The 144179-nt window shown below is 43.0% G+C and overlaps 1 protein-coding gene, 1 non-coding gene and 2 pseudogenes across 2 annotated transcripts; 2 read left to right on the top strand and 2 right to left on the bottom strand.

The window, feature by feature from the left end:
* The first annotated feature begins 25972 nt into the window (after nt 1–25972).
* Nucleotides 25973–26080, top strand: LOC139181768 (U6 spliceosomal RNA). Its single transcript, XR_011565511.1, has one exon. It is a non-coding gene; the product is annotated as a U6 spliceosomal RNA (small nuclear RNA).
* A 46334-nt stretch (nt 26081–72414) lies between these two features.
* On the top strand, nt 72415–81861 carry LOC139181614 (aldo-keto reductase family 1 member B10-like; annotated as a pseudogene).
* An 8709-nt stretch (nt 81862–90570) lies between these two features.
* Nucleotides 90571–91716, bottom strand: LOC109555201 (transcription elongation factor A N-terminal and central domain-containing protein-like; annotated as a pseudogene).
* Nucleotides 91717–112947: 21231 nt separating this feature from the next.
* On the bottom strand, nt 112948–142308 carry LOC109555200 (epidermal growth factor-like protein 6). The gene is given in 11 exon segments (XM_019955848.2): nt 112948–113803; nt 117955–118220; nt 120268–120369; nt 122044–122124; nt 124100–124411; nt 131301–131423; nt 133700–133804; nt 133807–133833; nt 135430–135549; nt 138373–138492; nt 142218–142308. Coding segments are annotated over 11 exon segments (1443 nt in total). The 3' UTR covers nt 112948–113707.
* Between the last annotated feature and the right edge of the window lie 1871 nt (nt 142309–144179).

The raw sequence follows: 144179 nt of genomic DNA, 5'->3' as shown, positions 1-144179 counted from the left end.
TATATATATATATGTATTGCTGATTCATGTTGATGTTTGGCAGAAATCAATACAATTCTGTAAAGTAATTATCCTTCAATTAAAAAATAAATAAATTGAAAAAAATAAGTGCTCAAAGATGTTTTAGTCTAGCGTGAGGTGAGAGTCTTTGGGGTGGGTGTTTCCCCTCCAATAACTTAATTTAAGTTTGCCCCAAGCATTAAATGGCAAAGGCCAAGCCCCTGGATTGACTGAGAGCAGGCCAGCTGCTGAAACTTACTGGAACATGAGGCGTTCGGCAGGAGCATGTGGCTGCTGAGGCAAAAGCACTTGTAGCTACCACGTGTATTCACACATCTGTGTTGGCACGGCCGGGGTTTGAATCCACACTCATTCACATCTGCAGGGGGCAGTCAGGAAATGGAGAAAGGTGAACTGAAGGAGGAAACACCCAGATGTGGAATGGAGTTAGCCTCCATGGACGCCAGCTGTGGAGGTAGATACAAATGGTGGTGACGTGCCTCTTCTCGACCATCATTAAAGCGTTAGTGAGAATGTGGACCAAACTGAATCATCTTACACTGCTGAAGGGAATGAAAATATAGGCACAACCACTCTGGAAAACTGTGTGGCAGCTAGATACAGACACTCGTGAGCCAGCCATTCCGCTCCTGGGCAAATGTCCAACAGAAACATGGGTACATGCCCACCAGACTTCCCTGGTGGCTCAGTCAGTAAAGAATCTGCCTGCAATGCAGGAGACCCGGGTTCGATCCCTGGGTCAGGAAGATCTCCTGGAAAATGAATGGCAGCCCACTCCAGTATTCTTGCCTGGAGAATCCCATGGACAGAGGAGCGTGGCCGGCTATCACAAAGAGTTGGACACGACTGAGCAACTAAACCACCAAAAAATCTCATGCTAAAATGATCACAGTAGCACTATTCTGAATTGCCTCAAACCAGGAAGAATCCAAATCTCTCCTCCAAAAAGGATGGATAAATGACTTGTACACTCACGCAATAGAAAACTGTACAGCAGTGAGGCTGAGCAAACCACAAGTACAAACAATTGTGGATGAAACTCACAAACATGATCCTGACTGGGAGAAGCTGGACACAAATGTGCACACTGAAAACCAGGCATGAGTGAAAGAAACAAAACAATCCAGGCACAGTGACTCTGGTGTGAGAGACAAGGTACAGTTCCTTGTTGGGGGCTGGGGGCAAGTGATGGAGGGGAGCATGAGAGGTTTTCAGGGAGGCTAAGTTTCCATTTCTTGATCTGAATGCCAGCTACATGGGTGTTCTTGAGCATTCATGCAGTTGTACATTGTTGACAGGTGTACAATTTTGTGTTTCCTACTTGAATAAAAAGTTGAAACATAATCTAGATACTGCTCTCTTTAAAGCTCTTCCAGGTAGTCTGTGACAGATGCCAACAGCACAGTCTCCTTTCAATTATTATTTTGAGCGGCCTCATGATGGCCAAATGGCCTTGTCTCACACCTTTCCTGACGGAGCCCTGCTAGGCAGCTATTACTGGTGGTCAGGTCACAGGACAGTATTTAATCCCATATCAAGGTGCTCAGAGGACGCTGATACACAAAAAGGTTACAAAAATATGTATATAGATAACACATTTTTTAAATAAGCAAAGGAAAAATTGCCTAGGGAAATTCCCTGGCATTCCAGTGGTTAAAACTCAGCATTTTCACAGCTGGGGTCTGCATTCTATCCCTGGTTGGGCAACTAATATCCTGCAAGCAATGTGGCACAGGCAGGGGAAAAAAACCTTGGGAGACCAGGCTCTACACTTTTATAATGGTTACCTCCTGGGAAGATTGAGAGGGGCTTTCTTTTCTGAGCTTTTCAGGGTTTAAAACATGAAACATTAAGAATGAAGGAGCTTTTATTAAAATAAAAAATGATACATAAGGAAAAAACTTGTAAAGCCATCATGGGTTTCGTCTTTGGGCACGTGATGATTTGGGTGCCACATGTCATAACTCTCCCAAGGCAAATATAGAAAGGAGAAAAGAACCAAATTCCATGTAAGACCAAAATTCAGCACAGTAACAGGCAAAGGCCATTCAGGAAAATAAGTAAGTGGCTGCTTTCACCTCTGAGAAGAACCTTACATGGAGATTTTTCCAGCACATTTTCTGGACTCTTGAACCTCCTTCTCCACTGCCAGTCCCCTGTACACTACCATCTCCTGTATGGATCCTAACTGCTTCAAATGCATGAATTAAATAATGCTGGTTGGACATAACAGGAAAGCCAGGGATATTCCACCACTTGGCGCTAAGTCAGAGGCGTCTCTTGCAAGAGCATTTTGGGGAAAGACATCAGTTGGGTTGAGGCCTGTGGCCATCAGTGGATATATATGGACTTTGATCAGGTGGCCCTGGGGCAGGGAGGCTGTGGGAAAAAGCCAGACAGCCCCACATCTGAGCCACTGGACACTCCCTCAAAGTGAATACTTTGCCAGGACTTGAAAAGCAGCATGAAAAAACACCTTTTCCATTCCAACCCTCTTGAGAAGGTATCTTGGTACAGAATCCAAGACATATGGAAAACCAGGTCTTCTGGTGGGAAAAGCTCTGGTAAAGGACATGTTTGAATTATTACTTCTGAGAGCATGGCTCCTGCTGCACTTCCCTCAAGCCTTCTGGACACGGTTCTAAGGAGCCCCTTGGCGGTGCTGGCCCCCGTCCTGGGGTCGGGACAGGAGAGCTAGAGTCTCCTCCCTGAGCCTGCAGGTCTGCCAGCACAGAGAAAGGCTATGTGAACATGTGGCCTTGGCAGTGAGCTGGGGGCGGTGGGGACAGATTTGGGCAGACCTCTGGCTTTCTCTGGAATTCCATTCTCCCTTCTAGAACCCTGGAAGGGCTCTTTCCTAAGGGCAGCTGAACTGGATTTTCTGCTCTTTGCTTAACTGTGTTATAGAACTGGGGACCCTTTCTTAATTAGCGCAGGTTTCAGGTGTCCACACTGTGGACATCTGGGGCCAGATCACCCTTAGCCGGGGGCTGCCCTGTGCACTATAGATGTTCAGCTGGGCTCTACCCACCAGATGCCAGTAGTAACCCCTCCAAATGTCTCCAGGCACCGCCAGATAACATGGGGGGTAAGACTTCCAGATTTATCAAATAAAAATACAAGATGCTCGGGTAAATGTGAATTTTGGAAAAATGACTAATATTTGTTCAGTGTACATATGTCCCATACAATATTTGCAACATACATACACTAAAAATTATTTGTCTTTTATGTGAAATTGCATTTGAAAATAAAATTTAAATCTAACTAGGGATATGTATTGTATCTGGCAAGTCTTCCTAAGGGACAAAACTGGCCACCTTAAGAACCACTGTTCTTAATATTATAACCGGTTTAATATCTTCAGATAAACAGCCTATGACAAAAGTCATAAATTGCCTTTTAAAATATATAAATTACAATAAAAATATGCATGTCATTCAACCCAACAATTCCATTTCTAGATATTTACCCTATAAAAATACCCAAAGGTACAAGGATATGCATAGGATAATGACTGATATAGCGCTATTTGTAGTGGCAAAACATTGGGGACAACTTCTATAATAGTGGTTAAAGTATTTTTACGTAAATGACACAAGCATTTGATCTAGAGACTAGGATACAGCCTTAAAAATTATGAGACAGCTCTCTGTGTGCTGACATGCAAAAATGCCCTTGAGAAATATCCGTATTTGTAAGTATAACAGAAAAGAAACTGCAGAGATGGAGGTCAAACTCTTAGCTATGGGTGGAGGATGGACTGTGGGTTTTCACATTCACTTTTTAATTTCTATCCTTTTGTTTTGTTGGATTTTCTTAAATAAAATATATGCATTGCTTCCTCAGCTTAAAAAGACAATAAACATTATTGTTCAGAGGGAAAATAATGTTTTTCATCTGGCATCCTAACAAAAGCATCAGAATCACTTTGACGTTTTTCTAGAAGAGATTGATTGAAAAATCTCATTCTGAAACCACTTTCATTTGAAGATCAGAGTTACAAACTACAGAATCCTGAGTGCTATACTGTGTCCCAACCACCACTGCACTGCCTGAGTTGATTCTGAAAGCCCTGGGGTAGGTCTGTATCACCACCGTGGTCTATAGTACTGACCTTGGCTGCAGGTTTCCCCGGTGAATCTTGGAAAGCATCTACATTTGTTTTGGTCCCACACACTCACCAAACTTGCATCCAGGTTCACACATAGCTGTCGAAAGAAAAGGTATTTTGACAATTAAAGAATAGGAGCCAATAGGTATATGAGAAGATGTTCAACATGGCTAATGATCAGAGAAAGGCAAATCAAAACTACAATGAGTTATCATCTCACACCAGGTGGAATGGCCATCATCAAAAAGTCTACAAATAATAAATGCTGGAAAGAATATATAGGAAAGGGAACCCTCCTACACTGTGGGTGGGAATGTAAATTGGTGCAGCCACTAGAGAGAACAGTATGGAAGTTCCTCAAAAAAGCTAAAATAGAGTTGCAATCCCACTATTGGGCATTTATCTGAACAAAAGTTTAATTTGGAAGGATACATACAGGCACTATCAACAATGGCCAAGACATGGAAATAACCAAAATATCCACTGAAAGGTAAAAGGATGAAAAAGACATGATACATATATATAATGGACTATTATTCAGCCATGAAAAAGAATAAAATAATACCATTTGTAGCAACATGGATGGACCTAGAGAGATTATCATACTAATTAAAGTAAGTCAGGAAGAGAAAGACAAACACCTTATGATACCACTTACATGTGGAATCTGAAATATGAGATGTATAAACGTATCTGCAAAACAGAGATGAACTCACAGACATAGACAACAGACTTGTGGTTGCCAGTGGTAAGGGAGGATGAGAGAGGGCAGGACTGGGCATTTGGGAGTAGCAGATGCAAGCTAATATATATATAGGATGAATAAACAACAAGGTCCTACTGTAGAGCACAGGGAACTATATTCAATATCCTGTGATAAACCATAATAGAAAAGAATATTAAAAAGGAATACAAATATATATGTATAACTGAATCACTTTGTTGTAGAGCAGAAATCAACACAACATTGTAACCAACTATATTTCAATAAACAAATTAAAAAGGAGTAGTCCACCCAGTGAAATGCACACGTGTTGAACTTAGCCGCCTTCTGTGTGGCAGAGAAATCCATGGTGATATACAATACAGAGGGTGATCTGCTTCCTCTCCAGTTTATTTTCACCTTGAAAATCCTGAGTAGTACTTCGCTTCTGAACTACATCTACATCACCAGCCCCCATCTCCTCACCCCCTTCACACAACAAGTACAAGTTGACCATAACTTTGCCTAGCACTGCCACACCTCCAGTGGCATTCAAAGACAACAAAAGCCTCCTACATAGCAATTATCCAGTTTTGTATGTAAACACAAAAGATTTAACAAAAGGAATATCATTTGTGAGCTGGAAGAAACTCCATAGTTATACTGGGCCAAGGTCCTTTTCCCCCTTTCTACTGTTTTTTTTTTTTCTCTTCTGTATTATTTCCCCATTTCTCTTTTGAATGATCAATATTTTTAAATTCTGTGTGTTATCAGCCAAAATAAACAAAGCACAGGTGGAGGCAGGAAGATGCTGCCTCCGGTCCCAAGGATGGGAACCACAAGCATGATGGTGATGGCGATAGAGGTGGTCATGGAGGCATGCCAAAGGCAGGATTTGGTTTTCTGTTTTATCCATTTCTGTATCCAGACACCTGACACAAACTAGGAACTCAATAAATATTTGTTGGATGACTGAAGCGGCAGGAGAAACAAAGATGGGATGGGAAACAGATTGGATTAGGCAAGAAAGCGTAGTCAAAGATGGTAGAAAGTTTGAGTCTGGCTCATAAGGAGGAGACAGGGAGAAAACGCTGTGGATAGGAAGAAAGGAAAATGGGAGAGCCCAAAGACATGAAGGGGAATGAGAGAAAAAGCAATGAATGAGAGAGAAACTAGGCAGGTAGGGAATCATGGACTCTCACATTTTCTGGATCTACTAGGAGTTCCAGAAACAGCCAGCATATGAAAGGATGACTCAGCAATTGCCGGAAATGCTTGCTTACTTCTCTGCACATTGATTCTCTGGCTCATAGAAGGCCCACCCCTAGGCAATCCTGTTCCTAAAGACTCCGGCATGTTCCCATTTGACACACCCCTACCTTTGCTAACATCACCATTCATCTCCCAGCTACCTGGACTCAAAATCTCAGCTCTCTATTTATTCTTATTCCCCAAACAATCACCCAGAGTATCCTACCCCTCTATCTCTGTTTCTACCACCAATTTCCTCGATTTTGGTTTGGCCAAAAAAGTGTGTGTCTCTACAGTCACTTATAGAAAAACCCAAACGAACTTTTTTGCCAAGCCAATATTTATCCAGCTCCTGGGAACCACTTTGCCCATAGACGTCTGGGAGACAGGTCCTATGCCTCTGTCTCATCGCTTTCCTCACCTCAGTCTGTGACCAGGGTTTGGGTGATGCATGGGTCTAACAGCCTAGCCCCTGGCTTCTGGGCAGGACAAATGCTGCAGTGCAATTAACACTCCAGAGTTCACTGTGGGATCAGGATGAAGCCAAACTTCTCTTGAAGCCACATCTTTGCCTTGCTTCTCCCCCAGCTCCCTCACTCCCTTACAGATTTCTCCCAAGTGCCTCTCAACAGGATATTTGTGCAAGAATCACCCTCACAGGTACTGCTCCTAGGATATCGATGTCCGATGTGACATTAGAGGGATATTCCAGAAGTATAGCTCTGATCATGCCATGCATTGCCTCAGTTCAGTTCAGTTCAGTGGCTCAGTCATGGCCTACTCTGCGACCCCATAGCCTGCAGCACACCAGGCTTCCCTGTCCATAACCAAGTCCTGGAGCTTACTCAAACTCATTTCCATTGAGTCCGTGATGCCATCCAACCACCTCGTCCTCTATCGTACCCTTCTCCTCCTGCCCTCAATCATTCCCAGCATCAGGGTCTTTTCCAATGATCAGTTCTTTGCATCAGGTGGCCAAAGTATTGGAGTTTCAGCTTCAGCGTCAGTCCTTCCAATGAATATTCAGGACCGATTTCACTGTCTGGTGCTGCTAAGTCACTTTAGTCATGTCCAACTCTGTGTGAACCCATAGATGGCAGCCCACCAGGCTCCCCCGTCCCCAGGATTCTCCAGGCAAGAACCCTGGAGTGGGTTGCCATTTCCTTCTCCAATGCAGATTTCATTGCCTAGAAGTCATCAAATAATCTCTGTTGGGTCCTGAATCCAGGACACGGGTCATAACCATGATCTGGCCTTGGCCTTTTTTAGTCTTACTCTGTTCCCTGAACCCAGGCAACGATGAGGTCAAACCAGACTGCCTGCTCTTCTCTGAGCTACTCTGCACTTTTTACCCCTTTTCTACTGTTATCCCACCCTGTGGCACCCCTCCCCACCACTCCAATGGTTAATATACTAACAATCCTTCAAGGACTACCTTGTAGGGCCCCTCCTTCCAGAAGCTTGTACAGATTTCTCCAGCCACACATGAACTTCTGCTCATCTCTGAGAACTCCACAGAACTCTGGCAGGTTTCTCCCACGAAACTGATATCTTCATCTGATTCAAGAACTAGCCAGATATTTCGCTTCTATGTTTGACTTCTATCTACTATCTGATGCTAAGTGCTTTCAGAACAGGGATATAAATAGTCATCTTTGTTTCTCCACCTGCATGTAATAGTGTGAACATGTTAGACCCTGAAATAGTTTTGAATGACAAAGCAGTAAGTGTAGAACTTTGAACAGGGAAACATTTCAAGGGTTGAAGTAGACTGTAAGTGAGAGAAGGTAGGGGAAAACACGCCTCCCACCAAAGTTCTTCTACTTTTGGAGGCAAACGAGATAGAATTGGATTTCCAGGGTCTATTTTGTTATGGGTATGTTCTTGGAGATACAGCTTTAACTCTAAATGTTAGAAAAGTAAACCTTTTTTTTTAAGCCCCCAAGACCTCTGATTGCTCCCTGGAAAGCTATTTTCATGTAGTCCAGACAGGAAAGCCCAGGATAAATGCCAAAGAAAAAAGAGAAGTGGTGAATGTTAACACCCTTGCTGTTTGGAGGTCAGCACTCCAGAAAGACGTTTTTGATTTACGGTAACTTTGGATCTGTGATGGGAACAGCCAATCTATGGCATAGGGAAATTCTGTTTATGTCTAAAATGGCCTGAGATTTAAGTGTGCTTTAGATAAAGGAAGCTCTCTTGTTTAATTTCCCTGCAAACTCCTCCATCTTTCTGGAGTGTTTATCCACTCTTTATCCACTCTTTCTGGCTCTTTCTTCCATATCTCACTAAATGACCCATATCTGAAGGCTAACCGTAATGAGTGAAGCAGACCCTGCCCTGGGAACAGATTTAAGCAGGGCAGAGGCTGAGATCTAGAAAGCTCTGACATAGAGACAGGGCCTCTGAAGGACTGAGGGCTGATCAGTCAATGGAGGTGAAGGCTGGGGCAGACTGCACCCTCACAGGCTGGAGCCTGGCTCTGCCTGTGCAGGCAAGTTGGCATGCATTCCTGTCTCATCACCATGCACCCCACGGCTTAAAAATCAGAGGCCTGGTGATCAGGGATTAACCAGCCTGTTACCTGGTGCTTCGAGGAGCATATGACTTTACCATCAAGAAGGACCATGCCGATTGGATGTAATATGATACAGATCATAGATACAAAAATCATTGCCATTTACTGTGTCAATATTTGACAGGGGCAGAGGGTGGGCTGACCATCTCTTCGGCTTGCCAAACACGCAGTGGGAGCGGTGTGTTGAAATGCCCTTTAGCATCTGGCTTTCAATTCTTTACAGGCCTCTGGTATGAATATTGGCCACAAAAGTGGTGAGAATGTGATTGGCTGTGTGCACCATGGTCAGACTGCTCTGATCTAGTTTATAGAATAGCCCTTCCAGAAAAGCAAAGCTCACCCTCATTTATTCACCAGAGACACGCAAGTTTTATGGCCAAGGTCCTGAGGTTCCTGTGACTGTAAGAGAGATTCCAAATCAGATATCCCGTGTGGTTTTTGACCCTTTCCACCTGATTGACTTCAAAGAAAATTGTATCATGTTGTGTTTAGAAGGAGAAAAAAGCAACATTGAACCCCCTCATCACCCGCTGCTTTGATAGACAGAAGTCTGCAAGGGAGGAAATGGAGCCTGAGCAAGCTTTTCTACCTTGCCCTAGCTCACCCACGTCAGTCTGGTTCTCAAGACAATGCCCTTGATCATGACCCACCCGACCTGTGTGAGTACCACCCTTTTCAACCGACAAAGTCCCAGGGGAATGTTCTAACTTTCTTTTGCTAGGCAGGCAGTGATGACCTTCAAACATTTCTTCTACTATCTTCACACTCTTATCATCTCCTCATAAGGAAACTGCGACAGTGCAGGGTTTTACATAATATCAAACATGTGGGGGGATTCCCTGGTAGCTCAGATGGTAAAGCGTTTGCCCGCAATGCGGGAGACCTGGGTTCGATCCCTGGGTTGTGAAGATCCCCTGGAGAAGGAAATGACAACCCACTCCAGTACTCTTGCCTAGAAAATTCCATGGATGGAGGAACCTGGTGGGCTACAGTCCATGGGGTCGCAGAGTCAGAAACGACTGAGCAACTTCACTAAACATGTGGGAGTGAGATCAACGTCCTCCAATGTTTCATGGATTTTGGACATGATCAAGTTCTGCCCGCAGCTACAGTATGCCCAGATTATTTTTTGAACCAGCTAAATCAAAGAGGAGGAGGTTGGGGCAGGGAAAAAGCAGAAAAAGAATGTAGACTTATTATTCTTCAAAATTGCTAACACTCTTGGGCTTTACAGTTTATAATCCAATATGATCCGTACCAGTGCCCAAAGTACTGCATGCACATGTCTGTTCATCCCACTTAACAGATTAAGGATTCAGGTTCTATACCACCTACTAGATACACAAGGCCCTGAGACCAGATTCCTGCCCTGAAAGTATGTACCCCTGGTTAGTCAGCTATGAAGAATACAGAGTTGATTCTTTTACACTGCGACTGTCGATTATTATAGAAATTTACATGAAAAACAATGCAACACAAAACTCTGTGCTCATCCCTAGCCTCCCCAACTCTTTTCAAACTGTCAGAGGCCTCTCTCGGAGTTCCTAACACTGGTCAGAGAAATGATGTCAAAAGCAATTTATGGAAACTTAGTTTGAAATGTACACAGCAGAACCATGCATATCTTGCATATATATGCATGTATCCCTTGAAATCATCTAGAAATAGTCACGATGAACTTGGAAATTGTGAATAACCAAACTACAAAGTAAATGGCTAACCTTCTTTTTTGTGACCAAAGCCTACTGGTTGGGTGATTCATAATTAAAAAGTGGAATTCATTAGAAGTCAGTTGGAAAAATTGTCATTAGAATGAGGTATTTCTTGACCTGTTTTTGCCTAACTCAGTTTCTCTAGGTTAAAACAAAAACAGCCATACTGACTAAGAGAACAGCAGAGAGAATTGATGAAACAGGGCTCCTAAAACAAACACATCATATCAAGGGTGATGGTGTCAGCCATATTTTGAATGGGAAGAGATCTCACAAGCACTTAGACCTTGGGTATCAGTTAGGACAGTGTCCCTACTCTGGGAAAGCCACTGGCAACCTGGTGACAGGTTATGGTGTCACAGAGAAAAACTGCAGGACCCAGGCCAACCACCTGAGCACTGGGTGGTCTGAGTTTTTACAAAAGTACCTTCACAGACTGCCTTGCTGCTCCTTCTCCAGCCATAGCAGCAGGCCAGTATGGTTCCTTAGCAACAGACACCAGGCTGGAGCGACGATGCCAACAACTCGTGATCCCTTGGACTGTGGATAAAGAGCCACATGTTAGAACTGAGAAAACAGGAAGCACCACAGAGACTCTATGGACATGAGAGTTACCTGGTCAATTGCCACAAACCTGCTGGAAGTGCTAGATCAGACTTTGAAAACCTGAATTTCAGATTGCCAGCCTTCACCAATAATTGTGCTAAGTCACTTCAGGCATGTTCCACTCTTTGCGACCCCATGGACTGTAGCCCCCCAGGCTCCTCTGTCCATGGGATTCTCCAGGGAAGAATACTGGAGTGGGTTGCCACGCCCTTCTCCAGGTCCCCAATATTTAGCATCAGCCATTTCCTTCTTCCCCAGGGTTAAAAGAATTGGATTACATGGGACTTCCCTGGAGGTTCAGTAGATAAGAATCCACCTGCCAGTGCAGGCGACAGAGGTTTAATCCCTGGTCTGAGAGGTTTCTACATGCCATAGGGCAATTCAGCCCACGCGCCACAGCTAGTGAGCCCCTGCTCTGCAACAAGAGAAGCCAGAGCAATGAGAAGCCCGTGCACCACCACTGGAGAGTAGCCCCCACTCTCTGCAACTAGGGAAAAGCCCACACAGCAACGAAGACCCAGTGCAACCATTAAATACAGAAATAAACAGTACTGGGTTACATATAATCTACGAAACTAGGACACATGAAAGTGGCCCAAATCGTCTGCTTCTGAACCCTGGAGGGGGCCAGTTTTCAGTTCTGCTCTGTCCAAACACACTGGCTCCCCAGGTCTATGTCCAGCTTGGTGCCCTGTGTGCTCACGTGACTCCCTGGCCCCCGTGGCTTTGTTCCAGACAAGAGTGCTGCCCCTCTGCCCCACTGGCCACCTCGGGGCCACTGAACACACTGGAATCTTGATACACTAGAGACAGTCAAAGCTGGAAAGACGCTATAGAGAGCCTTAATGCAAGCCATCTCCTGTTACAGATGAGGCAGCTCCAGCCCGAAGGAGCAGTCACAACTCAGCAGAGTCCTGTCAGCGGTTCCAGCCCAGGGCGCCCTCCTCACTCCTGGAAACACAATTCACTCAACTCTTCATCTGTAGAGCAGAGGTTGGCAGATGTTTTCCATAAAGGGGCAGATGGTAAATAGTTTAGGCTCTGTGGGCCACGGGATCTTTGTCCCAGTGCAAAAGCAGCTGCAAGCAACAATAGATAGATGGCCATGACTGTGTTCAGTACATATTTATGGACACTGAAACATTTGAATTTCATAAGTTTTCCACATGTCATGCAATAATATTCTTTTTTTTTGGTTTAGTTTTAACCGTTTTTAAAGTAAAAGCCATTCTTAGCTCAAGAGCCACATAGAAACAGAGGGCCGCCTAGCCTTGGCCTGAGGGCTGCAGTTTGCTGACCTTGACCTAGAGGCCAGAAAGAGTGGGCCCCGACCCCAAGTACCAAGGTGGTAGCTCGCCCATGCATTCCACGATTGGACAGGGTTACCAGCAGATTCTGGAAGAAAAGGCTTCAGTTGTATATTTGGTGGATTGGCTGGGGTTGTTTCCTATTGCATAGCAAATACATGATAAAATGCATGCATATTAAACCCCTGGGCACGTCAACAGACAAGGAATGTACATTTGACCATGCGCTTGCTGCAGCTGTCACCACCAATTCCAGGACGCACCTAACAGCACTTAGTCCCAGTTCTCCCCTCCCTCCATTCCCTGCCAACCACAAATTTACATTCTCTCTCTAGATTTGCCTATTCTGGACATTTCACAGTAGTGTAATCATATCTCATATGGTCTGTTTGTGTCTGATCTTTTACAATTAGCAGGTTTTCAAGGTTCATTCATCTTGTGGCACATAAGAGTAGTTCTTATTTATTGATGCATAATATTCTATTGTATGAATAGACCACATTTATCCGTTTGTCAGTTGATGGACATTTGGGGTGTCTCTACCTTTTGGCTATTAAGAATAATGCTGCTGTGAACACTGTGTGTTAGCTTTTGTATGAACATATGCTTTCGTTTTTCTTGGGTATATACCTAGGAGTGAAAGTGCTGGATCATAGGCACTCTATGTTTAACTTTTTGAAGAACTGACGCACTATTTTCCTTCCTTTTCTCCTTTGCCTTTTGCTTCTCTTCTTTTCTCAGCTATGTGTAAGTCCTCCTCAGTCAGTCATTTTACCTTTTTGCATTTCAGGAAATGAATGGAAGCCTGGCTGCAGTCCATACAGTAACAAAGAGTCATATATGACTGAGTGACTGAACAACAACAAAACACTGTTTTCCAAGATGGCTGTATCATTTCACACCTCCACCAACAGTGTATGAGGACTGCAATTCGTCCTCGTTCTCACCAGCACTTGTTAGTGTCCATTTTTTAATTACAGCTGTTCTAGTGGTTGACAAGTAGTACTGTGCTTTGATTTGTATTTCCCAGATGGCTAATGATGTCGAGCAATTTTTATGTGTTTATTGGCTCTTTGTGTATCTTCTTTGGAGAAAGGTCTATTCAGGGCCTTTCCCCATTTTCCAATTGGGTTATTTGTCTTGATATCCTTAGGAATGAAACACAAAGAGCAAAACTAATTGGTAAAAACAGCTGTCCCCATGCCCCAGTGAATAAGGTAATGTAATTTTACCTCACCCTGAGAAAAAATCTTCTATTTAGATCCTCAAAGAGTCAGTTTTTTTACCATGTTTGTACTGAACTTTGACAAAGTGCCCACATCTGTTTTCTCCTTTAACAACATGGAGCTGAGTCTGGGGAGCAGAGTGGAGGGAGAAACTGACTCTGCCCAGAAAAGAAGATGTCCCATTTCAGGTGGATTTACGAAGAACACATGACAAAGAAGAAACCTATAGAGGGGGATATTATGCCTGTGGGAATTTAATTCCGTAGTTTTATAAGGAACGTGTAATTCATTTAGTGAGATTTCAATCTATCAACAAATCATGGAGCTGACCTGTAAATTTCTTTTTCTTAATATTTTTATTTTGTATTGGAGTATAGCTGATTTACAATGTTGTATAGTTTCAGGTGTACAGCAAAGTGATTCATACATATACATATATCGATTCTTTTAAAATTCTTTTCCCATTTAGGTTATTACAGACCATTGAGTAGAATTCCCTGTGCTATAGAGTACGTCCTTGCTTATTATCTACTTTAAATATAGCATTGTGCACAGGTCAATCCCAAACTCATAAAATATCCCTCTCTCTTACCTTTCCTCTTTTCCCACTTTTCCCCTTCTTGACCTCAGATTTGCAAGCAATAAGTGCCCCAGCTCCAATAGGAAGGGCCTTACCTATTCCCTGATGCCCAAAAACCCAGCTTCATCCTCAAAAGGAGCCATAAAGAACATGAGGAGTCAGTGGCCTGTAAGTTGGAGCAGAGAAAGTGTGTGGCTCAGGGGAGTGAGAAGGGAAGCAGACAGAACAGTGGGAGGGAGAAGGAGCAGGAGATAAACGTGGGCCAGAAAGGAAGGGCCTGTGTCCACATGAAACGTTTGACCCATCCTAAAGGCGCCAGAGAGTTATACAGAAGTTTCCTGCAGTTGGAAATAGCAAGGATTTTGCAAGACACAAAGCAGCTTCCATAGAAGTGAGGTGAACTCAACAGGCGCCAGTAAGATTATTGAAACATTACACCAAAAGCAAAGGCAAGAAAAGCAAAAGCAAACAAGTAGGAACTACTTCAAACTAAAAAGCTCTGCACAGCAAAGGAAACCAACAGAATGAAAAGGCAACCTACCAAATGGAAGACAATATTTGCAAGTCATGTATCTGAAAGGGACTAATACCCAAATATAACATATAATATAAATATTTATAATATAAAAGGAACTCAAACAACTCTTTTCCAAAAAAAAAAAAAAAAGCTACTCTGATTTTAAAATGGGTAGAAAATGTGAAGTGACATTTTTTCAAAGGAAGACATTCAGATGGCTAACACACATACGAAAAGATGCTCAACATCAACTAGTCATCAGGAAAATGCAAATCAAAACCACAATGAGGCATCACCTTATACCTGCCAAATGGCTATCATCAAAAGACAATAAATAACTAGTGTCAGTGAGGATATGAAGAACAGGAACCATCCTACACTGTTTTTGGGAATAAATATTGGCACAGCCACTCTGGAAAACAGCGTGGAGGGTCCTCAAAACTTTAAAACAAAACAAAACAACCATACAACCTAGCAGTTACATTTCTGGGTATTTATCCAAAGAAAATCTATATGCTCCACTATGTTCACTGCAGCATTATTTACAATAGCCAATATATGGAAACAACCTAAGTGTCTATCAGTGAGTGAATGGATGGAAAAAAAAGTGGTATGTATATACAATGGAATATTATTCAGCCATGATAAAGAATGAAATCTTGCCATTTCAGCAACATTGATGGACCTTGAGGGCATTATGCTACCTGAAAGACAGATTCTGTATGACCTCACTTATATATACCTAAATGTGGAATCTAAAAAACAGACCAAAAAGCCACCCCAAGCTCAAAGATACAGAGAAGAGACCTGCGATTGCTGGCAGGGGCCACAAAACAGGTAAAGGGGATCAAAAGGCACAAACTTCCAGTTATGCAACAAATGAGTAACATATAGCATGGCCACTATAGTTAATTGTGTGCGCTTATGCTCACTTGCTAAGTCGTGTCTGACCCTTTGTGACCCCACGGACTGTAGCCTGCCAGGCTCCTCTGTCCATGGGATTCCCAGGCAAGAATACTGGAGTGGGTTGCCATGCCCTCCTCCAGGAGATCTTCCCCACCCAGGGATCGAACTCGAGTCTCCTGCAGTGGCAGGCAGATCTTTACTACTGAGCCACCAGGAAAGCCCCATCGTTAATAATACTGTAATGCATATTTTAAAGTTTCAAAGATAGTAAATCTTAAAAGTTGCCATCACAAGGAAAAAAATGCTGTAACTATGTATGGTTTAGAGATGGTAACTAGACTTATTGTCGTGATCATTTTGCAGTATATACAAGTATTGAATCACTGTGTTGTACATCTGAAATTAACATGTTTTATGATAATTATACAAAAAAAAGATTACTGAAACTGTGAGATGTGAAATTACAAAGAACCAAATTGAAATGTTGAAATATGATTTAAAAAAAAAAAAAAAAAAGCTTACTTAGAAACTTTGGTGAAAAAGCCCAGGCTTCCTGGTACAGGTGGTCAAACCCATTTCATATGTATTTGTCAAAGTCAATTAGTTTTGATTGTGGAGAATACTGCCTGGTGTTAACTAAGAGAAGAAAGTTACCAGAAGGTGAAAATCGTATACTGTTTGTACATTAACAGAACTCTACAGAGAAATCTGCTTTCTCGAGTTTTATTGCTTTCACATGTTTGCCTTTAGGTGAGAAGGTGAAACTGAGAAATCTGAGGTGTATTAATTCCTTCCAAGACATCATTTTTGATACTGTACAAAGTATCACTTGTAAAACTCTCCAAAATGTTAATGATGAATATTTAAGCCATCAAAAACTTGTTAATGAAGTCAGATTTCTTATCCACTATCAGGGATTCCTTCCCTGGTTACAAATGCATTTTAGTATTACAGCTCTGTTGGAAGACATCAGAAATTCGACATTACATCTAGCCTTCTCCTCACTTGTTGAAAATATGGATGGAACAACTAAGACTCGACTCATGACTGAGAAATATACAATGGATTCTGGATGTTCAGGCAACTACACAAATCATAAAACATCGCTTTGGTCTCCAGCTGCTCTATGGATGCAGAGACATGTTCTGTGCATATTTCCCACAGGAGCGCAAGCACCTTGAAAGAACTCTGTAGAAAAAGCCATCAGAGAACCATGGGAGTCCATAAATGAGGGACGTGCCTTGTAATTAATGAGTGTGCAGTCCATGTAGTCACCCAGTTTTGAGAAACAGCTTCAAAGGGATAGCCGCAAATGGGATTTTACTGGCTTAATCATCAAATTCTACATCTGGTCAGGAAAGCGGGAAAACAGTTTAAAAGAGGGAAATCACGAGTGGATAGAATGGCTAATAATTACTTGCTGATTTGTAGATGCTGAGGAAATTTATTTATTACACCAAGAATCCAGTTCTGCATTTTATGCTTGCTACTTTTTTTAATTCACATATGGCAGCTATTTAAAATTATGGATAAAAAGAAAATTATTTAAAGTGTTTCTGATTAAGCTGAAACAATATTATTGAGGGGAAGAGAGAATCTACCACAGGCAAGCACAGTATTAATGATAACAGTGGGAGACACTATCTTATAAAATCTTTCTAAAAACTGCTTAAAAAAAAAAAAAGCCTTAACTTTTTGTTTCTTTAACTTCATAGTTCTCAAAGGACACCGCAAGTAAATGTTAGTAAGTAATTTAGATTACTTTCCCAGCATCGTCTCCTACCTGCCTTTTGCACTAATTCCAGGCCGAATCACTAACTTTCCCACCACTAATTTGACCACTCTATTAATATCTAGTTGTGAGTACTCTGGATAAGAAATACAAACTATTAGGTGAAACCATATGAAACTATTATTTTAGAAGTTAAAAATGTCCAAATATCTGTATATCATATGTTACAGTTTAAGGATCATGGAAGAGAAGGCTAGTTCAGTTCAGTTCAGTCCCTCAGTCGTGTCCAACTCTTCGCGACCCCATGAATCCCAGCACGCCAGGCCTCCCTGTCCATCACCAACTCCTGGAGTTCACTCAGACTCATGTCCATCGAATCAGTAATACCATCCAGCCATCTCATCCTCTGTCATCCCCTTCTCCTCCTGCCCCCAATCCCTCCCAGCATCAGAGACTTTTCCAATGAGTCAACTCTTTGCATGAGGTGGCCAAAGTACTGGAGTTTCAGCTTCAGCATCATTCCCTCCAAAGAAATCCCAGGGCTGATCTCCTTCAGAATGGACTGGCTGGATCTCCTTGCAGTCCAAGGGATTCTCAAGAGTCTTCTCCAACACCACAGTTCAAAAGCATCAATTCTTCGGTGCTCAGCCTTCTTCACAGTCCAACTCTCACATCCATACATGACCACAGGAAAAACCATAGCCTTGACTAGACGGACCTTTATTGGCAAAGTAATGTCTCTGCTTTTGAATATGCTATGTAGGTTAGACATAACTTTTCTTCCAAGGAGTAAGCGTCTTTTAATTTCATGGCTGCAGTCACCATCTGCAGTGATTTTGGAGCCCCTCAAAAATAAAATCTGACACTGTTACCACTGTTTCCCCATCTATTTCCCATGAAGTGATGGTACCGGATGCCATGATCTTTGTTTTCTGAATGTTGAGCTTTAAGCCAACTTTTTCACTCTCCACTTTCACTTTCATCAAGAGGCTTTTGAGTTCCTCTTCACTTTCTGCCATAAGGGTGGTGTCATCTGCATATCTGAGGTTATTGATATTTCTCCCAGCAATCTTGATTCCAGCTTGTGTTTCTTCCAGTCCAGCATTTCTCATGATGTACTCTGCATATAAGTTAAATAAGCAGGGTGATAATATACATCCTTGACATACTCCTTTTCCTATTTGGAAACAGTCTGTTGTTCCATGTCGAGTTCTAACTGTTGCTTCCTAACCTACATACAGATTTCTCAAGAGGCAGGTCAGGTGCTCTGGTATTCCCATCTCTTTCAGAATTTTCCACAGTTTATTGTGATCCACACAGTCAAAGGCTTTGGCATAGTCAATAAAGCAGAAATAGATGTTTTTTCTGGAATTCTCTTGTTTTTCCCATGATCTAGCGGATGTTGGCGATTGGATCTCTGGTTCCTCTGCCTTTTCTAAAACCAGCTTGAACATCAGGAAGTTCACGGTTCACGTATTGCTGAAGCCTGGCTTGGAAAATTTTGAGCATTACTTTACTAGAATGTGAGATGAGTGCAATTGTGCAGAAGTTTGAGCATTCCTTGGCATTGCCTTTCTTTGAGATTGGAATGAAAACTGACATTTTCCAGTCCTGTGGCCACTGCTGAGTTTTCCAAATTTGCTGGCATATTGAGTGCAGCACTTTCACAGCATCATCTTTCAGGATTTGAAATAGCTCCACTGGAATTTCATCACCTCCACTAGCTTTGTTCGTACTGATGCTTTCTAAGGTCCACTTGACTTCACATTCCAGGATGTCTGGCTCTAGGTGAGTGATCACACCATTGTGATTATCTGGGTCGTGAAGATCTTTTTTGTACAGTTCTTCTGCGTATTCTTGCCACTTCTTCTTAATATCTTCTACTTCTATTAGGTCCATACCATTTTTGTCCTTTATCGAGCCCATCTTGCATGAAATGTCCCCTTGGTATCTCTAATTTTCTTGAAGAGATCTCTAGTCTTTCCCATTCTGTTGCTTTCCTCTATTTCTTTGCATTGATCCCTGAGGAAGGCTTTCTTATCTCTTCTTGCTGTTCTTTGGAACTCTGCATTCAGATGCTTAGAGAAGGCTAAGTGCTCAGTAAATCCATTTCTGTGTCTTCTGGGCACAAAGCTACACTATACTTCCCAGCCAGCCTGCTGGTTAGGTGGGGCCACATGACTGGTTTTGGCCAACAGAATGGGGGTAGATCGTCTCCAAGCCTGTGCACAAAGCCTCCTGTGGGATCCTCGATTCCGTTTCTGTCAGCCCATATAGAGGACACTGGGGCCCTGGCCAAAGATGGCACCTCAAGATGGATGGAACCTGGTCCCATGTGAAAGCATGTAGCAGACTCTCTCAAATGTGTGTTGGAAATGAAGGTAGGCAAAGAAATGAACTTCTACTGTGTTCAGCCACTATGATTTGGGGATCGTTTGACACATAAAGTTAGCCCACCTTGATGAAGAGAGTAATATTCCAAGACCATTTCTTTTCCTAAAGTCTAGTACACATGATATTTTCCTCATGTGTGAATCCACTGAAATAACAAACAAAAAGTTAGAAAGCTATCAGTGTGATTTGCATTTCATTTCATATTTAGCAAAGCATTTTTTTTAATGTAGAAAATTGGAACAGTGCATGCTGGGAGATCAAGAATGCATGGTTAAGGCATAGTCCTGAATTTAAGAGACATCTGAGTATCATGAGCTCATATGCATTTGGCTGGATTAACCCAACTCTATGGAACCTGGTAAACCTGGGGTGATCAATAAAAAAGGAGTTCCTGAAAGAGAAAGACAAAGCTAGAAAGAGAATTCTTGGTCTTGGACTGAAAGGATCCCACCAACATTCGCTGCCACCCTGGGAGGTCTGACCAGGCTAGACAGCTGCTTGCGCATGTGTGCTTGTGTGCTCTGCCTTTGATCTCTCTTCCTAAACAACACTGGACATATAGACGGCTCAAGGCACCCAGTCCTGAGGGCAGGAAAGTGGCTCTGTAGGTGGACAGTCTCTGTGGGGAGGAGGTCCTGAGCTGTGGCTGTCTGAGCTACATGCTGAATTGCCCAGAGCTCCTTTCACGCATTATACAGCTTGCTGTCTACATTGATCAGATTAATCACAAATCGCCATCTCCACAGCTGAAGTTAATGTTTTTTAAAACATTCCAGGGACTGTGTAAGTCATATAGTATTTCTTCATGGGATTCCTCATTTTCTGTGCAAATACACTTTGCCAGAATTGTTAGTATGCTTGTTTATGGTCAGGTTCCAGGAAACTTTATGATATTCTCCAAGACAAATTGAGAAGTTAAAACTTTTTTGCTCATGTTTTTACATTTAAATATTGCCAAACGAAAGAAATGAAGTGTTTTCTAAATACGGACAACAGGGTCCAGCCAGAAGAGATTTGTTTTTGCTTTCTCTTGTTTTTATCATACCTTCCAGCACGAGAAGTCCATAGTACCCAACTAGTTAAAATAAATCCTGGGCTCCCATCCATTTTTGACATACAGAGTCCAAGTCCAGCAGGCCCAGGGATGCCCCCAAAACATCTCACTTTCCTGGACGTGTAGGCATCTGAGAACCCAATCCAAAATGCTCAAGCTATCAAGTGTATCCCAGTGTGTGTTGATGCATCTTCAAATTTCCCATGCCAGAAGTATACAAAACTTGGAACTCTTCACTGCTTTTTCTATTTCTCTCACTTATTCTTAATCCAATGGAGAGTTGCTGGGAGGTTTTAAGGAGAGAGCTGACCTGATCTAATTTATTCTCAAGGAGAAAACTCTAAGACATGCACTAGAGGGGACAAAAGAAAAAGCTAACGGAAGCTCTTGGCGGGGGGGTGGTGGGTGGTTCTGGTGAGAGAGGATGCTATAGGGCTGGATGGTGGAAGGCAGGAGGGAGAGCAGGAGACGGACTTGACACATGGTCTGGAGTAGGACTTAGTGCCTGACTGCGCATAAGTGGGGAGGAAGAGCGAGTGGTCAGGAACATGTCCAGGTTTTCAACGCTACTCAGTCTGGACACTCCTGGAACAGGGGGAATGGATGAGAAACAGGAAATGAGTTTTGCAGAGCTGACCAAGAGTTCAGTTTTGGATGTCCTAAGCTCAGTGAGACATCCTGATGGATAGGGCAGGAATTGACAAGGGATTAATCTCCAAAATATATAAACAGCTCATGCAGCTCAATATCAAGAATACAAACACCCCAATCAAAAAGTGGGTGGAAGATCTAAGTAGACACTTCTTCAAAGAAGACACTCAGATGGCTAAAAAGCACATGAAAAGATGGTCAGTATCACTAATTATGAGAGAAATGCAAATCAAAACTACAGTGAGGTATCACCTCACACCAGTCAGAATGGCCATCATCAAAAAGTCTACAAACAATAAGAGAGGGTATGGAGAAAAGCGAACCCTACTACACTGTCAGTGGGAACATAAACTGGTACAGCCACTATGGAGAACAGTATCAGTTCAGTTCAGTTGCTCAGTCGTGTCCGAGTCTTTGTGACCCCATGAATCGCAGCATGCCAGGCCTCCCTGTCCATCACCAACTCCCGGAGTTTACTCAGACTCAGGTCCATCGAGTCAGTGATGCCATCCAGCCATCTCATCCTCTGTTGTCCCCTTCTCCTCCTGCCCCCAATCCCTCCCAGCATCAGAGTCTTTTCCAATGAGTCAACTCTTCACATGAGGTATGGAGGTTCCTTAAAAAACTAAAAATAGAGCTACTATATGATCCAGTAATCCCACTCCTGGGCATGTATCTGGAGAAAATTATAATTCAGAAAGATACATGCACCCCTGTGTTCATTGCAGCACTATTTACAATAGCCAAGACATGGAAACAACCTAAATGGCCACCAATAGAGAAATGGATAAAGCAGATGTGGTACATATACACAATGGAATATTATTCAGCTATAAATAAGAATGAAATAATGGATCTGCTGCAACATGGATAGATCTGCAGATAGTTATACTGAGTGAAATAAGTCAGAGAAAGACAAACACCATACGGCATCACTTATATGTGGAGTCTAAAAAAGGGGGGGTAAAAATAAACTTATATACAAAATAGCAATAGAGTCACAGATGTAGAAAATAAACTTGTGGCTACCAGGGGGTAAAGAGGGGATAAGGGGTAAGGTCTCTGCCCTTCCCCCGAGGCAGGTCATAAGACCCTCAGGTTAGAGGTGCCCCTCACCCCCATACCCGAGGAGAGGAGCATTCCTTTCTCTGCAGATGGAGTGATGCTGGAGGGAATCTGAAGGAACTGTCCTTGCTGGGTTACCCCCAGTTGAAGCTTCCCACGACTTTTCACCCTTCATCAGACCTAATATAGAAACACTCAGGGGTAACGGTTTCTTTGAGTCTTCATTTCCTTATGAAGCCTCCCTCCCAGATTGGATAAAATTTATATTACAGAAATGTGTGTACTTTCTTCTTTTTCCTTTAATTTTTATTGGAGTATAGTCAATTTACAATGTTGTGTTAGTTCCAGGTGTACAGCAAAGTGGATCGATTATACATACACTTATATCTACTCTTTTTTTAGATTCTTTTCCCATATAGGTCGTTACAGACAATTGAGTAGACTTCACTGTGTTACACAGTAGGTCCTTGTTGGTTATCTATTTCATATACTATGGTGTGCGTATGTCCATTCCAAAGTCCCAATTTATCCTCCCCCACATCCCCTAACCACTTGGTAACCATAAGTTTGTTTTCTCCATCTGTAACTCAGTTTCTGTTTTGTAGATAAGTTAATTTGTACATTTAAAAATATATATTCCACATAAAAGCAATATCATATATTTGTCTTTCCCTGTCTGACTAACTTCACTTAGTCTGACAGTCTCCAGGTCCATCCATGTTGCTGCAAATGGCATTATTGCATTCTTTTTATTACTAATACTCCTTTGTATGTGTGTAGCACATCTTCTTTATCCTTTCCTCTGCTTATGGCTATTTAGGTTGTTTCTATGTCTCAGCTATTGTAAGTAGTGCTATGAGTATAGCGGTTCATGTGTCTTTTCAAATTATGGTTTTCTCTGGGTATATGCCCAGGATTGCTGGATCATATGCTAGCTCTGTTTTTTAGTTTTTTAAGGAACCTCCACACTGTTTTCCATAGTGGCTGTCTGTACCAGTTAATATTCCCAGTAACAGTGTAGGAGGGTTCCCTTTTCTCCACGTTCTCTCCAGCATTTATTGTTTGTACATTTTTTTGTGACAACCATTGATACTTCTGGAGAAGGCAATGACACCCAACTCCAGTACTCTTGCCTGGAAAATCCCATGGATGGAGGAGCCTGGTAGGCTGCAGTCCATGGAGTCGCTACAAGTCGGACACAACTGAGTGACTTCACTTTCACTCATTGGAGAAGGAAATGGCAACCCACTCCAGTGTTCTTGACTGGAGAATCCCAGGGACAGGGGAGCCTGGTGGGCTGCCATCTATGGGGTTACACAGAGTTGGACACAACTGAAGTGACTTAGCAGTAGCAGCAGCAGCATTGATACCTCATTGTAGCTCTGATTTTCATTTTCGTAATAAGTAGTGATATTGAGCATCTTTTCATGTGTCTCTTGGCCATCTGTATGTCTTCTTTGGAGAAATGTCTATGTAGATCTTCTGCCCATTTTTTGATTGAGTCGTTTTCTTAGTTTTGATATTGAGCTGCATGAACTGTTTGTATATTTTGGAGATTAAGCCCTTGTTGGTCGCTTCATTTGCAAATATTTTATCCCATTCTGAGAGTTCTTTTTGTTTTATTCATGGTTTCCTTTGCTGTGCAAAAGCTTTTAAGTTTAATTACATCCCATGTGTTTTTGTTTTTATTTTCATTACTCTCGAAGATGGATCAAAAACAATCTTCCTGCTATTTATGGCAAAGTGTGTTCTGCCGATGTTTTCCTCTAATAAGAGTTTTATAGTATCCAGCCTTACGTTTAAGTCTTTACTCCATTTTGAGTTTACTTTTGTGTATGGTGTTAGGGGGTGTTCTTATTTCATCGTTTACATGTATCTGTCCAGTTTCCCCAACCATGTGTACTTTCTTTTTATTAATCTGTCTTTCGTTTCTTAAGTTATTTTTATTAGAAAAATGAACATTGTCTGTTTTCAGGTACACAATACTGATCTAGTACATCCCCAAGCCCCCGAGGAAGCCAGCTGTGCTTAACAACTCCCCCAGAGGAAACCCAGAAGACATGGCTGAGGAAGGCTTCTTATAGCACAAATTGTTTCCATGTCTTAGCTATTGTAAGTAGTGTTGCTATGAACTAGCATGCATCTTTTAGAATTATATTTTTGTCGAGATACATGCCCAGGAGTGGGACTGCTGGATCATATGGCAACTCTATTTTTAGTTTTTTTGAGAAATCATTTGAAATTTCTTGTGTGCATTCCCAAGGCCTTTTGTGCCCCGTCTCAGAGGTCTGATGGCTTAGGAGAACTTGTGCACATGCTTGTTGGGGCCTGGAGCTTTCTCTGAAGATAAGCCCTAGACTCTGCCCATTTCCCTTCTGTGTCCTTGCCACCAACAGGCGGAAATCGGATTTCTGCTTTAAACCATGACCTTGGATCCCAGTCTTGGCAGGACCTTTAAGAATATAAGGTGACTGAGGAATCTAAGCACTTTGGGGGCTCCCCATTATTAATCAGAATGTGTGGGGTAATTCTTTGGAGAAAAGTTAATAAGTACATACATGGGCTTCTCCAGTGGCTTAGTGGTAAAGAATTTGTTTGTAACACAGGAGAGGCAGGAGACCCAGATTTGATCCCTGGGTTGGGAAGATCCCCTGGAGGAGGGCATGGAAACCCACTCCAGGATTCTTGCCTGGAGAATCCCATGGGCAGAGGAGCCTGGTGGGTTACAGTCCATGGAGTCATAGAGTGAGACACAACTGAGCGAGCATGCAGGAGTTGATGGTGCTACACAAATGCACTGATGTGCTCAGGGCAACAGAACTTTCTGGTGCTTTTTACTCTTCCTGTAGCATCCTCAGCTGACACTGACTTTCTAGTTCCAAGTGCCTCCAGTTGTCACCCGTTGCCCACTCCCCTTTCCAGAGGCCCAAATTAAGAGGATCCAAGTTCCCAGGGGGACAATGAATAATCCTGCTGAATCAGATATTTCTCACAGCACATTTCAGAGTGTGCACTCTTCCAAGCACAGAGGCGAGGCTTTGTGAGAACCACGTTACATGTTCACGAGCTTTCTCTGAGGCTCTCAGGCAGCATCTAAGGGCTGATGTGCCCACCCTAAAGGCTATGAAGGCTGGGTGGATGATGATGTGTTTATGCACATAAACCTAAATAACAAAAATCATTTAAAAGGTAAATAGAGCATCAAACCATACTAAGTCTTTAAAGCTTATTTTAGGTGCATGGAGTCAATATCACACAAGAATGAACAATATCCATCTATTTTGTGATTACAGCAGTTGATGGCAAGTAAGTCTAATCCTCAGCTGACCTTGCCAATCTCAGGAGGTTGTGTGCTGCTACCATGCACTGGTCACAGTGGCAGAATCTCCTATACGCAGAAGTGCTAACTTACACAAAGTGACAAGTCTCAATGTGTCATATCTGAAAATTAAAAAAGCTTATCTTTTAGGAGATAAAGTAGGTATTTGTACTCATTGTGCTTTCAGATGCCCCATTATAACCAAGATGGTTTGGCACAATCAAAATAATGTTACAGTGCTAGATGCTTCAATAGCACGTACACTAAAACCTGAATGATACAGAGATTAGCATGGCCCCTGCACAAGGATGGCACACAAATTCGGAGAAGTGTTCCATATTTCTTATAATTTTGAGCATTAAAAAATAATATTATTATGAATAGGATTCACAGAATATTTTAAAGTTTACTGAAAAAAAACTTAAGATTACATCCAACTTGCAATTTTTTATTTGCCTTCTTGACTGCTTTAGGTATTAAAAAAACAGGACTCTGCATGTGTTTCTATAGTGTGAGTTATTTGGTAGGTTGCTCTTTCTGGTAGATATTTCCACCATTTTAAAGTAAAGATACACATCTTTCAACCCTGAAATTAGGTGCATTCAATTTTAACAAATTTTAAGTTTTAAAAAGTATGTGGTAGAAATTTTGATATAGTTTATACAATCAATTAGTTTCATTAGGAGAAGACAGACTATTTTTTCATGAATTATTAGTTCATGAAAATATCCAAATATGTTGCTAAGAAGAAAATAAAATGACAAAATGCATGTTACAGTGCCCCCAAAGTTGCTTGGAAAACTAGTAAGACATGGCAGATGATGCATATATTCATGAAGCTTTATTTCCATGCAGTTATGCATTTCTCACAAATCACTTGGGTTGTGTGATCTTCACATTGAGGGATTTGTTTAGATAAAGCCATTCATGATTTCAGTTGTTAAACTACAATATTTTATAGCATTTATTCAGTGCATCCTGATTTCTTTAAGGTTTAAATGTTACCGTTTTTCCTGAAAACTAAAAAGTCTCTCCTGGTGTAGAGGACCTGTCAGCTCCTATTGTTAGAACTGAAACTTCCCTGAGATAGTCTTGAGTTTTAAGAACACATTTTACTTTCACAGTCAGTTCAGTTCAGTTGCTCAGTCGCGTCCGACTCTTTGCGACCCATGAATTGCAGCACGCCATGCCTCCCTGTCCATCACCAACTCCCGGAGTTCACTCAAACTCATGTCCATTAAGTCGGTGATGCCATCCAGCCATCTCATCCTCTGTCGTCCCCTTCTCCTCCTGCCCCCAATCCCTCCCAGCATCAGGGTCTTTTCCAATGAGTCAACTCTTCGCATGAGGTGGCCAAAGTATTGGAGTTTCAGCTTCAGCATCAGTCCTTCCAATGAACACCCAGGACTGATCTCCTTTAGGATGGACTGGTTGGATCTCCTTGCAGTCCAAGGGACTCTCAAGAGTCTTCTCCAACACCACAGTTCAAAAGCATCAATTCTTTGGCACTCAGCTTTCTTCACAGTCCAACTCTCACATCCATACATGACCACTTGAAAAACCATAGCCTTGACTAGACGGACCACTATGCTGCTGCTAAGTCGCTTCAGTCGTGTCTGACTCTGTGCGACCCCAGAGACGGCAGCCCACCAGGCTCCCCTGTCCCTGGGATTCTCCAGGCAAGAACACTGGAGTGGGTTGCCATTTCCTTCTCCAATGCATGCAAATGAAAAGTGAAAGTGAAATCACTCACTCGTCTCGGACACTCAGCGACCCCATGGACTGCAGCCTACCAGGCTCCTCTGTCCATGGGATTCTCCAGGCAAGAGTACTGGAGTGGGATGCCATTGCCTTCTCCAGATGCTACTCTAATTATTTTCAAAGTTTTTTTTTTTTTTTTTAATTTTCTAAAAGCAACGGGAATTCCCTGACGGTCCAGTGGTTAGGACTCCACTGCAGGGGCAGAGGCTCAATCCCTGAATGGGGAACTTAAGGTCTCCCAAACCCTACAGCACAACCAAATAATAATAATTATAATGATAATAAAATCTACAGTATCTTTGGATTTCAGGTTGAATATGGCAGACTAAATATATCCATTTATCTCTACTCTGTCCACAAAACCCCACTAAATGACTAAAGGAATAAAAAGAAAAGATATGTTCTTATTGACAAAATGGGAGAGCAGGTAACAGCAGCCAAGTGTGGACAAGGACACTGTAATGCTTCAGAACCCTGGAAAGCTCAGGAATTCTAAGCTATCTCTGAAGGTTGAGGAAAAATTGGTATTCAGAGTGGGCATCTAGCCTGTCTGCTACAGTTTAAAACAAAGTGAACAAAGAGCTGTATAAACATAGTATGAGTTTATAGAAGCAAACAGATGAAACTGCTAAGGATTGAAAATGGTTTTCTGGGAAGTGGGAACTGGGATGTGAAAAAGCATTTACAGGTTTTGCTCTTCTGAGAGCCCTGTGTCATTTGGCCTTTAAAATTAAATTCTGAAAGCAATTATCCTTAAATTAAAAAATACATTTTAAAAAAGCAAAAAAAAAATATTAAGCATATACAAAACTTAGTTTTTTGTTTTCTTTTTTTTAAAGCTGCTTTTGAAATGCGTTTGGGAGTAAAGGTATGCAAATACTGTAGATATGAATGTAAAATCGTAAAATCTTTCCAGGTGACAGGTGGGTAATATAGGTCAAAAATTTCAATGTGTGGAACATTTAGTCCAGCAATTTCACTCTTCAAATTTGTCCTGAAGAAGTAATTGGACAACCACTGCTTCAAGTATAAAATAAAAAATTGGAAACTATCTATAATCCCTACACCAGAATTTTGATTTGAATAAGTGATGGCTCCTTCATACATTGAAATTATATGTAAATACTTTAAATGATGGATTGCACACCTCCCAGACTGTCAAAACTTCTAAAAGCCTGAAAACAAAATTTGCTGGGCATGTGAAACCGTGAAATGTTGATATGGTGCTGTTGAGTGTGCAGTGGTACACTGTCTTTGGAGGACAAGCAAAAATTGACATTACACAAATGAAAAGTTAGATACACACTTTGATCAGCAATTCTCATAGGGAGTCTAAACTGACTCCCATGAACTATACAGTGCATGGAATTCTCCCGCCCAGAATACTGGAATGGGTAGTTGTTCTCTTCTCCAGGGGATCTTCCCAACCCAGGAATCGAACCTAGGTCTCCTGCATGGAAGAGGGATTCTTTACCAGCTGAGCTATCAGGGAAGCCTGAGATCTTCTATGGATTTTTACAAATACTACATCCTGGAGTGGGAGGGGGGAGAAGAGAACAAACACACCTACAACATAAGTTTATGACCTACCTACATAAGTTTATGAACAAAGAAAACAAACCTATATGAATAATGCAGCTAGGAAAGTTGGCTACCACTAAATCCAGTAGCAATAACTATGGATTAGGAAAAAAAAAAAAAAGGTGACTCACATGGCAAACAATTCACCTGCAATGCAGGAGACCCGGGTTCAATCTCTGGGTCGGGAAGAGTCTCTGGAGAAGGGAATGGAAACTCACTCCAGTATTCTGACCTGGAGAATTCCATGGACAGACGAGCCTGGCAGGTTACAGTCCATAGGGTGGCTAACAGTCCCACAGGACTGAGTGACTGACACTACAGAAAACAAAGCACAGCCCAAAGACAATTACACCTGTGACAGAAACGTGGGATCACCCAAAAAGAGTTCTCCTTTTCCCAGGTGGCTCTGTCTCTGAAAGTTGCTCAGTCGTGTCTGACCAGAGCCTGTCTGGCTCCTCTGTCCATGGGATTCCCCAGGCCAGAATACTGCAGTGGGTAGCCATTCTCTTTTCAGGAGAATCTTCCCCAGGAACTGAGCCTGGGTCTACCGCATTGAAAGCAGGCTCTCTAAACCATCAGGGAAACTCTAATCAGCAAAAGGGGGCGTGGGGGTGGGGGGGAAGCCATCTGCCAATATACAAGGCCTGGGTTCCGGTCGTGGGTAGCGAAAAATCTGCCTGGTTTCTTTGCTCAGTTGTGTCTGATTGGCCATCCGGTCTTCGCTTGAAAAAGCCCATTGTGGTTTTATGGATATTGGGGTTTTCCCTTGTATCTCAGCTGGAAAAGAATTCGCCTACAGTGTGGGAAACCTGGGTTCGATCCCTGGGTTAGGAACATCCCTGCAAGACGGGGAGACTACCCACTCCAGTATCGTGGCCTGGAGCATTCCATGGACTGCATCGTGCATGCGGTCACAAAATGTCGGACACAATTAAGCATCTTTCACTTTAAACTCACTGAAAATCAAACACGCAAACTGAAGTAATAAAGCTTCAAGAACCTAAAAATACTGCCCAAAATCATTAACTTTTCAACTTCTAATTTTCTACACAAGAATATTGGTCTTGTTTAGTCTCATAAGACCTCCAAAAATTGTCTGGTAATGCAAATATTATTTCTTTCTTGGCCCCTATTTGATCTAGTCTCCACCGCAACACAAGAGACTACGATCAAGCAGGAGCAAGAAATAGAGTATGGGTACCGCATTGTGCCTGGGCCATACTGATAAGACAGAGCTCACTCCTAAAGCAGTGAGGATGAGAAGCAAAAAAAAGGATACATCCCTGTAAAGAAGTTGTAGCAGATCTTTCAACATAAGGGTACAAAGGCTCATTCTTCAAAATACATTTAAAAGAAATCTACGATAACCTGAAATAATAAATTGAAGGTATTGCATGCAGTGCATTCTGGTTATGCAAATGAATGCTGAGTCCCCGCCCGCAAGACTAGCCCCTTTCCCGCCCCAGCTTCCGCAAAGCCTCCCAAAATTTTTGGAAGCTCACCTTACCCCTACTTGGGCCTACCTCACCAAATCCTCAGTGAGACAAAAGACTCAGTTTGAGTAGAAGCAAGGACAAGAGTAAACATACCATAAACAGCCTGTGAACATACTGATGAGGTGACACTCACTCCTAACACAGTGAGGCTGAGGAGCATCAAGGGTAAGTCCAGGTCAAGAGTTTGCAGCAGATCTTTGCGCCTAAGAGGATGAAGGCTCATTCCTCAAAATACTACATTTAAAAAAATTATGATAAATTGAAATAATAAATAGAAACTATATTGCGTGCATTGCATTCTGGTTATGCAAATGAACGCTGATCCCTGCTTCTGAGATTTGTGCCTTTCCCCCAGCTCCTGCGAAGCCCGCTTCCAGCCCCTTGTTCCCAGGCCCCTGACTCCATGTCTTCTCCTCGACATTCTGAGTCTGTTTTGTGTCGAATAACGGATGTTGTTGACAGCTTAAGAAAATGATGTAGGAGCGCTGCATTTGACAGATAAGGTTCACTATAATGTCAAATGAAATAGAGTACCCTGTGTGCTCAGTCCTGCCCAGACAATTTGCGATCCCATGGACTGTAGCCCTCCAGGCTCCTCTGTCCATGGAATTCTCCGGGCAAGGATACTGCAGTGGGTAGCCATTCCCTTCTCCAGAAGAAGCTTCCCCAGGATTGAATCTGGGTCTCCCGCTTTGTAAGCAGACTCTTTACTGTCTCAGCCATCAGGGTGACTCTAGTCACTATTAAAAAAAGAAAAAAAAAAAGTGCCAAAATAGGAGAGCCTGGTTCCATCCCTGGGTCGAGAAAATTGTCCAGTTCATTTGCTCAGTTCTGTCCGACCTGCTTTCCTATCCTTCACTAACTCCCGGGGCATGCTCAAATAAATGACCACCGACTTGGTGATGCTATCTAATGGTTTTCCCCAATGTTGTCCCTTTCTCCTCCCATCTCCAATCATTCCCGGCAGCAGAAAAATCTCCTGGAAAGCACAGTTACGATTATGAGAACCATACTGGCCAAAGACCAAGCAATTTTATGGACTGAAAAATCTTACATGCCCCTGAGAAACCTGTATGCAGGTCAAGAAGTAACAGAACCAGACACTGAAACCCAGACTGGTTCCAAATCGGGAAAGGAGTAGTCAAGGCTGCATATTGTCACCCTGCTTATTTAACTTATATGCAGAGTACATCAAGTGAAAAGCCAGGCTGGATGAAGTACAAACTGAAATCAACACTGCAGGGAGAAGCATCAATAACCTCTGATATGCAGATGACACCACCCTTATGGCAGAAAGCTAAGAAGAACTAAAGAGCCTCTTGATGAAACTGAAAGAGAAGAGTGAAAAAGTTGGCTTAAAACTCAAAATTCAGAAAAGGAAGATCATGGCATCTGGTCCCATCACTTCATGGCAAATAGACGGGGAAACGATGGAAACAGTGACTGACTACTTTCTTGGGCTCTAAAATGACTGAGGACAGTGACTTCAGCCATGAAATTAAAAGACACATGCTCCTTGGAAGAAAAACTATGACCAAACAAAACAGCATATTAAAAAGCACAGACATTACTTGGCTGAAAATAGTCCGTCCAATCAAAGCTATGGTTTTTCCAGTACTCATGTAAGGATGTGAGAGTTACACGTATGTAAAGAAAGCTGAAGGCCAACTAACTGAGGCTCTTGGACTGTGGTCTTGGAGAAAACGCTTGAGAACCCCTTGGACTTCAAGGAGACCCAACCAGTCCATCCTAAAAGAAATCAGTCCTGAATATTCATCGGAAGAACTGATGCTGACACTAAAATTCCAATACTTTGGACACTTGATGAAAAGACCTGACTTACTGGAAAAAACCCTGATGGTAGTAGGAAGGACTAACGGTCAGAGAAAAAGCAAAACAACAGAAAATGAGATAATTACATAGCACCATGGATTCAAAGGGCATGAATATGAGTAAGTTCTCAGAATGGGTGACAGGGAAACCCACAGTATTGCAAAATAATCACACATGACTCAGAGGATCAACTGAGCAGACGAAAGTCTAACATAACACACACACACACACACACACACACAACTGTTAATGATAACAACCCCAGGAAAAAGACCCGTCTCCAAAATGTCATTTCATAAACTCTGTTTTTGTATATAACCATATTGGCTTTGTCTAGCTCACAAAACCTCCAAACATTGTGGGAAACGCAGTTCATAAGCCCGCCAAAGCCTAAGTGGCACACAACACAAAAGACCCACCTTGAGAACAGGCACTCCTAACACAGTTAAGGTGAACAGCATCAAGGGTAAGTCTGGGTGAAGAGTTTGCAGCAGATCTTTTCACTTAAGTGCCTGAATGTTCATTCATCCAACTATAACGTTTAAAAGAAATCTACGATGAATTAAAATAGTAAATTCAATCTATATTGCGTGCAGTGCACGCTGGTTATGCAAATGAACGCTGAGTCTCTGCCCCCGAGATTCACGCCTTTCCCCGCCCCAGCTCCCGGGAAGCCAACTTCCTGTCCCTTATTCCCAAGCCCCTGACTCCAAGTTTTCTCTTCCTTGACACTCTGAGTCTAATTTCTTCTCAATAAAGGTTTTCTTGATGGCTTAAGATAATGATATATGGGTGCTGGATTTGACACAGAGAAGGTTCACTATAATGTTGAATGAAATAAAGTGCGAACCTCCTCAGTCGTGCCCAGACTATTTGCGACCCCATGGACTGTAGCCCTCCAGGCTCCTCTGTCCATGGAATTCTCTAGGCAAGAATAGTGCAGTGGGTAGGCATTCCCTTCTCCAGGAGAAGCTTCCCGAGGATTGAACCTGGGTCTCCCGCTTCATAAGCAGACTCTTTACTGTATAAGCCATCAGTTCAGTTCAGTCAGTTCAGTCGCTCAGTCGTGTCCGACTCTTTGCGACCCCATGAACTGCGGCACGCCAGGCCTCCCTGTCCATCACCATCTCCCGGAGTTCACTCAAACTCATGGCCATTGAGTCGGTGATGCCATCCAGCCATGTCATCCTCTGTCGACACCTTTTCTTCCTGCCCCCAATCCCTCCCAGCATCAGTCTTTTCCAATGAGTCAACTCTTCACATGAGGTGGCCAAAGTACTGGAGTTTCAGTTTAGCATCATTCCTTCCAAAGAACACCCAGGACTGGTCTCCCTTAGAATGGGCTGGTTGGATCTCCTTGCAGTCCAGGGGACTCTCAAGAGTCTTCTCCAACACCACAGTTCAAAAGCATCCATTCTTCAGTGGTCAGCTTTCTTCACAGTCCAACTCTCATGTCCATACATGGCCACTGGAAAAACCATAGCCTTGACTAGACGGACCTTTGTTGGCAAAGTAATGTCTCTGCTTTTCAATATGCTATCTAGATTGATATAAGCCATCAGGGTGACTCTAATCACTATTTAAAGAAAAAATATGTGACTCCCAAAATAGGAGAATTGATTCATCAGAAAAGACCCTGATGCTGGGAAAGATGGAAGGCATGAGGAGAAGGGGACAACAGAGAATGAGATGGTTGGATGGCATCACCGCCTTGATGTACATGAGTTTGAGCAAGTTCCAGAAGTTTGTGATGAACAGAGATGCTGGCATGCTGCAGTCCATGGGGTCGCAAAGAGTCTGACATGACTCAGGAACTGAACTGAATTTAACAGGGCATGACACACAGTTTCATTGAGTTAAACAAGACTGTGGAGACAAGGCAGAGGAGAAACAAGATAACCGAAAGTGAGATAGATAGCAACCATGGGTTAAAACAGCATGAGTATGTTCCCAGACTGGGTAATCGGAAACCCGAAAGGCTGCCATCTACGGGGTTACAAAATAATGAGACACGACTGAGAGAATGAAGAGAGCTAACCAAAGCCTAACAAACAGGAAGCTAGTAATTATAATAGCCCAAGAAAAAATACCTGTCTCCAAAACTTCGTTTGGTAAAGTCTGTTTTTGTACACAACCATATTGGCTTTGTTTACCTCACAAAGCCTCCAAAAATTGTGGGAGACGTAGCCTATACGTCTGTCAAAGCCTAACCGCTACGCACCGCAAAAGACGTACCTTAAGAACTAGCACCCCTAACACAGTTAGGATGAGCAGCATTAAGGGTAAGTTTGGGTCAAGAGTTTGTGGCAGATCTTTTCACTTAAGTGTGTGAAGGTTCATTCATTGCAATATTATGTTTAAAATAAATCTATGATGAATTAAAATAGTAAAGTCAATCTGTGTCCCATGCGGTGCATGCTGGTTATGCAAATGAACGCTGAGTCTCCGCCCCTGAGATTCACGCCTTTCCCCGCCCCAGCTCCCGGGAAGCCAACTTCCTGTCCCTTATTCTCAGGCTCCTGACTCCATGTTTTCTCCTCCTTGACACTCTGAGTCCGATTTCTTCTCAATAAAGATTTTATTGACGACTTAAGATAATGATATATGGGTGCTGGATTTGACACAGAGAAGGTTCACTATAATGTCGAGTGAAAGAAAGTGCCGAACCTCCTCAGTCGTGCCCAGACTATGTGTGACCCCATGGACTATATAGCCCTCCAGGCTCCTCTGTCCATGGAATTCTCCACCCAAGAATACTGCAGTGGGTAGCCATTCCCTTCTCCAGGGGAAGCTTCCCAGGATCGAATCTTGGTCTCCCACTTTGTAAGCAGACTCTTTACTGTATAAGCAATCAGGGTGACTCTAATCACTATTTTTTTAAAAAGTGACTGCCAAATAGCAGAACTGAATCATGGGAAAAGACCCTGATGCTGGGAAAGATGTAAGGCTTGAGGAGAAGGGGACAATAGAGAATGAGATGGTTGGATGGCATCACCGCCTTTATGTCCATGAGTTTGAGCAAGTTCCAGGAGTTGGTGATGAACAGGGACCCTGGCGTGCTCCAGTACATGGGGTTGCAAAGAGTCTGACACAACTCAGGGACTGAACTGAACTGAACAGGGCATGGCTCATAGTTTCATTGAGTTAGACAAGGCTGTGGTCCATGTGATCAGTTTGAGAAGTTTTCTTTGACACTGGTTTTCATTCTGTCTGCCCTCTGACAGATAAGGATAAGAGGCTTATGGAAGCTTCCTGCTGGGAGAGACTGACTGGGGAAACTGAGTCTTGTTCTGATGGGCGGGGCCATGCTCAGTAAATGTTTAATTCAATTTTCTGTTGATGGGTGGGGCTGTCTTCCCTCCCTATTGTTTGACCTGAGACCAAACTAAGGTGGAGGTAATGAAGATAATGGCCACCTCCTTCCAAAGGTCCCAGGCAGGCACTGCTGCACTCAGTGCCCCCAACCCTGCAGCAGTTCACTGCCGACCCACGCCTCTGCCAGGGACTCCTGGACACCCACGGGCAAGTCTGGGTCAGTCCCTTGTGGGGTCCCTGCTCCTTTCTCCCAGGTCCTGGTGCGCCCAAGGTTTTGTTTGTGCCCTCCAAGAGTCTGTTTCCCCAGTCCTGTGTAAGTTCTGTAATCAAATCCCACTGGCCTCTGCAGTCAAATTCCTTGGGGGTTCTCAGTTCCCTTGCCAGATCCCCAGGTTGGTAAATCTGTTGTGGGTCCTAGAACTTCCTTAACAGTGCGAAAATTTCTTTGGTATGATTGTTCTGCAGTTTGTGGGTCATCTGTTTGGCGGCTCTATGGTTGTGGTTAATGGTGACCTCTTCCAAGACGGCTTATGCCGCAGGGTGCGTGACCAGCGCTCCTGCACCCAGAGCCCCTGCCCCTGTGGCAGGCCACTGCTGACCCCCAGTTCCTCCACAGGAGACACTCAAACATATTTCTGGCTCAGTCTCTGTGGGGTTTCTAAGTTCTGCTGCGCACAAGTTTTCTTTGAGTCCTCCAAGTGTCACTGGTGGGTATGGGATTTGACTCTAAACAAAATTTCAGCCCTCCTACTATCTTGTTTGGGCTTATCCTTTGTGCTTGGACGTGGGGTATCTTTTTTTTGTGGGATCCAACATTCTCCTGCTGATAGTTGTTCAGCACCAAGTTGTAATTTTGGACTTCTCCCAGGAGAAGATGAGGGCATGTCTTTTTCCTCTTCCATCTTGTATGGGAATCTTTGGTCAGATTCTCGTAACACTGAATGGGGATATCCAAGAGATTTTTTGGTGCCAGGAAAGATTGAAAGCAGGTGGAGAAAGGGACCACATTGCAAAAAGCAATTAGATGGCATCACTAACTGAATTGACATAAGTTTGAGCAAGCATGAGTGTTGGTGACAGACAGGAAGGCTGGTCAGATAAGACTCAGCAAATGAACTGCACAATTTTCACAACCCAGGGATGGAACTGGGCCCTACTATATTGGCAGTCACCTTTTTTTTTTTTCTTTTTTAATAGTTATTAGAGTCACCCTGATGGCTTAGAAGTAAAGAGTCCATTCACAAAGAGGGAGACCCAGGTTTGATCCTCGGGAAGCTTCTCCTGGAGAAGGGAATGGTTACCCATTGCAGAATTCTTGCCTGGAGAATTCCATGGACAGAGGAGCCTGGAGGGCTGTAGTCCGTGGGGTTTGCAAATAATCTGGGCATGACTGAGGAGGTTCGGCACTCTCTTTCATTCAACAGTATAGTGAGCCTTCTCTGTGTCAAATGCAGCACCCATATTACATTATTGTACGCCGTCAACAAAATCTTTATTCAAAAGAAATCAGACTCAGAGTGTTGAGGAGGAGAAAAATGGAGTCAGGGGCCTGGGAACAAGGGACTGGAAGCTGGCTTCCCGGGTGCTGGGGTGGGCATAGGGGTGAATCTCGGGGGTGGGGACTCAACGAGTATTTGCATAACCAGGATGCACTGCACGCAATATAGTTTCAATTTATCATAATTTTTTTTAAACATAGTGTTTTGAAGAATGAGCCTTTAGTGTCTTAAGAGAGAAGATCTGTTACAAACTCTTAACCCGGATTTACCCTTGACGCTCCTCACCCTGTCTGTGTTATGTGTGCTTGTTGTCAAGTTGGGTCTTTTGCATTGTCCTTAGTAGTTGGTTGGTTAGGTCTGGGAAGAAACATTACTGCGTTACCCTCAATTTTTGGAGGCCTTGTGAGAGAAGCAAGGCCAACATCGTTGTATGCAAAAACAGACCTTGCAAAGTGAAAACTTTGAAGCAGGCTTTTTTCCTGGACTCCTTATATTTAAGAGCTTCCCGTGTGGTTATCGCGTGAAATTCCGAGGTTAGGTTTTGGTCGGCTCAGTTGATTCTGTCAGTCGTGTCCGACCCTTTTGTAATCTCACGGACAGTGGCACCTCAGGATGCTCTATCACCCATTCTCGAAGCTTACTTATATTCATGCTGTTTGAATCAATGGTGCTATCTAACCATTTCATTTTCTGTCGTTCCTTTTCTCTTCCCACATTTAGTTTTTCCCAGCAGCAGGGTCGTTTCCAGTAAGTCAGTTCTTTGCACCACGTGGGCAAAGTATTGGAGTTGCAGTGTCTGCATCAGTTCTTCCAAGGAATATTCAGGACTGATTTTGGTCAGTAAGGTTCTCATAATCATGAATGGGCTTTATAGGAGATTTTTTTGGTGCCGGGAAAGATCAAAGACGGGAGTAGGAAGGGACGACATTGGGGAAAACCATTAGATAGCATCGCCGACTCGGTGGACATGAGTTTGCCCATGCCCCGGGTATTAGTGACGGATAGGAAAGCCAGTCAGACAGAACTGAGGAAATCAACTGCACAATTTTCACGACCCACGGATGAAACTGGGCCCTCCTGTTTTGGCAGTAAATTTTTTTAAGATAGTGATTAGAGTCCGCCTGATAGCTGAGACAGTAGAGAGTCCGTTCACAAAGCGGGAGACCCAGGTTCAATCCTGAGGAGCTTCTTCTGAAGAAGGGAATGGCTACCCACTGCAGTATTCTTGCTCAGCAGTCCATGGACAGAGGAGCCTTGAGGGCTATATTCCATGGGGTCGCAAACAGTCTGGGCACGACTGAGGAGATTCGGCACTCTATTTCATTTGACATTATAGTGAACCTTCTCTGTGTCAAATGCAGCGCCCATATATCATTATCTTAAGCTGTCAAAAAAATCCTTATGGAAAAGAAATCAGACTCAGAGTGTTGAGGAGGAGAAAACATGGAGTCAGGAGCCTGAGAACAAGGGACTGGAAGGTGGCTTCCCAGGACCTGGGGCAGGGAAAGGCATGAATCTCAGGGGCAGGGACTCAGCAATATTTGCATAACCAGAACTCATTGCTTGTGATATAGTTTCAATTTACTATTTCGATTTATCATAGATTTTTTTTAAACATAGTATTTCAATGAATGAGCCTTAACCCACTTAAGAGAAAAGATCTGCTGCAAACTCTTGACCCAGACATACACTTGATGCCCCTCAGCCTCACTGTGTTATATTTCTTTGTACTGTACAATATATTCTTGTTGCTTTTTTATTTCATATGTAGCACTTTGTATTTCTCAATTCCATACTCTTATCATCTGCTGCTGCTGCTAAGTCACTTCAGTCCTCTCCGACTCTGTGCAACCCCATAGATGGCAGCCCACCAGGCTCCCCCATCCCTGGGATTCTCCAGGCAAGAACACTGGAGTGGGCTGCCATTTCTTTCTCCAATGCATGCAAGTGAAAAGTGAAAGTGAAGTCACTCAGTCGTGTCCGACTCTTAGCGACCCCATGGACTGCAGCCTACCAGGCTCCTCCATCCATGGGGTTTTCCAGGCAAGAATACTGGAGTGGGGTGCCATTGCCTTCTCCGACTCTCATCTAGTGGTGTTTTTCTTAATTCAAGTATAGTTGATGTACAATGTTGTGTTAGTTTCAGGTGTACAACACAGTGACTCAGTTACACATACATTAGGCCACTCAGTTTTGACAATTAATTTGGTCTCAAAGACACTGAAGTAGGCCCTTGGCTATTAGAAGCCCCTACCAAACCATTCCTGTGGTCATGTATGGATGTGAGAGTTGGACTGTGAAGAAGGCTGAGCACTGAAGAATTGATGCTTTTGAACTGTGGTGTTGGAGAAGACTCTTGAGAGTCCCTTGGACTGCAAGGAGATCCAACCAGTCCATTCTGAAGGAGATCAGCCCTGGGATTTCTTTGGAAGGAATGATGCTGAAACTCCAGTACTTTGGCCACCTCATGTGAAGAGTTGACTCATTGGAAAATACTTTGATGCTGGTAGAGATTGGGGGCAGGAAGAGAAGGGGATGACAGAGGATGAGATGGCTGGATGTCATCACTGACTCTATGGACGTGAGTCTGAGTGAACTCCAGAAGTTTGTGATGGACAGGGAGGCCTGGCGTGCTGTGATTCATGGGGTCGCAAAGAGTCGGACACGACTGAGCGACTGAACTGAACTGAACTGAACCAAACCATTATTTCAGCACATGCTCAAGATTGCCATCTTGGTGAGATTAAAACCAAGAGTGCTTTGAAATAGAAACAACTGATTTAAAAAAAAAAAATTCTTCCAGCTATGACTAAACACTTCAAAGCACTGAGGGAAGGCAAGCATTAAGCATCATCTAAATAGTTGGTAAAGAGTTCGCCTGCAGTGCAGGAGACCCCGGTTCTATCCCTGAGTCGAAAAGATCCCCTGGGGAAGGAAATGGCAACCCACTCCAATATACTTGTCTGGAGAATCCCATGGACAGAGGAGCCTGCCAGGCTACAGTCCATGGGGTCACGAAAGAGTCGGACATAACTGAGCAACTAACACTTTCAAACATCTGCTGGATTAAACTAAGGATGTGCCATGGGGTCCCATAGAAGGCTTAAAGCTACTTATCTTATCAAATGCTGTTCTTAGCTATGAAATGAGTTCTGGCACATATTCTTTGCTATTAGCAAGCCATGCTCTTTTTAAAGACATGTCTTATTTCTTATGCACTGTAGAATTATGCACAAGAATAGAAAAAAGGTTTGGCAGCCAAGTCCCTTGACAAATCACATCAAGGTGAAGAAGAACAAAACAGCTTCTACAGACACATTTGTAGTCTCCAAGCAACAGTTACTGTTTTTAACAACAGAGGGACAATATAATGAGATTTGACCATCAGAATTTTCCCCAGGTCTTTCCAAATTCATAACAGGTTCAGCTGTATCTACTTGGCACACCTCCGAAGGGGAATAGGATTAAGATAGCCTTGTGTATCAGACACATTACAACTCTCTATGGACACAGTACTATCTTTCCAGGAAAGCCCAGCATTTTCCAGTAGTTTTAAACTCAAAATCCAGCTCCAATAATGAGGAACAGGTATTGTTATACAGTTGTGCAAACCCATAGAATATGTCACACCAAGAGTGAATGCTAATGTAATCTATGGACTTTGGGTGATTATGATGTGTCAATATGGGTTCATCAATTGTATCAGATGTCCCACTCTGGTGGGGGTGTTGATAATGGGGAGGACATGCATGTGTGAAGCCAGTGAGTGTATGGAGCCCTCTATACCTTCCTCTGTGAACCTACAACTGCTGTTTAAAAAACTGTCTCAAAAAAAATCCAGCCCTACATGGAAGAGGGGCTAGACCAAATGAGCAATGATTTGGCCAACTCTGAATTAAAGACTCAAAGAGAAGGCAAATCAGCTTGCAGTTTATTTTCCAGTCCTCATCTTATTGGTCCAGTAAGCTCATAACAATGATTATGGTAGCACCAGGGTGCTGGAAATTCACACTATACCACATTAACTGGCATCAGAGACACGTCTCCAGTGCCTACCCCTCCCCTGCACACCCCAAATCACCCTGCATTCACTGTGCACATTTTACAAATTAAGGGTGATGATCAAGAGGCAAAAAGGCAGGCAGCTAGAAGGGCTGGAGTGAGCCACAGCAATGTCACTGAGCCCCAGAGGAAGCCTTTGTGATGTTCCTGATGGAGTGAGGCAGTGTGAATGTTTAACAGTTCGATTGAGGTATAATTTCAGAAATACCATCAGCTTCTCCCATTTGGAATGTACATGTAATGACCTTTGGGAGCCATCCTGAGTTGGGCTACCATCCCCACAGTCCTGTTTAGGGACACTTGCATCACCCTGCAGAGACCCCTGATACCCATTTACAGTCACCCCACCCCCAGCCCTGTCTCTGTAGATTTGCCTTTCTGGATATTTCACACAAATGGAATCATATAACATGTGCTCTTTGTATCTGGCTTCTTTCTGTGAGCATAATGATTTTAAGGTTCATCCATGGCAAAGTAACATTTTGCTACAAGCAATTTTATGTCCAATCCTTAGGGTTCTTAACAAAATTCATAAACCACAGACCATGCAGCTCATGAGAAGTAGAGTTTGGATTATTCTCCTTTCCTTTTGTTTTCTATTCCATAACATTCCTTAATAGCTCAGAAACCGTGGGGACATCATCACAGCCTAAAGTTCTAGGATCTTATTACAGATTTGGTGCCATCACATATGAAGGCCAAAGAGGGTGTGTCAGAGCGAGTGATGTAGTGATCGATGTCCTCCTGATACAGAAGTGCCTTCATCCCAGAAGATACCTTGGTGAGAATAGGTTTTGAGTGATCATCTCCTAGACACCACTATCCTCTGATTCCATTTTAGTTAAGTGATTGAATTCTTTCTTCAGGATAAATAGTAGTATAAATCCTACTGGATTTCACAATCATTTACATGGACAAAATAATGCTTTCCCCTTACACTCACATACAGCCTTTTCCACTATGGATTGTTTCACTTTTTTGTAGTTGTAGCCATGCCATTCCCCTTCCCTAACCCCGACCTGCCCACGCTCCCACATTGCATTCCTCTCTTGTCATCTTGGTTAAGCTGGGAGTTAAGAGTCTCAGTGACTTACTTATGGTAGGCTAACAGATTACATGCATGTACATTGTATCTTATTTTTAAAGAACTTTTCTTCTAAAACTGAAATCTGTCTTATGCATCTATACATTTTATACACCAACCAAGTGGCAGATCTGGATAATTCTTACTGTATCTGGATCCAGCTTTTTGTATCCTCTTCCTACTTCGATACATAGAACACCAAGGAAGACAGCATCACCCTGCCTTCATGAGGACCCTTGATTGTCAGAGAGGGTAGCTATCAAAGAACCGTTAATACTCAGCTGAGGTCTAAGGAATCCCAAGAAAAACAATTTGTTACCCTTGTGTTGTCCTGTAGGTAGGGCCAACAGCCAGCCAGTCTATATAAATAACAACCAGGAAGACAATAAATCAATCTGTTCTGGATTGATTTATTGTCTAGAATTTAGTGTCTGGAATGTTTCTCTGTCTGTCACATTGGCCTGAGTTAGCCTTAGAAGATGGTAGATGTGTCCATCTTGGAACGATGACATGAGGTGTGATTTAGATACCAGTGTGGGTAATTGTCTATGCAAGCAAATTCAGGAGCTGGCAAGAGGCACAGAGAGGTGGCATAACTTGCCCAAGTTAACACAACTGGTTGGGAGTCAAACCCATGACAGGGAAGAGCCACAGGCCATTCATTCAAAGACAGTCCTGTCTCTCTGCATCGCTAAAGGGGTGACACAGAGGCCAGAAGGGCAGAAGCCACCAAGATGGACCAGCAGAAGATCAAGGCTCAGAGTAGCAATTCCAAGGAGAACTCAGGATGTTGGGAGGGTCAAGAAGAGCGTGAAGAAGGGCTCCTAGCTAAAGCAAGAAGAAAATGCTACAATGGACCCTCCAGAAATTGACTGATTTCTCTTGAGGGAAATTTCAAAAGCTAGGGCAAGTGAAGGAGAGGAGAAAGGGCTGGCCAAGCTGTGGTCCAGGCCAGCACTTGGGTGACTCCTAGGAACAGGGATGTTGACTGGGCCAGAGCTTCTCAATCTGTAACAGGCACCAGAATCACTGGGGGATCTCTAGTGCAGATTCCAGTCCAGTGGGGCCCAAGACTCTGCACTTTTAACACGCTCCAAGGTGGTGCTGGTCCATGTACTGCACTGAGTAGCAAAGGACTAGGCTGATAGAAATTTGTTGTTCAGTCGCTCAGTCATGTCCAACTCTGTGACCCCATGGACTGTAGCACACCAGGTTTCCCTGTCCTCCCCTATCTCCCAGAATTTGCTCAAACTCATGTCCAGCGCGTCAGTGATGCCATCCAACCATCTCATCCTCTGCCGTCCCCTTTGCCTCCTGCCCTCAATCTTTTCCAGCATCAGGGGCTTTTCCAATGAGTCAGCTCTTCGCATGAGGTGGCTAAAGTATTGGAGTTTCAGCTTCAACATCAGTCCTTCCAATGAACACCCAGGACTGATCTCATTTACGATGGACTGGTTGGACCTCCTTGCAGTCCAAGGGACTCTCAAGAGTCTTCTCCAACACCACAGTTCAAAAGCATCAATTCTTCAGCGCTCAGCTTTCTTCACAGTCCAACTGTCACATCCATACATGACCATTGGAAAAACCATAGCTTTAACTGTACAGACCTTTGTTGGCCAAGTGACTGCATAGGTTTAAAATGGTAGCCTAGGGCTTCCAAAGCAGCCCTCCTAGGGGCAGTCCCTCCAGGATTCAAAAGGGTCTAGGCTTCAACAGGATGAGATTCTTGAGTGGGAGTTTCTAAAATCAACCTGCCAGCAAAAACACCCAGGGGCCTCAAAGCTCTATGTCTGAGACGGTTTCACAATCAAGACCACAAACTGGCTGAAAAGGCTCCCTCTGGAGCTTTCCAGGTTTCAGAGAGGAAGATGTTCAGAAGCATTTGGGGAGATATATGTTTGTGGGAGAAAGAGGGAGCCTGTGTCTGGACTTTGTGGCCGTTCCATACATTTGTGTCCATGCGGGGACAGCATTTATTGAATTAACCTTGTTTATCATCTGTTGAACTCTGTACTGAGCGCTGTTTGTCACCACTATAAATACAGTCTGTAAGGATACATCACATATTTACCAGTGACCATCTACAGAGCATGGAGTGTGGATCAAAATATTTCATGTGACTTTCTACTTTAGGCAGTTCTTTTTATTTTATTTTATTTTTAAACTTTACATAATTGTATTAGTTTTGCCAAATATCAAAATGAATCCACCACAGGTATACATGTGTTCCCCATCCTGAACCCTCCTCCCTCCTCCCTCCCCATACCATCCCTCTGGGTTGTCCCAGTGCACTAGCCCCAAGCATCCAGTATCGTGCATCGAACCTGGACTGGCATCTCGTTTCATACATGATATTTTACATGTTTCAATGCCATTCTCCCAAATCTTCCCACCCTCTCCCTCTCCCACAGAGTCCATAAGACTGTTCTATACATCAGTGTCTCTTTTGCTGTCTCGTACATAGGGTTATTGTTACCCTCTTTCTAAATTCCATGTATATGCGTTAGTATACTGTATTGGTATTTTTCTTTCTGGCTTACTTCACTCTGTATAATAGGCTCCAGTTTCATCCACCTCATTAGAACTGATTCAAATGTATTCTTTTTAATGGCTGAGTAATACTCCATTGTGTATATGTACCATAGCTTTCTTATCCATTCATCTGCTGATGGACATCTAGGTTGCTTCCATGTCCTGGCTATTATAAACAGTGCTGCGATGAACATTGGGGTACACGTGTCTCTTTCCCTTCTGGTTTCCTCAGTATGTATGCCCAGCAGTGGGATTGCTGGATCATAAGGCAGTTCTATTTCCAGTTTTTTAAGGAATCTCCACATTGTTCTCCATAGTGGCTGTACAAGTTTGCATTCCCACCAACAGTGTAAGAGGGTTCCCTTTTCTCCACACCCTCTCCAGCATTTATTATTTGTAGACTTTTGGGTCTCAGCCATTCTGACTGGTGTGAAATGGTACCTCATAGTGGTTTTGATTTGTATTTCTCTGATAATGAGTGATGTTGAGCATCTTTTCATGTGTTTGTTAGCCATCTGTATGTCTTCTTTGGAGAAATGTCTATTTAGTTCTTTGGCCCATTTTTTGATTGGGTCATTTATTTTTCTGGAGTTGAGCTGTAGGAGTTGCTTGTATATTTTTGAGATTAGTTGTTTGTCAGTCGCTTCATTTGCTATTATTTTCTCCCATTCTGAAGGCTGTCTTTTCACCTTGCTAATAGTTTCCTTTGATGTGCAGAAGCTTTTAAGGTTAATTAGGTCCCATTTGTTTATTTTTGCTTTTATTTCCAATATTCTGGGAGGTGGGTCATAGAGGATCCCGCTGTGATGTATGTCAGAGAGTGTTTTGCCTATGTTCTCCTCTAGGAGTTTTATAGTTTCTGGTCTTACGTTGAGATCTTTAATCCATTTTGAGTTTATTTTTGTGTATGGTGTTAGAAAGTGTTCTAGTTTCATTCTTTTACAAGTGGTTGACCAGATTTCCCAGCACCACTTGTTAAAGAGATTGTCTTTAATCCATTGTATACTCTTGCCTCCTTTGTCAAAGATAAGGTGTCCATATGCGTGTAGATTTATCTCTGGGCTTTCTATTTTATTCCATTGATCTATATTTCTGTCTTTGTGCCAGTACCATACTGTCTTGATAACTGTGGCTTTGTAGTAGAGCCTGAAGTCAGGTAGGTTGATTCCTCCAGTTCCATTCTTCTTTCTCAGGATCGCTTTGGCTATTCGAGGTTTTGTGTATTTCCGTATTTTACCTGCTCTTTCTTGAGAGTCCTTACCACAGTCTATTACAATATTGGGGTTTTTTTTTTCTGCTATTTCTTTTACTAGACAGTGAACAACTTGAAGGCACAGGCTTGGTTTCCTTTCTATCTGTATTACCAGCTCTCAGCTTGGGGCCTGGCATACAGTAACCACTATCCCTGTTCTTCAATCGTTGTGTTTCTAGATACGCTCACTTGTTTTTCACGCATTTTGGGTCGAGTTTTCATTTGCTACCATCAGATGTGGGGCTTTGCTGGCCCTGCTGTGATCCAGATTAGCACTGTAAAATGTGGTCAGGTGCATTCACCACAGCTTGTGTTTTGGGTCAAGTTCCTTAATTGGGCTTAAGACCACCAGAGTTCCCGCTTGCGAGGCATTAAAGTGACTTAGTGAGAAAGCCCATTTGAGGGTCCTGTCTTGATTTTCAGCCATCACACAGCCTGGCTAAGTGCAATTAGAAGTAACAGTTGTCAAGCTCGCAATTTGTTCAGGCTTTTGCCCTTGTCACTGGCCTACATTCCTCATCTGGAAGTGATTTAATTTCACCTGACATTTGTTCGGAGGAGGTAGCCGAGTGGCGTCAAGGCAGATGGCTCCAGCCCTGTGCTGGAGAACTCTAAACAGATCCGACCTGAGGGAGTTGTTCTCGGCCTTTTGAATTAAGCCTTGGGGTGGAGTGCTAGCAGACAGCCCTGCCCTCTGGCATTGTGTGCAAGAAGCAGGCTGGGGAGGAAGAAACCAAGTTTATTTGCAAAGGAGGAAGCAATAGCAAGAATGACAGAGACAGACAAGCCGGAGCGCAGACACGGTCATTGTGAGTGATATAAATCCTGAGGGACCACAGCCTTAGAGACGGAGAGTAGCTAAGAATTACAGACTGAACAGGCCGAGCGTTTTGCACGTCGGTGAGCCAAATCATACTCCATTATCCTCATGAAACTGTCTAATCGAGTAGCCACTACCCACATGTGGCAATTTAAATTTCAGTGAATTAAAGTGAAATAAAGTTATCTGGTTCTCATGTCGCACTAGCAACGTTTCAAGGGTTTCATAGCCACAGGTGGCTGGTGGCGTCCATGTTGGACGGCACGGACATAGAATGTCTGCCTCATTGCACAGACTTCTGTTATCCAGCAGACGTCTAAGTATGCAGCAAAGTGGTGTCTGTGCTCTCTTCTTTAAATATGCCCCTGGAGCCTTCTTTCTGGTCATTTTCCAAACACTCTGGGGGCACCTTGCCAATTGAGCTCAGCTCTCTGAACGGAATGGAAGGGAGCCAGAAACAGCTAAGCCGACAATGACCGTCAAGTGCAAGCTCATTATTTTCCATGTCTTTTATTTTCAGCCACCCCTGCTGCCCTTGCCACCTGCTCACAGGGTGTCAGTAGCCCCGAGCAGCTCACATGCTGTTTCCACCAGGACACTTCACATACTTGAAAGCAGGACTTCCAGACTGAAGGAGAACCGAACACTTCTGTGATGAGGTTTTAACAGCTTCTCCATATGTGAGGCTCAGGCCATTCCTCTGGGGACTGGCCTCAGATGTTATAGTTTCCAGCGTTTTGAAGCAGCTTATGGTGTATTATAAAGGATCTCACCAGAGCAAAGAAGAAAATGTGCCCAGATTCAAAGCAGTTATTTATAGAATGGCCATTCTCTTATTTTTAAAGAAAATACATGTGCCATATGAAATACATACCACCATGGTCAGGAAATAGGAATAAGAAGAAGGAATAGAAGAATTGATAAAGAAGAATTGTTCCTTTTTAAATGTTATTTTTCTTAAAATATACTTTATATAACATATAACATGCATATGTGTATATATATGTATGTATGTGTGTTTGGTGTATGCAAAAAATTGTTTGTGTCTGGGTTCCCTGTTAATATCAAGAAGACCCTAGAGACAATCACGAATCAGACATCCAGAGGAACCCTGGAAATCTAGAAAGGATCATCAGTTTGGATGTAGCTGAGAAAACAGCCCTGTTATTCCAGTTTCCCCAAGTGATTCCATTTTGGAAGGCCCTAGATGAAAACCATGTGGAAGAGACACTGACAAGTAAACTGTAGTCTGGCCATGGACTCCACGTCCCCCACTAACAGTCAGCCGTATTCCTATTAAATTACCAAATATTTCAGCAGTATATCCAGGAAGCAGTAGTGTCTGTCTGTTGTTTTGTTTGTTTATAGCAGGCTATCCTTCAAGAATGGATCTAAGACAAATACAAAACATGACATACTCTTGAAACTCATCAACTGCTATAAATGTATCAATCATTATAAATATACTGTTCACTAGTATGCTTGTTCAGAGAAGGCAATGGCACCCCACTCCAGTACTCTTGCCTGCAAAATTCCATGGACGGAGGAGCCTGGTGGGCTACAGTCCATGGGGTCGCACAGAGTCGGACATGATCAAGCGACTTCACTTTCACTTTTCCTTTCATGCATTGGAGAAGGAAATGGCAACCCACTCCAGTGTTCTTGCCTGGAGAATCCCAGGGACGGGGGAGCCTGGTGGGCTGCCGTCTATGGGGTCGCACAGAGTTGGTCACAACTGAAGCGATTTAGCAGCAGCAGCAGCAGTATATTTGTTATACATTGTGTTAAATGTATTGATTGTTATATCTCAGAAGTATCCATTGAGCAGTGTTTAAACATAAGAGACAAAGTTAACTTTAAAAATAAGTGGAGAGACTTCTTGGTGGTCTGGTAGTTGAGACTTCACCTTCCAATGAGGGTGGTGTCAACAACAACAACAACAAATGCACAATGTGAGTGTTGCGAGTTAAGTTTTATTTGCAGCAAAATGAGAACTGTAGCCCAGGAGACAGCATCTCAGATAGCTCTGAGAAACTGCTCCAAAGGAGCAGGGTGAAAGGTCAGTGTATATGTGATTTTGGTGAAGGTGGAATACATGCAATCGAGCACATATTTTTCCAGAAGCTTTCTGCCAGTCATGAGAAACAGTCGTCACCATGAAGGATTTCATATCTTTCTAGATATGAGGATGTCGACCTAAAAGAAAAAAATGCACTATGTGAGAGTTGGAAGTTAAGTTTTATTTGGGGCAAAATGGAGACTGCAGCCCTGGAGCCAGTACCTCAGATAGCTCTGAGAAACTGCTCCAAAGAGGCAGGGGAGAAGGTCAGTATATAAGTGATTTTTGGTGAAGGGGAAATCCATGCCATGAAGCACTTTTTCCAGAAGGCTTCTACTAGTCTTGTGAAATCTTCAATAGTCACGAGGAACAGTGTCCATGAAAGATTTTAGTGGTTTTCTAGATATGAGGAGATGCAAGAATTGGGCTCATAAAATCAGCTCCTGAGAATATCTAACTATCTGAAGACCTGTCCAGCCACTTTTCCCAGAGCACAGAGGGCCTCATGTCTGCTCTCCACCCTGAACTCTTTCGGGGGTGTTAGAGGTCAGCAGCTGCAGCAGCACGATCTAATCCTTGTAGAGATAGATGGCAAGCACCCATGGCAAGTGCAGATTTGTAGTTGACAGGGATGTGGGTTTGATCTCTGGTCAGGGCTGGGATCCCCTGTGCCTTGCAGCCAAAAAAACTAGAACAGAAACAACAGAAGCAATCTTGTAACAAATTCAATAAAGACTTTGGAAACGGTCCACATCAAAAAAAAAAATCTTAAAAAAGAAGTAAGTGAAGAAATTGGGCAAAAGCAAATAGAGTGAACTGCTCAACATAATTAGTTCTAAACTTCCAAACAGGCAAGACAAGAAGAGAAACACAGGCAGTTACATGATCCAGCATTCATAAAGCATAAACTCTTAAGGTGTTCTCTTCTCCCCAGTCCTAGCAAAGAGAACAGTATAAAAGTGAAGAAGGACCTTATCAATGACCCCATGAAAAAATTATTTGGTATGTTTGTTCTTCTAGTAGGCCAATCAAAATAAAAAAGCAATTCTGAAGCAAAGAGCTTAGGTATCAAAACACTTTTGTCTGGATGAGAATCTTTCTAATGGATCCTTTCATCCAAGGATAAATGGTAGAGGTGCGGTTCTTAGAATAATTGGGAAAATGATCCAGCTGTTGGAATCAGCTGGGGATCTTTTCAAACTCCATAAGCACCTCCTCATTGCCATCCTCTCTGACATTTACTAGGACTCTTGGATTGTTTTTAATTGAAATAATATCAATTTACAATGGTGTATTAGTTTCAGGTGTACAGAAGAGTGATTCAGATATATACTCTCTTTTTACATACTCTTCCAGTATAGAACTCTAGGATGTTTGTCCTGAAAATTACTAACGATGAGCCTGAAGTGCATCACTCCTGTGTGTTGGGGCAGGAACCTCATGGAGAATGGAGGTTGTCATGAGAGGGTCATCCGGAGCAGACACAAAACCACCTAGGGAGCGTTCTCCATGAACTGCCTTGATGTCACCCTAGACCTGGGAATCTGTGTCCCAGATGGAGCCATGCCCATGTGTTCTTAACTCCCTTACCACGTGGTTCTCATGCAAAACTCCCTTGAGAAGTGCCAACTAGAGCAATGGATGGAACATGTAGTGTTTGAACAAGCTCCCCTAAATGTTTTTTTTCCAAGAAAAATTTTCAGAAAGACTGAATTCCAAGCTATAGTCCCTAGTAAACATACCCAGAGTGCCACTCCTCTGTCATTTCAGTTGATCAGTCCTGTGATGGATTTACCAGTTAGCTCATCCCAACATGGAGGAGGCATCCGCTGATTAAAGCAGAGGATACCAACAGAGGGGCATTCCTAACAGGCAGTCTTCCTCCTCTGCCTACTCATGTGTCTCTGAACACAGGTAAGATAGTCTGTGGGTCAGAATCCAGATTCCATCTGTTTCCTTAGATCCTTGACCTTTAGAGGTGCCCCGTGGTGTGCAAATCGACTTCTGTACCTCCAGACCTTGCTCAAAATGCCACTGATGGAAAGACATTATATTGATATTGTATATTTGATGCCTGAAAAGAAAAAAAAAATCTGATATCTAAAATATTTTCAGCATTCACCGAATTGATTTGAATTAAATTTATATATAACAGTGGTGTGAATGACATTCACTGTTCTCAGACAACACAGATAGAGGAACTACCCACCTGGCCCAGATAATTTGACATGCCTTGAGATTCCTGATCCAACATGTTTGAGAAGAGTCAGTGTCATTCACATCACCATTACTATATATAAACATTATTACAAATATTATTATATATTATATGTTTTATATTACATATATTATTATAAAAAGTATATGTAATTATATAAATATGTATTAAACTTTATTAAAATTTAATTTCTAAAGTATAAAAAGAAGAGGATGAGGAGAAAAATGGTGCAGGGGCAGCCCAGAGGAGGTACCCCACATCCAAGGTAAGGAGCAGTGGCTGCACTTTGCCGGAGAAGCCATGAAGAGATATCCCAAGTCTGAGATAAGAGAAACCTAAGTAAGTTATGACAAACCTAGACAGCATATTAAAAAGCAGAGACATTACTTTGTCAACAAAGGACCATCAAGTCAAGGCTATGGTTTTTCCAGTGGTCATATATGGATGTGAGAGTTGGACTATAAAGAAAGCTGAGTGCTGAAGAATTGACGCTTTTGAACTGTGGTGTTGAAGAAGATTCTTGAGAGTCCCTTGGACTGCAAGGAGATCCAACCAGTCCATCCTAAAGGAGATCAGTCCAGGGTGTTCATTGGAAGGACTGGACTGATGTTGAAGCTGAAACTCCAATACTTTGGCCACCTGATGCGAAAAGCTGACTCATTTGGAAAGACCCTGATGCTGGGAAAGATTGAGGGCAGGAGGCGAAGGGGACGACAGAGGATGAGATGGTTGGATGGTGTCACCGACTCAGTGTACATGGGTTTGGTGGACTCCGGGAGTTGGTGATGGACAGGGAGGCCTGGCGTGCTGCAGTCCATGGGGTCGCAAAGAGTCGGACACGACTGAGTGACTGAACTGAACTGAACTGAGGAGAAAAAGAGTAAAAGCAAACAGGACAGAAAAACCCTCAGTTTGCTGTGGAGGCAATGCAGGCTTGGCCCATTCCTGACAGACACATGAAAAAGCTCCAGAAATTTCTTCTACTCTGGCCCAGTCCATGAGCATCCCAGAGAGACTTTCATTAGGGCTCTTCTTCCCTTTTTGGTACCCAGTTTATAAAAACATTCCTGAAAATGAGAGTAGGGCATACATAACAGGGAGGTAAGCACAACAGAAATTCAGCTCACTGTAACTGGGTGAAGGGACTTTGATCAGAAACTGGTTTCTTGCCACCAATAATGAGCGGCCCTGAACTTGTAACAAACAGCCTTTAGAAAACTAAAAAATACCCAGTGGAAACAGTTCACTCAGCCACTGACCAGTAAAATTTACCTGGTTTTCACTGCAAAATCATTTTCACTTAAGAAAAAAGATGGATCTGATTGGATTTGCCTTTCTATTTTAGTTCCAATAGCTAGTAATATCTTGAGATTAGAGTAGTATGTTTTCTTTTTTCTTTTTCTCGGGCTTTATAAGGAACTATGAGAACCTACATCTTTAGCTGGGAGGTTATTTCTTTTAATATTTTCATTGCAGGCAGATTCTTTACTGTCTGAGCCACCAGGGAAGCCCCCGATATTTTTGATGCATGCTAAGTTGCTCAGTTGTGTCCAGCTCTTTGCAATCCCATGGGTTGTAGCCCGCCAGGCTCCTCTGTCCATGAGATTCTCCAGGCAAGAATACTGGAGTGGGTAGCCATGCCCTCCTTAAGGGGATCTTCCTGACCCAGAGATCAAACCCATGTCTCTTGCATCTCTTGCATTGGGAGGTGGGTTCTTTACCACTAGGGCTACCTGGTAAGCCCAGCTTATTGACAGAGGAGGTAGGGGGAGATGGATTTCATTCTTTTATTCAAAAGGCAGGCCTGGAATACTGGTGCTACTTGCATTGAATATTCCTGTCCTGAAAGGTGGGTGGAAGGACATTCCATCACGTTCAATTTCCTATTTCCATTTCAAATACAATGATCTGGTTTTGAGGGAAGACAGAATAATTGTACTTATACTGTTCACTAGGAGTTATCTGATATTTCTTATTTTTACTACCTTGAAAATTGGAAGGAAAAAAAAAACTGTAGGAATGTTGTAAATATGTTGGCATGCTTGCACTTCCTTTTGTACTTTTGAAAATTTTCATTAAAAAAAAAAAAAAAAAGACTTGTGGGGAGTTCCATGGTGGTCCAGTGACTAAAGACTCCACACTCCTGATGCAGGGGGCCGGTGTTCGATTCCCGGTCAGGGAGCTAGATGTCGCATGCCACAACTAAGAGTTTGCATGCTGCAAGTAAAGACTTCATGTGCCTCAACTAAGATTTAGTGCAGCTAAATAGGTAAATGGGTGGATAGATAGTCAGACTTCTGTTCTGGCCTCCTACTTTCTAATATTGCAAGGAACTGTGACTTTTGCACAAAGTTCAATAAATATCTTTAAGAAGATTTAACAGGATAGGATTTCTATTTTTAAAAATTTTTATTGTAAGATAAAGCATAAACACAAGAAATCACATAGAGCAAACATATGTCTTAGTGAAGTAGTCTAAGTCAAGCACCCTTGTGCTTGTAACCATTACCACATCCAGAAAAATTTTTGCGAGCCAACCCAAAAGCCCCTCTTTGTACCCAGTCCTCATCTCTTCCCACCCATTCCCCATAAGAAACCATTTTGGCTTTTCTAGTAATCACTTCCTTGCAATTTTTAATAGTTTTGTTATCCAGATAGATGTACCTAGATATTACATAGTTTTGCTGGCATTTTAAAATTTGATGGCTTTTATATCTCCTTCAATCTATAAGTTCCCTGCTCATTCTTTCTTTTGCTTATAATTTATCTGATGAAGTTCATAGACTATTTGAACAGTCGTGTTTTGACAGCATGGCATTTGCTGATGGCATACTCGTGGTTTCCAGCTTTCCAGCGGGGTGCCAATGACCCACACTTCCTGTCATTCATACACTTGTATAGTCCCATCCTACATGGCATCAGGGTTGGTCTGTGTGACCAACAGAATACAGCCAAAGTGATAGTGTGTGGCTTCTAAGGTTTTGCCATCAATGACATTGTGCTGTGTCTGTTTTTCTCCCTTAGATGACTCAGCAGGAAATCAGCTACCACGTCATGAGGACCTTTAAGCAGCCTGGGAGTGGCCCATGTGAGGAGGAGCTGAGGCATCCCACCTACAGCCAGAATTAATTTAGCTGCCATGTGAATGATCCACCTTGGAAGCAGGTATTCCAGCCCTGGTCAGGCCTTCAGATGACATCTGCCTCAGCTAACATCTTGACTGTGACCTCATGTGTGACTCTGAGCCAGAACCACCCTGCAAAAACACTCTGGAATTCCTGACCCAAGGAAACTGTGAGTATAAATGTGAATTGTTGTCTTAAGCCACTATGCTTTGGGGTCATTTGTTATGCAGCAGTAAATAACTAACACAGCACTCTTGACTCACGTAGGTCAGTGTATTCCTCTGTCTTCCATATTTCTGCAATTCAGCATCTGATCCTGAGATTTGTCAGACTCAAGTCACTTCTCTTTGGCCCAAACCATAGGATGTCGAGGTGTTTTCCTGTCAGGAGGCTCACAATGTCTGTCTGTCCCTGTTTTGATGACGTCACCAGCCATTGATATCTAACATCTATACATTATCTGTGTATTCATCAGGGGTTGCAAAATGGTTATGTTTTAACTTTATCCATTCTTTTTCATGTATTAGTTGGAATACTTTTATAGAGAAAGACTCTCCTCATTTACTCTCTGTTACCTACTGGTATAGTCCATAGATTCTTACTCCTTGGAAGAAAAGTTATGACCAACCTAGATAGCATATTAAAAATCAGAGACATTACTTTCCCAACAACTGTCTGTCTAGTCAAGGCTATGGTTTTTCCAGTAGTCATGTATGGATGTGAGAGTTGGACTATAAAGACAGATGAGCACTGAAGAATTGATGCTTTTGATTGGTGGTGTTGGAGAAGACTCTTGAGATCCCTTGGACTGTAAGGATATCCAGCCAGTCCATCCTAAAGGAAATCAGTCCTCAATATACATTGGAAGGACTAATGTTGAAGCTGAAACTCCAGTCCTTTGGCCACCTGATGTGAAAAGCTGATTCATTTGAAAAGACCCTCATGCTGGGAAAGATTAACGGCGAGAGGAGAAGGGCATGACAGAGGATGAGATGGTTGGACAGCATCACTGACTCAATGGACACGAGTTTGAGTAAACTTCGGGAGTTGGTGATGGACAGGGAGGCCTGGCGTGCTGCAGTCCATGGGGTCGTAAAGAGTCACACACGACTGAGCGACTGAACTAAACTGAACCGTATAGTTCATAGAGGAAAGGTCAGATAAATCTCTGACTCAATTCATTTATCATTTTTTAAGACTAAAAATTAGTGTCTTATTCTCCTATAAAGGTGGAAATTATCATCATCATTCTGAATATTATTATGAACTCATGTATTTAAATATTTGATGGATTTCAGTCCATGGCAATTAGTATTATTCTTAGAGGTTATATTTGGCCAGTGGGTGCCTTATCAAATTGATTTCTAAGTGGTCTGATGTGATCCTGGATGTTTTTGAGAGTGTCCTTGCTATCTGGTGTCAGAAGTTGTTCCAGACTCTGTTGTGTCATGTCAGCCTTTTGATAGTGATGCTATTGTCCAGAAACACCTGAAGCTCTCACCTGAGCCCCCACTACCTGTGGCAGCCCCCATAGACACTTCCCAAACCAGAGCCAACATTGTGGCTAGACCAGCCTTTGTGGTTCTTATGATTATGAAATGTACCTTAGCACCAAGCCTCAGGGAACTTTGAAGAATGTGATTTATTACTCACAAATCTGGGAAGGTACCTGACATGCCCAAGGACCACACAGCCAGATCACAGGTAGAGAGGAGGGGAAGGGGGTGCAGACCTGGGGCTCTCCCTTTATTAGGGTCTGAGGGTAGGGATCTAGGGTTTCAGGGATTCACTCTTCAGTGGCAGATGGAAAGCGTAAGAGTGGCAGTGAGGGAGTGTGAAGGGAGAAACGGGGTCACTCAAGAGGTCAGTTGTCTAGGCCACCCGGGGCCTTTCTAAAAGGTGAACTTCACGGGTTGGGGTGGCCTGACTCCTTGTCTAATTGGTTTATTAGTAGCTTGTGTCATTCAACTGGCACTGTGTTTATTCGAGATGGCGGTCTTTTTTTTTTTTTGATTGGAGGATAATTGCTTTACAATGTTGTGTTGGTTTCTGCCATGAAAGTGAAAAGTGAAAGTGAAAGTCGCTCAGTTGTGTCTGACTCTTTGTGACCCTATGGACTATACAGTCCATGGAATTCTCCAGGAATGCTGGAGTGGGTAGCCAGTCCCTTCTCCAGGGGATCTTCCTAACCCAGGTATCAAACCCAGGGATCAGGTCTCCTGCTTGGGAGGCAGATTCTGAGCCACCTGGGAAGCCCAGGTTTCTGCCATAGATCAACATGAATCAGCCATAGGTATACATGTGTTCCCTCCCTTTTGAACCTCCCTCCCACCTCCCACCCCATCCCACCCTTCTAGGTTGTCACAGAACACCAGGTTTGAGCTTCCTGTGCTATGCAGCAAATTCCCACTGTCTATATCGATTTTACATATGGTTATATACATGTTTCAGTGCTACTCTCTCATTGCTTCCCACGCTCCCCTTCACCCATCATGTCCATAAATCCATTCTCTAAGTCTGTGTCTCTATTCTTACCCTGTATATAGGTTTATCAATACCATTTTTCTAGATACCATATATATATGGGTTAATATATGATGTTTTCTTTTCTCTTTCTCATTTACTTCACTCTGTATAACAGGCTCTAGGTTCATACCCTTCACTAGAACTGACTCAAGAATTGATGCTTTTGAACTGTGGTGTTGGAGAAGACTCTTGAGAGTCCCTTGGACTGCAAGGAGATCCAACCAGTCCATTCTGAAGGAGATCAGCCCTGGGATTTCTTTGGAAGGAATGATGCTAAAGCTGAAACTCCAGTACTTTGGCCACCTCATGTGAAGAGTTGACTCATTGGAAAAGACTCTGATGCTGGGAAGGATTGGGGGCAAGAAGAGAAGGGGACGACAGAGGATGAGATGGCTGGATGGTATCACTGACTCAGTGGATGTGTGTCTCAGTGAACTCTGGGAGTTGGTGATGGACAGGGAGGCCTGGTGTGCTGCGATTCATGGGGTCGCAAAGAGTCGGACATGACTGAGCGACTGATCTGATGTGATCTAATCTTATGGCTGAGTAATATTCTGTTGTATATATGTACCACAACTTCTTTATCCATTGAGATAGCTGTCTTTGAAATGGGTACCTTGACAATCAAGAGCCTTATGTCAGGCAGTTATCATACAGGTTCTTCTTCTTTATTTCTTGGACCAGACTTGGAGTCAGTAGTTTCTCCAGGAAGTCCTGGGGCTCTTTTAATGAGAAATAATTAAGTAGTCCAGTCTGGTCACTGGGGATATTCATTGCTACTGAGTCAGTCACTGTTTCTAGTCCATTTCAGTGACTCAAGCCTGGGAGTAGGATGGGGTGATTCATACATGTGCACACACACATAAAATCTCATGAGCTCATAATGATACTTCCAATTCAGATATAAGAATACAGAACTTTGACTTAAGCATTTCTCCATTACATTTATAACTCCTTTCTTCCACACCAAGCATCCTGGTTTTCCAAGACTAGGACATAATGTAATTAGAATACCCCAAATGTAATCTGTAATCATTTGCTTTATCTCCTATTATACATCAAATGACCTCAGAATAACAGTCCTTACATCCCCACCAATATGATTATCGAAACATTAAAAAAAAAACCCCACAAATGCTGTCTCCATTTTCTCCCAATTAAAAAAATAGTTGTGCTGTAGCTTGTCAGAGCATGCAGGCCTTACATACGATACACTGTCAGTCCGTCACATTAGCCCTCATTTGGTCGGCTTTGTCTAATATAGGAATCAGTAACTATGTGGCTGTTAGACACTACAAGTGTGGGACTAAAGAATGGAATTTTATTTTACTTTATTTTATTTTAATTAATTTTAACTTAACCTTTTGCCTTTGAGCATGTGAAACATCGCTAGTGAAACTGATGAACTAAATTTCTACTTTTATTTTCATTTAAATTATAATTGTATGTGCAGCTAGTAGCTACCATATTGGACAGCACAGATCTAGAGAGAGAAAGAGATGAATGAATCTACAAGGGTATAAAAATAAAATAAAAACTATAAAGATAAATCAGTCCATCCGAAAGAACTCACAAGTGAGTTTGAGCTGGAGGGTAAGAAGGCTTGAATGAAGTGGTGCTCAATTCTCTGAAATAGTTGATGACCTGAGATGGCCAGAGCCTGCCCCCAAGTAGTCTCATACAATTGGTCCAGTGGGAGTCAAGGGACTCTTCCAAACGTGGTGGAAATTTTTTAAAGGTTATTAAGATACTAAATGCAGAAATATTGACAGGAGTGAAACAGAGAAAACAGAAAGGGAAAAACCACAGGACTCATTTTAGCAAAGTGGAAATCGTTAGATGGTTGCTAAAAACGGGGATGAATAAAAGAGACAGAGATGTAGTTAAAACAAAAGTTTTCATACAGCATTACCAAAGGTCGTGCAGGCCAAAGGGACTCCCTCGTAGTCCGCCAACTTTAAATTACCTGATTCCAGTCTCTGGCTGAATGAGAACCACTGCTCTGGGGGCAGTTTCTCAAGCCTGAGGAGCAGGGAGATCACCCGGGGCTTTGGTAAAAGGCAAACCCTGATTAAGTAAATCTGAGCAGAGACCTGAGATTCTGCTTTTCTTTCTTTTTTTTCTTTTTTGGTCAGTGGAATGTAAATTGACACTTTGGGCTTACTAGAATAATCCAGCACAAGCTACGAAAATTAAAAGTATCTCTTTGCCTGACCCAGAATTCCCCCAAAGGTATGATTGCCTGAAAACTGGGTTCCCGTCTTGGTGGGTATCAAAAGGCACAACCAAGCCAAAGATCAGGAGAAGGATTTATTAATTGCAGCAAGTAAGGAGAACGCCAGGAACCTTTCCCAAAGCAGTGTCTCCCCAACAGCAAACCTGGGGCAATTTTAAGCCAAGGGTTCATGTGTATTCATGAAGCGGCTTTGAGCAGTCAACAGAGTTCAAGCTTGATTGAAGTCATGAGGGTCACACAGGTCAACATTATCATACCTTAGATTCCAATTGATCTGGTGGTTGACTGCTTCAGGCTACTCTTCACTATTGAAGCAGAACTGGGTATCTTTACAACTGATTTTTAAAAATTCTTTTTTAATTGAAGTACAGTTGAGAGTCCCTTGGACTACCAGGAGATCAAACCAGTCAATCGTAAAGGAAATTAACCCTGAATATTCATTGGAAGGACTGATGTTGAAGCTGAAATTCCAATCCTTTGGCCATCTGATGCAAAGAGTTGACTCATTGGAGAAGACCCTGGTGCTGGGGAGGATTGAGGACAGGAGGAGAAGGGGGCAACAGAGGATGAGATGTTTGGATGACATCACCGACTCAACGGACATGAGTTGGAACAAGCTCTGGGAGATGGTGAAGGACAGGGAATCCTGGCGTCCTGCAGTCCATGGGGTCGCAAAGAGTCAGACACAACTGAGTGACTGAACAACAATAGTAGTAAATTTACAGTGTTGTGTTAGTTTCAGGTGTGCGGAACAGTGATTTATATATATATTCTTTTTCACATTCTTCTCACTGATAAGTTAGTACACAACATTTAGTCTAGTTCCCCAAGCTATACAGTAGGTTCTTGTTGGTTATCTATTTTATATATGTATACAAAATACATATATAAAATATATATAGTAGTGTTCATATGTTAATACTAAACTTCCATTTTATCCCTTCTCCCCCCACCTCTTCCCCTTTGGTAATCATAAATTTGTTTTCTATGTTTACTGGTTTATTTCTTCACCTGATCTTTGCTGTTGTTACTTCTCTTGCATTATAGCAGGCATTGTTTCTGCATTCTTTTTTCCCCTTAAAATCATTAACTATTGAGACCCGTTCAAGGGCAAGCATTGTGGCCAGGCTTAGATCACAAAATGGCGTAGGCCAAATATGGCTCCTGTTATGTCAAGAAAGCCTTGCCTGCTTCATTCTCCAGGGATCCATTACCCTATCTGCTTACAGTCTTTCTCTTGTGGGTATACACAGGTTTAAAAATGACAAACATATGCATAATTCATTGCATTAGAGTTTGTACAGCAAGCTAAATGTCCATCAATAGGGAACTGTAAATAAATGATGGTGCACCCATAGAATGCCATAGAAAACTGTAGACTTCAAACACAATAAGGTCATTCATGTGTACTAACAGGGAATAATTTGTAAATGACCCTGTGACATGGAAATAAGGAAGTATAAACTATGTAAATTTTCGCATTTTTATTGATAGAGACCAGGCAAGAATTTGTAAGAATCTGGGAATAGTGATTGGCTCTAAGGGGGAGAATTGGGAGATGGGTATCAAATGAAAACCAGATCCGCAGATGAATGGATAAGAAAGCTATGGTACATATACACAATGGAGTATTACTCAGCCATTAAAAAGAATACATTTGAATCAGTTCTAATGAGGTGGATGAAACTGGAGCCTATTATACAGAGTGAAGTAAGCCAGAAGGAAAAACACCAATACAGTATACTAACGCATATATATGGAATTTAGAAAGATGGTAACAATAACCCTGTGTACGAGACAGCAAAAGAGACACTGATGTATAGAACAGTCTTATGGACTCTGTGGGAGAGGGAGAGGGTGGGAAGATTTGGGAGAATGGCATTGAAACATGTAAAATATCATGTATGAAACGAGATGCCAGTCCAGGTTCGATGCACGATACTGGATGCTTGGGGCTAGTGCACTGGGACGACCCAGAGGGATGGTATGGGGAGGGAGGAGGGAGGAGGGTTCAGGATGGGGAACACATGTATACCTGTGGTGGATTCATTTTGATATTTGGCAAAACTAATACAATTATGTAAAGTTTAAAAATAAAATAAAATTTAAAAAAATAAACAATAAAATAAAATTTTAAAAAATAAATAAATAAAATAAAATGAAAAAAAAATAGAAAACCAGATCCAATAATTCAAGACTTTATTCAGAAAGATTGTAGTGATGGGTGCAAGAGATGATTATAACAGGAAGGACACCTCAGCACAGATCTGCCGGCTCTCAAGGGTTAGACAGGAAGGGGTTCCTCCTTAGGGAAGGACCAGGTAAGGCAGGACACGGGACAGTCCTCCAAGAATGCCTGCACTGGAAGCCTCCCCTATCCTCAGGAGGGGTATCTATTGGTTCAAGCTGAGGGGATTCCAGGGTCTCGGGAAAAGAGAGGAACTTCACCAAAGTTTGGTTGTCAAGCATTTTGTTCTGATGGATCACTGGGGCCAAGAGTTCAGCAAATCATTTTTAAGGCAAAAAAGCATTTCGAGCCTGTATCTGGCCTTGTAGTACATCACAAGGGTTTTATGCATGAGTCTTATCTAAGTCCTATGGGGAAAGGTGGTTCTTTGCTGTAAGCCTTTTCCTGGAACTCAAAAGCATAGGGATATTTCTTAACTTTCTACCATTTTCCATGCTCCAGTAGAGATCAATGCCCTTGTCACAGACAGAGGAAACAAGGTGTGTTTTTCATGGCATATGTACTTTGTACTTGTGAATTTTATCTGTCCAAAAATTAGAAGTTTATAGACTTCCCAATGGCACCCCACTTCAGTACTCTTGCCTGGAAAATCCCATGGATGGAGTAGCCTGGTAGGCTGCAGTCCATGGGGTAGCTAAGAGTCGGACATGACTGAGCAACTTTACTTTCACTTTTCACTTTCATGCATTGGAGAAGGAAATGGAAACCCACTCCAGGGTTCTTGCCTGGAGAATCCCAGGGACGGGGAGCCTGGTGGGCTGCCGTCTATGGGGTCACACAGAGTCGGACAGCACTGAAGTGGCTTAGCAGCAACAGCAGCAGCATGGACTTCCCTGGTAGTCCAGTAGTCAAGACTGTGCTTCCACTGCATCGGGCACAGCTTTGATTCCTGATAGGGGAAGTTCCACTTGCCACGTTGTGTGGCAAAAAAAAAAAAAAAAAAAGAAGTTTAAACAAATACAAAATTTAAAAATAAATTTTATTTTATTTTTTTTTTCTGACACTGGTTTAATAACAAATATACATTTGAGAGCAGAGACGGAGCTGCCATTAATTTTAAAGCAGTTGATGACTTCCACTGTTAAGTGCCATTATCACAAAATGATACAACACTTATCACAGCAGTTGCTGCCAACATTCTCCTTCTCTTGCATCCCAGGCTATGTGACTTCCAGGTGATGAGGATCAGAGTGCTTTCAGTGAGAAGTGGTTGATATATTATGACAGAAAACATATCCCATTGTTCCTCTACTGATAAAGGTGCCACAAATTCAATATAACTGAGTCTGATGGAGAATTCCAGTTTCAATGCAAAGATTGTTCAGTTCTTTGTATATATAATCCATTAACCTCCACTCCCATTCCAGTAGCTGACAGATTAAATAGATCACCTCACATTCCCCGTCAATCTTGGTACACCATCAGTAGGATGGCCAGATTTAACAAATGAAAGTTCAGAACACCCAGTTAAATTTGAATTTCAAAGGAACAGCACATCATGTTTTAGTGTAAGTCAATCCCAAATATAGCATGAGACAAACGTATATCCAAAAGTGTCTATTGTTCATATGAAACCTGATTTAACCAGGCATCTTAGATTTTATCCAGCAGCCCTATATCAGAATCCTTAACACTGCACCTTCAGGAACCGCCTGTCAATCTGTTGGAATCTGACTGTTACAAATATACCATGTAGGGTGTCAGAAGTATAGAAAAGACAGGACAGTGGGAGTTTTAGAGAAGGGAATGACATAATGAATTTATGTCTAAAAAATGAGACACTGGCAGCATATTTCTGTAAGAGTAAAGTAAAGCAATCTCTATATTTCCTACCTGATGCAGCAAAACCTCTGAATATATTCCAGTTACATGCTAATCACTTAAACATTATTACTAAAGACCAAGGTTGTGTGTGTGTGATTGTGTTGCTTTGCTAATATGTGTTTTTTTTTTTTTCTGAATTTCCTAAGAATAGGGATATTCGGTTAATAACTGTAATAGTACAGTTGTCAACTTCAGTAATTTAACATGGATAAAATACTTTTATTAAATCTACTGTCTGTATTCTAATACTGTTAACTGACCCTCAGTGTCCTTTTTAGCACTTTTTCCTTCTAGTACAAGATCTAGTCCAGGATCAGATATTGCATTTCATTGTCATGTTGATAAAGTCTCTTTTAATCTGGAACACTTTTACAGCCTTTCTTTGTTTTTTATGATATTACTTGTTAGGATTTGTCTTACATACTGCAGTGCTCCCATGTTGGGTGGATATATATTTATAATTGTTATATCTTCTTCTTGGATTGATCCTTTGATCATTATATAGTGACCTTCTTTGTCTCTTTTCACAGCCTTTGTTTTAAAGTCTAATTTATCTGATACGAGTATTGTGACTCCTGCTTTCTTTTGGTCCCAATTTGCATGGAAAATCTTTTTCCAGCCCTTCACTTTCAGTCTGTATGTGTCCCCTGTTTTGAGGTGGGTCTCTTGTAGACAACATATGTAGGAGATAATAGTTGAAAACTTCCCTAAAATGGGGAAGGAAATAATCACCCAAGTCCAAGAAACCCAGAGAGTCCCAAACAGGATAAACCCAAGGAGAAACACCCCAAGACACATATTAACCAAATTAACAAAGATCAAACACAAAGAACAAATATTAAAAGCAGCAAGGGAAAAACAACAAATAACACACAAGGGAATTCCCATAAGGATAACAGCTGATCTTTCAATAGAAACTCTTCAAGCCAGGAGGGAATGGCAAGACATACTTAAAATGATGAAAGAAAATAACCTACAGCCCAGATTATTGTACCCAGCAAGGATCTCATTCAAGTATGAAGGAGAAATCAAAAGCTTTTCAGACAAGCAAAAGCTGAGAGAATTCAGCACCACCAAACCAGCTCTCCAACAAATACTAAAGGATATTCTCTAGACAGGAAACACAAAAATGGTGTATAAACTCGAACCCAAAACAATAAAGTAAATGGCAACGGGATCATACTTATTAGTAATTACCTTAAACGTAAATGGGATGAATGCCCCAATCAAAAGACAAAGACTGGCTGAATGGATACAAAAACAAGACCCCTAAAAATAAACTTTAAATAAGAGAAGACAAAAAATTCCAGGAACCTCTTTCTTGGGCAATGTTTCTTTTCTCTTTTAAAACTTTTTATTTTATACTGAAGTATAGCAGATTAACTGTGTGGTAGTTTCAGTTGAACAGTGAAAGCACTCAGCCATGTATATATGCATGTGTTCATTCTCCTCCAAAATCCTGTCCCACCCAGGCTGCCACATGACTTTGAGCAGACTTCCCTGTGCTCTACAGTAGGTCCTTCTTGGTTATCCATTTTAAATACAGCAGTGTCCTCACTCTTCACCCCTGGTTACCATACGTTCAATCTCTAAGTCTGTGAGTCTGTTCCTATTTTGTAAATAAGTTCATTTGTATAATTTCTTTTTAGATTCCACATATATGGGATATCATACGATATTACTCCTTCTCTATCTGACTTAATTCACTCAATATGACGGTATCTAGGTGCATCCATGTTGCTACAAATGGCATTCTTTCATTCTTCTTTATGACTGAATAATATTTCATTGCGTGTGTGTGTATGTGTGTATGCACCTCATCTTCTTTATCCATTCGCCTGTCAATGGACGTTTAGGTTGTTTCCATGTCCTGGCTATTGTAAAGAGTGCTGCAGTGAATACCAGGGTGCATGTATCTGTGGCCAGTGTTTCTTAGAACTTTGATGGAAGCACTGAGGTTAGAAACTTTCCAGTATTTTGAGGGCTCAGTTCTGAGTTTCCCTGCTATACATGAGACGGGTGCTGTGTGGTGAAGGTGGCACACTGCTGGGTTCAGAATCCACCCTCTCTCTCTGGGTTTGATTGTACAGATAGGCATTCTACTCCCCACGAATGTGCCGAGTTTTGTTTTCTTATCTCCACTTCATACACAAGAACAAATCATGAAAGAGGAGACAAACTGTAGCCCAAGTATGTGTGAATAGAGCATTCCTGGTCCTCTGTTGAAAGGGATTTTGCTGAAGCCCTGTGTTTTCACATGGCGCCCTTGTGAAGCTGACTGGAGGCAATTTGGCAGAGTTGGAGTATTTTCTCTCCCCCCTGGGGACTAATCTTTTTGAAATCTTCAGTTTTGACCTCAGCCAGAAGTCTTGCCATGCCCTCGTCAGTGTGTCAGTGTTCCAGCCGACAGGTGCATAGGCAGTATTTGCACTCCTAAAGATGCTGGTCTTGCCAGGATCCAGGTTGTATAGAGCGTTTGTTCACTTGATCTACCTCTTCTGAGCACCAGAAACTTGATATCAGTCACCAGTTAAAGCTCACCAGCCCAGTTGTCTTAACAATACTTTAAAAGTTTCTTTTACTAAAGATACCATAATAGCTGAATAAATAAACCTACTCTCAGGACATGAACTCTGTACAGCTTTGTAAATACAGTTTTCCCTCAGTATCTGCAAGGAATTGGTTCTAGGACATCCCACCCCCAACCCTTCAGATACCAAGATCCATGGATCCCCAAGTCCCTTATATAAAATAGGGCAGTACTATGAAAGGAAAATCAAAGTGGAGTCAGTCTTGCTAAGTGTGTGTGTGTGCTCAGTCGTGGCCGACTCTCTGCAACCCCATGGACTGGAGCCCGCCAAGCTCCTCTGACCATGAGACTTCCCAGGGAAAAATACTGGAGTGGGTTGCCATTTCCTTCTCCTGGGGATCTTCCCGACCCAGGGTTCGAACCCGTATCTCCTGCCATCTCCTGCACTGGGAGGTGGATTCTTTACTACTGTGTCAATTGGGAAGCCCAGTATTGGTAAGAGAGCTGTCTAAAATGGGGCCAGGAGGCCACTGAGGAGGTGGTTTTACATCTCAGCCCAGGTGGAATCTGAACTTTTGACCACTTTCTGTCTTAACGCAAGCATCCAGAACATCTGCATAATGTTCCAGAAATTTCAGATACTTATGGGATCCTTATCCTAAATAACTTGTGACAGCCTAGCCCTTAAGGACAAACACATCCTTTTTGTATCAGAACCAATCATAATTCTTACAGGACAACTTTAATAACCTCGTGACTTTTGCTTTTCTCTTCCCCAGGTCAGTCTTTGTTTTATCTGAATCTTTGTCTCCTGAATTGAAACTTCTTACACACTAAGTCTTCTCTTCGAGCAGAAAATGGAAATGCACTCCAATATTCTTGCCTGAGGGATCTCATGGGCTGAGGAGTCTAGCATGCTGCAGTCCATGGAGTCATGAAGAGTCAGACATGACTTAGGAACTAAACAAGAAGTAAAGCTCTTTGTTCTTTGCAGCTTTGATACTGATTATGGTTCAATAGCATTTGCATATAAACTACTCAATCCTTCCATAGAGTTTAAATCATCTCTAGATTACTTATAATACTAACACAATGGAAAATGCTGTGGAAATTGTTGCCAGACTGTGGCAAATTCAAGTTTGGCTTCTTGGAACTTTCAGGAATTTTTTGTCTGAGTATTTTTGACGCATGGTTAGCTGAATCCATGGATTTGGACCCTGTGGATGCAGAGAGCTGATTGTAGTGGGTTTGAGCAGATAGAGATTAGTCAGAACAAGGCTGGAGATGGACTAGTGCATACACGTGCTCAGTTGCTTCAGTTGTGTCCGACTCTTGTGACTCCATGGACCATAGCCCGCCAGGATCCTCTGTTCATGGGATTTCCCAGGCAGGAATACTGGAGTTGGTTGCCATGCCCTCCTCCAGGGGATCCTCCCCACCCAGGGGTCCAACCTGCGGGAGATGGACTAGTTGTGACATCAACTCCCAAGTCAGCTTTAGATGAGACTGTTGATCTGACACAGAAGGGCCTGAGAATGTCATAAGCACGGGCCTTGCTGACCTCTACCTGAAGGAGCCTAGTTAACTTAGGCCCCAGTGGCTGTGCTCTGAACACCATCTCAGCATCTGTGTTGAGGCTGCGCCTCCTGGACAGGGCTCCCCGCCCAGTGGCCAAGTGTGACAGGACCCTGAGGCAGCCTGTTAACGGAGACACACTTTCCTCTGTTGGTGGACTTGGGCTCCAAGATACCCGAGCAGCTTGGGTGACCCTTTCTTAGTCTGCACGGGAGTCTAGGGTGCTTCCACCAGCCTGCCCTCCTGCTCCCCTTCATCCTCCATCAAGGACTGAAGTGGCTCCAGCCTTCCCCAGCGTCCTTCTCAATTTCTCCTACAGGCATTTGCCCTCATAAAACCCTCACATGTTTAAGCCCATCACGAATGCTTCCACAGAGGACCTACACTAACACAGGGCCCCACCCAGATTCTTGGTTCTGTTGTGGTCCTTGGGCCTCATGTCCCCACACTGGGGGGTGTTTTGTGCCAGCTTCACCTGTATGGTTTCTTTTATTTAAATGCTCTGTCTCAATTATAAGGGCCTCTGGTGGCCCAGACAAGGCTGTGGTCCTAGTGTGATTAGATTGACAAGTTTTCTGTGAGTATGGTTCCAGTGTGTCTGAATCCCTCTGATTTCCTCTTGCAACACCTACCATCTTACTTGGGATTCTCTTACCTTGGACGTGGAATATCTCTTCACAGCTGCTCCAGCAAAGCACAGCCACTGTTCCTTACCTTGGACGAGGGGTATCGCCTCACCGCCGCCTCTATGAAGGTGAAACAGGAGAGTGAAAAAGTTGACTTAAAACTCAACATTCAGAAAATGAAGATCATGGCATCTGGTCCCATCACTTCATGCAAAATAGATGGGATAATAGTGAAAACAGTGTCAGACATTATTTTGGGGGGCTCCAAAATCACTGCAGATGGTGACTGCAGCCATGAAATTAAAAGACGCTTACTCCTTGGAAGAAAAGTTATGACCAACCTAGACAGCATATTGAAAAGCAGAGACATTACTTAGCCAACAAAGGTCCATCTAGTCAATGCTATGGTTTTTCTAGTGGTCAAGTATGGATGTGAGAATTGGACTGTGAAGAAAGCTGAGCAGTGAAGAATCGATGCTTTTGAACTGTGGTACTGGAGAAGACTCTTGAGAGTCCCTTGGACTGCAAGGAGATCTAACCAGTCCATCCTAAAGGAGATCAGCCCTGGGATTTCTTTGGAGGGAATGATGCTGAAGCTGAAACTCCAGTACTTTGGCCATCTCATGCGAAGAGTTGACTCATTGGAAAAGACTCTGATGCTGGGAGGGATTGGGGGCAGGAGGAGAAGGGGACAACAGAGGATGAGATGGCTGGATGGCATCACTGACTCGATGGACGTGAGTCTGAGTGAACTCTGGGAGTTGGTGATGGACAGGGAGGCCTGGCATGCTGCGATTCATGGGGTTGCAAAAAGTCAGACATGACTGAGCAACTGAAATGAACCTAATTGGTGGCCCATTGGTAAACAATCCGCCTGCCATGCAGGAAAGCTTGGTTTGATCCCTGGGTTGGGAAGATCCCCTGGAGAACGGAATGGCAACCCACGGCAGTATTCTTGCCTGGAGAATCCCCATGGACAGAAGAGCCTGGTGGGGTTCAGTCCACGGGGTCACAAAGAATCAGACACAACTGATAACAAGTCTTAGTCTGTGATTTATTTTCAGAGAGTGTACATCCTTTATTGGTTGTGTTTTTAAGATTTAGATTCTGCCATCCCTAGCTGTTATGGCAAAGATTTGAGAAATTCCAGCACATTACATCTCAACTTTGATAAAGGCTGGAAAACACTGGCTGCCATTCCCCAGTGACTTAGCAGGTCTTTTGTTTGTCTCAGAACATTCTGGGCTTTGCCTTTCTAAGTTGGACTGAAGCTGTTGAATTAGGTTAAAATGGTAGGAATTTTTGGTGCACCTGAGAGCAAATTACAGATTGAAAATGACCCCCGAAGTTTCCCCTGGCCCAGAAGTCACTGACTAGGTGATAATTCAGGTGTCTGATTCCAGTGTACTCACTGACTGGTTTACTACTTAACCCCATTTACAGTCATTGTGGGGCTACACACATTCAGGTCATATCATTTCAGTTCATTGCAAATTATGTTGTTTGAGTGGAATTTTGCTACATTGAATATTGAATAATATTAGTGGAAAGCAGTTTGAGTTTAAGAACGTGTTCATTTTGACAATGAGTCATTTGTACATAGGAAATGGTAATACTATCTTCAGGAAGGGATATTGAGTGACAAAAGGACACGGGCAATGGGGAGGCTGACTTCTGGCTTACAGAGACTTTTTTTTTTTTAATTATTATTATTTTTTTACTTTACAGTATTGTATTGGTTTTGCCATACATCGGCATGAGTCTTTAAAGACTCCATATGTATGTATAGGGGCTTCCCAGGTGGCTCAGTATGTAAAAAATCTGCCTGCAAGGCAGGAGATGAAGGAGACGTGGGTTTGATCCCTGAGTTGGGTAGATCTCCTGGAGGAGGAAGTGGCAACCCACTCCAGTATTCTTGCATGGAGAATCCCCATGGACAGAGGAGGCTGGTGGGCTACAGTCCAGGGGGTCGCCAAGAGTTGGACACAACTGAAGCGACTGAGCTCACACGCATATATGTACAGGCATGAAAGTACCTCAGAGAGAAGGTAACTATCTGTAACATGACAATGTTCTTCCCACTGAAAAAGTGAACTATCCCTATGTCTTTAAAAGCTGTTGGCATTTGAGAGGGGAAGAGGCTGCTGACAGAGAGGTACAGCATTTCTAAACTAACATATGGAAAGCATTATTGATCAGGAAGTGAAAGAGTCCTGAATTACATCCAGGAGATCTCCCTGGTTACAATTATAAACACAAAATCATAGATGTATAAATGCAGCAATATGAAGCCCTCAGCTCTTGGCCAGAGGTCAGCAAAGATTTTTTTTTTTTCCATTCCAAATCCAATGATTTATATTTATAACACTTCCAAGTTGAAACTAGCATTCTCATTACATTTATTCATAAGAATGATAAATGGGCCATTTCCTGATGAGTGAGCAGATTTCCTAGTTTCAATGGAAAATAAAGTACAAAAGAGGGAAAATGTCACTGAGCAAAGACCTATGTTCCTTTTCTTTCTGGACTGAAAACTCAAAGGGACATGAAAAATGGGTATGGGGCACACATTTCAGGGCTCCTCTGGGTAGAGTTTCAAGTGTGGCAAAATGCACTAAACCGCTGTGTTTAACTTTTTGAATGGAGGCCGAGCCAGCCCTGTGAGGACAGGAGCAGCGACCCGGTCTGGAATAATAATACCAGACCTTGGAACACATGAGGCAGTGCCTAGGAGATTGCCAGCCTGTGACACTGTGATAGGAACTGCTGCTGTCAGACGTGAAGGGATAGCAGAGGTCAATCAGCCACTCTTTCTGGGTTGCTAGCTCAGTTTAGGGTTGGTCCTCATAAAGTGAGTTGCCTTTCCAAACCTGTAGTTCTTCATCGTTATCAGTGCTCCTTTTGTATTTCTCCAGCTTCCACAATTCCTTGTCTCTCTCAATTCTTCATTGTCTTCCAGAGTTCTCCATTCCCTCCCCCAGTTTCCTATATTTCCTATAATTCTTGATCTCTCCATGATTCTTTTTGCTCTTTTATAATCCTCTTTTCCCCCATTTCCTACTCACTCCCCCATCACTACTTCTCCCTTAATTCCTCATTCTCTGGCCCAATTCCAGGCAGCCCCTACGATTCCCTATTTTTCCTCAATTCCACAAAGCCCTCTCTCTCACTCATCACTGTTCCCCTACAATCCCCAGTGGCCCCCATAATCCCTATCACTCCCACAATTCTGTGTACCCTCCACTATTCCCCACAGCCCCCACAATCTCCCACTTGCTCCCACAATTCCATGCAACCTTTCCACATAAGTTTCTCCCACAATGCCATCTAGACCCCACAATCCCTTACTTATGTCCTCAAATCCTCATTGCCTCCACAAGTCACTGTTTCTCCCAAAATTTCTCATTCTCTCCCACAATTCCATGTTTTCTCTCCCATTTTTTCATGTCAGGCCATTCACTATTCTCTTTCCCAGTTATCTATTCTCTAGCAATTCTTCATTCTTTCTCACAATTCCCAACCCTCACAAGTCCCTATTTTTTCCACAGTTCCATACAGCTCCTTTAGTATCTTTTCACTTCCATGGTTCCATATCTCGTCTATAATCCTCTATCCTAAAATCCTCTGTGTTCTCTTGGGATTTTCACATTCTCCCACACAGTTCTCCATTTTTCTCTCACAATTCTGTTTCCTCTTAATATTCTACATTTACTCTCACACTTGTTTCTCTGTGTTGGTTCTCCATTCTCTTTTAAAATTCTGTTTTCTCCCTCAGCTCTCACAATTTTCCATTCTTTCCCACAATTCCTTATTACTCCCACAATTCCATGTTTTCTCCCACAACTGTTTATTATACAACTTGACACAGAATTTGGTAATTGTGTCTTAAACTGTGTATTTCTCCTACCTATGAGTTTTCTGAAGTCAGAAAACATATTTTATTAGTTGTGTGACCCCCGTGTCTGTGCTGGTCACAGTGCATCCTGAACACAGGCACCAGTGCACACACTGCTTTATGAGATAAGCCTGTGCTAGAATGGAGTGCAATTTCTTTCATCAATAAAATCTTACTACGAAAAAAAAAAGTCATCCTGATAAACACTGTGCTGAGTGGCATATCAGATGTACATTTTGGTATAAGCTTTGTGTCTCAGCTTAGACCAGTAACTCACACTTTACGGACTGGCAATCGGGTAGCACTGCCCCCTATCACTTATAGCCTAGATCCTATGGTGTGAAGGAGCAGTCACTGAAGCAGTAAGGGGCAGTAAAGGGATAAAGGAATTACTCTTGAAAAGCCTCATTCATTCACCTGTGCTTATGGAGCATCTGTGACCTGCCAAGTTCTGTGTTAAGTGCTAGGAATACAGAAGTGAACACGCTAAGGAGAGTCCCTGCGGGAGGGCCAATCCTCTTTACCAGGGCCCAGGGTCCCTACTTCCTTGTTCAGAACTGTGTCTTCACTGACCATGGCCACCTCTGGTGCTCGATACTGAAGCCAGGGTATCCACTGTGGGCCTGGACACATGAAAGTCTCCCGCCGGCAAAGTCAAGGAGCCTGTGAAGGAGGCCATTGGTGCAGGAAACCACCACGTTGACTGTGCCTGTGTCTTATCAGAAGAAGAATAAGATGGCAGAAGCCATCTGAGAGAAAGGTGTGAAGCAGGGGGACCTCTTCATCATGAACAAGTTATGGTCCATCTTCTTTGAGAGAAGCTGGTGAAGGAAACCTGTCAGAACCTTAAGGACTGAAAACTGGACCATCTGGACATTTATCTTAATGGCTGGGATTCCAGCCTGGGGAAGACTTTTCCCCAGAAGAAAGGTGATGTCCTCACCAGGAAAATAGCATTCTTGGAAGCCTAAGAGACCATATTGGGGCTGGTGGGTGAGGGGGTTGGTGAAAGCCATTGGAATCTCCAACTTCAGCAACTTTCAGATCAAAGGACTCTTTGCTGCTGCTGCTGCTGCTAAATCGCTATAGTAGTGTCTGACTCTGTGCGACCCTATAGACGGCAGCCCACCAGGCTCCTCTGTCCATGGGATTCTCCAGGCAAGAACACTGGAGTGGGTTGCCATTTCCTTCTCCACTGCATGAAAGTGAAAAGTGAAAGTGAAATTGAAGTCGTGTCCGACTCTTTAAGACGCCATGGTCTGCAGCCTACCAGGCTCCTCTGTCCATGGGATTTTCCAGGCAAGAGTACTGGAGTGGGTTGACATGGCCTTCTCTGGAAAGGACTCTTTATTTTACTTAAAAAAATCTTTTTAAAACTGAACTATAGGGACTTCCCTGGTGGTTGAGTGGCTAAGACTCTGCACTCCCAATGCAGGGTTCCCGGATTTGATCCCTGATCAGAGAACTAGATCCCACATGCCACAACAAAGAGTTCACATGCTGCAACTAAGAACCAGCACAGCCAGATAAATAAATTAAATAAAAATTTTAATGAAGTGTGCTTGACCTACAATGTTGTATTAATTTCTGCTATACAGCAAATTGGTTCAGATATATATATATATATATATATATATATATATACACACACACACACACACACACACACACACACACACACACTCACAATCTTTCCTGAAACATTTCTTTTCCATTATGACTTACAGGATATTGCATATGTTCTCTGTACTCTATAGTAGCACCTTCTTTTATGTTTAGACACACAGTGCTATTGAGCAGACCTGGAATGAAATACAGTGACTAACCAGATTGTCACCCCTACTTCATACAGGAAGGAGGAATGGAGCCAGTAATGCCACTCCAGGGGCATAACTGTCATACTATACAGCCCTCTCGTGTGTGTGTGCGCTCAGTCGAGTTAGACTCTTTGCAACCCCGTGGACTGCAGTCTTCCAGGCTCCTCTGTCCATGGAATTTTCCAGGCAATTATACTGGAGTGGGTTGCCATGCTCTCCTCCAGGGGATCTTCCTGACCCAGGGCTCTGGGTCTCAGCTCCTGTGTCTCCTGCATTGGCAGGCGAGTTCTTTACCACTAGTACCACCGGGGACGGCTGCATAGCCCTCTTGGCTCTCCAGATAAACCTCAGGCCAACCCAGAGGACTCTTCCCTAATGGAAGATCCCAAGATTAAGGAGATTGCTGCAAAGCACAAAAACTGCAGGCCAGGTTCTGATCCAGTCCCCCATTCAGAGAAATGTGGTTTAAATCCCCAAGTCTGTGACACAAACATGCATTGTTGAGAACTTTCAGGCCTTGACTTTTACATTGAACGATGAGATAGTGATCATACTCAGCTTCAACAGAAACTGGAGGCCCTGCACCATGAACGCTCTGTCCCATTTGGAGGATTTTCCCTTCAGCGACTTAGCAGCAGCAGCAAGCTACCTGGAAAGCCCCCAGAATCCTTTGCAAGCACAATATAGATGTAGAAAGTGAGACCCAAACAGGCATACTGGATTGAACTTGACACTAAATTCTGATTCTTCTAATTTCCAGTTCTGGGCTTTTTTTTTTTTTTTTTTTTTTAACCAAATAGTGCCTCACTCAAGAATAGCAGAACTCCTGTGAGTCAGGACAGTGGGTTTGGGGCAAGTTATTATCTGAGTGAATACAGTTGTCAGGGTTTTCTATTTTCTAGAAACCTTTCCATCTAAAAATCATCTTATAAGATGATTCATGAATGCAGGGAGTCAAACAGGGACAGACATTTGCATGTATAGAACACAAAGAAGTTATCTTTTCCCTTTTTTATTTCTGAGGGCTTTCCTTGTGGCTCAGCTGGTAAAGAATCAGCCTGCAATAAGGAAGACCTGGGTTGGATCCCTGGGTTGGGAAGATCCCCTGGAGAAGGGAAAGGCTACCCACTCCAGAATTCTGGCCTGGAGAATTCCATGGACTGTATAGTCTATGGGGCTGCAAAAAGACACGACTGAGCGACTTTCACTTTTTTATTTCCACAACACCCTAAAGTACTTCTTTACAACTTAGGTTATTTATTCTAATAGTATATTTACATTTCTGTCACCTATGGGTAGGGTGTATGTCTTAGTCATCTTTATACCTCAACCAAACACTGTCTAGCCCATGATGGCCAGAGACATTAAATGTTTGTTGAAAGAATGAATAAATCTATAAACCATGTATGAGAACTTTTGGAAATAGAGAGATAAATATGTTTAAAATTTTTTCGTTTTAACAAATTTTCCTATTTTTATCTTTTTTTAAAAAAAGGTCACAAATATAGTTCTAATCTTAGAGTTCACAGAATATTTGTCAACCCAACTTTCCCAAATCAAGTTGGAGTGACTTTGAGTAAAAGCCTTTACTCTTAAGACCTGTCTAAACTGAGTTTCCTGGCTTTAGCTCTCAGAAATCATTCTATAGGGTTTACATAGGAAAAAGTAAATAGACAAGCCTGGTAGGTGTATGCCAAGATATTATTACATTCAATTGTGGGGTCGCAAAGAGTCAGACACGACTGAGTGACTGAACTGAACTGAACTGTGAACAAGAAAATAGCAAAAGATGTTTATACAATGGACAGGAAGGAAGCGCTCAGGATGAATTCAAGCCATACCTTCCCCCAATAAAGACAGAAAAGCCCCTGATGACTGAGTGCCTTAAGTTGGAAACATGAATTTGGTGAAAGTCAAGGGAGCTCACATGCAGACAATAAGATTTTATTCATGGACAAGGGGATTTTTCTATACAGTAACCATATTTAAAGGGTCATCAGTTCAGTTCAGTTCAGTTCAGTCGCTCAGTCATGTCTGACTCTTTGCGACCCCATGAATTGTAGCACGCCAGGCCTCCCTGTCCATCACCAACTCCCGGAGTTCACTCAAACTCACGTCCATCAAGTGGGTGATGCCATCCAGCCATTGCATCCTCTGTCGTCCCCTTCTCCTCCTGTCCCCAATCTCTCCCAGCATCAGAGTCTTTTCCAATGAGTCAACTCTTCACATGAGGTGGCCAAAGTACTGGAGTTTCAGCTTTAGCATCATTCCTTCCAAAGAATACCCAGGACTGATCTCCTTTAGGATGGGCTGGTTGGATCTCCTGCAGTCCAAGGGACTCTCAAGAGTCTTCTCCAACACCACAGTTCAAAAGCATCAGTTCTTCACTACTCAGCTTTCTTCACAGTCCAACTTTCACATCCATACATGACTACTGGAAAAACCATAGCCTTGACTAGATGGACCTTTATTGGCTAAGTAATGTCTCTGCTTTTGAATATGCTATTTAGGTTGGTCATAACTTTCCTTCCAAAGAGTAAGCATCTTTTAATTTCATGGCTGCAGTCACCATCTGCAGTGATTTTGGAGCCCCCCAAAATAAAGTCTGACACTGTTTCCACTGTTTCCCCATCTATTTCCCATGAAGTGATGGGACCGGATGCCATGATCTTCATTTTCTGAATTTTGAGCTTTAAGCCAACTTTTTCACTCTCCTCTTAAAGGGTCATAGACTCACTTAAAAATCTGAAGAAACTCCTATTGCTCCTCACTAGAACATACTCCCCTCCCCTCCACATACAACATTATTCACTGTTGCTGGTGGTGAACAGATCCCTGCCCCCCTCCCCACCATCACCACTTCATGTCATGAAGAATGAAATCCGGTGGCAAGATTAATCTTCAGTGATATCTAACTTCAAAATCCATGTTCTTTCTGTGATGTTAATAAGTGATCTTAACATAAGATTTTGTCTGCTCTAAACCTCCCATTGATGTAAAATTGTGTAGTGATATCTACTTTATATCAGTATTGTTAAGAGTAAACAGTTACTCTCTCTAAAATGTTTGAAAGTGAAAGTCACTCAGTCATGTCCGACTCTGCAACCCCTTGGACTATACAGTCCATGGAATTCTCCAGGCCAGAATACTGGAGTGAGTAGCCTTTCACTTCTCCAGGCGATCTTCCCAACCCAGGGATCGAAGCCAGGTCTCCCACATGACAGGCAGATTCTTTATCAACTGAACTATCAAGGAAGCCTAAAATGTTTAGCATGTCAGAATCACTCCACAAATATCAATTACTTTCTCTTCCGCAAATCACAAGTGGGGAGTTGTCAAAATTTGAGGAAAAAATGAATCATGATGTTTTTTTTTTCCTCTTTTAATCTTACCTTCATTTTTTCCTGCTTCCTAAGAAGTGAGAGTCCTATTGTTAAAGATCATATGTTCTTATATTGTTGGTTGTCCAGCCCATGTCACCAGTGAGTAAAGGGAACCAGGGGCCATCTGAGTACCCATCTCCACCAAGTGTCGTCACTTAGTGGACAATAAATATCAGGGTCTGGCATTTTGTAGCTTCCAGGTAAATGTTTCATGGACTTCCCTGGTGGCTCAGATGGTAAAGCGTCTGCCTACAATGCCTGGTTCAATCTCTGGGTTGGGAAGATCCCCTGGAGAAGGGAATGGCAACTCACTCCAGTATTCTTGCCTGGAAAGCTCCATGGTTGGAGGAGTCTGGTAGGCTACAGTCCATGGGGTTGCAGAAAGTCAGACACCACTGAGAAATGTAGCACTCTGGTAAATGTTTGAGTAAGGAAAGAGGGTAGGAATTGAAAGGGAAGGATGGAGGCTGTGAGGTAGGAAGGGAGAACAGGAAGGAAGACTGAAGTTCTTTGGATATTTTTTTCTACCATAAATCCCCGAGAACAGAGTCCTTGACAGACACGGGATGAAGGAAAGCAATGTGTCCCTAAAGACACACTTTCCCCTGCAGAATTTAACAGTGTCTGCATTGAGTCTAACACGTCTTCACTGCCTCCTTTCATGGAACAAGCAGACATGAAAAGAAAGAGACTAGGAAAAGACATCCATTTCTAGACCATGTTGCTGGGGTACAATTGATGGAGAAGGTGAAGAAGCGATGCCATTTTCTTCTTCGGTAGAATGGGGGATGGAGAAAATGTTGTAAAGCTTGAAGAGGAGGGCTGATGTGATGGAAACTCAGGGACATGAACTCATCCTGGGTGCGGCCTCAGCTAAGGTGCTTCATACATGGAGTTTTTCCATCTGTAAGATGTCTGAGCTGGTCCAGATCAATGGATCTCAATCTTGGTTCTCCAATAGAACCACCCAAGGAGTTACCAACTGTCCCCATGGCCAAGCCATCGTCCAGACAGTAGACTCACCTTAGGTGGGACACAGGCATCAGTAGTTTCAAAGTTTCCCAGATGATCCCAATATGCAGCTGAACTTGAGAACTACTGGGCCAGGTGGTCTCTAGACCCTCACTGCCCTAAGTTGTTGTCAACAAACTGCCTGGGCACCACTTGGGTTCCTTTTTGTAATCAAGACTCAGCCCTCATTCCAGAGCCACACAGACAGAACCTGCATTTACACAAGTGTGTGCTAAGTCGCTTCAGTCATGTCTGACTCTTTGCTACCCCTGCCAGGCTCCTCTGTCCATGGGATTCTCCAGGCAAGAATACGGGAGTGGGTTGCCATGGCCTCCTCCAGGGGATCTTCCCGGACCAGGGACTGAACCTATTTCTCTTGCATCTTCTGCATGGCAGGCAGGATCTTTGCCACTAGCTCCACCTGAGAATATTTTAACAAGAGACCCCACAGGTAATTTGTATTGACATTAAAGTTTGAAAATTCTGGCTTGGACACTCTCCCATCCTGCCTTTTCATCCAACAGTGCTTTATTTCTGGTGTTGATATTTCAATATAACTTCTGGATCTCAACCCCAGGCAGATCATAAGGGTTGAAAGCTTTATATGTGTGTTATGTGCCTATAAATAGCACAAAATACAAAAATACCCCATCACGCCTATGCCATGCAGGGGGCTAAGTGGAAATAGATTGGGAAAAAATAAGTATTCCTGTAAAAAGGGCGGGTGATTTTATGATTCTGATCAAAGATTGCTTTTCCTTTGTAGAATGCAGTAGGGCCGTCTAAAGAGCAGTTCTCTTCAAAGTCAGCCCTGCCGGTGTGGTTATTACCAACACCTGCCTCTAAGTGGTGGTTTGTGTCCAGCGAGAGCCTGGCTTCACATCTTTTCCAGGTTTCTTTCTCTGTTCCTCACGTTTCCTGACCATGCCCTCGTCGATAGCTCGCCCCAGGAAAAAATGGGTGCGTTGGCGGAGGAGTGTTTGATTTCCTCTGAAAGTTTCCCCTTTCATGGTCGCCTTGTCATGTTCATCACCTCCTTTAATTAAACAAAAGTCACCTCTGGGAAAAAAAAAAAAAAAGCAGAAAGCACATCAAAATGCTGAAACTAAAGCTAGAAAGTGAGAGATAAACGTTATGCGAGATGTAATTCTGACCCTTGATAACTCAGGGCTAAGCAGGTGGGAGGTTCGTTGTGTTCTAGTAGGACTTTTTTGAAGAATGGTGTTATTGGAGGAAGGAGTGATTTGGGTCTGAATGTGTGGGGAGAATTGGCATGGGTAAAAACTTAAGTCTCAGTTCAATTCAATTTCTAGACTTTAGGTCACAGTCACTGTGGGGCCTTGCCCACATGGCTCTGGCCTTAACATTTCAATAGGACTTCATCAGTTGGCATCTACAGGACTAAGGGCTTTCTTTGGCTCAGCTCTCTGCCCTCAGCTCAGCAAGCAAAATTCCTAGGATCAGTGCCCTGCTAGAAGGCAGTGCCCTTTAGGCAATCTCTGAATTCAGATGGTGCCTAAATACCCTAGCTCCCTCGCCTGTTGAGCGAGATCATGTGGTGATGCACAATCTGGGTGATGCTGCAGCCTGATGCTTCAGTGGCCCCATGATAACTTGAAACATTCCTGCTATTGTTTCCCTCCCTTCCCGATTCACTCCCTCACTCCCCTACTACTGTTTTGTGTGCCTGTAGAGCAATCTGCTGCTGCTGCTGCTAAGTCGCTTCAGTCGTGTCTGACCCTGTGGGACCCATTGATGGCAGCCCACCAGGCTCCCCCATCCCTGGGATTCTCAAGGCAAGAACACTGGAGTGGGTTGCCATTGCTTTCTCCGGTAGAGCAATCTACTTCCACTCAAATCCTTGCCTTAGCATCTGCTTGTGGGAAAACCCACAGCTAGACAAATTTAATCTTGTATTTGCTTTAAGATACTTGTAGGTATACCATTCATACCTTTATATTCTTTCCATTCAATTTTGATATGTTCAGTTGATAGAACTCGGTATGATATGAAGATTTCAAAGGATTTTAGTAATGGCCTTGAAGAGATCATCTTATTACCTTGTTCATGAGACTCATTGACATCTGAAGTCACAAAGGAGTAAGAAGATGAAAAAAAGGGGTCAGTATAATAGTGGCACAGCCCAGGCGGAGGTGGCCGCTGGTTTCCAATCCTGGTGCTATACTTGTTAGCTTTGTGAACTGGGGCAAGTCATTTCACCATTCTGCCTCTCAGTTGGACACTTCAAACATGAGGGAGCTGTTCACCCCTAACCTATACAGTTGTGAGTGTTCAGTAAGATGTGTGTAAAGTGTTTAGGATAATGCTTGTCTCTATTAGCTATGAACAGTTCAAGGCTTAAGTGGTTACTAAGGATACTGAGTCCATTAAGATGTCTTCATCCATAAAACAGAAGATCCAGTGGAGCATGGCTTACACCAGTATGGATGTCCATGGTCTGCAACAGACATCTGCCATATCCCCATTTTGCATATTTCACTGCCTCGAATTAAGGTATATACCCATTATGTAACCAGGAGTCAAGCTTACAGTCAAGACAAATCTCCTCTTTCTCTATATTCTTCATTTTATTTCTGATACCAGGTCACAGGTGTATCAGACTGTTTGTTACTGCTGTGTAACAAATTATCCCAATAAGCCTCAGTAGCTTGGCTGGGGCTGCTGACTGTGACTGAGTTTATTCATGCATCTGCGGGTTGCTAGTATACACTAGGCTTGCTACAGGTCTGCAGTTGACCAAGTCACTCTGTTCCCCCTGATCCTCATTCTCCTTGAGTCAAGAGGCTGGCTAGGGCTTGGTCTTCTCACCACCATATTAGAGGCCCAGGTCTTAACGTCTAGGCTTGGAACTGGTCCTTATGCCATTAGTCAAAGCAAGTCACACAGCCACGTCCAAAGCCAAAGTGTGGGTCCAGAGGCTCTGCCCACCATGAAGCTACAGGGTGTGGGTGCAGGGAGTGGGTGCAGGAGGGACCAGCCATTCATTCTATTATAATAAGTTGTTGTCAAAACAGAGAACCTCTAAATACCCACGTGGATTCTCTGAGCTCATATAGCACTGGTGTTTCTACCATGATTTCTGCACTGGTTATTGTATTACCGTATACTCTGGCGGCCCCCACGTCAGGAAAGCTGTTGCAAATGAGCAGGAGAGATCACTTGTCAGCTGAGGGGGTCGCCCAGGACCTGGTGACCTTCCAGCTCTAGCCGCCCGTGATTTGCCATCTGGGAAGAAAACCTCGCAGAGTATGAAAGCGCAGAAAGTAAGACAGAAGTGTCTTACTGATAGAGCGAAGGACTGCGGGTGGTGCTGGAGGCGGTTCCCAGCCACTTGTGCATGGCCCGCCCAGCCCTCCCTTGCGCACCCAGAGAGGAGCCGCAGTGAGCTTCTTCAGGACGACCTTAGCCTCTCCCGGGCCGCAAGCGTCCCCGCCGCAGTTGCCCAACGTCCCCTTCCCGCCCGCGAAGACCGAGTCCTGGGAGGAGCCGAGGCCCGGAGCAGCGGAGGGCAGTGGAGGCGGTGGCCTCGTGGTGCCCGGGGTTCCGCGCCCTCCAGAGGGGGCGCAGCAGGAGGCACGGAAGAAGGAGGACCCCGCGAAGATGCTGCAGCCCTGGGCTCTGGCGCTCCCGCTTCTGCTCTTCTGGGTGGCAAGTGGAGTAGGGAAGGCAGCCAGGTGAGTGTCTGGCTGACGATTGGCCCCGGGCCATGAGCTTCCACCTCTCCCCACCGTTGGCCCCTTTTCTTTGTGCCCCGTCCCCCTAGGCGCCCGTGGGCATGTGTATCTGTGCCCGTTAAGATGGAATTCAAAGAGGATGTCAGGCTGGGTGCGCCTATGGACTCCCCTGCACGCCCCTCTGGTGGGCTTCGCAGAACCTCCTTGGCATCTGCTGCGCTCCACCTGGCTGTGTCCTTAGGCAGAGGGACCCACCGGTGCGTGCAGACTCGGTGGGCTGCAGACATCCACCGTTGGGCCGGCGTGCGTGTCTGTCTGTGGGTTGCTGTGTTCCGTGCTTGTACAGTCCTGTGTTTTCCACTCTACTGTAAGGGGGCCAACTGACGGTCAGTGGCTAGTTTTGCTGGGGAAAGAGGGAGAGAACCAGAGGACGATCCATGGTGAGGGTTTAATGAGCCCGCCATGAGGAGCTGGGGAGCCCTCTACTCAATGCCTTTATGATTAAGGTCGATGAACTGCAAAGAAAGGCCAGGATTGTCAGATGAAATTGACTCTCTCTTCTTGCCATGGCAATTTAGCGTCTAAAGCTGTTTCTTTACTTCTCACAAACAATTCTAAGCCCTGAAACTTCTTTTTCCAGAGATCAGCAAAGGCACCTAATAAATACAAACTTATAGTGCATCTTGTAAGCCTGGCACTATCCTAAACACGTGAGGGTTATGAACCCATTTAAAACCTGTAAGTGCTCTGCCTGGAAGATACTGTTATTATAATCCCTGTGTTGTAGAAGAGAAAAACTAAGCACAGAGAAGTCCAGTAGCTTGCCCCAAGTGGCACAGTCAGTAAATGAAAACACCAGCGTTGAAACCCAGGCCATCTGGTCTGGAGTCCCTGCTCTTCCCCAGTGCTGTGCTGTTGCTGTTGTTTAATTGCTCAGTCATGTCCGACTGTTTGTGACCCCATGGACTGTAGCCCCGCAGGCTCCTCTGTACATGGAATTTTCTTGGCAAGAATATCAGAGTGGTTTTCCATTTCCTTCTTCAGAGGATCATCCTCACCCAGGAATCGAACCCACATCTCCTGCACTGGCAGGAGAGTTCTTTACCTTTTACTTTTTGAGCCACCAGAGAAGCCCTAGGACAGCCTTTTGGGAATCACTCACTGAAAAAGTATTCCTGGTTCTCTTGCTTTCCCAGGCATACCCTAGTTTCTTTCTCTACTGTGGCACTATTGAGCACTATTGGGCTGGGCGGGACAATTATTTGTTCAAGGTGGTTAGAGAGCGGTCCTATGTACTGTAGGATTCTTAGCAGCCTCTGTAACCTCTGCACACTAGATCGGTAGCAATTTTCCTAGGTTGTGACCATCAGAACTGGGTCCAGGCATTGCCCAAAGTACTGATATGGGGCTGGAGGTTTTGCACAGTTGTCTCCAGGTGAGCGAGGACCTCTGCACTATTCATTTTTTTAGTCAACAGTTTCTGTGAGAGCTGGCTGAGAGCCTTGGTTTGGAATGGGCTTCTTAAAGGTGAGCCTAGCTATCTTTGTTTGATGTACAGGACAAATCTTTCATAAGCATCAGTCACAATATTAAAGGATTTTGAAGTTCAAATAGAATAAGCTTCAGACCCGGTTCTTAGAATGTATGATCTCAAGTGTCAATTTCCTGTTTGTGATAAAAATGTAAGGAGATGCAATTTGCTCATGATCACATTTCCTGGAATGCTGGAGGTTCTGGCATTGTTAGAAAGCCCACTTAAGAAACATCAAGTGCTATTTAGAGATGAGACTAATAGTTGTTCTAGCAGTGGACAAAAGGACCTCCAGGAGCCTCAGTTTCAGAGGGCCACCAAATTAAATCAGCAGTTGAAAAGCTCCCAAGGTAAACCCAAGAATATTAAAATGGAGGCTTGACATCAGGATTCTGCAGTTTCACAGTTTTAAAGATGTGAACCGTGGTTTCTTTCTGTGGTCTCAGGTTCACGAGCTGGTATGCTCATTATCTGTGCCACATGCTTGGAAACGTCTCATGCTCAGTTTTTCAGGAACTGCCCAGGGACCAGGTGTAATCACCTCCAGCCCCCAGGTTACAGACAGCACATTTACAGGAAAGGCACGGTGCTGGTAGCACAAGAGCGTGTCCACTGGTTATTTCCTGAGGTTTTATGACTTTTAGTAAAAACTGACTACTTTATAGGGATTTCTAAGATAGGCACCCATTGTTGTATTTTTTAATTGAGACACCATACCATAATTTCAGTGACCTAGAAGATTATATGCCTTTTAAATGGTGATTACTGTATTAGTAGTCAATTAACTACTAGTTAGTGTCTGACTCTTTGCAACCCCATAGACTGTAGCCTACCAGGCTCCTCTGTCCATGGGATTTTCCAGGCAATAGTACTGGAGTGGGTTGCCATTTCCTTCTCCAGGGGACCTTCCCAACCCAGGGCTCAAACCCCGTTTCTCCCACATTGTAGACAGATGCTTTACCTTCTGAGCCACCAGGGAAGTCCAGTCAATTAACAGTCATCAAGTGAATAAATCCTCAACAGCAGGAATTTTTTTTCATCTTCAGCGTCAGAATTTGGCATAAACCCTTTACTTTTATCTTGTATGCTACTTCAAACTAATACTCTAAGTATCATTGACTTACAGTATTATATTCAAGTGTACAACATAGTGATTCAGTAATTTTGTAGCTGACACACCATACAGAGTTCTTAAAAATATTGCCTGTTTCCCTATGTGACCCCCATGAATTTTAATGCCATTTGAGCTTTGGGACTATTTAGATGCTCTCAACCTGCTTTGTCCAATACAGTAAATACAGTAGTCACTAGCCCCATGTAGCTGTTGAGTACTTGAAACATAACCAGTCCAAGTTGTGATGTGCTGTGATTGCAAAATATACATTGGATTTTGAAGACTTTCTAAAAACAAGGAACATAAAGCATCTCACTAATCATTTCCTATTGAATACATGTTGATAATGTTGTGGATATACTGCATTAGATAAAATATATTACTAAAATTAATTCCACCTGTTTATTTTACAGTTGAAACAATATGGCTGCTAGAATTATATTTCTATTGCATGGTGTTAGTCTAGAACAGTTACTGATCTGAACTCCCTCTCCAGCATTCCAGGTCCTAACATTGGTACCTTTCTGCCTTGGGCACATAAGATAAATATGTTATTAACTTTCCTGTTCTTGAGTTTGATGTGTGGAACAACTCCCTTCTTATATTTATGCAATATACATTCTTTTCTCTATTGAGTTCAAGTAACAATAATGTGAGGGAAAAAGGAATTACTGAGTTCGTGTATTCATGGACAGAGGCCTGCTTTCTGCAAACTACACCCTGTTTGAGAATTGATTCTTCTCAGAGTCCTGCTACGGAAGTCCCATTGTCACAATTTTCCACAAAATTAGTGGCTTAAAATAGCATAAATTTGGGATTTCCCTGGTGGTCTCGTGGTTAGGACTCCTTGCTTCTATTACCGAGGGCACAGGGAACTAAGATCAAATCAGTTCGATCCCTGGCTGGGGAACTAAGATCCCACAAGCCTTGCAGCATAGGGCAGGGGTGGAGCAGGGATGTACACTTATTTTCCTAGAGTTCTGGAGGTTGGAAGTCCAAAATTTGTCTTATGGGGCTAGAACTAAGCTGTTGGCAGGGTTTGTTCCTTCTGTAGGCTCCACGGGAGAATCCATTCCTTGTCTCTTAGACTTATAGATGCTCCAACAGTACCTGGCTTGTAGGCACATCACTGCATCTCTTCTTCCTTTGTCCCTTTGCCTTTCTCTGACCCTTAATCATGTTCTTCCCTCTAAAAAGAACCCTGTGATTATACCTGGCCCACCCAGAAAATACAGGGTGACCTCCCTGTCTTAAGATGCATAAGAGCACATATGAAATTTCCCTTTTGTTCCATAAGGTAAGATTTCAAGGTTTCAGGGATTATGACATGACCAACTTTTGGGGGTTCATCATTCAGCCTGCCACAGGAAGTCTGAGCTATGAGTCTGTTGTTCTTGGTTTTATGGATTGGATCTTATATTTAAACATGATTTTAGTGATTTGTGAGTGGTTGGCGTATCATTCCTTTATTCTTAAAACCAAGCTTTGTGGGAATATACCCAAAACTCAAGAGCTGAGTGTTTCTAGGAAATGGTGAGCATGAAATGCCTAAGTACAGTATAGAAATCATTTATGAGCAGTCTTGTTTCAACAGTTTCATTGGTTTAAAGAGTGTTAAAGTCCTATTTATATGTAATTTATGTACATAATCTAAGGTTATGTAAACATTAAAATGAATAAGTATATTATCTAGTCTTAATAAATCAGATTGGCATTCAGCCAATTTTGTTGAATCACTATGTGTCAACACTTTTTCAGTGTGATTTCAGTCAACTGTCTCTTCAATCCTAAGAAATAAGTGTTGGGTCACTTTGACAGACAGTGGGATGGAGAAAATTGAAATTAGACAATTCCTCAAGAACTGCATTGGATTTGGTCTTCTGCCCTAACAACAGTGACATTCCAAACTTTCAAATTTGTTTCTGAAGAAAAATTGAGTACATAGAAGCTGACGTTCTTACAAAGTACTTTCTCACATGTTATCACCAGTGAGCCTGTTGAGCTTGATGCTTGCCCAGCACCATCAAGGTATGTGTGTAGAATAAGTGGGGACTTCCTGGTGCTCCATTCTCCCAAGCCCTTCCTCTCTAGGTTTCCATTCTCTCACAAACAGACTCTGAAACCAGAATTCAAGTGTACACGGTTTATTTGGGAGGTTGTCCCCAAAAGTGCTAGTTCTAGTAGGACAGAGAAGGGAAAGACATGTTATATAAATAAGTTACCATTGTGATTGAATTCTGCTGGGGAGTTCTAGAAGAGAGTAGGGCCCAAGCCTTAGAATTATCCCCCCTGAGGCACAGGAGCTGGGGTATCTGTGCTCCCAGCAGTCATTGGTGGAGGGCTTCGGAGGATGCCAAGTCTACGTGTTCAGCTTGCCATGCTCACAGGCAGCGCGGGCTCTGTGAGGAGCCCTGCATGTCTGGGGAAGGAATTTGAGCTTTGATCTGAGGGCAGTAGTGAGCAAAGCAGGGCATCGCTGGCTGAATTCTTTAACAATAACCCCATTATGACCAATTCATGCTCAGAATTATCACACAATTGCACAAAATAATTTTTAAGATAATGAGCAATAGTTTAGTTTACCTGGCAGCATTTTTGCCCCTAGTGTACATAATAATAGTCCATAGTATCTCAGATTTGATGAACACAAATTAAAAATCAAAATACCAAAGCAGCAAATACCTTTATAAAGATCATCACCTTGTCGTTCAAGTTTTCCCTTTGTTTGATTTCTGGTCCCCACATATATTACAGTTACCTATTGCTATTCAACAAAATACTGCAAAGCTTAGTGGTTTAAAACAACATTTATTGTCTCACAGTTTCTGTGAATGGGAAATCCAGGAGCAGTGTACCTAAATGGGGCCTGGGGTTTTTCACCAGGTTACAGTTGAGTTGTTGGCCGAGGCTGCAGTCATTGAAAGGCTTGACCCCAACTGGAGGATCTTCTTTCAAGATGGTGTGCTCACATGGCCATGGGCTCCTTGCCTTGTGGACTCTCCATAAGACTACTTGAGTGTCCTTATGAGGTGTCAGCTGACTTCCTACATATTAAGAGTTACAAAAGAGAGAGAACAAAGAGGAAATTATAATGCCTCCTATGTGCTAATCTCAGAAGTTACTCTCCATCCCTCCCACCATAATCTCTTCATCAGAAACCAGTCACTAAGTACAGTCCCACATCAGTGTTAGGTCCAACTGCTCACCACTCAAAAGCCAATACTTGAGAGGCAAGATTGGTGGGAAGGAAGTTTGCTTTATTTCAGAAGGCAGGGTGAACTCATTTCCAAAGGCCGACTCCTTACTGACAATCAGCAGGCAAGAGCGCTCATAGGGGAGTTTCAGGGGTGTATAGATGGAGGGAGGGGGCTACAAGTAGAAACAACATAGTCAACTCTGACAGTCCTATCTTGAAATTGATCATGTGGTGGTCTGATCAGTGTCAATCTTGATTGTTTTAAGTACAGTTAATCTTCAGGTCCCAAGGTTGGTTTGTTCCCATTTTTTGAGGCCAGTTCTCAGAACCGTTGCAGCTTATGTCATGACTACAGCCTGGTCGTTGTATAGTTACATTCTTGCACATGGTAAGGGTTTTAGTATCTATGAAACAACTCAAAGGATATAGCTCAGAATATTATCTATAGCTCTTGAGGAAGAACTAAATGTCCTTGACATTTCTTAATGACTTAATTATTATTATTATGGTAGGACAGCATCACCAACTCAATGGACATGAGTTTCAGCAAGCTCCAGGAGATGGTGATGGACAGGGAAGCTTTGTGTGCTGCAGTCCATGGAGTCGCAGAGAGCTGGATATGACTGAGCAACTGAACTGAACTGAAAATATTATTATTGTGTCTCCTTTACTTCTGCATTTTCTCACTTATCTGATTAAATTTTTCTATAGGCAAAAAGCAAGAGACCTTCCTGCCCCTGCCATTTCTCAGATTCCTTCAGCTTAAAATATTCACTATGCCAAAGTGCCAAATGGGGTAGCATGTCCTCAATCCCATCACCGAGGACTCCATCAACTGTAAGGATGCAAGGAGTGCAGTCTTTGTGCACTCTTGCTAGAAACCAGTTAAATGACACTGGGGCCCCTGCCTTGCTTCCCTCCTCATCTGCCTTCACACAGCAGCCAGAGAGCTGTATCCTGAGGTCATTCAAATTGGATTACTACCCACCCTCAGCTACCATGGCTTCCTATCAAGCTTGGCAAAAATTCCAAAGTCCTCATCATGACTCCCCAGGGCCCTCATGAGCCTGGCATCTCCTGGATCCTTCATCCCCTTCCTCCTACTGTGCCTCAGCTCTGACAGACTCTGCCTGTGCCCTGTCTGTGTCAGACACCCTCCCATCCTGGGGCCTTTGGACTTGCTGTCCTTGTAAAAATGATTTTAACACAAATGAGAGCTCCTTTACCCCATGAGCACTTTAAAAGAAAACCCCTTTCTTTTCAGGAGATAAGCATAGGATGTAAAAGAACTCTTATCTGTACTTGGAAAATGTAATGCTCTCTCACTGACTAAAAGAAAACAAACTGGTTGCTGTTTTCCTATCTATAGTTGCAACACTCACTGCAAAGGTGATACAAAATGAAGAAGACATGCATACATATACATATATCAGTTGCTCCCTTGTGTCCGACTCTTTGTGATCCCATGGACTGTAGCCTGCTAGGCTCCTCTATCCCTCTATCCATGGGATTCTCCAGGCAAGAATCCTGGAGTGGGTTGCCATTCCCTTCTCCAGGGGATCTTCCTGACCCAGGGATCAAACCTGGGTCTCCCACATTGCAGGCAGATTCTTTACCGTCTGAGTCACCAGGGAAGGCCATAAACTTAGAAAATGTAATGCTCTCTCACTGACAAAAAGAAAAAAAAAGGATTACTATTTTTCTATATATATTTACAACTCACTGACAAAGTTGATACAAAATGAGGAAGACAACTAAGATTTTTAGATATTGGAGAATAAAGGAATTTCCATTTAAAGTGCTTCCATTAATGTGCACATTCAGTTTGCAAAATTCTGGTACAAATAAAAAACACCAAAATAAAAAACAAACAAAATCCTACCCCCTAAAACACACCCAACTTGGCACAACAGACTGGTTCCAAACAGGAAAAGGAGTACATCAAGGCTGTATATTGTCACCCTGCTTATTTAACTTATATAAAGAGTACATCATGAGAAATGCTGGGCTAGATGAAGCACAAGCTGGAATCAAGATTGCTGGAAGAAATATCAATAACCTTAGATATGCAGATGACACCACCCTTATGGTAGAAAGCGAAGAACTAAAGAGCCTCTTGATGAAAGTGAAAGAGGAGAGTGAAAAAGTTGCCTTAAAACTCAACATTCAGAAAACTAAGATTATGGCATCCAGTCCTATCACTTCATGGCAAATAGATGGGGCAACAGTGGAAACTGTGTCAGATTTTATTTTGGGGAGCTCCAAAATCACTGCAGGTGGTGACTGCAGCCATGAAATTAAAAGATGCATACTCCTTGGAATGAAAGTTATGACCAACCTAGACAGCATATTAAAAAGCAGAGACATTACTTTGCCAACAAATGTCCATCTAGTCAAGGTTATGGTTTTTCTAGTAGTCTTGTATGGATGTGAGAATTGGATTATAAAGAAAGCTGATTGCCAAAGAAGTGATGCTTTTGAACTCTGGTGTTGGAGAAGACTCTTGAGAGTTCCCTGGACTGCAAGGAGATCCAACCAGTCCATCCTAAAGGAGATCAGTCTTGAGTGTTCATTGGAAGGACTGATGCTGAAGCTGAAACTCCAATACTTTGGCTACCTGATGCGAAGAGCTGACTCATTTGAAAAGACCCTGATGCTGGAAAAGACTGAAGGTGGGAGGAGAAGGGGATGACAGAGGATGAGATGGTTGGATGGCATCACCAACTCAATGGACATGAGTTTGAGTAAACTCCAGGAGTTGGTGATGGACAGGGAGGCCTGGCATGCTGCAGTTCATGGGGTCACAAAGAGTCAGACACCACTGAGCGACTGAACTGAACTGAATCACTTTGCCATACACTTCAGACTAGTAAAAGATTATAAATTAACTATACCTCAAATAAGAAAAAGAATAGTATGTATAAGATTTAAAAGACAAGCATAAAAAGGTGGTACAGATAAAAGATATCACTTCAGTTATCTGCTGTTAAAAGAACATTTATTTATAATCACAAGCACACCCACTTGCTATGATACCACTGCTTCCCATCATTGCAGATGACATAGGTCATCATTTCCTCATCTGGGCCTGGATTCCTCACCCAACTTGGAAGGAAGAGTGTCCCTCTGGGGACGACAGTGACCTGGCAGTTGAATTTCTCACAGCCCTCGTATTTTATTTTCCTCGTCGGCGTGCCCTCCACCACTTGGGGCAGGTAATGTTCCTGTAAGCCAGATTTCATGTAGGAGGCTCTCAACTGCTTCAGTTCCTGGCTGGCGATCTCCATGGCGGTCATTTTGGCAAATTCTCTTGGAGACATGGTCCCAGAGAGCAAGTTCTGCTGCAAGTGAGAATTGCAAGGGTTCTTTAGATTGGCCATTTTGCTGCGGATGCATGTTTTGTATTTTTGGAGGTTCTTGGGATGAAGGGCAAAAACGTGCGCTTCGATTTCTTGTGCCAAGTTGGGCCACACGTGGGCTCTAGACTGGCCTGGGGAGGAAGCAGTTAGAGCTTTGTACAGCAGCTCTGTGCATCTGGCTCTCACAGGCACTATGGGGTCCAGCTGCCCACTCACTGCCAGGTCAGTGGATTGAGGGTCCCAGGCACTGAAAGGCACTGCCTTAGGCTCCACTCCGCTGCAGCTATCTTCTGGCATGATCATTTCAACAGCTCCTGCCACATCTGGGGTTGTGAACAGAAAATTATACCTGGAGCCACCCCGTACCTCCTCCTCCTGATTTGGAGGAAGACCTTGATTTTCTTCTTGACTTCCACCCAGAGGAAATAGTTTAGGGCTGCCCTCCGGCTTGCAGAGAGTATCCTTATACAGCGCTCTCCATTCTGACAGCAGACGCTTGGCTTTCTGCTTCAAAGCCCCCGTGGGACAGTTTTTGAGGACTCTGTACACCGCCCTTACCACCCTCGTCTCCTGAAGGTGCTCTGGAGTCACATGCAGAGTTTCCAGCACAGTGAGGTGATGGCCGAGATCCTCAAAATTCCTTTAAGACATCAGCTGCTCGATAAGGGACTCTCTGGCCGCTATCTGGTTCTTGTCAGACATCGTTAGAGCTGCCAAGAAAAAAGGGCTTTCCATGTTCTCAAGCTTGTGTTTGCCAGGCACAGCTCCATCATACATGCATCGTGCTCTCTGCCAGTTACCTAGGCAGAGAAAAAGAAGAAGAAAGTCGCTCAGTCTTGTCTGACTCTTTGTGACCCCAGAGACTATATGGTCCATGGAATTCTCCAGGCCAGAATACTGGAGGGGGTAGCCTTTCCCTTCTCCAGGGGATCTTCCCAAGCCAGGGATAGAACTCAGGTATTCCGCATTGCAGGCAGATTCTTTACCATCTGAGCCAGGCAGAGAAAGAGTTAGGTAATAAAAGTGGGTGTGACATGTTAGAAAATGCAATCTGCAATGCAGTATGGTTCAGTCTCAAAAGTCTGAGTCTCCATAGTTAAAAACAACAACAACAACAACAAAAATAGTGGCCCTATAAACAGCCTCTGCAGTAACAATCACTTAAAGGAGGCTTGCTGAAAGAGCTGCTGTAACTTTCCCATCTCTACTTTTACAAATGAATGCCCTTTCCAGATCAAGACTAGTCAACTCCTGTGTGTGGAATTTGGTGGCTATGTTGGGAATGAAAACATGCCAATGTCAGCGTCCATGGGGAAAGGCTGAGGAGGCCAGACTATTTTCCCCCGTGTTCAGCTATTTAAACTGAAGTCCTTGCTGATTTTATAGTTTTATTTTTTTTTAATATATAGCTTTTATTGGCTGTACTGTGGCTTGTGGGATCTTAGTTCTTCAACCAGGGGCTGAACCTAAACTTTTAAAAAGATGGTAATACCAGACCACCAATCTGCCTCCTGAGAAATCTGTATGCAGGTCAAGAAGCAACACATAGAACTGGACATGGAACAACAGACTGGTTCCAAATCAGGAAAGGAGTACGTCAAGGCTGTATATTGTCACCCTGCTTATTTAACTTATATAAAGAGTACATCATGAGAAATACTGGGCTGGAGGAAGCACAAGCTAGAATCAAGATTGCTGAGAGAAATAACATTAACCTCAAATATGCAGATGATACCACCCTTATGGCAGAAAGCAAAGAAGAACTAAAGACCCTCTTGATGAAAATGAAAGAGGAGAGTGAAAAAGTTGGCTTAAAACTCAACGTTCAGAAAACTAAGATCATGGCATCCAGTCCCATCACTTCATGGCAAATAGATGGGCAAACAGTAGAAACAGTGGCAAACTTTTATTTTTTGGGGTTCCAAAATCACTGCAGATGGTGACTGCAGCCATGAGATTAAAAGACACTTGCTCCTTGGAAGAAAAGTTATGACCAATCTAGATGGCATATTGAAAAGCAGAGACATGGAGAAGGCAATGGCACCCCACTCCAGTACTCTTGCCTGGAAAATCCCATGGATGGAGGAGCCTGGTAGGCTGCAGTCCATGGGGTCGCTAGGAGTCAGACACGACTGAGTGACTTCACTTTCACTTTTCACTTTCATGCATTGGAGAAGGAAATGGCAACCCACTCCAGTGTTCTTGCCTGGAGAATCCCAGGGACAGCAGAGCCTGGTGGGCTGCCGTCTCTGGGGTCGCACAGAGTCAGACATGACTGAAGCGATTTAGCAGCAGCAGCAGTCACTGAAGTATTGATTACTTTCCATGGCTATCAACAGAAGGAAACTAGATTATTTTATACTGTTTTTAAAAGACAAAAGATATAAGGTATTTTAATTTCCACACTAAGAAGTAGCCGCTTCTATTTGGTGGTAAGATTTTAGTATCAGTGACTTTGTAACCTTGATTAACATCAGTGCTGTGGGTGTTCAAAAAAAAAGGTAAACTCTGACAATAGAGAATTTAGAAATCTAAAAGCCAAAATCATTTCAGGGTTAAAAAAAAAAAGTGTGGGGTGTGCTTTCTTGTATCTGAGTAAGTGTTTGTGAAAGGTCAGTACAAAATATTTTTTTCCCTGCAATCTCACTCCTTAATTTGATCTTCATGCTGTTAGGATGGCATTTTCCATTCATCTCTGTTTTCCTTTAATAAAGACTAAGAGATAAGGATATTAAAACAAAAAAGAAAAGCCGAGACATTACTTTGCCAACAAATATCCGTCTAGTCAAGGCTATGGTTTTCCAGTAGTCATGTATGGATGTGAGAACTGGACTATAAAGAAAGCTTATAAAGCATTGATGTATGGATGGAGAACTGGACTATAAAGAAAGCACCAAAGAATTGATGCTTTTGAACTGTGGTGTTGGAGAAGACTCTTGGGAGTCCTTTGAACTGCAAGGAGATCAAACCAGTCCATCCTAAAGGAAATCAGTCCTGAATATTCATTGGAAGGACTGATGCTGAAGCTGAAACTCCAATACTTTGGCCACCTGATGAGAAGAATCGACTCACTGGAAAAGACTCTAATGCTAGGAAAGACTGAAGGCGAGAGGAGAAGGGGACAGCAGAGGATGAGATGGTTGGATGGCATCACTGACTCAATGGACATGAGTTTGAGTAAACTCTAGGAGATGGTCATGGACAGGGAGAGCTGGCATGCTGCAGTCCATGGGGTCTCAAAGAGTCGGACACAACTGAGCAACTGAACTGACTGACTGTGGCTTGTGGGATCTTAGTTCTCCAATCAGGGGCTGAACCTGGGTTCCCTGGAGTGGAAGCATGGAGTTCTAACTGCTGGACTGCCAGGGAATTCCCTGATTTTATAGTCTTGAAGTAGGACTTTTCTGAATATAAAAGCATGAAAAACAGAGCCAAAATAAGATGCTGTTGAGAAGTCCCAAGGAATCTACAGAAATGATGAAACACCACAGGCTGGGAGGCAGCTGAACGCAGGTCAGATGGGCCCCAACAGTCACCAGGCCACACGGTGCTGACGTCTAAGTCTTCTGAACATTGGGGTCAAGGTTCTGACTCTGCAATCCAGAGGGTTTAGGACTTTGGACTAATGGGTCCCTAGGCCAGAGTTTCATTCCATTTCCTTTCTCCGCCCCCCCCCCCCACCCCACCACCACTTGTAGATGTAAAAAGCTGGTTATGTCTGTGTGAACCTCATCCCGAGGAGGCAAAAGTTCATTTTATCTAACCCGTCTCTTTGTCTCTCCACCTAATGCACACAACCTTGCCTACAAAATACCCCTGGATCTGTATCTGCCTGTTTGGTCTAAATGTGAACATAAGCATTTTGATGGCAGGGATATCATCTTTTCCAGACTGCATGGACTCTTGTTTTATAGCACATGATATTAAATAACAATCACCAAAGACACACAGGTTCACAACACTGAAGTGATTACAGAGATAGTTAATGCAGTCTTCCTAGATACCATCTGACAAGTGCTGTAAAGTTTAAGGTCCTTTTAGTCAGCAATTCTATTTCTAAAAATTTACTTTAAGGAAATGAGAGATATGGAGGCTGTTTTAGTAAGAATTTTCTGCAAACTTAGAAGAAATGATGAGGTTCCAAATGTTTAGGCTTGCACATGAACATTCATAGCAGCATGGCTCATAACAGACAAAAAGTGGAAACAATCCAAATGTCTATCAACTGAGGAATCGAGAAACAAACCCTAATATATCCATACAATGGGATGTTGTCAATAAAATGAAATTCTGATACAGACAACATGGATGAGCCTTCAAAGCTTTATGCTAAATTGAAGACACAGAAGACCACATACTGTATGATTTCATTTACATGGGATGTCCAGAATACACAAATCTAGAGACAGAATGTAAATTCATGGTGGACGAGGGCTGGGATGGAGAGAATCGGGGAACCAGTGAGGTGAAATGAAGAGGTGGTGGCTATTAATGGGTACACAGCTTTTCTTGGGGGAGATACAAATTCTTCTCTCAAATTGACTGTGGTAACCATTGCACAGCTGTGAATATGATTTTAAAAAACCCATTAACTGTACACTTAAACTAGGTGAACTTATGGTATAAAAACTGTATCTGAACAAAGCTATTATTTAAAAACAACATCGAGGGAATGCCTTGGCAGTCCAGTGACTCAGTAGTCTCACTGCTGAGGGCCTGGGTTCAATCCCTGTTCATGGGACCAAGATCCCATAAGCTGTGCAGTGTGACCAAAAAAAAAAAAAAAAAAAAAGCTAAAAATTAAAACAAAAACAACATCTAAAGTCCGTTTATTTTTATCTTTACTATTTTTTTCTGGTCGTGCTGCACAGCTTGTGGGATCTAAAGTCTGATCCAAATTTTATTTAAAAATCACATGAGAAGAGAAAAGACTGAAAATAGATTTAAAAATTTCCTGACAGTGTTACTTTCTGAATGGCAAGCTCTTAAGTGATTTTTGTTTGTTCTTTTACTCTTTTTTTATATTTTCTATTGATGTATACACATGCACTGTTTTCCTAACCAGAAAAGTTATGGGTCTATTACAATTTCATGATAAACCCTATATGTTCCAGAGATCTGTTTACTGAAAAATGCCATGGTTCATGGATCATCCCAGTCCTACTGCCCCTTGGAATCAGGACACCAGAAGGGAAGCGCCTCACCTCACCTGTGACTGCATTCATATCGGCTCTCACCTTCCTCAGAAGCCCACTGCTGCACTGCAAACAGTTCCATCTCCCCTCAAACCTGATCCCCAAATAGGAACAGGTGATCACCCACAGCCACAACTCTGAGGTTCCTACTGGTTTTCCCCATTGCATAGTGCACATGATCAAGGTTCTGGGTCTTGTATTTTTACCACCTGGTGGTCTTTTTTATTTATTATTCTTTTTTAAAGTCAGATAACAAGAACTCAATGGGCCACTGATTCTGGATTGTAAGTGGTATTGTCTAATTATCGAGAACTGGTACTTCAAGATCCTTGTTTTTCCTTTGTGAATTCCATTTCTTTTTCTGAATGATCAGAATGAAGATCTATGTATTGATTAATTTTTTTGTACATAAAGTTTTATTGGAACACAATCCTACCCATTTACTTATATATTGTTCCTTTTAAAATTTTATTGTAGTTGATTTACAATGTTGTGTTAATTTCTGCTGTATAACAAAGTGATTCAGTTATACATGAATATTCTTTTTCATATTCTTTTCCATGATGGCTTATCACAGGATGTTGAATATAGTTCTCTGCACTCTACAGTAAGACCTTGTTGTTTATCCATTTGTATACAGCAGTTTGCATCTGCTAATCCCAAACTCCCAATCCTTCCCGCCCTCACCCTGTCCTCCTGGCAACCCCAGTCTGTTCTCTATGTCTGTGAGTCTGTTTCTGTTTCATAGATAGGTTCATTTGTGTCATATTTTAGATTCCATAGATAAGTGATATCATATAGTATTTGCGTTTCTCTTTCTGACTTATTCACTTAGTATGATAATCTCTAGGTCCATCCATGTTGCTGTAAATGTCATTATTTCATTGAAATCCACTGCAACAGTAGAAAGGGTCTTCCTAATAATCAAAGGCCCAGTCAACAAAGAGCAGGCAAGACAGCACAGAAAAATTAAAAATACACACCCTCACTTGCTGACTTCTGCTCTCAGCACTGTCCGCTTGAGATCTCGGGACCTGGAGGAAGTCAAGCAAGGGAGTCACGACGGTCCGGTCACAAGGAGCTCAGGGCACTTGAACCCTCCCCCATGTGTGGGAACGTTTCCTAGCAAGGACTCAGTCTCCTCATGTTCTACACTCATTCTGTACATATCGTTACCTGAGAAAGCAGGATTGAACTGGGCTGGATGTCAGCAAGGGGGTTAATAAGACACTGGTCTAGAGTTCCCCCAAGGAGGTTAGGCAATCTTTAACTCAGGTCGAATTTCTCAATGAAAGGTCAGAGCTTTAAGGAGATTCAGAAGGCGAAGTTAATTGTAGCTTCAGGGCTTCAGGGAGATGGAAGCATTGTTTGTTGAAACTTTTTCTTTACTCATGGAAATCTACTGAAGTTAAAGGTTTCATATATATAAGCACTCTGCTCTTCATTTCATAACCCTTTTATTTACTGTTCCTCTACATTTAAAAATTTTTAATTGCGGTAAAAATTCACATATAATTTATGATCTTAACCATTTTGACATGGATGGTTCATTAAGTACACTGACACTATTGTGCAACCAGCTTTTGGAATGCTAGTTGTCTTGCAAAACAAATTGCACCTGTTCAACAGCTCTCCACTTCTTTCTACCCTGCACTCCCTAGTAACCATCATTCTACTGTCTGAGTTCGACTACTTTAGATACCTCATATAAGTGGAATCATACAGTATCTGCTTTTTTTGTGTCGGGCTTATTTCACACAGCATAATGCTCTCAAGGTTCATCCACATCAGAGTGTCTGTCAGAATTTCCCTCCTTTCAAGGCTAGATAATATTCCACTGGGTGGGTAGACCACATTGTGTTATACATCCATCTGCTGATGGACCCTTGAATTGCTTCCACCTTTGGGCTCTTGTCAAGAATGCTGCCATGAACATGAATGCATAAATATCTTTCTGCTTTCAATTCTGTCAGGTGTATACCCAAAAGTGGGGTTGCTGGATCATATAGGCATCCTATTTTTAATTTTTCGAGAAACTGTCATATATATATATATATTTTTTTTTGGAGGAAAAAGTGGCTTTATTACTTTGCCAGGCAAACAGGGAATACAGTAGGCTAGTACCTCAAGAACTGTGCGCCTCTCTTCCATAATTTCTGCAGCATTTCAATGATGTCAAACTTTCTATTCTCATGGTAGGACAGTCATGTTGATAGAAAGCAATTTATTGCCTTAGGAGGCTGTAGTATGTAAGCAACTGGGATATAAAATTTTGAGAACTTCCATAAAAAGATGAAGTAGGCTGTGTGTCCAGTTTAGAGTTCTACACAGTTCACTGAATAAATATCTGCTATGTATCTCATACACGATAGATGCTGGACCTAATGGGATACTCTCTGCCATAAAGGAGCTGACAGCCCAGCAGAATACAGACAAGAAACTGGCAAATACAAGGACAGACACCACTGCTAAGGGGCACACGTAGGAGGGATACACAAACCAAACCTCTACTTCCTGCTATCTGGTCGGCTCCAGTTCTTATTGCTTTCACTCTACACAAGACATTTTGTTAGAGGGATCATCTTCTCTTAGAGATTTCAGCAAAAGGCTCCCTCCTTTTCTTGCTTAAGGCCCTTCAGAGGTTCCCCTCTGCTCTCAGGATGGAGCCCAAGGTCCCTGGCCAGTAGTGAAAAGCCCCTTTCCAGCGTCCTTTGTGATCTGACTGAATCACTGGCAGGCACTTGCATCCCCCAGCTCAATGCCTTTGCTCCACTAGCTCTCTGAGCCTGTGTGTGGTTCTCACTCCTGCCTGCCAATCCGTGTCATCTGGAGAACTTACACAGCCAAAACAAAAACAATGCCAGGACCTCACCCCAGACAGAATGAATTGGAATCTCTGCAGGCAGGCCTGGGCACATTGAAGCTCTCCAGGTGACTGTGATCTAAACCAGAGCCATCACCACGGCCCTGAGCACACAGGCACAACTCCTCTCCTGCAGCAGGACTGATCCAGCTCGTGGGCCTCCACCCAAAGGCAGTTCCCGATATGCTCCTGGGCTGAATGCACACCACCTCTCTGACTTCACATTCTGCTGGAGGGAGCCTCATTAAATTGTGAAATGTTTAAAACAAAAAACGTGCTATGCACAACTCGCCTGAAAACCTTTTCTACAAATTCCAACCAGCGACTGCAATGTTTTCAGTGTCACTGTGTACCCAGTCCCCTGCATTCATTCCTGCACTTACCTCCTAACAGCAGAAAGCACTGCACATGGAGTAAGTCTGTGTGCTATAGACGCTCATCTCCATCTTCACAGGTACAGGGCTACCGCCATCTTACAGAGGAGGAAACCTGTTAAGAACATCAAATATTTGTACATTTTTCCCCCATGGTGCATATCACACTAAAGAGGAGAGTGAAAAAGCTGGCTTAAAACTCAACATTCAAAACACAAAGATCGTGGCATCTGCTCCCATCACTTCATGGCAAATAGATGGGGAAACAATGGAAAGAGTAAGGGATTTTATTGTCCTGGGCTCTAAAATCACTGCAGATGGTGACTGCAGTCATGAAATTAAAAGATGCTTGCTCCTTGGAAGAAAAGCTATGACAAACCTAGATAGCATATTAAAAAGCACAGACATTACTTTGCAAACAAAGATCCATCTCGTCAAAGCTATGGTTTTTCCAGTAGTCATGTAGGGATGTGAGAGTTGGACCATAAAGAAAGCTGAGCACCGAAGAAATGATGCTTCTGAACTGGGGCACTGGAGAAGATTCTTGAGAGTCCCTTTGACTGCAAGGAGACAAAACCAATCCATAATAAAGGAAATCAATCCTGAATATTCATTGGAAGGACTGATGCTGAAGCTGAAGCTCCAACTTTGGCCACCTGATGCAAAGAATTGACTCATTGGAAAAGACCCTGATGCTGTGAAAGACTGAAGGTAGGAGAAGAGGAAGACAAAGGAGGCATCATTGATTCAATGGACATGAGTTTGATCAAGCTCTGGGAGTTAGTGACGGACAAGGAAACCTGGTGTGCTGCAGTCCATGGGGTCGCAAAGAGTCAGAAACGGCTGAGTGACTGAACTGAACTGAACTGAATCACACTAAATAATTTTTTCTTGTCTGCTTTTCCTACACGACCACAGAAGAATGATGTCTGATTTAGTCACTGATACACATCTGGCAAACACCTGGCCAGGGCTCATTATTACTCAACAAGTTATCTCCTCTCTGCTTGTGAGCATCATCCTTTGCACCACAGACTGGCTTGCTTGTACCCACTGCGCCTAAGCCCGTCAGTTTCTTCCATGGGAAACCAAACTTATCTCAATTTTAGTTTAGAAAATCCTTTAAAAATATTCGAGTTAAAAAACAAAAGCAGCACAGTGCCTCCTGTGGGCTAATCAGGACCCCAGGAGTCAAGTCATTTGGGGATAAGGAAGGATTAGAAGGTACAGTTCCCAGAAGTATGATGAGTATGTTGAGGGGTGGAGGGAGAATGCAACATCACACGATTAATATGAGAAATCAAAGGGATAGTCCTTACAAAGTTCTTAGAACTATGTCACACACTAAGCCCAACTGAGGATTATACAGCAATGAAGAGGAATAATATATATTCATTATATATACAATGAAGAGGTTTACATGTATCTACCATACCTGACCTTGTTTTAGAGCAGAGGTTCAGCAAACTTTTTTATAAAAGGCCAGATGGTAAATACTTTAGGCTCTGTAGTCCATCCAGCTTCTGTATGGACTACTCAGCTACACTGTTCTTGTAGCAGAACAGCAGCCACAAACAATAAAAATTGTGTTAGTGGGTGGTTCAGACCATAAAGAATCTGCCTGCAATGCGGGAGACCCGTGTTCCATCCCTAGATCAGGATGATCCCCTGGAGAAGGAAATGGCAATCCACTCTAGTATTCTTGCCTAGAGAATTCCATGGACAGAAGAGCCTGGTGGGCTACAGTCCATGGAGTCCCAAAGAGTCAGACACACCAGCCACAGACAATATATAAATGAACGGATATGGCTTTGCTACAATAAATCTCTTTTTCAAAGGCAGAAAGGCTGGATTTGGTTGCAGCCAGTGCTGTCCAACAGCAGTATAATAGCAAGCCAAAGAATTTAAAAATCTCTAGTGGCCACAGAAAAAAAAATAAACAGGTGAAATTAGTAATAAAGCAAAGTCGCTCAGTCCTGTCCGACTCTTTGTGACCCCATGGATTTAGCTACCAGGCTCCTCCCTCCATGGGATTCTCCAGTCAAGACTACTGGAGTGGGTTGCCATTTCCATCTCCTGGGGATCTTCCAGACCCAGGGATCAAACCTAGGTCTCCCACATTCCAGGCAAATGCTTTAACCTCTGAGCCACCAGGGAAGCCCCAAAGCTGGTAACAAATCAGGAATAACATAGAAGAGTTTAGACCTAAGATCTAAACAAAAAATTTAAATTTCTAGTCACAACCCAGGTACACCTCTGGCTATACAGGCAGCCTCTTCCTCTATGGCGAGAAATGATGCTGTCAGGAGCGTCGCAGTTTCTGAAGTGGCACAATACCGCTCTAGCGCCCTTCCGCTTTATGATGACCAATAGCAAATGTGCAGCGAGCAGAAGGGACGAGGGGAAGGGACTGGCACAAGGGCCCACTCTGGCCTGGGTTCGGGTTCCAGTGGGTGGGGTGGAGCGACAAGCAAAGTCGGCTGCAAGACTTCCAAGGGTGACAGCCTGGCACTCAGCATGCAGGGAGCGGCGGCCCCGAGGGATCTACCCACGCTCGGCTGGAGCAGAGGGGAAGGCGAAAGCACGTCCGGGTCTACCGGCCCCGGCACACTGAGAGCCTCCCCAAGCGGTGTGGGCTTCCACTGGGACCAACTGGGTCGCCTGTGTGCAGCCAAACAGACATTGGCGAAACCTGAATTCCACTCACCGAGAAGCACATGCGAAACCTGGAAGTCCTCAGTGTCCTCGGTGCCTGAGAGGGCTTCTGGTCCCAGGGCGGGACCATGGAAGCTCAACCAATCATCCCTCAGACTGGAGAACAAGAACTCAATGCATGCATGCTAGGAAAGTGGCATCTGCACAGAGCGATGGACCGGCAAGAGGTCGGCAAGAGGCCGGCAAGAGGCCGGCCCCACCCCCACCCCCACCCCCACCCCCACCCCCACCCCCACCCCCACCCCCACCCCCACCCCCACCCCCACCCCCACCCCCACCCCCACCCCCCGCAGCTCCCAAATCTGGTCCTGGTCTGGAGCCGGCAATCTGCAGCCAGCCACGAATTGAAAAAAATAAAAAGAAATAAACAAATAGCCCCACTGTTGCTTTTGAGCATCGAAGTTTGTTGAACTACCCTTTCTGTTTCCCATCAAGACAGTGCTCGGTGAAATGTTGACAACACTTAGGACGAAAATGAGTTTACTTAACGTGGTAATTAATTCAACAAGTACTTATTGCACCCCTCGCATGCATCGGTTGATATGAAAGCAGAAGACATTCATTAAGGAGCCTTGTGCATGCTGCGTGTCCCACCCCACACATTCTTTCCCTGCCAGGATCCCGTAAAGACACCCTGATGGTAGGACTAGAGAAAGTGGCAGCCTTCTTTGCTGATCCTTTACTCTAGGGTATCTTGGGGGATGGTTCAAGGAAGCAGGGTGTCTGTATGATTGAGCCACGTGATAAACATTACCTAGAAGGAGGGGAGACAGGACCAGGACTAAAACTGTAATCAGTAACGCAGGAGCAGCGACTCCGTCTTAAAAACTTGAAGAACTGCAGATTTATCCTAGATGTAATCTAGGAGACTAGTTTCAAAAGGCTATCGCTGTGAAATTGTTTCCAGCACAAGAACAAAGTGAGACACCTATTAATCTAATTTAATGAACCCCCCCAGCTCTGTAGGGTATAAGTAAGGAGAAACGTTAAAGTTTTTCTCACCACTGCCTTGAAACACTCTCTGTTGGCTCTCTTCCTACATCTTGGCTGCTCTAGGGCTGGAGCTTGAGGCTTGAGCAAATCCCACAGCTCTTCTTTTCCTTCCAGTTTTATTGACATAATTAACGTGCAGCTCTGTATTAAGTTTGGGCTTCCCGTGAGGCTCAGTTGGTAAAGAATCTGCCTGCAATGCGGGAGACCTGGGTTCGATCCCTGTGTTGGGAAGATCTCCTGGAGAAGGGAAAGGCTATCCACTACAGTATTCTGGCCTGGAGAATTCCTTGGACTGTAGAGTCCATGCGGTTACAAAGTGTTGGACACGACTGAGCAACTTTCACTTTCACTGTTTAAGTTTAAAATGTACACATAATGATTTGACTTATATACATCATGAAATGGTGACTACAGTATGCTTAGTGAACATCCATCATCTCATATAAAAATAAAAGGAAAAAATTGTTTTCCTTGTGATGAAAGCTCCCAGGATTTACTCTGAACAACTTTCATATTCAACATACAGTGATTGTTAATTATCTTTATCACAGTTGTACATTATAGCCCTACTGCTAACTTGTAATTGGAAAAGGAAATGGCAGCCCACTCCAGTGTTCTTGCCTGGCGAATCCCAGGGATGGGGGAGCCTGGTGGGCTGCCGTCTATGGGGTCGCAGAGAGTTGGACAGGACTGAAACAACTTAGCAGCAGCAGCAGCAGCAGCAGCTAACTTGTAACTGGAGGTTTGTGTGTTTTGACTACCTCTATCCAATTCCCCTTCCCATTGCCTCCTCATAGATTTTTCTAGTCACTTTCAGTATAAAGAAACAATCTTAAGTTGTTAAAAAGTCCATTCTAATCAGATCTTCGATTACTTAACCAATTCAAACACCAATGCTCCCTCAGTTCAGGTGTGATCTGTAACTCTGTGGACCAGCAAAGGACACAGGAATCTATTCCTTCACTGTCCTTCTTGTACCCTTTCTTGGCTTCCTGTGCTATCTTCTGGTCTCTCCAGGATAAGGACAGGAAGAAGGAGAGGTAAAAACTTTTATCTGATTAGTATTGTGGATTGAATGGTGCTCCACCTCCCCCAGAAAGATATACTCATTTCCTAACACTGGAACCTATGAATGTCACCTTATTTTTTTTTAAGTGGGGGGGGGGGGCTCTTTATAGATATAATTAAGTTAAAGATCCTGAGATAAGATCATCTCGGATGACCTTGGTGGACCCTAACCCCAGTGATGAGTATCTTTAGAAAAGACAGAAGAGAAGACACAGAGGCAGAGGAGAAGCCATTGAAGATCAAGGTGGGCATCAGGGTGATGCAACCACAAGCCAAGAGACTCCTAGAGCCACAAGAAGCAAGGAAGGATTCTCCCCAGAGGTTTTTGGAGGATCATGGTCCTGCCAACACTTTGAGGTTGAACTTGTAGCTCCAGAACTGAGAGAATAGATTTCCGTTGTTTGAAGCCACCCAGTTTTTTATGGCAGCCACAGGAAACTAATTAACGATGGTGTTACCTGGTATGGGAGCTCTCCGGATGCTGATATTCAAAGGCTGCCTCTTTTGTGTGCTCACTTTGGGGATACTTTTTGGAGATTTCCCCCTTGCTGGGGGGCCCCTACTCACCCATTCTCTGGTTCAGACGGTACAGTGGTTGAATACCAGCTCCTGCATTTAGTGGCATGTTGCACCCAGCCTTCTGTTGAGTCAGGTCACCTGCAGACAGGCCTCTTAAATGAGGTCCTTAGCTACTTGCTTGCTATGCACTTAGCCCTTGGGAAAGTCCTAGCAGCTCTGTCCCCCTCCCCACTCTACCACAAGCCCTGGAAGCAGAGGCTGCTCCCTCTGCCATCAGAGGTAGACTTAAGCAGCCCCTGCTAGCTCCTCACCTGTAGGGTTTTTCCAGGGAATCAAGCACCTTGTGCCCTTTCAATTCAGTTCAGGAGCATCTGTCAGTCTCTCTTGAGTGGTTCTCTCAAGTTCCCCTCCACTTGCCGGGAAGGCTGGAGGAAGTTTCTAGAATTCTAACAACCATCTTCTAATTTTGTCTTCTCTTGTGCATCAGCTGAAAAGGGGTGACAAACCACGGTTGGCAGATGTAGTGTTGGGCTCCGCACATAGCCCCATGTAGACTGTCTCTCTAGAAGAGTGCCCAGCAGGTACTTAAACACTGAGCTCTGATCTAGGTGAAATCAAAGTCAGGAAATTCCCGTTTAATATCCTCTTGCCCCAGGGGTGACCCGGAGGTCATTTCCATACCTCTTGTTTTCCTCTCCCACACCTTCTGTCCATTCTGCCCTTTCTCTGGAAGGGAAGTTCTACCACAGATTTGTGGCAACAGAGTAGGAGACAATGAAGGATCCACAAGCCAGGCTCCCATTACTTGGTGGTACATATCATTCAAGAGGCAGAGAAACAACATTGATACTACTTGGTCACTGTTGGCAGGGGAGGGCTTCACAATCCATGTAATCAGAAAAATAGAGAAAAAGTACAAAAAGAGATGGATAAAAAGAGACCAACTCAAATACCGCCGCCTGTCTATTCAGCTGACTCCCGCATTGCTGTTAATAAGTTCGATCCGAAGCCCACCCCCTGGAACGTCACTCTGTCAGTGACTTGTTACCATGAGGAACGCGCCTACCTGTGATGTGGACTATTCTATGAGAGCCCCCACTGCATTTGGTTCTCACGGTTTTCTTTCAAAAGGATGTCGTTTTGTAAGAGCATTTCATCAGAGGAGCAACATACATCTGACTCTTTGTGACTATAGCCCACCAGGCTCCTCTGTCCATGGGGATTCTCCAGGCAGGAATACTGGAGTGGGTTGCCACGCCCTCCTTCAGGGGATCTTCCCAACCCAGGGATCGAACCCAGGTCTCCTGTATTGCAGGCAGATTCCTTACCATCCGAGCCACCAGGGAAGCCCAAGATGTAAGCAGTGAACTAAAATCCATTAACGTATGCTGCTTCCTTGGTCTTTTGTGCTTGTACCCCACAGCCTGAAGGCTTACTGTCCCAGATTCACCACCGTACATAGCATCTACAGACCCCCTTTCCCCACATCCCAAGGGCGTGCTGCCAGAAGCAGCCATTCATCAGGAACGAGAATATGAAGGAGAACCATGCTCATCCCAGGTCTTCTGAGATGCATCTGCCCAGAAGTATACCATTCTGATTTATGGTGCCCGAGAGAAGCAGTTTTTGCATTTTAGCCTCACTTTCCCCCCATAACAACCTACCACACTGTAGTTGCTACATCATTTGGTGCATACAATAGTATTTCTGTTATTATTCATTTCAAACCTGACCCAAACACCACCTAGGTTTCTAGCTGCTGAAGACGATGAATGTGTTCAACTCCTTGTCATGACAAGAGTAAATCACTTAGCTTGCTATGTTGGCTGGGACAATTACATGTACTCAATACCAGCTTTTATGTGACGGCGTTCATGTGGTGGACTCGGACAGGTTTTGCAACCCAGCTTTCATCCCACCTTCTGAACAGCCCATCAGGTGCCCTGCTCCGTGGCTAGCCAGGGGGCAGCTACATGATCCAAGGTGGCCTGATCGCACACCCCTCCCTGGAAAGTGACTTTTGTGGAACAACATGGAGAGTAACTTGGTAAGAGATTTTTCCAGCAGATGGTGGCTTCCTGAGAGACAGTGGCTTTTTCCCATCCACTTCTAGCCCTGGAGCTTATTTCCAAGGCTGGGTTGCTGGGCTTTCCATCCTACACACTTGTCTTTCCTTACTGTAACTTCCCTTTACTGTAGGTTAGCAGAGGTCTGTTTTCTGTCACTGGCTACCAGCAAACACTGACTCAGCCTCCATCTTAATGCAGCTGTGTGATCTGAATCATCAGAGGAGAATCTCTGATCTTACACAGTGCTGAAAGTGCCTTCTTACCTGTTTCTTGGTATTAAGGCAGTGGAAGCTACTATTACAAAAGAGTAAATATTATTTGGGCTTCTCTGGTGGCTTGGTGGTAAAGAATCTGCCTGTCAATGCAGGACCTGTAGGTTCGATCCCTGGGTCATCAGGAAGACCTCCTGGAGAAGGAAATGGCAACCTACTCCAGTATTCCTGCCTCAGAAATCCCATGGACAGAGGAGCCAAGCGTCCTACCATCCACGGGATCACAAAAGAGTGGGACACGACTCAGTGGCTAAACAACAACAACAATTACTTAGTGTGGTTACAGTTCCAGCTGTTTATTCCTTAAGCCTGAGTTTTTTTTATAAGGGCGGTTTCCTTTTCATTTGTCAGAGATCAACAGAAAGGGACAGAGGACAAGTCAATGTTGACGGGGTGAACAGGGAGAGAATGAGAGGCCTGCAAGCTTGGATTTCCAAGAGCTCAGGGGCGAGTGACTGGAAGGTTCTGGGTACCCAGAAAGAAGCATGAATTCACAAAATACTAGGGAGAGGAGAAATGGGATGAAGAGGAAGCAAGAGATGCTGAAGACAGCCCTCTTTGACTTCTGCCTGCTGGCAGCCACGCACGCACAGGGAAGCTGCCACAAGAGGGCACTGCGGGAACTCTGAGAGAGGAGCTGGAAACCAAGGGAGGCAAGGACCAACTGTCCCTTTCAGCAGGGGAGCTCGGGGACTCCAGCTCAAATTCAGGAGGAAAAGCATTCTAAAAGGACAGTGACAGGGAGAACAAAGGGGGATGTGGAAACTTTTATCAGTGTCCAGAAAGACCAACAAATGGGGCAGAGATGGGGGTTCCAGGCACCCAACAGCGGGAAAGAAGACCCTCAAGCCTGAACCCCTGGGCCTGTTGAACTCACTCCTCAAGATTCCAATGCTGGGATTTCCCTTGTGGCCCAGTGGTTAAGACTCCATGCTTCCACCATCCCTGATTAGGGAGCTAAGATCTCATATGCTGTGTAGCATGGCCAAGAAGAGCTGGGGGTGGGTTCCAAAGCCATTTATCTCCAGGCCAAGGTCCCTGGGTATCCTGGATGGCAGGCTAGGGGACATCCCCAAGGTCAAAGTCATCAATGGCTGGATTATGCCTGAGTCTGTGGAACTACAGTCACAACCTGCCTGTATTGAGAGATGAACTCATGTCCCATCAGCAGGCCCCAAGTCACACTGATGAGGTTCATCTTAAAGAGGGGTAACACTTTCACTTATGTGAAGCAATAACCACCCCCAGAAGTCCCCCTGTGTTCCTTCCTGGCACCCTTTCCAAGGGTAAACACAATGCCAACTTCGCCACCCTAGATTCATTGCATCTGATCTCAAAACTCATATAAGTGTATGTTGGGGGGAACATATATATGGAACCATACAGTATGTGCTTTGTTTGTTTGTTTGTTTGTTTACTTTTCGAGTGTGCTGTGTGGCTTTTGGGATCATAGTTTCCCAACCAGGGATTGAACCTAGGCCCTCAGCAATGAGAGCATGGAGTCCAACCACTGGACTACCAGGGAATTCCCAGGCTTCTTTTGATCAATGTCATATTTCAGAAATTCATCAGTGTTCCTGTGAGTAGTATTAGTTTGTTCATTCTCATTTCTTGCTAATATTTCCCTGAATAAATATACCAGTTTATTTATCCATTCTACTCAAAAGGGACATGATGCATATTTGAGTTGTTTTAGTATGACTATTATACACAGTGCCATCATGTGTTTCTATGGAATATTTACCTAGGAGTGGAGTGCTGTTTTTGGTCATAAATGATGCGTGACCATAAGTTGACATATAAAGTCTTCTGTATGATTTTTGTACCCTAAAAAGGCACTTCCAAATGTTTTTTGAGCAACATTGCCAGTGAAATACACATATAGGCTCTCAAAGAAATTACTGAGAAGGAAAGAGTAATTGGTTCTCACCTAATTGCACTGAATCCGCCACCCATCATGGTCTAGAAAGTGGCCACAGAGTGGGAGAAACCATAACAAACAAAACCATGACCTAGAAATGGAAAACAATTTCTATAACACTCCTAAACCGACTAGAGATATACATAGGACAGGTTTCGGTCCAAAATAGGCAGATGTAACCTTTCCATTCTAAACCCACTTCGGGGAGCCCTCCTCCGCTCCAGGAGGGGCTCTCACCGCCCCACAACTGCCTCTTAGATAAAAGTCGATTTGCAAACTGTTGTACAGAGTTTTTTCACATGTGTGCTAAGGATGGAATTTTTATGAAGCAGGCTAGCATATTTAGAGATGTAAGAGTTCCCCACAGGTCATAAATAACTATTACAATCTACAACTCCATTTTCCACAGGAAGGAAGAACCCCTATCTGTACACATTTACAGAAATCCCAAATTGCTAACTGCTTTGCTGTTCCCTGGCCACATAGAATGAAGCTGCCTCCATGTAGCACAGGATAAGGCTTTGCGTGGAGACCAAACACAGTGATCTGGCATTTGTAGTCACTGTTTCGCTGACTTGAAGAGGAAAAAAGAAAAAGGTTGAAAATATCCCACTTACATGTGGAATTTAAAAAGGTGATACAAATGAACTTATTTATAAGACAGAAACAGACTCACAGACTTTGAAAACAAACTTATGGTTACCAAAGGGGAAAGGTGAGGGGGAGGGATAAATGAGGAGTTTGGGACTAACATATACACATTTCTATAAAATAGATGATCAACAAGGACCTACCGTATAGTGCTGGGAACTCTACTCAATATTCTGTAATCACCTATATGGGGAAAGAATCTGGAAAAGAATGGATATATGTACATGTTTAACTAAACCACTGTGCTGTACGTCTGAAATACAATATTGTAAATCAACTCTACCCCAATGTAAAATACAAATAAAATTACAAACAAATTTTAAAAAATTGATAGTTCTCTCTCAGAACATAGAATGCTTTTACTTTATGTCTGTTTATTTTGCAGAAACTAATTCACCTTATTTCTTCCAGTCTGATTGGAAAAAGATTTAAACATTGGTCCTGGAAAAGTAAGTTCCAGAAAGCAGTAGTATCAAAGGTGAGAATGTTAACTGCCAAGTTCTAAACTTCTCAGGAGTCCACACTGCTACCCAGCTTTTCGCACTGCCATCCCCTCACCCAACTGACTCCTGAAAGGTCCTAAGAGGCTGCTGTCGGGAGGCCATTCTCCATGGGTCTCGTGTGTTTCTGCCCGTTTTCCGTACAAAGGCGTTGGCAGCTTTTGTTCTGTGCTGTCTTATCAAGGAGAGTGGTGCGGCACACAGCCTGGGAGAAGAGAGATAGTATCTTATTTCTCAAGAGCAGATTTGTTTCCTGACAAAGCCAAAAAAACAGTCTCCTTCTAGGGCAAAGTTTGGGCAGGTGGGCTAGTGGTCCCCTTATAAGTGTGGGGCTTTCCTTAACTCAGGACTCCTCAGCTGGGACACAAACTCACCCTGTACCTGGCATCCTTCTGGATGGGCCTCTTTGTTGGCCCACCCGCTGGGAGACTCGGGGTGGGGGGTAAGGGGCAGTGGACTGACCGAGGCCCATGCTACCTGTTGTCCCATGAGAAATAAAGTCTGTCTCTGACCCAGGAGGCTTGTCTTTTCTACTGATACCTAATAAAACTGTGACAGGTCAACTTATTAGCTTTGCAAGTAGGGCTACGGTTCTTGACATCTGAAAACATCTTCAGGTAAAAGAATTCCAGAGTAATCCCACAAGTATTCTGTGCCTGAGGAAAAAAGAAGAGCACCAAAAATATAGGTGACATCAGGCCACGCTAGAGATCAGTGCAGTCTTCGGGACGCATCAAGTGCCCGAGCTGAAGGTATTCCTCCTTGTTTAGGAGAGGAGCAGGTGTGATGGGGAAGGGGCAGAAATGAGTGGGAGTTAGTGTCCAGAGGAGGGAGCCCATAACAGCGAGGGGGGAGAGAGTGGGAGAGGATGAATGACAAGGGGAGTTCCATGTTGAGTAGTGGCCAGGGTCCACAGGTATGGGAGTCGTGGCTGAAATATTTGACCTTAGGTTCGCCAAAGGAATCCAATGGGATTCCGTGCTGCTGCAGGCTACAGATCCATGATTATAGGCTGTGGACTGGAATTCGAAACAAGATATTGGTGTTTAACGTCCAAGAAGTTAGTCCCAAAGACTGTGTTCTTGCAGTGGACATGGCAAGGCAGCCCTCTGGGGCTCAAGAAGAATGGTCACATGACATCGGATTGTGTTTTGTTTGGAATCCTAGATAGGCCAAGAGAGGATTTCTTTTTGTCTCATGTAACGTCAAGCAGTGACCAGTGTGGGACAGTGTAGACATGCCACCATGTCATCAGGAACCCAGCTTTCCTCCAGCTGTGTACTCCACCATAGGCTGTGGCCCTTGCCCTCATGGTCACAAGGCAGCTCCCAGAGCTCCTGCCTTCACAATCACATTGCAGGCAGGAAGGAGGGAGGGAAATGGCAAAAGGAGCTGCCAGCTGAGAGCCTTCTTTAATGATCCTTCCTGGAAGCCTCACCAATGACTTCAGTGAGCCCCCTCATCTGTAGGAGAGGTTGGGAAACACAGCCTTTTAGTTGAACATATTGCAGTCCCCCCATATATATTTATACATGGTCATACTGGTAAGGAAAAAGGTGAGAAAGGCTATTGGGTAGGCAACTAGAAGTCTCTGCTACAGATACTAGAGAAATGTGCAATATTACTAAATTCGATTTAAATCAGCTTCATATTGATTTTCTCCCTATATGTAACATAATTGCAGGCCTCCCTATTTCATTTCAGTTTAACATCTCTTCCTATCACATGGGTTACTGGGGCACTGACTGGCCTTCACTGCACAGTCTCCTCTCTATCTTTCTTTACTCTAAGCCATGACTATGCTCTCAAATTTCCCTGGTCACTGAGGAGACACAGTGGGGGAGGTCTTCTTCAGGTTCTAGCACCGTCATATAATAGAAATCACTTGTGTCGGTCAACTTTTGCCATGTAACAAACCACCCCACATTTTCATTTTCGCACCTTAACACAACCATTTTATAATGTTATTATGTCTTACAATTCTGTGGGCTGATTTCACTAAGCCAGGAAGTTCTTCATCTGGTCTCACTAGAAACACTGTTTTGGGGGTTTCTGTAACTAGTAGTTATCCTAACAGATCCCACAGTCCTGTGTCGACTTTCTATGGGAAAAGAACTTCACACTAAATGAAAACAATGTATTTTTTCCCACCATCTTAAAAGGTTGATTTAAACCCTTGGTAATCCTTCCTTTTGTCTTTTTTTTTTCTTTTAAATAATCCTTCTTATTTAAAAGAAAAAGACAAAGAAGAAGAAGGATTACTATAAGTTTCAATATAAAAAAAACTCTAAGAAAAAGGCTACAAATTTTTAGGGTTAGTAGGTGGACACATTCTCGCTTTCCTTCCTTTTACAGGTCAATTCCTTTGTCACTTCCAGGGCTAACAGGCAAATATCTGGGGAATCTTCTGTTTGGGAGCTGTCCTGAACCACCTTCCAACCTAGAATCTTAAAACAGAATATACTTTTATCCACAGGAATGTACACTCAGGATTCATTACCACACAAAGAAGTTCTTGAATTTGGAAGAAAAGAGAAATAGACAAGAGAAAAAGACAAAATAGTCTTTTGGAACCTGGTTACTAGAATAATTTTGATTTTAGATAATTCTTGGAGACCTTTAATTCAACAACTTAAGCTAATTGGCATCATAGTTATGAGGCCTAAGAAAGCAGTTGTGTGTTTCCATAATAGCAAGTAATTTTAAGAATTTTTAATAATATAAGTTAAAAATAATATGTGTTTTCACAGAAAAAAGAATATAAAACACATTTTCTAGCAAAGCAAATAACGATACACATAATTAAACATACAATCAACAACAAATTTTCTTACTTAGACAAACTTAAACCATGACACAAGGTGATTATTTGGATATTATTATTACAAAGGACTTAAATATACAAACTTGGTTGTGAAAGATCTGGCTAAGCCTCTTGGGTAAAAGTCTAGGAGAAGGCAATGGCACCCCACTCCAGTACTCTTGCCTGGAAAATCCCATGGATGGAGGAGCCTGGTGGGCTGCAGTCCATGGGGTCATAAGAGTCAGACACCACTGAGCGACTTCACTTTCATTTTTCACTTTCATGCATTGGAGAAGGAAATGGCAACCCACTCCAGTGTTCTTGCCTGGAGAATCCCAGGGATGGGGGAGCCTGGTGGGCTGCCATCTATGGGGTTGCACAGACTCGGATATGACTGAAGCGACGTGGCAGCAGCAGCAGCATGATGTTATAGTTTCCAAGAAGTGCCATAAAAATCAAATAGTTAAACATTTCTCTGTGTTGCTTTTTTTTTTTTTTTTTTGGGTAATTCTAGAAATGTTACATAAAGTGGTTCACCAAGTCATGTAGACACATCACATGTACTGGGGTGGGGAGGGCTGAACTGATGCATCCAAGTTTTATAGACTCAGAAATGAATGAGAAGATACAATGGTACTATATTTAAAGCAAATATCAGTATATCATATACAAGAAAGGTATCTTACAATAATGAGTCTATTTGAACACCACAATTTCTAAAATGTAGGGGGGTGACCTATGATATATTGTCAAAAAACAGAAAACTGACGTAAAAGCCAAATATAAAGATATAAAAGATAACAGTAGCATTCAACCATCCACAGGTCAAAGGCCATCTGAACATAAGCCTGAGACCTGAAAGACACCGTCCACTGCAATTTCTCCAGTCTTGCCCTTGCCACGTTCAGCTTCAAAAATGATCTAATAATGGAGAGGGAATAAAAAATTACTTGCAAGTATTTAATGCAATGATAAAGTCCCACTATTTAATTGCTATTAAACTGAATTCAATTCATATGCCCCTATTCCATAGAAACAGGCTTTGACATTGAATATATGGTAATGTATTTTCCAGATGCCTGGTATCTACACTGACTGAATTACAATTGGAGAAAACAGGGCTCCTGCAACACCTAAAAGAATCTGAAAAGCCCTGAAAGCTGAGAATAGTAAAGTTTAAGAGGAAATTTTGGAATTCCTTCCCTTTTAGAAGAAAAAAAAAAGCAAAACTAAAGGAATAATACTGTTTTCTTCTCAAAACCCAGGCTAGAAGAAATTTAATTATCGTTGTGAACCCTCCTCCTCCACTGGTGGGAATGCAAATTGGTACAGCCACTATGGAGATCTGTATGGTAGTTCCTTAAAAAACTAAACACAGAGCTACTGTATGATAGGCCAGTCCCACTCCTGGGTGCTGAGAAAACTGTAATTCAAAAAGACAGATGCATTCCAATGTTCATTGCAGAGCTATTTACAATAGCCAAGATATGGAAGCAACCTAGATGTCCATCCACAGATGAAGGGAAAAGAAGGTGTGGTGTAATGGAATATTAGTCAGCCATAAAAAAGAATGAAATAATGCCATTTGCAACAATATGGATGGATCTAGTTGGTCCTACTAAATGAAGTAAGACATAGAAAGACAAAAATGTGATATGATTTATATATGGAATGTAAAAAAAAAATAGTGGGAAAAAATAGTACATATAAATGTATTTACAAAACAGAGCCACAGACATAGAAAACAAACATGGTTACCAAAGGGGACAGGGGTAGGGAGGGATAAATTGGGAGACTGGGATTAATATACATACACTATCATATATAAGATAGTAACTGGGAATTCCCTAAAAGTCTTTTGGTTAGGACTGGGAGCTTGCACTCTCAGGGCCCAGGTTCAATCCCTGGTCCAGGAACTAACATGGATGGACCTAGAGAATATCACATTAAATGAAGTAAGTCAGACAGAGAAAGACCAACACCATATGATACCAGTCACATGTGGGATCTAAAATATGACACAAATGTGGACTTCCCTGGCAGTCCAGTGGTTAAGACTCTGCACTCCCAATGCAGGGGGCATGGGTTTGATCCCTAGTTGGGGAACTAAGATACTGCATGTGGCACATTGGGGCCAAAAAATAAATAAAATAAGATATGAGAAAAGTGAACCTATCTACAAAACAGAAACAGACTCACAGACATAGAAAGCAGACTTGCGGTTACCAAGGTGGAGTGGGGGAGGGTGGATTGGGAATTTGGGATTAGCAGATGCATTGGAGGAGGAAATGGCAACCCACTCCAGTGTTCTTGCCTGGAGAATCCCAGGGATGGCGGGGCCTGGTGGGCTGCCATCTATGGGGTCGTACAGAGTTGGACATGACTGAAGCGACTTAGCAGCAGCAGCAGCAGCAGCAGCAACAGCAGATGCAAACTATTAGAGACTGGATAAACAGCAAGGTCCTACTATAGGGCATGGGGAACTCTATTCAGTACCTTGTGATAAACCATAATGGAAAAGATTAAGAAGAATTATAGTTAGGTCCCCTACATATGAGCCTTCAAGTTTCTAGCTTTCAGAGATGCAAACGTACGTTCCATTCATGTCAGGCGTGAGTGACATTCCAGCTCGTCCTCTGTCTCCTATTGCTGACAATCCTTCAGCTCTACCATCTCCCACCTCCTCTCCCTCCTCCATCAGTAACTCCTCTTGCCTGTCCACTTTATGCCAGCCCCAATGTGCCAGCTGTTGTACTGCACTACTGTGCTTTCTGAGGTACTGTACTGTAACATTTTCCACAGTTTATTGTGATCCACACAGTCAAAGGCTTTGGCATAGTAAATAAAGCAGAAATAGATGTTTTTCTGGAACTCTCTTGCTTTTTCGATGATCCAGTGGATGTTGGCAATTTGGTCTCTGGTTCCTCTGCCTTTTCTAAAACCAGCCTGAACATCTGGAAGTTCACGGGTCACGTATTGCTGAAACCTGGCTTGGAGAATTTTGAGCATTAGTTTACTAGCGTGTGAGATGAGTGCAATTGGGCAGTAGTTTGAGCATTCTTTGGCATTGCCTTTCTTTGGGATTGGAATGAAAACTGACCTTTTCCAGTCTTGTGGCCACTGCTGAGTTTTCCAAATTTGCTGGCATACTGAGTGCAGCACTTTCACAGCATCATCTTTCAGGATTTGAAATAGCTCCACTGGAATTCCATCACCTCAACTAGCTTTGTTCGTAATGATGCTGTCTAAGGTCCACTTGACTTCACATTAAAGGATATCTGGCTCTAGGTCAGTGATTATACCATTGTGATTATCTGGGTCATGAAGATCTTTTTTGTACAGTTCTTCTGTGTATTCTTGCCACCTCTTCTTAATATCTTCTGCTTCTGCTTCTGCAAGAGATGGGAATAACATCTTCAGATGCCTGACCTGCCTCTTGAGAAATTTGTATGCAGGTCAGGAAGCAACAGTTAGAACTGGACATGGAACAACAGACTCGTTCCAAATAGGAAAAGGAATACGTCAAGGCTGTATATTGTCACCCTGCTTATTTAACATCTATGCAGAGTACATCATGAGAAATGCTGGGCTGGAATAAGCACAAGCTGGAATCAAGATTGCCGGGAGAATTATCAATAACCTCAGACATTCAGATGACACCACCCTTATGGCAGAAGGTGAAGAGGAACTAAAAAGCCTCTTGATGAAGGTGAAAGAGGAGAGTGAAAAAGTTGGCTTAAAACTCAACATTCAGAAAATGAAGATTATGGCAACTGGTCCCATCACTTCATGGGAAATAGACGGGGAAACAGTGGAAAGTGTCAGACTTTATTTTTTGGGGCTCCAAAATCACTGCAGATGGTGACTGCAGCCACGAAATTAAAAGACGCTTACTCCTTGGAAGGAAAGTTATGACCAACCTAGATAGCATATTCAAAAGCATAGACATTACTTTGCCAACAAAGGTCCGTCTAGTAAAGGCTATGGTTTTTCCAGTAGTCATGTATGGATGTGAGAGTTGGACTGTGAAGAAAGCTGAGCGCTGAAGAATTGATTCTTTTGAACTGTGGTGTTGGAGAAGACTCTTGAGAGTCTCTTGGACTGCAAGGAGATCCAACCAGTCCATTCTGAAGGAGATCAGCCCTGGGATTTCTTTGGAAGGAATGATGCTAAAGCTGAAACTCCAGTACTTTGGCCACGTCACGCAAAGAGTTGACTCTTTGGAACAGACTCTGATGCTGGGAGGGATTAGGGGCAGGAGGAGAAGGCGATGACAGAGGATGAGATGGTTGGATGGCATCACCGACTCAATGGACATGAGTTTGGGTGCGCTCTGGGAGTTGGTGTTGGACAGGGAGGCCTGACGTGCTGTGATTCATGGGGTCGCAAAGAGTCGGATACGAGTGAGTGACTGAACTGAAGTGAACTAAACTAAGATTTAAAATGTTTTCTTTATTTTCTGTGTTTTTTAATGTATTATTTGTGTGAAAACTATTATAAACCTATTACAGTACAGTACTATATAGCCAATTGAGTTAGATGGGTACCTTGGCTAAATTTGTTGGACTTACAAATGCATTCTAGGAACACAACTCATTCATATGCAGGGGACTTACTGTATATAGAGGTAGAACTTAATCACCTGTACAGCAGAAATGAACACAACATTATAAACTAACTATACTTGAATAAAATAAGTATTTTGGAAAATGACCTTCTAGTTTCCATTCATTGTGATAAGTGCTGGGCATAAAGTCAATGAGCAGGATGTGCTTTTATGTAGTAAGGAATTTAGAGCCTGGTTTGGAAGGAAGTTGGTGGGAGGAGCCTGACACATGAGCATTTCATTTCCACAGAATATGATATGCCTGCATCTGACAAGTAATATCGTTAGTTGTGCTGTTAAATACCTTGCCTATTTCACTCCAGAATATAAGCTCTTAAGTGGAGGGGAAAGTCTTATTCATCTCTGTAGCCCCAAGGCCTAGGTACTTCAGTTAAGTGTTTTGCTTTGTTTGTTAAGTCACTGAAAAAGAATGTAAATATCTCATTTTATATAGTTTTCTACTTACGCTTTTGGGAGTATCAATTCTGTGATACAGCTGAATTTTCCCCATCCTCCACTGTTCATCCATGCTCCTGGTTTTCTCCCAAGCCAGAGCATTGTTCCTATTTTTCACAAACACTCTAAGCTTCCCTACTTTGTTTCCAGCCAGCCGGTAATTAAAGAGCAAACAGAAGTTGCTGTGGGGTTGCAGGTTGGGGAGGAGAAGTTTCAAACGGCCTATGTCCTTCTTCTGACCTGTCAGGGCTGAAACAGCCATATAGTAGCCAACAGCTGGAAGAGAAGAAATACCCACAGTTAATGAGGCCATTGCAAAGGGTTTGGCTACAGTGAATAAAATAGCTGTTAAAAAATGAACACTAGGTGCCTACGGGGAAAGCTCAAGTCCTTTTCATTTCAAATATTTAGGAACAAAATTTTCATGCTAACATGAATTTTAGAATCCTAGGGCTGAAATTCTTTGCTCTGTAGAGAAGGAAACTGAGAGAGAAACTGAAGAATCTGCTCACATTCACAAAGCTTGGTAGTAGTAGGTATGGGGTAAGAATCTAACTTAATGATCTTTGATCACTGTAGATAATTTTCAGCTAACAGAAAATTTGTGTTCCAGAACTTTCCACCTTGGTTGTTTGATCCTGGAATGCATTTCTCCACTGAGTTGTAGGTACGATGGCTAGCTGGTTAGGTGGGTCCACAGTGTGGTATTTAAATCACAACATACATGAATTTGTACTAACGGTATCATGGAGCTGAGCCACAATGTGCAATGTATCACTCCAAGTTCTGTTTGAAGATGGCAGGAACACAGATTACCTTCTGTTTCTCAGAACCTTTTCCCAAGAATTTTGTAACCAGTGTAGTGGATGTTTGCTCATCTGCAGCTTTCTGGTTGTGGCTTTGATGGACTTGGACAAAAACTCTCATAGGGTGGGCTTTGAAGAAGTTGACAGAAAGGAGATATTCCTCTAGAAGCCAGGAGAAAGACACGGTGGGTGGGTGGAGTTTTCTGGTAGTCCAACTCCTAGAGACATTCTCAGGGCCCAGATTGACATTGCTTTAGTTTTCACTGGACCCAGAGACTGTCTGGTCTACTTCCCCAGTTAGTAAATTTGCCAGATTCAGAGAATAAAAGTACAGAATGCCCTGTGGAGTTTGCATTTCACATAAACAACATGTCTGAGATATACTAAAAAGCATGCGCTGATTATCTGAAATTGAGGCATCCTACATTTTATCTAGCAGCTCTACTAGCTACAGTCTTTTGTGACCCACTGTGGTAGCTTTCCTTTTTAGTCCAGTTCAAGCCCACTTTGATCTGTCCTTGAGATTTCAGCCTTCTGAAAATGCTGATTCATCCCATGTTGAGTGAACCTCAGGGTTATTTGCAAATCAGGTGTTTGTAAATAGGGAACTTCTATCCTTTCCCTTAATCCCACGTTCTAAAGGAATTTTTGTTAGGAGATACCCAGGTTTCCTGATTGCATGTAAGGGCTTGCAAGGAAGGCTCTCAGGGAGGAATCAATGTCAGGGAAGGATCTAGAAGTATCTTTTACCTGAGGGCTGGGCATATACCTCTCCAAAGAAACACTTTGATGGGTAAAGAACCAGATTTCCTGAAAGTATAACAGTTATTTCTAATTACAGAGTCAGCCTTAAATGACCAAAATTCTATTTATGATCCAAATGGGATCTGCCGTCCAAATGCTCTGCCTCAAAGGAAGTTAGAGGCCATCAATAGTAGACAGTGGAAAGTAGGCAACTCAGAGCGTCAGCAGAGAAAAATTCAAGGTTAATTGGAATGAAAGAAATCCTCCAGCAATAGGTGGGCAAGTCCAGTCCAGGAGTTCAGAGTGCTGATCTGCTGCTTATTATGATTTCAGTGCTCTGAGGGGTGACGCTCCTAAAACTCCAGGGTTAGGGAGAGGTCATATTAATATTTCCTTTCCAGATTCCTTTCCCCTTCCTCCTAAACTCAAAAGACAACCACGGAGCACCATAGCTGGTAAACTGGGGAAAAGAAACAACTTCTTTCTACCTTTTCCCAAATACTCTTAAAACTCATACAAAGCCCTACATCTGTGTCTCAGCAGCAGAGGAGTGAATATGGAAGAGGTTTGCTGGAGAATCTTTTATGGGGTAGGTGGGTGGGAAATGGACTAAGTCAATCATTTATCAGGGGAGACTTGGGAAGGTCTAAAAGCTTCTAAACGTGACAAACAACCCTGACTTCACAAGCCATGAGAACAATTATGCTCGAATCATTGGATACCTTTAATTCTAGGGCCAGACCACAAGACATGGATCACTGAAGACTACATACCATTATCTTGGTCCACAGGATTCCAGTCGAAATCATCTTCTATATCCTGTTTCCAGTCACAGACACCATGGTCAAAGGTGCAGTCAACTGAGATATTTAAATCTACTAAGAAAAAGGGTGCATTTCAGCATCATTAAGCGGATTAGGAAATGTTTTACCATTGGGAGCTTTGGAAGGCGTGGCCATGTTTGCAGTTGCTGTCAAGAGTTTAGGGAATTTGGGACTAAAAGATGCAAACTATTATCTATAGGATGGGTAAACAACAAAGTCCTACTGCATAGCACAGGGAACTATATTCAATATCCTATGACAAGCCATAATGGGAAAGAATGCAAACATAAATATATACCTATGAATGTATAACTGCATCACTCTGCTGTGCAGCAGAAACTAACACAACATTGTCAATCAAATATATTTCAATTAAAAAAAAGTTTAGCTAAGTATGGCCATCTTGGTATCCATTTTGTTTGGCCCTGCAATCTGTGAGGGCCTTAAACTGGCATTAGCCCTCACGCAAGTGCAAGCCCATGGAGTCACTTGTAAAAGTGAGTTCCTCATATGACTTTCCCAATGTCCCCTGTGATTGAAACCCTCTCCTGCTTCCCAGGGCCTTGTGTCTGCCTTAGATAAGACCCCTCTGAAGCTTACTAACACCCCAATGTTTTCATTGGAATCCGTCAATGCAACCTTAGCCCAACAAGCCCAAAGCACTACACACACATGGACCCTCAGAGAGGCGTGTGCCCCATGTTCTGCCTGGACTTCCCTCTAGGGCCCCTGGAGGCCATGCCATGTCGTTCCCCAAGACCTGGATAATAAACTTGTCTATTTCAATTTATTTTGTGGTCTTTTGTTGAACCATCTGGCACCCAGGGGCTCCATCTAACAAATGTTCATTTAACAAATCCTAACAACTGCGTGGACTACAGGGTCAGCTAGAACAACCTTTGACCCAGTGCCTCCAGTTACTTTTATGTAGATTGGGGTCAGCAAACTAACATCCTGGCCCACTGCTTGTTCTTGCAAATAAAGTTTTATTGAAACACAGCAAGCCTATTCATTTACATATTGACTGTGGCTGCTTTTGAGCTGCAGTGATAGAGCTGACAGATGCAACAGAGAGTGTACGGTTCACAAAGCCTGAAATATTCAGCCTCTGGCCCTTTACAGAAAAAAGTCTTGACCTTTGATGTAGGTGCCAGAAATTACCACCGGGAAAAAGAGGGAAGACTGAGAGGTTTCTGATTTGTAATGAATCCCAGACTCTGGCTTGGAATGGGGGGCTTTTGCAGTTTATACTAAGGAATAAAGGAAGGGCAAAGAAAGGGGAAAAGCTAAAGAGATAAAGGGCAGCAACTTGTTGTTGATGCATTAATGATTTGCAAAGCATTTTCACGTACATTACATCATTTGATGTGGCTGCCACAAAAATTCTACAATCATGACCATTTTTAAGAAAGTAAAACTGAGAGTCACAAGTGATTTGACCAAGTCCCCCAGACACTGAGGGCTGGAACTAGACCTGACTCCTAAACTAGATTGGAATCCAGGCTGTCCATCTACATTTATCTTAAGCCAGTACAAACACATGGCCTCTTCTCTCACTTTCCTTTCTTCTTAACCCTTATTTTCCCCTATTCCAGAAAAGATATTTTATTTCTGTCTAAATTCTAAAATTAAAAGATGCCAGGTAATGCTTGCTTCCATTCTTCAATATTCTTTATGAGTGCTATTACTCCTAAAATATACTCACTCCTAATATATGTTACTCACCTTTGTGTTTCAGATGGGATGATGTAGTTTTTCTTTGGACCAGAACCAGATCAACTTCACTCGCTTCATTCCCCTTAGGAGCTAACAATGAACACTTGATCAGTAAAAAAAAAAAAAAAAAAAAAAAATCCCTAAAGCCCCACATACTAAGAAGGTATGAATCAATGAACAAAGAGGGTTTATCATATATGGCTTATCATATATAGCTGGCCATTCGTAACCATGGGCTTCACATTTACAGATTCAACCAATGACAGGTTGAATATATATTTTTTTTAAAATCCAGAAATTTCCAAAGAGCAAAACTTGAATTTGCCTTGCATACCAGGAAACCATTCACACAGCATTTACATTGTTTTAGGTCTTTTAAGTAATCTAGACACTACTTAAAGTATAGGGGAGGATGTGTTTAGGTTATATATGAATATTGCACCATTTTATATAAAACTTGAGCATTCATGGATTTTTGTGTCTGTGGGGGTGCCTGGGACCAATCCCCCGGGGATACTAAGGGACAGCTGTGTTCTACTTACAGATTATGTTACAGCAGTGTTTCCCTAACATTTCCAAAGCATTCATATTGGTGCCAGTTTCCACATCTAGAACATCTTTTTTGAAAGGTGCCCCCAGTGGACCCCATTAGGCATCACCTAACTAACCTAAACACAGCATATTAAAAAGCTGAGACATGACTTTGCTGACAAAGATCCATATAGTCAAAACTATGGTTTTTCCAGTAGTTATATATAGATCTAAGAGTTGGACCATAAAGAAGGCTGAGCACTGAAGAACGGATGCTTTCAAGCTGTGGTGTTGGAGCAGATTCTTGAGTCCCTTGGTCCACAAGGAAATCAAACCAGTCAATCCTAAAGGAAATCAATCCTGAATAGTCATTGGAAGGATTGATGCTGAAGCTGAAGCTCCAATACTTTGGCCACCTGATGGGAAGAACTGACTCCTTAGAAAAGACCTTTATGCTGGGAAAGATTGAAGGCAGAATGAGAAGGGGACAACAGAGGATGAAACAGTTGGGTGGTATCACTGAGTCAATGGACATGAGTTTGAGAAGGCTCCAGGAGATGTAGGACAGGGAAGCCTGGCATGCTGCAGGCCATGGGGTCACAAAGAGTTGGACACTACTGAGCAAGTGAACAACAATAACAATAACAATGGGGCGAGCACAGACAAGGCAAAATAGAGAGGGAGCAACAGATGCCTGGTGAGAATGGAAGGGAAAGTCCCAGGCTGGGTCAACATGGAAATCCCCCTGCAGGGGCCGAGGCTGATGATGGCTCTGTACAGTCACCGGTGACAATGGTGATTCTGTGGCTCATGTAGAAAACGGAAGCTTAAGCTCTATATATAGTGTTCCTCTATTTTACCTTTTAAAATTATAACCACACAACTCTGACATTCTCCTTTCACTGAGTGTGTCTGTAAAAAGTGCCTTCAAGAAGGAAAAAGGTAGAGTTTAGCAGATCTACCTGGGTGGGCGGGATCTCTCTGGGGTTTAGGAGTGTGCTGCACCCACAGCTGGGCAGCCAGATGACTGAGCTGGCAGGACAAGCAGGCTTCCTTGGTCAGGAGCAGGAGGGGCTGCATCAAATAGGACACCTCCCAGGTAAATTGAAAGGGCTGACCTTCTGTGCATCCCACAGCAGCAAATGTGATTTTGTATCTGCAGAAGATGTTAGTTTCCAGATCGTATAGAGAACCTTGCTTCTTCAGATTTAAAGCTGACCCTATCTTACATAGGCTTCCCTGGTGGCTCAGACAGTAAAGAATCTACCTGCAACGCAGGAGACCAGGGTTCGATCCCTGGGTTGGGAAGATTCCCTGGAGTAGGGATTGGCTACTCATTCCATGGGCAGAGGAGCCTGGCGGACTGCAGTCCATGGGGTGGTAAAGAGCTGGACACGACTGAGCGACTAACTGTCACACTTCACTTCACTGTTTTAGTTACGGCATCTTCCTCTTTCCTGTCATTTGCCAGGGAAAACTACAATTCACTTTTCATAAGATGCATAAATTAACAAAAGTCATACTTGATACTCACAAAACACATCTCCATGAAGGCTTTGTTCCTGCTCCACATGGTTCTCATCTCTTTTCTCATCCTCCAGCCTCTCTTTCTTTCTGTTTTCATTCCTATTCTTTTCTCCGTGAGGGTTCCCATCTCTGGAAATGCTCTCTTCAGAGCTGAAGGGCTCCGAGTCAACCTTTGTGGTGGGCGTCCCTCTGGGTTCTGTGATGTTTTTCATTTTTACCTTCTTTCTCATGCTATTCTTGTGAGCAAACAACTTCTTAATTCTGTCCTTGATGGTACCAGGTGCTCTAAGGAGTTCTTTCACAGAATTTTCTGGGATAACTAAAACCAACAGTAAAAGAGAAGTTCCACATTGACCAATAATCAGATCTCTCACAAAAACAGAGCATTTAAAAAACGTCAAAGTGCAGTCAATGAATGCTTCCGGAATCAACACATATGAGGCTCAATCATCTGATATTTTAGAAAGAACTGCATTTGCATCTGTTTTAAGTGGTTCCAATGGTTACAGCGGAATCTTAACTCCCTTAATTGTTCAAAGACAAACCTTCATTTTGCTTCATAAACTATGATGATGAAATACCTGCTCCTACCAAGCTGGGTTACAGATCACGACGTGATGAAATTTCCAGAATCCTCTAATATTTCCGCTTTCACATTGGTATTTGTCAAAGCTGCTGTTGCCCAGGGAGCCCTGTAATTTGTTTAAATGTGATGTTAAAAAATTATAGCTAGCACTATGTTGAACCATACGTACATTGCCTACAATGAGTCATTTGTGACCTACAAATTTTTGACTTTTGATTCAGTGTATACGTATCGTTGAATTTCTTCACCTCAACCAACTAGTATCAAAAGCTAAATGATTTTACTTATTGGTTATTTATAGAGAGGCATCTATATTTAGTTTTACATTCATTTCGTATTTCTCACCACTAAATTAAATTCTTTTTAAAAATGCATCTTTGTAATAGACTGACAGGCATAGAAAGCAAATTTATGATTACTAAAGGGGAAAGGGAAGGAGAGATAAAATAGGAGTTTGGGATTAACAGATACACACCACTACTATATGTAAAATAATCAATAAGGACCCTACTATATAGCACAAATCCCTGGTCGGGGAACTAAGATTCCCACATGCTATGGAGCAACTAAGCCCACATGCCACAACTAGAGACTCCGTGTTCTGCAATGAAAGATTCTGTATGCTGCAACTAAGATCTGACACAGCCAAATAAATAAATAAATGACAAGTTGACTTTAAAAAAATGCTAGGTTAAAAAGAGGGCATTTATAAGGTTAAAATGGGTGAATACATGTCAATTACTAAGATCAGTGGCCAACATATATTGGGCCTGTGTCTACTATTATTTTTAGAATTCATCACCAGAATATCGAAAATCTTCTACTAAGTTAAATTCTTTTCCAGATCATACCTCTTCTGCTTATGTTATTACTGAAGGAAAAAGTATTGGAATGGCCTCGTTGTATTCACACCTATATTCTTGAATATGCTCTGTAAAATGTGAACTCCTAATGATTAAAGCATATGTTCAATGACTAAAGAAGCTGCTTTCCAATGGGAACCATGATTGAATTTTGGTAAAGAAGCCATTGTCACTATTACACCTCCTATGAGTGCATGGTTATAGAGCATTTAATACATTCTGGGCTGGAGTCAAGCCCTACACATGGATGCTTATTTATTATGTATGGATTATTTCATGTAGTAGCCAAAACAGTATTAAGGGTCAGATACTATTATGGGCTTCCCAGGAGACATAAAAGACACAGGTTCAATCCCTGGGCTGGGAAGATCCCCTGGAGAAGAGCATGACAACCCACTCCAGTTGCCTGGAGAATCCCATGGACGGAAGAGCCTGGCAGGCTATAGTCCATAGTGTCGCAAAGAGTCTGATATGACTGAAGCGATTTAGCATGCATGCACACACTATTTTGAAGAGAGAAACTGAGATCCTGAAAGGCTAGTTTGCTCTCAGACCATAGGCAGTAGGCTAGGGAGCCAGCAATCAAGCCAAGGCAATTTGATTCCAGAAGCCATGCTCTTGGTAACTAAATGACACAGTGTCCTTTCTTAAATTGACTGTTACTAACCAAGCTGGGTAGTACTAGAGTTTTGATTTCCTTAGAATGATGTATTAGCTGCTGTCAAACTAAGACCACATTATCTAATGGTGCATTATTAATACCCACATATTCCCTGGTGGCTCAGATGAATCTGCCTACAATGTAGCAGACCCAGGTTTGATCCCTGGGTTGGGAAGATCCCCTAGAGAAGAGAATGGCTACCCACTCCAGTATTCTTGTCTGGAGAATTCCATGGACAGAGGAGCCTGGTGGGCTACCGTCCATGGGGTTGCAAAGAGTTAGATATGACTGAGAGACTAATACATACACATACGTATAAGAGCAGTAAAAGAATACACACATCCACATTTAGGTCACATTGTTCTTTGGATACAGATGGGGCATAAGGATAATTGACTAACTCCTCTTCTGTACTGCCATCTAGGGTCTGGACTTTTTCAAAAACAATACACTCATAATAAAAGCTACTTTATTATTATATACAAGCAGTTCACACAGATACAAATGTATTTTACAACACAGCATTTTATAATGCTGAACACTAATTAGATGTGATTCTCTCAATTTTCTATAACTTTTCTTTGCATGTAAGGATGGATTTTGGCCATGCTTTAAGCAATGTGTGTTAAGATGTTAAGATCAATTTTGAAAAGAGACATGGCTGTTTATTTTACAGAGAATCAATCAAAGCAGAATGGAAATGACTGAGAAAATAACATAGTGAGTGACCTGAAGATAGTTTTCTTCTGTAAATAAACATTTTGGCAAAAGACTAGAGAAATGATTCTGCTGCAGAATGGATAGCAACAAAATTAATGAGTTTTCAGATATCAAACAGAACATTGTGATAAGTTTGAGGTTTTGAAGAATCAAGAAAAATTTATTTTAAACTGTTCCCCTAAATAAGCTTAGAGTTGGGTGACCAAAGAAAAAAAAGTTTTCTTAGTATAAGAAATGTTAAGTTGACCAAAATAACAAACAGCTCATTAACAAACCGCTGATGCAACTCTATGTCAAAAAAAAAACAAGCCAACCAGAAAAATGGACATTTCTTCAACGAAGACATACAGATGGCCAAAAACCACATGAGAAGATGCTCAGCATCACTAATTATCACAGAAATGCAATGAAAACTACAACGAGGTATCACCTCATACCAGTCAGAATGGCCATCATCAAAAAGTCCACAAACAGTAAATGCTGGAGAGGGTATGGAGGAAAGGGAAGCCTCCTATATTTTTGGAGTATACTTTATACTTTACTTTGGTGGCAATGTAAATTGATATAGCCACTGTGGAGAACAGTATGGAGAGTACTTTAAGAACTTAAAACAGAACTACCATATGATCCAACAATCCCACTCCTGGGCATATATCCAGAGAAAACTGTAATTCAAAAATATACATGCAGTGCTAAGCTCATTGCACTATTTACAACAGCCAAAACCTGAAAACAACTTAATGCCCATCAACAGAGGGATGCATAAAGAAGAGGTGGCACATATATACAATGGAAAACTACTCAGCCACAAAAAAGAACACAGCAATGCCATTGGCAGCAACATGGATGGACCAAGAGATGATCATACTAAGTGAAGTCAGTCAGGTAGGGGAAGACAAATTTCATATGATAGTACTTATACATGGAATCTAATTTTAAAAAGTGATACAAATGACCTTATTTACAAAATAGAAACAGACTCACATATTTCAAAAACAAATCTATGGTTATCAAAGGGGAAAGGTGGAGGGGTGGATAAATTAGGAGGCTGGGATTAACATACACTCACTACTATATATATATATATATATATATATATATATATATAGACACATATATATCTGAGTCACTTTGCTGTACACCTGCAACTAATACAACACTGTACACAAACTAAAATTAAAAAACTGTTTGGGTTGATGGGGGATTTAAAATCTCTAAACACTGGGCTACAATAACAAAACACGGGTTGCAAACAGCTACCCACTTGCTCGCTTACAAACAGTGCCTTCATTTGGACGTTGGTGACACACTGTGGTTTCAAGAGGGAGCCAGTGATTAAGAAGGAAGAGCACTCCAGGTCTGTTTTGGCCAGTTCTTCCTAATCTCTGTGATTCTTTGGTCTGGGGACAGGGATGAGTACGTGGAGGTGAGTTGAGTTGCTCCCTTACTGACACAAGTGTTTTTCCAGTGCTTCTTTTTTCTCTATGCACAGCATTTTTCTTCATTTACTTTTACAGGATTTCAGAGTCAGGAGGAGCTAGACCTTAATGAATATGATTGAAACTGTGCTAATAACAGTCTGAGCCAGAGCTAATTTTATTGAGCATCTACTATGTGTCCAGCTGAACTAAGCTCTCTGTCTATACAACCTCATTAAAGTCTCAATGAACCTATGAGAGAAGTATTGGGAGGAATGTGGGGGCCCCCAAACATAACCCAAGATAAGGATTTGGATGCAGGTGGTTTACTTAACAGGTGATTCCAGAAGGTAGAAGAGGGGTAAGAGGGACAGCGAGACAGGAAGGGAGGAGAGTTGAAAATGGTGCCTCGATGGACAGGTAATCACTGTGGGTGTCGAGGGACATCTGGGAACCAGCACAGAACCCACCTCAGAGCTGTCCCGCTGCACGGGGGAGGCTAGGGGATTGAGGTGTAGATCCTCGGCCCCCACGGCTTGAGGACTGACTATCCTTGGGGGTGAGAATTTGGGGCTTTAGCTCTGGGAGGAAGGCGCAAGGCCAAAATGCAGGCAGAGTCCACTGCACTGGGGCTTGGGACATGCACAGAACTGTCCCCCACCTCACTGGAGTCAGGGGTCTCCAAGGGATGGTGGCCTGGCCCCTTCTGAGGACTCGCTAAAGGGCCACCACGGGGCCCATTTCAGATAGAAAGACACTGAGTTTAGAGAGGTGAAGCACCTGGCCAAAGACCACAGGCAGCACGGGGTACAGCTCAGATTCAAATTCAGGCCTTCCTAGCCCTAAGCTGGGCTGTCGACCAGACGACCTGAGACCAGCGAGGCCAGAATGGACATGTGCAAAGTTGGTGGCGTGAGGGAGCCCTTGACCACTGATACTGTGTGGAAGGTTTACTGATTCCATCCCTTCTCTGCAGGTCTTTCAAAATTATGGCATCTTTCCCGCCATCCCACCTACCCATGCACATCCCTGCACAGGAAGCCAGTCTCTCAGCCTTTCTTTGAATAAAGTTCCAGAAGGACACCATGGGCACGTCTACACAGAGGGATGGAAACCACAGCAACAAGCTACTGGAGACCGAGGAGTTGCTGAATCCCATCTCTAACCAAAGCGGGGGCCCTCCTGGAGGCCATGGTCCCCACTCCACAGGTTCTCTTCACTCTGAGATCCCTGATGGGGAAATTTGTCAGAGAGAATGCAGTCCCGCCCTTGGCCTACTTCGGCTATGGGAAAGCACTTTTACTTTTGTTGTTGTTCAGTCGCTCAGTCATGTCCGACTCCTTGTGACCCCATGGACTGCAGCACACCAGGCCTCGCTTCCATCACCAACTCCTGGAGTTTGCTCAAACTCATGTCCATTGAGTCGGGGATGCCATCTATCCACCGCATTCTCTGTCGTCCCCTTCTCCTCCTGCCTCTAATCTTTCCCAGAATCAGGGTCTTTTCCAGTGAGTTGGCTTTTTTACTTTACATTCCTCAAAATATTGACAGGCACTGTGTCTGCTTTTCCACACCTTTTTTTTTTTTTTTTTCTTCCAGGTTAAATGCTGCCCAGTTCTTTTGGCAGTTCTTCACAGAATGTGATTTCTTCATTGCTTATACTTCATCTTCATTGCTTATACTCTTGTGTACATCATTTCATCCAGTGCTGCTGGGGTATGATGAATCTTTTATGAGTGTGGTGCTCAGAGTCCATCATGGTGTGTGGGCTGTTTATTTTTGCCATCACTGAGTTCAGCTCTGTCGTCATCAGGAGTAACAGCCAGATGAGGGTAGAGGATGGGATACAGGTCAAGGGACGACTTACAGCCATATTTATTGGAATATGTGGCTATGCTCCTAAGGCATCTATGAGAGAGTAGAGTCAGGGTGGCCAATAAGTCTTGGCACACAATGAGCCAATGCTAAAAGGGACATGATCAAAGGATAAGCCCAGGTGACTAAACAGAGTGGGACACGGTTGGTCATGCACGTGACCAACCTGTAATCTTTGCTGGCTGGTCTTGGAAGATATTCCGGGTGCTCACCATGATTTCTAGTTTTCTTCTCTTTCAGGAAGCGTGACAGAATTAGATATATTTCTTCCCCTGCTTCCAAGCTTAATCATGATTGTCCACACTTCTTTAACTGCTGTGTTGAACCCTCAGCCTCGGATTGACACCATGGTACCATAAGACAGTGGGACCTCTGTCAGCCTGCATTCCTAAGTGACAATGTGGACAAGAAACTCCCTGACAACTCTCTCTGGGTATAGCACAAGTGGCAAAAGAAACTGTGATTATTGGTGCAGCTTCTGACAGCAGTGATGTTTTCATTGACTGTTTCAGAGTTTACCAGCTGAGCATTAAAGAATTCATCAGCCAAAACCATGAGACTTGACTCTACTTTAAAAAAAAAAAAAAAGTGAATAGAGGCTTGAGGAGGATGACAAAGGGAGGTTCACTTCATTGTACTTTTTTTTCAGTTATACGTTCTGAAAAAAGTCCTGACTCACATGGTTAAAAACCTTCTCCGGTTCTAAGCCACTGACTCTTCAGGAATGTTTGGTATTGCCCCATAACCGAGCCTGTCCTGACTGATACATTTGCTCAGTGTCATCGTCCTCAAATTTTATTTTCAGTATTTGAAAACATGTCGTGAGCAGAAGAACCTTCAGAATCCTTGTGGTGCTTTAATTGCAGCGCCTACAACTTCTGTGAGAACAGGAGGTGTGGTCTGATTAGCTGAGAAGACCAGTCGGAGGCAGAGTTAAGTTTCCAAACACTATATGCAGGCATCCTGCTCCCCTTCTGCTCCCAACACACCAGAGGGGAAGGAGCAGAGAGAAGGAAGGGAGGAAGGAGACAAGGAGCAAATGCTTTATAGAGAAGAGCGAAGATGTGGTGACCAAGTGTACTTACGGGCGCACTGCAGTCCGCTGCCTTTATACCCCCGCTTGCACTTGTACTTGAAGGATCCTTGGGTATTGAGGCAATTGGCATGGAGGCTGCACGTGTGGGTATTCGCAGCACATTCATTTATATCTGAAAATGTGAACAGTCGCATGAATCATCTTGTGGTAACAGCACTTGCTGAAAGACTATTCCCTGAACTTGAGTAACTCCAGGGCCAACCACTCCACTCAGCCAGTGAACCCTGTGTGGCCAGGGAGCTGAGAAGAGCCGAGGATGCCTGGCACCTTGGCCCAAAGCCCTGGCTTTGCTTGCTGCCCGGTATGGAGGGAGGGTGTCTGCAGCTCACCTCCCCCACAGAAACCTCCTCTCCTGCTTATCAAGGCTCCTGACATCTCTAAGTTGTTCAGGCTTGATTGCATAACATTGTCATCAGCCAAACTTACCACTAAATAACAATATCAGAAAGTAAATTCTATACATGGAAGGGCTTGGGACTCCTTGCCCACAAAGAACAAGACGGGCTAGGAAGCACTGACATCATCTGAAAAATGTGAACCTTTTGTTCACAGGCTGCCAGGAGCAGGGGTTAGGCCGGTCTGAGCTCGTCTGTTGGGTTTAGACTCAGAAAGTTTACTGAATTCCACCCATGTGACAACTTCCTTGGCCTTCTTTTCCCTCCTGCTTTTTTGCTATACTTCTCCAGGGCTTCCCATGGGCACTTATGGTGAACAACCCACCTGCCAATGCAGGAGACATGGGTTGGATTTTTGGGTTGGGAAGATCCCTGGAGAAGGAAATGGCAACCCACTCCAGTATTCTTGCCTGGGGAATATGCACACAAAACAGGCTATTGTTTGCTTGTTTAATTAATTAATTTCTTTATGGCCATGCCATGTGGTATGTGGGATCCTAGCTAGCTGACCAGGGATTGAATCTGTGCCACCCTGCACGTGAAGTGCAGAGTCTTAACCACAGGACCACCGGGAGGTCCCCTAGGCTATTGTTTTTACCTCAGCCACAAGGGGGCTCAGATGCTGATCTTAATCACTTGTTAAATCACAAAGATTTGCTTCCTTTGACAGCTCCCCGTGTGGACTCCCACCCTGTCCTGTGGCATCTCCCTCTAGGTCTCAGGAAACAGGCTCCAACTCTGTGACACAGCCTGGAGATGGACACCAGAGATGGTGGGTTCTGGAGCATCTTGGAGGATCCCAGCTCACAAGAAGTGGGGATGTTCCAAGCAGGATTAGGATGGCCTTTAGGCTTGAGGGAAGAGCTATGGAGGCTTCATACAATGTGTTCAAAACCCAGGAATGGATATTTCCCCAACACAATTACACAGGACATGTCCTGGTCAGCTCTGAGCTTAGGGTGGAAAGAAACCCTACTTTCCCTGCTGCTGTCAGCTTTCCGTGTTACGCACACATGTGTGTCATGGGCACGTTATGTAAACAGGAATCCCCAGGGGGCCGAGATGTCTGCAGGACCAGCCCCATCCACGCTCTATCAAGGGCAATGGGAAGCCGTGCAAGGGCTCCCCAAACACCCCACTTCACTTGCTCATTGAGACTTGGAATTCCTTCCCTAAGGGACAGGATTTCTGATTTCACCCGTATCGGGCCGAGAGCTGAGAAATACCTCAGTCTTATCATAGAGTCATCTTGATGACCCCAGAAAGCGAACATCTTAGGGGACATAGAGCTGGAACCATGGAAGGGTTAAAGGAGGAGTGAGGAAAGAGAACATTGCACCTCCTTCATTCATTTTTCTAAAGCCACTCCTGAGGAAGACTTAGGCAAGGGCCACTGAGGTCAAGATTAAGCAGGACTTGTTATTCCTTCTTTTATCAAATATAAATATGCTTCACTGTCCTCATTTTCAGGGCTTTCCAGGTGGTGCTAGTGGTAAAGAAGCCACCTGCCAATGCAGGAGACATAAGAGATGTGGGTTCGATCCCTGGGTTGGGGAGATCCTCTGGAGGGGGAAATGGTGACCCATGCCAGTATTTTTGCCTGGAGAATCCCATGGACAGAGGAGCCTAGAGGGCCACGGTCCATAGGGTCACAAAGAGTTGGACACAACTGAAGTAACAGCACTTTTAGTTATACCTGGAGATAGAACCAAAAATATAAACAAAAGGATACCAATCAATTTTTTTCAAAAAACCCACAAAAATCATCTCAAGCTATTTATCTCCATAATAGAGCTACAGAGACTGCGATCCTTTACTTTAAATTTTGATGAACCTGGCTTCATGTAATTCATGTCATCAGAGTTCCCAAATGACAAAATTTAGAAAAATATAGCTTTCTTTGTGTTGTTAAGCTGGTCAGTACAGTAGATGGTGCAACTAATAGACTGAACTGATGTATAAATACCTGTTAGAAAGTCTCTAGGCTTCTTACCTACACAGTCGTACTGGCCACTGATATATTTCAGTTTGAATCCAACATGACATTTGCAGTAGTAGCTTCCAAATGTGTTCACACATCTTCGATTGTAGGGGCAGAGGCTTTATCAGAGACACATTCATCGATGTCTAGGATGGAGAACCAGGACACGTCAGACACACCAAGAAAGCACCCTCTCTCCAACACACTCTTGTGCCCACACCCAGAGCACACAGCACACACACACACGTGTGGTTTCTTCACTGGAAACTCTGATTATTCTGCTACCAACGTCCTATCCCCCGGGAAGAGTTCTGGATCCCCGAGGCACATTCACTGGATTTCTATCACTTTGTACAGCTTATTTTAGAGGTATTATCTTGCTGTAATGGCATTACTTCTATTCACATTTTCTCTCTCATTAGGCCCTGCCTTTTCTGGGGCAGGGAACATACGGCAACACCTGGTACACAGATGCTCCATTTTGCTGAAGGAATTAATATTCTTCCAGCTATGGATATTGCATGGCAAACCTAATACACAAACATTCAAAGCTTGCATTTTATGAAAGAATTATTTCATTAGCAACCACCTCCAAATCCTGTCATATTGTCCCAAATCATAGAAACACGGTTTTTAAAGAATGTAGTGATACATAAATTGTGGGTCAAGTGGAATGAAGCCATGATGCAACTTAGGAGACAAGAGGCTTCCTTCCTTTGCTACCATGGAAAGTCACATCACAGAGGGGCTGACAGCTATGCTGACCAAACCATTAAGACTCAGACTTTGCCTTAACTCTCAGATGTCAAATCAAGTAAATTTGGAACCATCATTATTTTGAAACAGTGGTTAAACAAGAAATTTGGTGCTGGCTTATTGTTCTTTTTGCATTCTTGATATAATTAACGAGTAAGTGTTGGATTGACCAAAATTATTTTTCAGGGATCACTTTCATGTACATCAAGTTTCTCCTGCAATGCAAATGGCACTCGACAAATCAAAGAGGTGGGTGAACACTTGGATTCATTTGGTCAAGAATTAGCCTTGACATAAATCTGATTTTACTGAAGAGCATTAAACCCTGTGAATTGGATTAAATATTTGCCTGCTCTCAAAAAGCAGAACCAAAATGTTAATTTATACAGACTTCTATTAAAGTGGTTAACTGATTTAGGATCTATTTGAGTGAGATTTCTAAATATGGTTTATCAAGTTATGTATCAATACATTTATGGTAAATAAACACCAACCACCTCAACTGAAAAATATTTCTATTGTAGTCCAGAAGTTAGAATATGAAATCATAGTGCTATTTGCTTGTTTCCATCAAAAAAGATTAACAACTCTTTCAACATTCTGTTTGGTCTGACATCCCATATTAATGCTATGTGTTAACTTGGTCATAATATTATCTATCTTTAGTGCAATATAGTTAAATACACTGAGAGTATATACAACTTGGTAGTTGAAGTAAAAAGTGCAGGGTAAATACACAAAAATAAAATTACTTGTATCTTTTTCCATTATGGCATGAGGCAACCCAACAAATTATAGAAAAGTGTTTCCTCTAGCACAGCAAAGTGCATCTAGAACATTCGTGCTATAAATGTCATGGAAATGGACATAAATCTGTCATTTCAGGAACTTTCGATGTCTAGTCAACAAGTAGGTTGTGAAGGATGAAAAAGGAGGAATGGAGTAAAGGGAGAAGTCAGGGGAGCAGGTAACTCCAGATACTCTACCTAGACAAGCTCTTCCATTGGGGGCCAAGCAGAGGCCTGGAGATGGACACAGACAGCGTGGTCCCTCTTCCGTGTCTTTACAGCTGTACTGGCAATTGGTCATGGCACACGTCCTAGAGTCTGTGAAAAGAGGCATGGGTTAGCCTTTTCCCCAGGAGATGATAAAAAAATGCTCACTAAGGAACAATCCCTGACCCCTGAGATATGAAATGTAACATGTGGAATGGTATCAGAGGATAAGCTTCATCATCTGAGCCCCAGATCGAGATCCAAATGGAATCTGTGCAGGAGTGGTGTCTTTTTGGCCCCATGGTTGATTCTGTTGGCCAATGCATTGCACCTGACTGTCTTTAGGCAGAGCATGCACCCCTCAGTCATCAAAGATGGCCTCTCTCTCTCTTCCTATACAAGCTCCTTTAAGTCACCTGGCTGGTCTCTACTATTGGCTGAAATGCAACCTCTGATAGAGATGATTCATTTGAATAAATAGGGTAAAAAGATGTCAATTCTACTCACCTCTCCATTCATATCTAGCCTTTGTGAGAGTCACTCAAATCATTAAACCTTGTCTTTTAGGTGCATGTATTAAAACACGCAGCAGATAAGGCTGATCAGCTACCCAAAAGCCATTCCCATTACTGAGGCTGAAAAGCCAGTTACACATCTCTTTCCTAGCTTCCCATGCAACAACAAGGGAGTGGCCATATGATTCGAATATAGCCAAAGAGATATTAAGATAAGTCTGTTGGAGTTTCTGGAAAAGATCCTGCTGCATGACAAGACGATGGACACAAAAGAGGCGTTTGTTTCCTGGCATCTCTCCTTTTCCCTTTGTCTTGCCTACCTTTGATGTGTGTGTGATATCTGGAGCTAGGGCAGCCATATTGTGACCACAAGGCCACAAGCATGAGGATGAAATCAATACCCTGAAGATGGCAGAGGCCATCTCACCCTGAAGAGTCCTTGCTGACCTGTTCTGGAACTGCTTACCTCCAGCTTTTAAAAGTAAAGACAATTTAGTTCGATTTTTCTGTCACTCATTGCTAAATAGACCATATCTCACAAAAACACATATCCCGAGTAGGGTTCCAGTACACATGGATCAAAAGTGCCTATAACAGGGGAGCGCAGTGAATATCCTCTCTTTATACACCCGCATCTATAACATGCCAGTCAACCAGCTGGACGAAGGAGACTGCAAAGGGCTGGGTAAGTAAAATCAGCATCCGTGAGAGACACTCAGGGCCACCTGGCCACTAGAAGCTATAAACAGGGAGGCAGAGGCAACCCTCACATGTATAGTAATAGACAAAGAGGGCACCAGGACAGACACACAGGCCATGGTAATGTAGCAAACACTGACCAATGGTTATATTTCTAGTTTATTCCTTTTCTCTTTAGTTGTCTCCTTTCAAAATTAATCTTCGAAATTTACCTCATTTCATTCTTCCATTTGGAGAAAGATATCTTTTTTGGCACTAAAAAGGCTTTTGTGGAATGTTTCAGAAACATCCATTAGCATGTATCTTTTTAAAAATGTTACGTGATGACTAGAAAACCCTGGACAGTTGTTCCCAAGGGGCTGGGGGGTGAAGGGGGTAGTTCTGGCAAAGTTCTATTTGGTACTGGTTACATGGATGCTGGCTTTATGAGAATTCATTAAGCTACATATTTGTTTCTTGGGGGTTTCTGTTTAATGTATAATAAATATTTTTTTAAAATACTCAAAATTAAAAAAAAAAAAAACTCTCTGAATGCCTGCTTTATTTCTTAAACATGCTTGCTAATGGAGACTCTAGTGGTGTTGGGGCATTTTGCCAAGTGGAGCCAGCAGCTCAAGGGTGAGGCAGGGGTGGGGGAAGTGAGCTATGCAGGAGCCTGGATTTTACAACCAATGGAGGGAGAGCCCAGGATAGGCTGGGGAGTCAGAGGACCCTGCAACCATGGGAAGCTGGCAGAAGGCATAAGCTGCAGGCTTGTTGGGGGTGGCAGGGCAGATGGATTTGGTTTTCAGCTGCAACATAAAATCTGAAAAGCCTTCCTTCTCAATAAATGAACGGATATAGACATTTAGGCTCCCACAGGACACGGGTTCTCTTTATCAGAGAAGGGCTTTTCTTTCCAGGAATGTGAGCTGGAATGGACTTCCAACAAGAGTCACTAATCTTTGAGCATGGGGCAAGGGGCGTGAGAAAGATAGCTGGTGGGAAGAACTGATGTCCTGAGATGGAACTGAGATTTATCACCTTTCTGAAACAATATGCTTATATTTTCAGTATGTTTATTTTTTCATTAAGAATTCTAATTCATCTGTGTATATATAGAGAGACTCAATGTATCTTTCCCCTTAGTTAGTCTTTTTATTTAAAAACGACCAGGCCAGAACAGGCAAATCCAGAGAGACAGAATGCAGGGCTGGGGTGGAGGAGAAGATGAGTGGAGACTGACCGCTAATGGGGACAGGGTTTCCTTTTGAGGTGATGGAGATATTCTGGAGAGCGGTGATGGTTTGCACAACATTGTGAATGTGTAAATGCCTGAAGTACACTTAAAATTGTCAAAATGGTGAATTGCACAATATACGTATTTTACTACAATTAAAAATAAGTCCCAAAGGGAGGGTATATATATATATATATATACATATATATATATATATATATATATATATACATACACACACACACACACACACACACATATATGTTGATGTTTGGCAGAAATCAATACAATTCTGTAAAGCAATTATCCTTCAATTAAAAAATAAATAAATTGAAAAAAATAAGTGCGCAAAGATGTTTTAGTCTAGGGTGATGTGATAGTCTCTGTGGTGGTGGGGGGGTGTTTCCACTCCAATAACTTAATTTAACTTTGTCCCAAGCATTAAATGCCAAAAGTCAAGCCTCTGGATTGACTGACAGCAGGCCAGCTGCTGAAACTTACTGGAACATGAGGCGTTCGGCAGGAGCATGTGGCCGCTGACGCAAAAGCACTTGTAGCTACCGTGTGTATTCACACATTTGTGTTGGCACGGCCAGGGTTTGAATCCACACTCATTCACATCTGCAGGGGGCAGTCAGGAAATGAAGAAAGGTGAACTGAAGGAGGAAACACCCAGATGTGGAATGGGATTGGCCTCCCTGGACGCCAGCTATGGAGGTAGGTACAAAGGGTGGTGACTTGCCTCTTCTCCAACCATCATTAAAGTGTTGGTGAGAATGTGGACCAAACTGAATCATCTAACACTGCTGAAGGGAATGCAAATATAGGCACAACCACTCTGGAAAACTGTGTGGCAGCTAGATACAGACACTCGTGAGCCAGCCATTCCACTCCTGGGCAAATGTCCAACAGAAACATGGGTACATGCCCACCAGACTTACCTGGTGGCTCAGTCAGTAAAGAATCCGCCTGCAATGCAGGAGACCCGGGTTCGATACCTGGATCAGGAAGATCTCCTGGAAAAGGAATGGCAGCCCACTCCAGTATTCTTGCCTGGAGAATCCCATGGACAGAGGAGCCTGGCAGGCTATCGCAAAGAGTTGGACACGACTGAGCAACTAAACCACCATAAATCTCATGCTAAAATGAACACAGTAGCACTATTCTGAATTGTCTCAAACCAGAAAGAATCTAAATCTCTCCTCCGAAAAGGATGGATAAATGACTTGTACACTCATGCAATAGAACACTGTACAGCAGTGAGGCTGAGCAAACCACAAGTACAAACAACTGTGGATGAAACTCACAAACATGATCCTGACTGGGAGAAGCTGGACACAAATGCGCACACTGAAAACCAGGCATGAGTGAAAGAAACAAAACAATCCAGGCACAGTGACTCTGGTGTGAGAGACAAGGTACAGTCCCTTGTTGGGGGCTGGGGGCAAGTGATGGAGGGGAGCATGAGGGGTCTTCAGGGAGGCTAAGTTTCCATTTCTTGATCTGAATGCCAGCTACATGGGTGTTCTTTAGCATTCATGCAGTTGTACATTGTTGACAGGTGTACAATTTTGTGTTTCCTACTTGAATAAAAAGTTAAAACATAATCTAGATACTGCTGCCTTTAAAGCTCTTCCAGGTAGTCTGTGACAGATGCCAACAGCACAGTCTCCTTTCAGTTATTATTTTGAGCGGCCTCATGATGGACAAATGGCCTTGTCTCACACCTTTCCTGAGGGAGCCCTGCTAGGCAGCTATTACTCGTGGTCAGGTCACAGGACAATATTTAATCCCATATCAAGGTGCTCAGAGGATGCTGTTACACAAGAAGGTTACAAAAATATGTATATAGATACCACATTTTTAAAATAGGCATAGGAAAAATTTCCTAGGGAAATTCCCTGGCATTCCAGTGGTTAAAACTCAGCATTTTCACAGCTGGGGTCTGCATTCTATCCCTGGTTGGACAACTAAGATCCTGCAAGCAATGTGGCACAGGCAGGGGAAAAAAACCTTGGGAGACCAGGCTCTATACATTTATAATGGTTACCTCCTGGGAAGATTGAGAGGGGCTTTCTTCTCTGAGCTTTTCAGGGATTAAAACATGAAACATTAAGAATGAAGTAGCTTTTATTAAAATAAAAAATGATACATAAGGAAAAATCTTGTAAAGCCATCATGGGTTTCGTCTTTGGGCACATGGTGATGTGGGTCCCACATGTCGTAACTCTCCCAAGGCAGATATAGAAAGGAGAAAAGAACCAAATTCCAATCAAGACCAAAATTCAACATAGTAATGGCAAAGGCCATTCTGGAAACTAAGTAAGTGGCTGCTTTCACCTCTGAGAAGAACCTTCCATGGAGATTTTTCCAGCACATTAGCTGGAAACTTGAACCCCCTTCTCCACTGCCAGTCCCCTGTACACTACCATCTCCTGTATGGATCCTAACTGCTTCAAATGCATGAATTAAATAATGCTGGTTGGACATAACACGAAAGCCAGGGATATCCCATCACTTGGAGCTAAGTCAGAGGCGTCTCTTGCAAGAAGCACTTTGGGGAAAGACATCAGTTGGGTTGAGGCCTGTGGCCATCAGTGGATATATATGGACTTTGATCAGGTGGCCCTGGGGCAGGGAGGCTGTGGGGAAAAGCCAGACAGCCCCACATCTGAGCCACTGGACACTCCCTCAAAGTGAATACTTTGCCAGGACTTGAAAAGCAGCATGAAAAAACACCTTCTCCATTCCAACTCTCTTGAGAAGGTATCTTGGTACAGAATCCAAGACATATGGAAAACCAGGTCTTCAGGTGGGAAAAGCTCTGGTAAGGGACATGATTGAATTATTACTTCTGAGAGCATGGCTCCTGCCGCACTTCCCTCAAGCCTTCTGGACACAGTTCTAAGGAGCCCCTTGGCGGTGCTGGCTCCCGTCCTGGGGTCGGGACAGGAGAGCTAGAGGCTCCTCCCTGAGCCTGCAGGTCTGCCAGCACAGAGAAAGGCTATGTGAGCATCTGGCCTTGGCAGTGAGCTGGGGGCAGGGGGACAGAGTGGGACAGACCCCTGGCTTCCTCTGGAATTCCATTCTCCCTTCTAGAACCCTGGAAGGGATCTTTCCTAATGGCAGCTGAACTGGATTTTCTGCTCTTTGCTTAACTGTGTTATAGAACTGGGGACCCTTTCTTAATTAGCACAGGTTTCTTGGTGCCTAGGCTCCTCCACACTGTGGACATCTGGGGCCACATCACCCTTAGCAGGGGGGCTGCCCTGTGCACTATAGATGTTCAGCTGGGCTCTACCCACTAGATGTCAGTAGAAACCCCTCTGAATGTCTCCAGGCACCGCCAGATGACCTCGGGGGTAAGACTTCCAGATTTATCAAATAAAAATACAGGATGCCCGGGTAAATGTCCCATACAATATTTGCAACCTACATACACTATAAAATTATTTGTTGTTTATGTGAAATTGCATTTGAAAATAAGATTTAAATCTAACTAGGGATACGTATTTTATCTGGCAAGTCTTCCTAGGGGACAAAACTGGCTACCTTAAGAACCACTGTTCTTAATATTATAACTGCTTTATTATCTTCAGATAAACAGCCTATGACAAAAGTCATAAATTGCCTTTTAAAATATATCAACTACAATAAAAATATGCATGTCATTCAACCCAACAATTCCATTTTTAGTTATTTACCCTATAAAAATACTCAAAGGTGCAAGGATATGCATAGGATAATGACTGATATAGTGCTATTTGTAGTGGCAAAATATTGGGGGCAACTTCTATAATAGTGGTTAAAGTATATTTACGTAAATGACACAAACATTTGCCCTAGGGACTAGGATACAGCCTTAAAAAGTATGAGACAGCTCTCTTTGTGCTGACATGCAAAAATGCCCATGAGAAATATCCATATTTGTAACTATAACAGAAAATAAACTGCAGAGATGGAGGTCAAACTCTTAGCTATGGGTGGAGGATGGACTGTGGATGTTCACACTCACTTTTTAATTTATATCCTTTTTTGTTGTTGGATTTTCTTAAATAAAATATATGCATTGCTTCCTTAGCTTAAAAAAAACAATAAACATTATTTGTTCAGAGGGAAAATACTGTTTTTTATCTGGCATCCTAACAAAAGCATCAGAATGACTTTGAGGTTTTTTAGAAGAGATTGAAAAATCTTATTCTGAAGACACTTTTGTTTAAAGATTGGAGTTACATACTACAGAATCCTGAGTGCTATACTGTGTCCCAAACACGACTGCACTGCCTGAGTTGATTCTGAAAGCCCTGGGGTAGGTCTGTATCACCACCGTGGTCTATAGTACTGACCTTGGCTGCAGGTTTTCCCGGTGTATCCTGGAAAGCATCTACATTTGTTTAGTCCCACACACTCACCAAACTTGCATCCAGGTTCACACATAGCTGTTGAAAGAAAAGGTATTTTGACAATTAAAGAATAGGAGCCAATAAGTATATGAGAAGATGTTCAACATGGCTAATTATCCGTTCAGTTCAGTTCAGTCACTCAGTCGTGTCCAAATCTTTGCAACCCCATGAATCGCAGCACGCCAGGACTCGCTGTCCATCACCAACTCCCGGAGTTTACTCAGACTTATCAGAATTATCAAAGAAAGGCAAATCAAAACTACAATGAGGTATCATCTCACACCAGGCAGAATGGCCATCATCAAAAAGTCTACAAATAATAAATGCTGGAAAGAGTATATAGGAAGGGGAACCCTCCTACACTGTGGGTGGGAATGTAAATTGGTGCAGCCACTAGAGAGAACAGTATGGAAGTTCCTCAAAAAAGCTAAAATAGAGTTGCAATCCACTACTGGGCATTTATCTGAACAAAAGTTTAATTTGGAAGGATACATACAGGCACTATCAACAATGGCCAAGACATGGAAATAACCAAAATATCCACTGAAAGGTAAAAGGTGAAAAAGACATGATAGATATATACAATGGACTATTACTCAGCCATGAAAAAGAATACAATAATACCATTTGTAGCAACATGGAAGGACCTAGACAGATTATCATACTAATTAAAGTAAGTCAGGAAGAGAAAGACAAACACCTTATGATACCACTTACATGTGGAATCTGAAATATGAGACATATAAACTTATCTGCAAAACAGAAATGGACTCACACACATAGACAACAGACTTGTGGTTGCCAACAGGAAGGGAGGATGAGAGAGGGCAGGACTGGGCCTTTGGGAGTAGCAGCTGCAAGCTAGTATATATAGGATGAATAAACAATAAGGTCCTACAGTAGAGCACAGGGAACTATATTCAATATTCTGTGATAAACCATAATAGAAAAGAATATTAAAAAGGAATACAAATATATATGTATAACTGAATCACTTTGTTGTGGAGCAGAAATCAACACAACATTGTAAGTCAACTATATTTCTATAAACAAATTAAAAAACAGTCAGCCCAGTGAAATGCACACATGTTAAACTTGGCCGCCTTTTGTGTGGCAGAGAAATCCATGGTGACATACAATACAGAGGGTGATCTGCTTCCTCTCCAGTTTATTTTCACCTTGAAAATACTGAGTAGTACTTCGCTTCTGAATGACATCACCAGCCCCCATCTCCTCACCCCCTTCACCCACAAGTACAAGTTGACCGTAACTTTGCCTTGCACTGCCACACCTCCAGTGGCATTCAAAGAAAAAAAAAAAAGCTTCCTACATCACAATTAGCCAGTTTTGTATGTAAACACAAAAGATTTAACTAAAGGAAAATGAGTTGTGAGCTGGAAGAAACTCCATAGTTATACTGGGCCAAGGTCCTTCTCCCCCTTTCTACTGTTTTTTTTTTTTCTCTTCTGTATTATTTCCCCATTTCTCTTTTGAATAATTAAAAGTTTTACATTCTGTGTGTTATCAGCCAAAATGAACAAAGCACAGGTTGGAGGCAGGGAGACGCTGCCTCCGGTCTCAAGGATGGGAACCACAAGCATGATGGTGATGGTGATAGTGGTGGTCATAGAGGCATGCCAAAGGCAGGATTTCGTTTTCTGTTTTATCCACTTCTGTATCCAGACACCTGACACAAACTAGGAACTCAATAAATATTTGTTGGATGCCTGAAGTGTCAGGAGAAACAAGGATGGGATGGATAACAGATTGCATTAGTCAAGAAAGCGTAGTCAAAGATGGTGGAAAGTTTGAGTCTGGCTCATAAGGAGGAGACAGGGAGAAAACGCTGTGGATAGGAAGAAAGGAAAATGGGAGAGCCCAAAGACATGAATGGGAATGAGAGAA

Source organism: Bos indicus, chromosome X, assembly GCF_029378745.1.
Source record: "Bos indicus isolate NIAB-ARS_2022 breed Sahiwal x Tharparkar chromosome X, NIAB-ARS_B.indTharparkar_mat_pri_1.0, whole genome shotgun sequence".
Classification (NCBI taxonomy): Eukaryota; Metazoa; Chordata; class Mammalia; order Artiodactyla; family Bovidae; genus Bos; species Bos indicus.
Note: the sequence above shows the minus strand (reverse complement) of the source record. Positions and strands in the feature narration are given on the sequence as shown.